We start from the raw sequence: 144,179 nt of genomic DNA on the forward strand, positions 1-144,179 counted from the left end.
TACAATGCCAACAATATTTGTGCTGTAAATTCAGGTGAGGACAGGGGGACAACTGGCATTTTTGAACATACATTTAGGTGTCAATATTGTACAAATGGCACAAATTACATGTCATGATTTGACTGATGTAACTTGCATGGTTTGAGCTAGTGATCTTTGAACAGTGAAATGTACACAGCTGTGTCTGGGAAAAGCAGCAGAATCAGATGTAAACTATTTTTTTGCATGGTTTCTGTGTGTATTATATGGGCAGATCAATTTTCTTAAAAGCAACTGTTAGTCATAGTATTAAATGGCAGGAAGCACACAAGCTCTCCTCTGTCTCTGGAAGGGTGGGAACAGCTGGCATGTTATGGCAACACACATGTGTCAATACTTTTTGTCTCATAATTGCCTTTCTCCATGTGTGTGCCATTAGGTATCAGATTGTTTGGACATACTCTATTTCGACTGACTGGGACCACCATGTCTTTTCTTAAAACAAAAACCCTTGTCTCCTTTTCTTTTAAATTCAGAGCAGTACAATAACAATCTCCAGATGTCTGGAGAAAGACAAGTGCACTGGGTCATTTAATGTCCTCCACCCTGTACTTGAATGAATTAAAGGAAACATCCCAGCGGAAGAGAGCAAACATTAGCCTGATGTCTCTTCTAGTGCCATAAAAGCTGGCAATAATTTTATGAGCCTGCCTCTGAAAGTGCTGTATGAGAAGTAATGCATGGGAACTGTCATAATATGAGACTGAAGGAATCTAAGTGATTTCATTCCATAGTTGTATAAGGAGTATTATCTGTTTCACAGAGATATAGAGCTGTTAATGCACACTCATCAAGCTTTTGGTAATTATGAATCCCCCCCACCTCTCTTTATTAATAAGTAGTTAGTGCCTAAACTTCAGAACTGTCCATTGCTGGTACACCCAGCATTTCTTTACACGAGCGGTGATGTTCAAGTGGTCAGTAATCAAATGCTATTACCTTTTCTTCAGCTGGATGAAGCATTAAAGAGGAGATGCAGGAAATAAAATCCCCTCCAAATTAAACTTAACTGGTGATTACATAGCTCTTCCTTGCCACAGGTTTCTTCTGGAATGTTTTTCAACCTCAAGCCTAGCCTACAGACTTGGGGCTTCCCAGTGATCTGGGAAGCCCCAAGGGCTTTCTTTCATTAAGGAGAATATTCGTAGCTCAGCATTGACATGGTGCTCTCTGAGCTTGCTTGTTTTCTTGCAGATGTTTCATTAACCAAACTAGGTAACATCATCATTGCTAATAAGGAACGCAGTTTGCTGTCAGTTTATAGTCTGGTGCACAGGTGTCAAACTCGATCATGTCACATATTGTGATGTTTTTTGCTTTAGCAGAGCTGGGGTGGGCATGTCCTGCGCATAATGCATCTGGCCTGCGGGCTGCCAGTTTGACACCCCTGTTCTAGTGGCTTGCCTGTTAGTGTTGATGGGGATGGTCTTAGAGATTTTTTGATTGGGTTGTTTGCTGTCAGCTTCTTTGGCAGTTTGATGGTGGTCTGATATTAACTTTGGAATGATCTGGGTACTGATTGCTGGTGGAGAGGGGCTTGGATCTTTTTGTTCTCTTTTGGGGTTGGGTGAGCATCCCTTTTTCACAGTCTATAAATGTTGTTAATGTCTATGTGTCTGTTGATGGCTGATTTGTCAGAGTGTCAGGCTTTTAGAAATGTCCTGACGTTTTTGGACTAGGATGGTCACATCTTCCCAACTGAAACTATGGTTACATCTGTCTATATATTGTGAGATTAAACAATTTTTGTCATGTCTTCTGAGTGCTAGTTGGTGTTTGTAGATGTGTTCTACCAGTCTTCTACCTGTTTGTCCTACATAGTGGTTGTTGCAGTCCTTACATTGTATGTTGTGGATGACTGTTTTTTTCTTCTGGGGTTGTTGGGTCTTTTGGTCTGCTTAGGATGTTTTGAAGGGCTTTAGTTGGCTTGTGTGCTATGCTGATTCCATGTAGTTGTAGTCTGTTGTGGTTTCTGAGATATCCTTGATGTATGGCAGTGTAATTCTTTTGGGGGGGGGGTTGTGCTGTATTGGGTTGAGTGGTCAGGGACTTTTTGATAAAGTTGGATGGATATCCATTTTGTTGGAATATGTCATATAGAAGTTCTACTTCCTTTTTCTACTGTTCTGCAATAAAGCAACTTATGCAGCTTCTTTTGTGGGAGGTTGGGTTGTTGCTTTGGTAGTGGAGTACCTGGTTAATATGGGTAATTTTTCTGTAGACTTGTGTTTCTAGTTTGCCACTGTGTTTTCTGTTGATCAAGATATCCAAGAAGGGTAGCGAGTTATTGTTTTCTTCTTCTCTAGTATACTGGATTTTTTTAAAAAAATATTATTGATGGTTTTGTGGATGTTGTCTAATTGTCCTTTTTTAGGTCACTGAGGGTTCTCTAGATATGGTTGCCTCAGAAAGAGCCCCTTTACTAACTGTACAATGGAAAGGATTTCAGTCAGCCTGTTGCCTGAAGCAATACTCCTCTAGCCAACCTCTACTTATTATGATTGTGGGACAACAAGACCTGTGTAGGGAAGCTCATCAAACACAGGGCTTCCCATTCTTATAGCCACTCTACCCAGAAAGAATATGGTAAAGGAGAAGAGATGAGCAACATTTTAGGAAGAAATAAAAGATGAGGCTTATAGTTTCTTTCAAGTCAAAATATTTTCACCTTAATTCTTCTGCTAACTCAGACTCTATAGCTTTTGGGCAAACCATGTTTAAATATAAGTTAGTGCCAATCTAGCTAATATTCTAACACATTTTTGGAATCTGTTAGAACACAAATACACCAAGCACCTAGTCATTATATTTCATATGTTACTTCAAACAATACAATTCTGTTTAATTTTTATTTAAATCTATAAAGGAATATCTTTTAGTTATCTGCTGGAAATAACCATCTCTTTTAAGAGTATAACTAGATTTGAGGCTAAATACTTCATTGGAACATCATTAAAGGAATGATAGTGTGGAATTGCCAAATTCTCAAGGAAGGCACTATATATGAAATAACTTTGTTTCATCAATCACAGTGAAAAGTGCCACATTTGTGCTACTATTAGGTATGTTCAGAATATTTGGAAAACCATTTCTTTAGCAGTATCCTAATGAAAATCTAATCTCTCTTGCTATTGTTTTTTAAAATATTCTTTTTGACATGTTTTAGTATCAGATCTTGCTTGACCTCAAGATGCTACGAATACCTAATCCAGAACATTCCTTTTATAAAAAATATTTGGAGATATCTAAAACCATGAAAAAGATCCCAAACACTTATGACCTCCATTTTAATACCCAATGTATTTAACATCTGATATAGAAAGTGAAACAGAGCAAAAGTTATATATTGGTTGTAAAAGGTTAGGCATTTGATGAAATGTACACTGGTTTCTGTTTCTAGAGTTCATGTTTCTTTTGTTTAAAAAAAATGAAATAAAGTGCAAGTTTCTCCTTGTTATTTGTAAATGTCTAGCCAGAGGGGAGAAAAATTCCCCAGAGATTGTGCTTGTCTTTTTACATTTGTTTCTAGCTTTTAGTTATCAGCAAAGTATACGGGCAGACAAAGTGATATATTGAATGTTAGAGATAATCTCCTTTTCTGCCTTAGAATGACAGAACCACTAGAGATTGTAAAATGAAGTCACTCCAGAGAGAATATCGCTATTTGCTTCCATTTTTTCCACCTCTCTCTACCATGAGTTCATTTCTTCACTGATGCTTCTGATCTCAATCAGATGTTCTTTTTCCTTAAACATCAACACATCACCCTAAAAGTAGCTGGAATATGGGCCAAAAATGAAGAACAGGTAGTCCTCAGCTTACAACCATTTGTTTAGCTACTGTTTTGAAGTTACAATGGCACTGAAACAAAATGATTTATAACTCACAATTATGACCATTGCAGCATCCCTATGTATGATCATAATTTGGGCTCTTGGCAACCTAGGTCATGTGATCACCCTTTGTGGCTTCCGAGGTAGGCTGGATTTGCCTAACGATTGTATGTCTCAATTAAGAACTGTAGTGATTTGTTTAACAACCATGGCAGAAAAAGATTGTAAAACAAGGTGTGACTCACTTAACAACCATCTTGCTTTGCAATAGAAATTCTGGTCTCAATTGTGGTTGTAAACCGAGGACTATTTTTAAGCAGAAACCTGATTAAAAAGTTTGCTGCTTTAAATGGGTCTGAATGATAAGTCAAGTGGCTATTCCATTGTTACTGCTACATTTTGCATAGTGTGTCACAATGTATGTTGTCTAGGTCAGATCCCAATTAGTGTATGTTGGGTAGGACCTCTGGGCAACACTTTGAAGGGCTATTTTCAGTTGGAAATGAAAGAAAATCAAACAGGATGTTTGAAGATAAGGAGTAAGATCACCAGCTTGCTTCGCAAATATATAAAAGAAAAACAGCTGCAGGACTTGGGTTTGGCTAGTCTAAAGAAAATAAGAAATAGGGGAGATATGATAGCAGTATTCCAGTATTTGAGGAGCTGCCACAAAGAAGCAACCTGGAATTAAGGAGAAACTTCCTAACAGTGAGGACCATTAACCAGTGGAATAGCTTGCCCCCAGAAATTGTGGGCGCTCCATCACTGGAGGTTTTTAAGAAGAGATTAGACATTCACCTGTCTGAGATGGTATAGGGGCTTGAGCAGGGGTCTGAAACAGAAGACCTCCAAGGTCCCTTTCAGCTTCTATTCTATTCCATTCCATTCCATTCTATTCATTTTAGCAGTAGCTCATGAGCATGGCCTAGGAGAGATATGTTGGCTAATGAATATGCCAATTCTTACACTTCCAGAAATAATGTCGCAGCCATCTTTTTTACTAGCTGCTGAATTAAATAGATCAAAACTGTGAATATGTATGCCTAATTAACAGATTTTTTTTTTTAAAAAAAACCATTAAAACACCATTCTTTTCCAAATTAATATTTGTTTTCCAGAATCTTTGTTTTGGAATCTGCTTTACAGACATGAATGATTCCAGGTGATGGTACGTAGAAAAAGGATGCTGGAAAACTTAGTATTAAGATACTACTCATAAAATGGGTCTATAAAATCATGTTTAAGGTGTTGTTTAAGCAGGCCATGTTTAAGACCCGCTGGACAATGATAACAGAGAATACTTTCATTCTAATCAATAAGTTGCCTTGCCTGTCTTTTATGAAAATACAAGGAAGTTTTTAAATTTTATTTTTCTTTGTGTATGTTTTGAGGGGAAATATTATTTGTTGCAACATAAACTTTCACTTTTCTAATAAAATACCCTGAATGACACAATTAAAGAATTGGTGTTTCTGAAATATTGCCTGCGTACCATACATGAAAACATGCAGCACATGTAACTCCTGCGCTAGTTGATCTGCAAAGCAAATTGACATTCTTGGCTCATAGATTTCTACTAGAGCTTTAATTGTAGCCAGAAAATCTGGAAAAACTTACCATAAATTCAAAGAATGAAACAATTGAGAATTAAGATATATTTGCATATTCATCTATCAGACACAAGAGGACAATTCACATATTTTAATGTAATATCATTGCTCCAAATATCATTTTAAGAAACTGATCTACTACTACCTTTGCTATGCAAAATCCCAAGGCGACATACAATATACAGCATTTGTAAAATACATTGGAAACTTATGAGACATGAACATAGAACACAAAATGGGGGGGGGGAGGGGAATCAAATCATCTCAGTCTGGTTCAGATTCACTCAAATACATTTAGGGATAAAAGCTACTCCGAATGAAAACATGACAAAGAGTGGCATAAAAGATCAAAGAGAACTACATGTGTCATCCCATATGTTTGTGCTGTCACAATAACTTTAATTCTGAGTGAGATGGAGTTGTGTGTCCAAGGGCCACATGGGGCTACAGGTTCTGGCTTACTCAAAGTTTCTCCTATTCTCATCTTTAATCAGATTAGATTTCTCTAGATAGTAAAAATAAGGTGCCCGACTTTGAGGACTACCAGTATCCCAGCTTTGCAAGGCTACTACTTCACCCGAGATGCTAGTGTCCAAAGGAAGAATGGATATTTCCTCATCAGGACCAATGGTTCTTTTTACCCGATTGCAAAAGGCAACTCTGGATGAAACTTCAGTCTGCAGTGGTCAATATGAAACAGATGTAGTATTTATATCTTTGCTATTGATTGAATTCTGCTATGCCAATTAGTCAATTTGGCCCAAGTACAATTTGCCCTTCAGGCTGCAGAATAAACCTGCTGTTGGATTAGACTGTTTACTTAGTGTTTTCCTTCTATGCTGTGAAGAATTAAATTTCAGGAGGCTAAGATCCCCATCGAACATCAGCTAAAACAACCCAAGAGTGTGATAAGTGGTCTGCGCTGACCTTGTGTGTACTGAATTACAAGCAGACAACATGCTTTTAAGACTCTGCCTATCTCTAAAAGTCATGGATTTAAGAAAATAGGAATTTGCTTTCTATCAAGGCATTTTGGTTACTGAGGTCAATACGGATTGGCAGTGGCAAATCAGAGTTTGGGGCTGATTCTTCCAGCCTTAGAATTGAACTTAGAACTTTTTGTAAGTAAAAAATATGCTCTGACACTGAGTTAGATATAGATGTCTTCCAAACCACACAAGAATGGAGGAAAAAAACCTAACAATTGTTTGATGAGGCAGCACAAGAGAACATTTCTTCACACACTTTCATCCTAATTTTCTCTTATCATCATACACATAGCCTACCAGGTTTATAGGAGGAAAGGTTATAATCTAGAACTTCAACTATTGTTGCTTTCTCTCATCTCAAATATGAGTGCAACCACACATTGTACTAAATCTTAAGTAGTTTAGCTACCATTTAATATGTTATGTGAACCCATCTTCTGTTGTGGCTTAACAATATAGTATTGTGCCAATTGAGCCAACTGTACCTTATTCAAATCACAATTAAGAAAATTTGATTTACCATAAAGTGCAATCCAAATCAACAAGATACTGTAACTCTTCATGTGCTGCAAACAGAGTGAGAATATGTTGGTGAAATTGAATTTAGCTACTTTTCCAGTTATTTTAACTCTCCAGCAGCTCTTGGAAAAGGGAGAAGGGGGAGGAAGAGAATTCACCCTCTTCAGGTACAAAGCATGATATTTTACAATATAAGAGGATATTTAAGGTAGCAAGGTAAAGTACATGTTAGCTTCTTCATTATATGGTAATTTGTACTCAGATTTATACAATTCACCAACAGATTATGGAACTGATATGTGTGATTTTGATTTCAAGTTCTCACAGTTGATGAATAATATTTTTGAATAAATATGTAAGGAATGCTTATGTTAATGTTGGATGTATGATGGTTGGGGAACTGGATGTACATGCCCTTTTTTAGACAGATGATGATGTGCTGACGGCTGAGATAATTTATGATTTGCAGGAAGTGTTAGGTCATATGATTCAAATGATTGCAAGCTACAGTATATATAAGTGGTGAAAGAGTAGAGCATCTAGATAAATTGTTTGTTTACCTTGGTATAAATTTTACTAAATATGAAAAAAATAGATGGAGAAATTTAAATTGTGCAAATATTGGTAGAATGGGTAACACGTGAGAGGAAGGAATCTTTGTTAAAAAGAGGAGACAATGCATACATGTGCATGCTGCTTCTAGGTAGTCTTCAATGATGATTCATTTATGACTGCCTCAGAAAAAATGACTTACAACTCATGCTCAAATTTTCAACTACAGAACAACCCCTACAGTCATGTGTTCACAGTTTGGGTGCTTGACAACCAACTTGCATTTTCAATGGTTGCGGTATATTGTGATCACATCATTGCAATTGGTGACCTTCCTAGCCAGCTTCCAATCAGCAAAGTCAATCTTGGAAGCCAGATGTACTTAACAATAATGTGATTCACTTAGTGACCACATGAAATGGTCATAAAATCAGGTCCAGTTAGGGCAGGCATGTCAGGCCGGATGCATCATACTGAAATTGTGTCCACCCCATTGCCAGAAATGGGCGAAAAGTCACAATACAATGTGCGACATCATGTGACGTCACAAGTTTGACATGCCTGAATTAGGAAGACTTGCTTGATGATTGCATCACTTATAGATCGAAATCCTGGTTGTAAGTTGAGGACTTCCTGTAGTTTGTTACCTGAAAGCGAGGGATACATGTGGGGAAACATAAAGCAAAGTTGAAAATGAAATGGGAATAGGGTTTTAAATATGTGGAATAAAACATGAATAGCAAGGTTCAAGAATGAATAGGTGATGACTGAATATGGATTTTAAAAAGGGAGTGACTCGTATGAACAAGGCGTGTAACAATGTTATCTAACAGCAAAGTCAGAGTGTAAAGGGGAATTTAAAGTACCTCACTCATTAAGAAATTATTTAATTATAATTTACTATACTCACTTTTGTTCTATCCACTGGAGCTTTCTTAGGAATAACTTAAACTTTGTTGATCAATTAAATGACAACATTTCAAACAACTTTCATTTTAATATTTTATTGAACATTTTATATTGAAGCATTTAGATACATTTCCATGGCTTGTCAGTTATTTTTTTGGGAAAAATATTAGATACATTAAGCTCTATATTTTAAACAATACAAAGTACACACACACACACACACAGATCCATATGTAAATGCAGAAGCAACAAGCCAACTCCAAGTCTCATTCCCAATGAAAGAAAAAAAATGATTGTAGGGAAGCAAGGCTGAGCGCCCTATGTTCCATTACTGATAAAGTAATTGTAAGTAATTTGATTCCCAGGGAATCAAACCTGAAATGACATCTAAAATGCATAATCAGGTTGCTTCTGGCATTATGGACCTTAACATCTCTTGCATATAGGCACAATGCCATGGAGTGCAATTCCTAGAACATGATGCCGGAGCAACCTTTGTGATCTGCCTCAATCCACTTTAGAATATGCCATTTATTTACTTTTAAAACCTGCAGTGATGCAAAATGACTTAATGAAGTTTCTTTGGCATGAACGTTGCAATCTGCTGGTCATAACACAGATGAGTGTGCCCTGTGTGCTTCTTTATTCTCATTCAGTCCTAAACAATGGCTTGCAAATTCTTTGTATTTGGATTGATAGACCTTCCATATCCATGAGAACCATAACTGGAAGAAAATTACATAGGCATAAGGAGGAATGCCAGTCAGTGGATACAACAGCTGGGTGGAAGGTAGAAATTCAATTAGTATTATACTAATCCTATTCCCTTTGGAAATTAATCACAAATGTAGTTTCTGTCGTGTGATAGAAGAAAAGCTCATTCCTCTAAACCAGTGTTTCTCAACTTTGACAATTTTAAGGCATGTGGACTTCAACTCCCAGAATTCCACAGCCAGCATTGCCTTAAAATTGTCAAGGTTGAGAAACACTGCTCTAAACACACACAGCTGCAAAGTTCCCCTGCCATATATAGAACTTAAATCTCATCAACATACAAAAGCTATTAGGCACAGTCCAGAATGAATTTAGTATTCCACCAAAATAAAAAGCCACATAATTATGCAGTTCCAGCATCCCACTGACAATTAGATAAAAAAATTCCATAAAGTTAAATAGCAATCTTTTCAACTGTAATATTTTACAATTGCATTGGACTATTAACCCGTTATCCCCCTTGACCTTGCTGGTTGGGGATGAGGGGAACTATAATTTTAGTACTTCCAGAGACATCCTGTTGGAATAGATAAATTACAAATTTAAAACTAGGGGAAGTGATAGTCTGGCTGATCCTTACAGGATGTAGGAAGGCAACATGTTGTGGTCTCCACTCTCACAAATCACCAACATGACCAATGATCAGAAGTAGAACAGCTGCATATCAACTAAATTATACATGAAGTTACCTAAACTAAAACACAGAAGAAATAAAGAAGAATCATAATCAGATTCTCCTGTATCTTGAGAATCATTTTGCTAGCCACTAATAGCAGTCAATGACTATTAATAATGCTCCATGATAAACAGCACCTCAAAAAATATGGTATGTACCTGAACAACTGCCTCTTTTGTAGGAAAGGAAGGTCAAATTGGTTTAAGCTACTTCTGGTTAACTGATTTAGCATTCAGATTTTTCTACCTGAGGATAGACTTCTGCAGGAATTTCTTTCAAATGCCCATCGCTCATAGGCTTCTCTTCCAATTTGCAGGAATACACTAAAGTTAGTTTTTTGTAGATCCTACCAAATTAGCACCCATGTTAGTTACTTACTGTCCCGAGTGTCAAATATAGATTTAAGAGACATTGAGATGCAGTTCTGTTAACATGTATGAGATGCCTACATAACTGAACTGAACACACTTTCTTAAAGAAACACACACTTCATAAATGCCCATGGAGTTCTGTTGTATATACTGTATACATTGAAAGACACAACAGTTTTGTATCTGCAAGAGGTGTCTTCATTAAATTTTTGGAGATGCTTATATTAGGTGAACAGTATAGGACAAATAGGACAAATCTCTTATTCCCATAAAAAGTTGAAGTTCTAATTTGCTTTCAAACACACAAAAATGTTAATACATGTTGTGTCTAAAACCAAACAGATATTTTCCAGTTCTCTGTCTTAATTCCTTATATTGCATTAAAGATTTCTATAAATTGTCATTACTAATTGAGCAAATCTAATGTTATTTAACAAACAAATGTTTTTCTGTTTGCTAATGAATAGTAAAGGGCCTTGGTATTAGTTGAAACAGCAAACCTAGCCAACATAAACTTGTTGCTAATCCTAGTAGAATTAATTGGCTAGCTTTTAGAATTTCAAAGTATTTTTTACCAAGAAAGCCAATATATTTTTGCATGCACTCACTTGCTATAAACAAAGCTCATTACTATTTTCTTTTCTTAACAGTTCTTACTGTTAAAGCAAAAAAGGCCTATCACAAATATTAAGAAAAATGAGTTTTGCTGTCCATTTCAGAATCTATGATGGGATGCAGCAATTGAGAATTTAATATTAATAGTCTCTATATACATGTTAAATTCTCTTCTCCTTCCAGATGTAATACAAACACAACTCCTTTCATTGTTGACCATTAGGTGGCTGGGGTGGCAATAGCAAAATTCAATCCCATTGGGAAGGTTTCAAGCAATTTTCTTTAGGGGCTACACAAAACAATGCTGGTATTCACGTGCTTAAAGGTGACTCGTGTGAACCGATCCTATTGCCACAACTGTTCAACAATGGTGTAGGGAGAAGTTGTCAAGAATATCTAAGCTGATTTTATGTGATTACTTGTTTCTAGTCTATGAAAGCAATGTTGTGTACGCAACGCCTCCAGAGATGAAGTACTAATGTGCTGAGATTTATTAGCCTTTACTCCCGCCGTGTGACTGTTGTCAAAAATTCCACATAGGAGTTTTCTAAATGCACTAAAGTGAAGTATTTTCATCCGTTTGCTGCCCCCAATGAGAAAAAAAAATGATGGGACAGAAAAACACTGAATACAGTATAACCGAGAAAGCTCATCAAACATATATTTTGCTTTAATTCTACTTCTAGATAGCATTTTTAAAAGAAAAATCATCCATTATAACCTATATTTTTCCAATGATCCCTCACAAGCTATTCTGCTTTCAGGTTCTTTAAACTGTCAAACCACTTCTTATGTAACCTATTTTTCACACAGTAATCATGTTTCTTGGAGGCAATGCGTTATAACACACAGAGAAGGGAAATACTTCTTTTGCAGATATTGGTGGTTCTATTTTCCCACTATATCATTCTATCTATATTTCTAAAACTACTCATTTGTAGGCAATGATTTTGTGATATTTAGTTTAGAAATATAGTCCTTTGGTTACCCCCCCCCCCAAAAAAGCAGCAAAACCCAGCAGCACAATGATAACTGTGTGTATGTGTGTGTGTGTGTGTGTGTATACCTCCTGGAATAGTTGTGTTTGTAATATACCAAAGTTGAAATAATTTAACATAATGGGGCCTAGTTTTTTGTAATGTTTAATGTCTTTCCTGAAAGGCCTAGAACATTCCATTCCTCTATTCTTCTCCTACTGCATTATCATTTCCCATCTCATTTCCTGTAACTACTTGACTGCAAATAACCTTAGTGATCTAAATCCTTAGGATGCAACTTCTTTGGCTTAAGACCTCCCCACCAATGAGTCCGTTCCAAGTCAGAACACACAAAAACATCAGCATTGAAATGACACCCAGTTTAAGGGAGCTTGTTTTTACTGCAAGAGGTACACCACAGGCTGGCTGCGTCCAGGATGAAGGGTTTGCCAGCCAGCAAGGTCTCACATTCCAGGCAGATGAAATGCTGTTTGTGCCAGGTAAGGCCTTCAGTTTGCAGGTAGTCATCAGAAAATATTATCTGTAAAAGTAAACAAGTCCACTTATCATTCCTTTCCTGAATGTCTTCGTTATGAAAACACGCACAGAGATACAAACACAATGCTGTTGACAAGCCAACAGTGTAAAGAGTGCACCCATGCTACTTAGCTTTGCACAGAAAATAAATATTTACACCTTCCTATAAAGAGCAGAGTTCTGGTCCAACCAAGCTGCAGAACAAGTTTACATTTAGTTCTAAGCATTGTTTAAAACAAATGTTTGAAAAGTACCTTTGGCTAGGAGACTTTTTGAATTCACTGAAATATATTGTGTTCTTTATACAATATGTATCTGAAGCAGGAATTCCTTAAGTAATTTAAGTTCCAGGAAAACCATGTTTGCTAACCTATTCTCATATGTATTTTATGCCTTTCCCAAATTCTATTTCCTTCTCTTCACAGTAGTCCATGCTCACTACACAGAGTTCCTTCTTGAAATGGTAGCTACTGTACCATAATTCAGGAAGCTCAGTATGCTGTATATTGCTCTTCCTATAGAAACCTACAAAGGAGCTGTTAGTGAGCTTTACAGCATGATAAGAATAAAGCCAAATCGCTTTGATCAAAGTTAACATTAAATGTTACCCAACTCTTAACTATCACAGTGTAATGGTTAACATGTAAAAAATTGGCTAGGCCATAGCTAGTCTCAGGCATATATGCTACACGGGTGTCAAGAATGTCCAAAAAGGAACCATTTCATCAGCTGCTGTGAGACAGAAAAAAACAATGAACAAACACAGCCAAGTACTGCTTATTGTACTGAGCAGATATCTGATTGATTTTCAAGATCCTTTCAACTCTACAATGGGTCAACTGACAGAGGAAATAAGGTACAGAAAGGATATTTTAAAAAGATACAAATTTACCTTTTTGTAGCTAGGTGTTTTTTTTTTTTTTTTTAAAAAAATATTCCCTACAATCTAGCATGTGGGATTTAGCATTTATTTAGTAATACGAAAGATTTTCAATTTGTTTTTGTTTTTTTCTTTATTTCCCATATCCCAGTTTACTTCATATAATTCTGGCTCTGAAAATAGATGCCATGATTGTGAGCTCTGAAAAATTAAGCTTGGATCCTGGATGGCTATTGTTTTAGAGAAAAGCAAGGTCTCCTCAGAGATTTTCAAAGAATGAGAAACCGAGCCCTATTGGCAAGCCTAGATTTTGATAAATTATTTTTAAAAAAAGAAACATGGAGATGGAAGAACTATAAACTCAGCTAGATCAGCTGGGGCATTTTTCTGAAGGATGCATTTATGTGCTAAATAACATTTATGATGACAGATCTGAGAGGTACAAGAATTCTTATTGGAAATATATTGCTGTAAAACATTTAACTGTATATGTACTTAATATCAGGCTCAAGGGACCAATTTGGAAGGAATAAAAAATTTATCCCTGGAGTCGCTTTAGTAAGATCAATACAAACTAAATAGCCTATGTCCACATATTAGCTTTAAGGGGACGGAGGAGGAGAAAGTAAGCTAATTCTACCACAAGCTTAGAGCAGTTCTTTTAGAAACAGGATAAGACAGAGAATACAAGGCAAATGTGTTGTCTGTTTGCTACCTGTAACTTGGCTGCAGCTCCTGGGGTAGCTTACTTCCGAATGGCAGCAGATTACAGAGTCTCTCTACCCTCCCTCCTTGTAAAAATGAATTCTGTTTTAGCCTTTTTAAGCTTAAGTTCAAACAAAATACATGCACTTAACATCATGGTATAAAATAAACATGCTGGAAAATTCACTTATAATCCAAACATTTCCCAGAAGAAATGAGCAAAAGATCATCCCATTGATCACCATATATAAAAACACTCTGCACACTTTTAATTCCTTTTTAGCAAATCAATACGGATCCTGCTTAAAAGGGAAAGGAGAGAAAAGATGTTGGATAAATGTCTGACTCCTTGCAGCTGTTTAGACTATCTCACAATAGGGTCCAATGCAGACAAGAGATGGATACCCATTTTCACAGTAACCGTACCTCATCACAAGCTGCGCAGCGTGGCTTTATACTGTCACAGTAATGGCGTCCACACCAGATGGCTCCATTGTTCCAGAAGTAGATCAAATCAACAAGTGGTTCAGAGCACTTAGAGCACACAAAACATGATGGATGCCACTGGTGATTATAGCCGGCTCGGTCTGCATACACTACCGGAAACTCAGCAGGTAACAGCTGCTTGCAGAAGTCACAGCACTAGGAAAGAAATCAAAGTCACATAATAATGAATCTCTCTCAATCAGCTTACAGTCAAACACATCACCATTTGCTCTTCTCCAGAGATTTTCCATTCATATACGTATATATGTATGTGTAGCATTTATAAGGTTGTCCAATTTTAAAAAAAATACTTTATATCATTAAAAAACAGCCCAATAGAGAAAAGGGTGAAGCAAATATAATAATTTAAAATGAAAAGGGAATTCTGCTGAGCTAGGCTCAAAAACTTAGGAAACATTCTCTTCTGTTTAATTTTAGAACTGAATACATTAAGATACCCAAAGTGGAACATCCACAAGCAAGCCTCAGTATATAAATGTGCTGAATGTGTCAGTTTAATATGTAAACTTGTCATTGGTTGCTAGGCATATTCAGCACTTAGTGATATTAAAGGTGATCAGCAACAATGCAGATGTTGTCCTTGAAGTTTTTCAACACTGATATAATCCCCAGCACCCTCAACAGGTATGGCTAATGGCAGAGGCTATTTGGAGAGGTAATTCAGCAGCATGCGAAAGGCTATAGGTTCTTCCTGTTATACATAGTATATTTTGAGTGATTTCCATAATAGATGATAGCATGTTGGCCTGCCCCATGATAACAAGTAAAAGGTCTCATATATATTTTTTTAATTTTAAACACAAATGAAAACAAAATAAACATCCATTCAGTGAAATGGATTTCTCCCTTTTATCATTTTTGTGGAAACATTCTGAGATGCCATAAAAACCATAAAAAACGTATGGTTCTTATGTTCAGAAATGAGTTTCCTAAGTAAAAATAAAATAGTTGTGAAATCATCTCTGATAATATTGGATTTAGCAATAAAGAAATATAAATGGATAGCTACTTTAGAGTAGCATAATGAATGGTATAAAAATGATATAGTAACAATAAACTATAAGCTCACATTTCTCTTTAATACCAGAAGTAACAATAATTTTATTCTGTTGGCTTTCTATACATTGATTTACGATTTGTGTAAAAGACACAGTAAACTATACATGCCAGATACTAAGTAAAATGAGCCACATATCAATTTCTTACAAAAGTGATTCAGAATTATTTATCTGTATTAAGTCACAGGGAAATGAAAGATTATGTGGTTTTATTTCCTTTTGGACGGGGTTTATATAATGCATTACAGTTTTTACTTCATGTGTGCATTTTGGAGTCTTGGTAATCTATAACTATTCTACGACAGCCTAGAAATGCATTTGATTTCAGTGCCCCAAATTCCCTTCAGTTTCTTAGCTCTATCAACTTTAAGATGTATGGACTTCAGTTCCCAGAATTCTCTAACCAGCCCTGCCTTAAAGTTGCTAAGTTTGAGAAACACTGAGCTAGAGAGTGATTTTCTTACCATGGCCATCTTTCAGCACAGATACACCTTTGGGAGCAACAAAACACAACCATAGTTTACAGTAGTTATGGCAGGCAGATTTAGCAGCAGCACCTCACAGCCCTTCCGTTCTCTCTCTGCTATTCTTTTTCTTACTTATTCTCCATTCTGACATTACCTTTTCATGCTTGCCATTGCTGTCCTCCAAGCTGGTTTGAAGCAGCTTTTGGGAAGAGCTGCATGAAATTATACTAAGGACCACAAATTGCCCACTCCTTGTTCTACATTTCACCTGCTTTGCCTAGGCCCAATCCAAACTTCTCATAAGGCCTCAAGAAAGGCCACATATTTTAAATATTTCCATACAATTAAACTATTTTGCTTTAGAACAGTTACTAAGAATGGAAAATCATGGTTGCTAAAGGAGAAAAGACTAGATCAGATATTGTGAAGGTTTAGCAAAGGAAAATACTTCCTTCCTAGGCTAAAGATCAAGTCAAAGTAAGCTTGAATCAAAACTGTACAGGAAGACTGAACTGTTCTCTCCATCTGCCAACTCCTAATTAATAGATGCAGACAACCCAGACTCATCCCCAACAGCCTGCGCCTGTCTTCAACAGTGAAGGGACACAGAAAACATCTTGCAGCCAAGAAGGGTCCACACAATTTGCACTACTCAGGTGACCCTGAGGACACAGGTAATACCTCCAAATGGCCTCATCGACTCTCTAAAACACAGGTGTCAAACTCGATTGTGCCACATGATGTATCGTGATGTATTGCAACATTTTTTGCCTTTGCAGAGCTAAGGTGGGCTTAGCCTGTGCGTGACGCACCCAGCTCATGGGCCGCCATCCCTGCTCTAAAAGAATGCAAATGACTGGCTGTCTGCACGGAATATAAATCCTTCCATTCCCCACCATCCAGTCAGAGCTGAAGAAGCTTCTTGGATGAGAAGCGAAATGTCTTCAAAGAAAAACAAGAAAGTCCAGTTGCCTCCTGAAAAAGCACCATTGGGACAACCATGACCTGGATGACTGAGAATCTCCATAGTCAATACTGACAAGACTTTCATTTTGTTTCAAGGGAAATGAAAATATTTTCTTCAGAAAAATCTTCTGCCCACAACGTCCCCTTTTCATAGGTGGTTAAACTTGGCCCATGATGGATTGTCTCAGTCAATTTGTTGTTCTTTTTGCTATTAAAGCCCGGAGTAAATTTCTCCAGAAAAATACCAGGATGGCCAATACACTTCTTTCCTTAAAACATTAGAAGCCTGCAATCAACAGCAAAGCTAATAATAATAATAATAATAATAATAATAATAATAATAATAATAATAATAATAATAATCTGGGACTTCAGAATTCAAACAGACAAGCACCTGCAACATAACACCCCAGACTTAACAATTGTCGATAAGAAAGACAAAAAAGTCTGGATAGTGGACGTGGCAGTGCCTGGAGATAGCAGAATAGAAGAGAAAGAACTGGAGAAGATAACAAAATACAAAGACCTACAAATAGAAATAGAAAGACTGTGGCAAAAGCAAGCAAGGTAGTACCAATAGTCATAGGCTCCTTGGGTGCAATCCCAAAACAACTGGAGCACCACTTGAACACAATTGGCATTGACAAATTCGCTATTAGTCAATTGCAAAAGGCGGCCTTATTAGGAACTGCTTCCATCCTGCGACGATATCTGTAATACCATCAAACATCCACATCTGCCTATCCCAGGTCCTGGGTAAGGACTCGATAGGTAGACAAAATGCCAAATCCAGTCTGAACATCTGGCTGACTGTGCGATGATCGATAATAATAATAATAATAATGATGTTGGAAGAGACCTTGGAGGTCATCTAGTCCAACCCCCTGTTCAGACAAATGGCTGTTCAGTCTCTTCTTAAAAACCTCCAGTGTTGGAGCATTCACCGCTTCTGGAGGCAGGTTGTTCCATTGGTTAATTGTTCTAACTGTCAGGAAGTTTCTCCTTAGTTCTAGGTTGCTTCTCTCCTTGATTAGTTTCCAGGCATTGTTTCTTGTTCTGCCTTCAGGTGCTTTGGAGAATAGCTTCACTCCCTCTTCTTTGTGGCAGCCCCTGAGATATTGGAACACTGCTATCATGTCCCCCCCCTCCTCATGATAGCATGATTTGGATACAGAAAAAAAACTCTTTAAAATAAATTAGAAAGATTTATCCAGTCAGTGAACAGATGGTGACAAGAGATATAGAAGTTATTTGGGCATTTTATCTCATTGCAGTGTTAAATCAAGATCCACATTCCAAGAAGATTAATGGAGTCACATGGCTTATGGTCCCAGACTCCATGTGCTCACCTCTCAACTTTATCCCCAGAGTCCCACTAATATTTTCCACTAAATTCTAATTCTAAACACAAGAAAAGGGGAAAGTACAATAACAGAACAATTACAAGGAAAGAAAGAAAAGAAGGGAGGGAGGGAGGGAGGGAGGGAGGGAGAGAGAGAAAGAAAGAAAGAAAGAAAGAAAGAAAGAAAGAAAGAAACAGTGCAATTTAAATTTGGAGTGCATAACTTCAGATCATAATTACTAAAAAGTAGTCAATTGCTGGAGGCCCCCTCAATTACCTTTTTGTCATATTAGACAAGAAATACTTGAACATTATACTGTAAGTTATCAAATAGGTTTAACCTGATTGACTAAGGAATACTTCAAAGCTTCCATTTTAAAGACTATGAAAGACTATGATTTGTTTTGTTTTTTAAGAGACACATAGAGAAGTACAACCTATGATTTCAAGATCTGGCATTAGGATTTGTATCTACTTAGTTATGCCAGGAAAACTTAAGCCATTGTGGTTAAGCAAGTGCTGACATTTTTACAGTTACTTTTTACGGGATGGCTCTTGGCTTAAAAAATGCACTGGAATAAGAAGCAACGCCAGTTAGTTGCTTAGTACTGAATATACTATTTATTGAAGACAATAATGATTATACTTCATGTTTTTGCCAAATAACTGAATCAAGATAATGTTTAATATCCAACTGATTGTATATCCCAAAATGCACTCTACATGGGAGCTGTTTGTCACCGTTAAGCCTGGGGCCTGGGGCCAGGTTATTTGAAAGAACATCTTTTCCACGTTGTATCTACCTGACCCATCAGAGTGGGGAGGCAGGGTATGCTACTGGTTCCCTCTCTTAAAAAGATCCACCCGGTAGAACCAAGAAGGCCTTTTTCCATGATGATTCCCTCATCATACTTGCCAAAAGAAGATTGGCCCCCACTTTAACACTCTTTCGAAACCCTTAAGATATTCTATAGTTTTGCCAATGGGCCTGGGGATACCAGGGTGATATGGAGCCCATAAAGTGGTTGATTTGATTGTTGTAACCAGGGGGATGGTGATTTATTGGGGTTTGTATTGAGCTTTTATTCTTATAAGTTGCTTGGAGTCATTTTGTCTTAGATAGCAGCAATAGCAATAGCCCTTAGAGTTATGTACCACTTCACAGTGCTTTTCAGCCCTCTCTAAGTGGTTTACAGAGTCAACCTGTTGCCCACAACAACCTGGGTCCTCATTTTACTGACCTCAGAAAGATGGGAAGGCTGAGTCAACCTTGAGCCTGGTAAGATTCCAACTGCCAAATTGCAGGTAGCCAGCAGTCAGCAGAAGTAGCCTGCAGTCCTGCATGCTAACCACTGTGCCACCATGGCTCATAGATGGCCATATACATTTTCTAAATAAATAAATGATGAAATTATCCCAAGTAGCTCAGGTTATGTCCAGGAGGTTTCAGGAGCTGTCTCCTCTTATAACAGCTTCTTTGCTCCCTAAGAATTGATGGAAAGTCTTTCTTTTGGGACCATCATATGGTTTAGCACAGTGTTTCTCAACCTTGACAATTTTAAGGCATGTGGACTTCAACTCTCAGAATTCCACAGCCAGCATTGCTGGCTGTGGAATTCTGGGAGTTAAAGTCCACATGCCTTAAAATTGTCAAGGTTAAGAAACACTGGTTTAGCACACAGCAGAAAGAGACATTTAATGTCTTCCCCACTTGGAACAGCTTTCTCAGTGTTGGCATTCAAAGCTGAACTTCCCTGACTTAGGAGGTCACGTTTACACCATCTCAGTGGCTTTTTTTTTTTTTTTGCCAACAAGTGACTTTCCTCCACAGGCAGCACAACTGTTAGAAAATATAATATGCTGCTTCTGACTGCTTTAAAATTTGTATAAGGACATTTTTTGTTTGATTTTTGGTTTTGTCTTTTATACATTTTAATTTGGGTATTATTTTAAATACTGGAAAGCTGCCCTGAGTAATCCTTAAAGCATTTGATAGGAAAAAAAATAGAAATCTTTTTAAGTATGCATGGAATGTACGTATGTATGAACATATAAATAAACAGCCTTAGTACAGTATATGGCTTAGAAGCAAGCTTTTACCTCAACCTGTGCTCTAACACAGTGTGTCCCAGCTGGCTGTGGAATTCTGGGAGTTGAAGTCCACATGCCTTAAAATGGTCAAGGTTGAGAAACACTGCTCTAACAGTTATTGGAAATCTAGAGGAGATTGGCAGACAACTATCAAGTCCAGACTTGTAGGCTAGACTGGGGAGTTGAAAAAAACAACGTGGAACAGGAATAGCCAAATGCTTCTGAATCATTGCTAAGAAAGTTGCACTAATAAAGTCGTCAAGAGTTGAACTCAAATTGAAGGAGGCTTTACTTTTATCTTCCACATTACTGTATTGGAGGAGGGCAGAAAAAGAGTTCCATTGGCCAAACTAGAAAGCTAAGAATTTTGGGTTGCTTAAATTGAAGCATTAATAGGATATTATCCCTCACTTTGGGAACCCAGTCTATTTTGCTTCTTCAGTAACAATAATTACTTGTTATTTACGTATACAATACATAACCCATAAATTTTGGCTAGGAACCGCCCAGAGTTGGCTATAAGATGGATGGCTATACAAATGTTTTAAACAAATGAATTAGAAAATCCTGGTCTTATTTCAAGTGTTACCCTTGAAATTCCTCATCTATCAAAAGAAGAAGGAGAACATTGTGTAGAATTTATGCAGTGCCCTACACTGGGGTTAAAATCCAGAAGACAGCAAAGGCTTTATTAAGGATGTTTTGGAATGTAAAGCCGGTTTCATCAAAAACAAGAACTATGTTGTCTGTAGCTTTAGACAGTGGCTGTTCAGCAATAACAGAACTTTGTGCTATAAAATGTTGGCATTTTTCACAAAATTCCAGCACTGTTCTGATAGATAAAGAGTATCGGAATGAGAAGTATAAACAAGTTTAAGAAAATGATGGAAAGTTAATACTGTGTTGTTTTCTACTAAGAATTTCAAAAGTTTTAAAAAATTACAAAAATATAAGGATCCTTGTAGAATTGTGCTGCAATTTATAAACCAGATTATACTTTGATAAAGTAATAAAGATGTATAAATGAATGTCAATAAAAATACACGCAGCCTTAAATGTCGAAATGAATGCATGAGACAAGTCTCAAAATGCTTAATGTTGTTTTCTTAGAATGCAAAAACTCTTCAGTGGAAGCATTTAGCTGTACAATTACTTTTTAAATGAAGTTAGGCTTTCTACTGATGTTTATAGAATACTAAGTAAAATTTTAAATCTCCTAGAAAGTAAACACCCGCAGTTACATATTTATTTGAGGGATGATTTTGTAGTCAAAATTATTTCATCATGCCATGGTGGTATTCACAACACTTTTAATAAAAGCCTCTGCCACTAGTAAGTTTTTATTTCCAGAGGTGATGCAGCCTTTCCTAAGACTGAGCTGCTGCTATAACAACATGCAATGTAGACTAAGAAGAATATGTTTCTCCAAACCAACCAACAAGCAAGGCCAAACTTCTCTTTATGCTCTGGGGAAGAGCAATATCAAAACCTATGCAGCAGATTACAATCACGACTTTCCTATCGGTCTCTCTGCTCATAGCTTTTAAATCATGTTGGGAGAATTCTGGGAGATGAAGTCCACATATCTTAAAGTTGCTGAAGTTGAAATACTGATTTAAATGACAAGGGGAAAAAAGAATCCTCTTACAGACTGCTGTTTTTGGAAATGGCTATTTTGAAAGTAGTACCTAACCTATACAGGTTGCCCATAATTTTAATACCAACACTTGGAAGATCAAAAAGCAGTTCAGATGATCTCTGTATGATTTTCATCTATCAAAATGCTTCAGAGATACTCTCTCTCCCTCCCTCCCTCCCTCCCTCCCTCCCTCCCTCTCTCTCCCATCCATTTTATATGGCTGCCCAAAATATGACTCTAAGTGGGTACAATAGCAATAATAAAATAGCAATATAAAACATCTATGATTAAAAACATTAATATTAGGATTAGAAAGCTAAGAGAAAGCATTAAATATTACAAACAATGGAAACTCCCCATCATCTCACTGTTCCCTTAAGATTCCCTGGACTATTAACACAACAAAGTTTTGAGAGAGTTCAGGAAGTTCGACAGGGATGAGGTCAATCTCACCCTGGAGGAGGGGGGGTGGTTGATGTTCCACAGGGTGGGTTCAAGGCAGAAGAGGACCCACAACATTCCTCTTCTGCCAGACCTGAGCAGGAAAAGGCAGTCCTCCAAATAACCTGGCTCCATGCCAGGAAGGGATTTCATAGAATGTCTTTCCAAGGCTAAACTCTACAGTACAATATTTTTGCTTTGTTTATTTCAGCACCTTTTCTGGCAGTCACTTCACGTCTAATACTTCTGCTGTTGGATTTTTATCATTTGTACTGGCAGCATTATTGTCTTCATTGTTCATGACTATTACGTTTGTGAACTAATTAGGCTTAAGCTTTGGGTGCAATTACATGTATCTAAAAGAATTGTAGCATATCTGAATCCACATACCTTCTGTATTCCCTAAAGCCACATACCTTCTGTATTCCCATCTTTCAATCAAGTAAGATTTGATAGGATTTTATGTATTTCATATTTGAATATCCAAGCTACACCCATTAATTATATACTTTTTTAAAAAATGCATTTTCCCCAAACTCTGAAACACTGTGTTGATGACTTACCGAGTCCTGCCCTTTTGATAGATGGCCCAATGTGCCATTGGTTGAAACTGCTTCCTTACTTGCTGCAGTATTTTTATCAGATTGCTTTCCTTCTTCTTTGGTAGCTCCCCCTTGACCCAGCAGTGCAACTTCTCCAACTCCAAGAGCATTGTCTTTATACTGCTTAATAAACTCTTCCATCAACTTGATTTCATTCTCCGAAAGGCCCCGACATTGGGAAGGGTCCTGATCATAAAGAGGAAGTTGCCTCATCAACCTTCTACGACGGTAATAAGCACCTTCTGTGCCAGCCACGGGTTGCATTTCCTTTGAAATCAAACTCATATATTGGGTTGCCTGAAGAAATTGGAGAAATACAAATTCAGGATAAAGAGGCACACAATCACAACCTTAAAAAAGCAGAGCAAGTCTTCACCCTGTCGGTTGAGTGCAAAGTCCTTGCATCTCCGTTGTGGTTTGAGCAGTCATTTTCTGTTCAACAGCCCAAATACCTGGGGTTTCTTCCCTTCTGTCCAACCACAGGATATTAAGTACTCTGTTCACGCGTATTCAGAACAGAAACAATAGGAGGGTGTTTTTTTATGAAGATGACTATGTTAACAATGCAGTTAATACTTTCAGCATAAATATTCTAACATCTATACATAATAAAACATGCAACAGTAGTACCATACAGGTAGTCCTTGACTTAAGACCACAACCGAAATTTGCATTGATAAGCAGGACAGTTGCTTATCCATTTTACCATCTTTCCTGCCACAGTTGATAGATGAATCACTGTAGCTGTTAAGTTAGTATCACAGTTGTTAAATGAATCTCCACTTTGCTTGACAGAAGGTTGCAAAAGGTGACATGACCATGGGGATGCTGCAATGATCCTACGTGTGAAAAAGTCATGTCCCTTTTTTTTCAGTGCTGCTGTAACTTGAAACCGTCACTAAATAAATGGTTGCAAGAGAGACTACCTGTATAATGAATATTACATACTGAGTCTGGATATTTGGGTAAGTGAAGGTAAAAGAAGGCTTAGCATATCCTTTGTTATCTCGATATAAGGAATCAAATGCTTTGATACAGATCCTGTTAGGGAAATGTTGAATAAGACCGAATTTCCCCTTTTCAACTAAAGCGGAGGTAGAATCATGGAATGAGTTGGATTCAGATGCAGGGACCACAGAATCTGGGAAATCAAACTTTGGCTACCAGGAAACTTAAACTAAATATTTCCATGAGAGTGAATTTTATATTTATAATTAAACTCAAATATTCATTTTTTTTTAGTGACTGTTTACCAAAAGCAATCAAAACCTGCATGTGTGATATGGTCTGCCTATGTGATGTTTTTCTGGAACAAAATAGAAATATGGACCACAGCCACTTTAAGGCTACTTCTCCATCTGAAGGTAACATACCATTCTCCCGCCAGTTGTTGAAATTGCAAATTGTTTGGCTCTGCCTCGTTCAGTCTCAATTTGCAGAACATTCTACAAACACAACACATTTTTGAAAGGCCCAGTACTACAAAAATGGGAAAAAAAATAGTAAAAATCTCAGCCTCTTTGACTTTTGGAATCTCTAGTGTCTAGGAAATATTAATTATGAGTCTGGGGACATGCTTCCTATTTATGATAGATTACTTTCGAATGGTTGCCAACATTTAGCTGGCTAAAAGCCATTAAAAAGCAAGTTTGCTGTAATAGTTAATCACCAGCTGCCATGCCTTATAAATTCCCTGTGGTGCACAAATAATACTGGTGAGATATTAATGGTTCTCACTTAATACTTAAGGAAAAGTAGAAACAATATCGAGCTTGTATAGTATCTAAAATGTTTCTTGGTCTGTCTTAGAAAAAGAACCAATATACACCAACTTGGCTTCCCTTGAAGCCTGAGAATTCTGGGAAATGAAGTCCCAACACATCTAAAGAGTGTTAAATTAGAAAAGGCTACTTCATCTTTGCTTCCCCAACACCTTCCTTTTTTAATGCAAATTAATGGAAAATCTTGATGGTCACCAACAATAAAGGACAATTATTATTTTTAATTCAAGTATTCAGTCCAGTGCTATAAGAGAAACAGATAACATTAATATTTTATTTGGATATTCTTTTTCTATAACGACAAGAACAGTTTATCAATAAACATGAGTTATTTAGTTGGTTATTTATATCGCCACCCATCTTACCTAAGTGATTTTGAATGGCTTATATAATTAAAACAACAATTAGGAATAAAGCAAAATAAATCCCATTTAAACCAATTAAAGCAGTTAATTAAAACAATAAATTACTAACAGTGCAACCAACCAGCATCGTTGGATCTCCAAGTCTTAAGAGACTTCCTGAGGGCCAGCAACATTTAAGTTAATAATAATAATAATAATAGTAGTAGTAGTAGTAGTAGTAGTAGTAGTAGTAGTAAAGTTGGAAGGGACCTTGGAGGGCATCAAGTCCAACTCCCTACTCAGGCAGGAACCCTACACCATTTCAGATAAATGGCTGTCCAGTCTCTTCTTAAAAACTTCCAGTGTTGGAGCATTCACCGCTTCTGGAGGCAGGTTGTTCCACTGGTTAATTGTTCTGTCAGGAAGTTTCTCCTTGGTTCTAGGTTGCTTCTCTCCTTGATTAGTTTCCACCCATTGCTTCTTGTCCTGCCTTCAGGCACCTTGGAAAATAGCTTGACTCCCTCTTCTTTGTGGCAGCCCCTGAGATATTGGAACATCGCTATCATGTCCCCCCCTCGTCCTTCTCTTCGTTAAACTAGACATACCCAATTCCAGCAACTGTTCCTTATATGTTTTAGCCTCCAGTCCCCTAATCATCTTTGTTGCTCTTCTCTGTACTCTTTCTAGAGTCTCAGCATCTTTTTTACATCGTGGTGACCAAAACTGGATGCAGTATTCCAAGTGTGGCCTTACTATTCCAAGTGTGGCCTTACCATTAATCTAATCACATGTATATGTTTGGTGTATGTGCATGTGCGTGCAAGTCTGAAACCTGATTGAAAGGAGTCCAGATAATCTGCTTCATCCAGGATCCTTTGAAGCTGTTGCATGACCACCTTCTCAACAACCTTCCCTAAAATGGGAAGGGTGAATATTGGATCAAAGTTGTTGAATACAGCTGGAGCCAGTGAGGGCTTCTGGAGGTATATGTGAATCACTGTTTCCTTGAGAGGCAGAGGAACAACCCCCTCTCCTCAAAGCTAGGATCCACTTGAATGTCATCTCCTGAGAGGCCTTTATCAACCAGGAGGGACATGGATCTCAACATCATAAACAGATGGCTAAATGCACAGTCATGAGGACTGGTCCATTTTATCAGCCCAACAATCCTCCCAGATAACAAACAAGGCAATGCTCCATAAATGTCCATAGGACTTGCACCAAGACTGGTGTCCAATTGAGAGTGAATAATTTTATCAGATGTCCTGCTTTTTCTTCTGTGTGAATCTATAGATGAACCTCTTTATCTAAGGTGGCTGAAATAACGATGAAGAGATATTGACATTTTGTCACCCTTACTGTCATAGAGTAGACTAGTTTAGTCAAGTTCACTCCTTGTTGACCACCAGCATTGTTCTAACTGTCTTATAACCCTTTTCATTTCCCTCATTTTCTGGGAATTGTTGAGATCCATGGAAAAGAAAAAACTGCATTGGCATGAACTAATCCAAAACCATGGCCACTTTCCCATTTCAGAGTGGGTATCAACTAACCTTGGCTGCACCATGTTACAGATCATCAGAAACAACCCCCACTTTTCTTGGAACCCATCTGTGTCCATCAGTTGCTTAGGGTGGAGCAATTGAAAAGATCCCACCTCTCTGCCGTGAGGTGCAGTGCCAGACAATCTCATGGCTACCAGAGAGTAGCCTGACCTTATCAGCAGAGGCACAGATAGCTCCCCCAATTCTAGATTATCTTACCATCACTTGAACAAGAGAACCAGATCAGGTGTGTGACCACTGTCATGAGTCAGGCCCTAAATGACCTAGGACAGGTCCATGGTGGTCATGAACTCCTCAGTAGCCTTAGACCAGGGTTCTTCAAACTTGGCCCTTTTATGACTTGTGGACTTCAACTCCCAGAATTCCTTATCAGGCACGCTCGCTGAGGAATTCTGGGAGTTGAAGTCCACAAGTCATAAAAGGGACAAGTTTGAAGAACCCTGCCTTAGACCTACAGACGCCATACTGAAGTCTTCTAGAACCATAAGCCTGAGAAACTCTATGGACAACCCAGAAGTGGAGTCAAGGAGCTCAATCAGAGAAGTCACTATGTAGCAGAAAGGCTACTAGCACCAATCTCAACTGATCCCTAGAGTCCAGCTTAATAAATTACGTCTCACATCTGGTGACCTGTGAAATAATATCTCTGAGAACCATTCCCAGATGGTAACCCTATTGCTAATCTGGAGTCTTGATTGATGCCGCACCTGAAGCCCAGGTACATTTATAAGAGGGGAACATCCCTTTCTGAACCCAGTGAGACATCAGTAGTACATGCCAAGTCAGCCCTCATCCGTGATGAAATTACAGATGAGAGATGTCTTATTACAGTGTGACCTGGCATTCAGTAGCAACAACTGAATGACACTGCAGATTAATTCAAAGAGATAACAGGGTGATTAATTCTAAATTAACATTTAGGAGAAGCTATTGTTGGCACAGCTGATGGATCAGGATTGAAAAAACAGGGACATTTCTGTTTTTGCAGTGCAAATTATTCGGAGGCAGCCAGTTGGCTAGCCAGTGTTTTTAGAAGAAAGGCTTCCAGATGTATTAATTCAATTTATTTCCATCTTGGTCAGCAATTGTCAATGAACTATAGAAAGATTTTTTAATATAAACCAATACTTGCTTGAGGTTTCACTATATGTGGATTTGAAGCCTTTAAACCAGAGATCTGCTGCCCAGATAGCAGTACAACATGCACACTACTGCATACAGCTACATCAACAAAAATAATTGTGGAAGAGTTCAATATGGATAAGGAAGCAATTTTTGTTCACTATATCTGGTAAGAGTTAATAGGAAAGAGTGATGGATTTCAATGCAGAAAACCTGAATCTACCAGCTTAGAGCAGGGATGGGCAATTCATTTTTCCTAGGGGCCACATGAGAAACTAGGACTGTTGTGGAAGGATGAACCAATGTAGTCTGATTTGAGGTTCTCAGTCACCTCAATTTCTCAGGCTGCTTCAGGAGAGGGGTGAGCATTGCATAAGTGCAGAAAAGTGCTTTCTTTCTTCATCTTTCTGTGGCCGCCAGCTGACTGAAGGAACAGAGTGACTGCACAGAGTTGGACTCAATGTATCTTCTCCTACCTCTGGGGTGAACTTATTTGCATTTGATTTCTAATTTCCAATTGACCTCATGTGAGCCAGACAATGAGAGCCAAAGGGTCAGATGTAGCCAGGTCTTGCTTAGAGAGAAGTTAAGGCACCAGGCTGGAAACAAGGAGACTATGAGTTCTAGTCCATAGGTATAAAATCAACTGGATGACCTTGAGCCACTTTCTCTCTCTCAGCCCTAGAGTATGGAAGCAATGGCAAGTCACTTCCCAGACAATATTGCTAAGAAAATTACAGGAACTGGTCCAGGCAGTCATCAGGAATCGACACTGAATGGAAAGGGACACACACACACACACACACACACACACACACACACGCTTAAAGCAAGGGTCCCCAACCCCCAGTCCATGGATCAGTTCTGGGCTGCGGCATGCCAGCAACCGGTCCGCACAAACAAGCAAAGCCCCATCCTTGAGATGCAGGCAGCACACAAAACCAAGCCACCTCCGGTCTATGGAAAAACCTCTCTCCATGGAACTGGTCCCTGGTGCCCAAAAGGCTGGAGACCTCTGGCTTAAAGCATTACTGGAGGCCTTTGATAAGAAATACTAGTTTAGAGTAGGAGTTCAGGGAGCACTTTCAGGGCCAACATAGTAATGAAAGAAAGAAAGCCAAATTAGGGAGATTCCTCCCCTTTCCCCTCCCACCTGTGGTATCTGACCTTGATGCTGACAATAAAATTGATGGACATGTCCCTGTTTGGCACAGCATCTGTCACAAGCTTAGAAGACACACTTTCTCTGACATACAGCAGGGGTTATATATCCAAGGTAGTACCAGCATGCCATCCACTGTCTCCATGATACACGGGGCATGCTAGTCAGCTTTAAAGCAATGTTGTAATAAAACCCCCACAATTTCTTTAGTGCGTTTGATATAATGTTTAAAAAGTGTTCCCATGCAACTCAGTACTACCTGTGCATAAACACTGAGTGCTTTTTCCAGCAGTTTCAACTACAATTGAAACTGTGTGGTTCTGCCTAGAATTGTATGGAACAAAGCTTTTGAGGTTTAGTATGAAAAGGATATGCCTACCTCCACTATAATTCCCCTATAAATGAAGTCTCTAGAACCGTGGTGGTGAACTTATAGCACGCGTGCCACAGGGGGCACGCAGAGCCCTCTCTGTGGGCACGTGCACTGTTGCCCCAGTCCTAGGCCTTCAGCTGGGTTTTATAAAATCTTTTCGCTTTAGGCCTCCGCCGCTGTGTGCAAAAAAAAAAAAAAAAAGATTCAATCAATCAATTTCAACTTCACTTGGGGAAAAAAAAGATCTTGCAAAGTTGGAATTGATTGATTGAACTTTTTAGTCCCACCCAGTCTGCTGTTACCACTGAAGCCACACCCACCCAATGGGCCATGTCCACCTGGCACCTGATGATGCATAAGTGGGTTTTGGGTTGCAATTTGGGCACTCGGTCTCTAAAAGGTTTGCCATCACTGCTCTAGAATAAAATAAAAATAAAATAAAAAATACTACTATAGTTAGATTTAGTTTTAAAATTTTGAAATTTTGGAGAAACTGCATACGTATTTAGACTGGGTTCACAGAAAATGAAAACCATGACAACTTGAGTGCTTTCAGCTTATCATAGTGTGCAAGTCCAGCCATGATACTTTGTAAACCTTGGTTCGGAGTCAGCAGGTTCTGTACGTCTGTCCACTTACATACTGTAACTGTCCAGTTACAAACTTAATGATTGTGACTATAGGCAAAAACTTTTCCACTGTTGTTTAATCAGAAGATTATACTAATGAAAAGTTATTTTTATTGACAATTTGATCCTTACTAGCTCTGTAGCTTTACAATGTGCACTACACCAAGGTAGAAAGCTGATTGCCTGTTAGCTAGTATGGTTAGCATAGCTCATGAAGTTATTGGGCACTATAATTTAACAATATCTGGATATTTTCACTCCTACAGTTTTGGAAAATGTTGGGAAGTTCACAGGGATTGATAGCTACATAGGAACAATCTCCCAGAATGTTCTGCAATAATTAGAAATTCTGAAATTAGTCAAGTTAATCTGGATAAGGCCTCCACAAATCTGGACAAAGTTTTCTCTAAACTATTAAGGCCACAAATAACTAACTGTATTGTTTTAGCTGTTAACTGCCTCAGTAGGAAATTTTTAAACAGATGTTGGCAAATCAAACATATCATTCCTGAATGAAACTCACTAGAACAAATTATAATCTAGCCATTTTAGGTTGTGTGAAATCCTATAGCCTGCAAGCAAACGCACATGCACACCACACACCATTTCTATTGAAGACTTACCTTCCCATCAAGATCTAACACTGTCTAATACAAATCACTGCTAGCAGGCTCATTGTGCTATTTGCTACTTTTAGCAATGAGGAATAAATACTCACTGGGGCAATAATACTTCATCTCTTTCCTTCACTAGAGGAAGGAATCATCATACCAAGCAAAATATTTAGTCTTTCCTTTCAATATTTAGTCAAACTTAATATTCTAATCCATATTTGAATAGTGAATGTCTGTTTTCTGCCAATTGGAAAATGTTATAAACATATTTTAATTGGAATACTTATAAAGCATGTTTCACTAGAATGCTGTTTAGGAAGTTTTCTTTATGTAAGATTTCTATGTAATCAACTATTAATAGGCTAAACCAAAATTTTTCACACTTTTTTCAAGCCATGGAATCTTTTAGCAAAAAGACAAAAATTCCTGAATTGCCTCATGAAGAGACAAAACTTTAGCAATTGAAAATTGGAAAGGTTTGAGTAAACTTTTTAAACGTTTGCTCTCAGTTTCTCATAGAATCCCATCAAGTTCTTGTACTATTCAGAATTCCATGAAACAATTTGAAAAACCCTGGGCTATATGACAAAAACAACATATTATAACTCCTAAGACCAATTATTTGATCCAAGTACAGTAGCTACAACTTGGAAAAGGGATGTGCAAGTCTGTTGATTTTTATACTAACTTGCATCGCACTTGAATCCTACTGAAAATATGGAACATAAAACATATTTTTCTTCTTAAACGTTGGCTTCCTCATGCATGAACAAACAGTTCTCTTTTATTGAACATATTTTTCTTCAGCTTGGAATATCAATTACTTGACTTGTAACACAGTTCATACAGAAACCTTATAGTTTATCTACTCTTGTCACTTTCGCTTTGGCTGCACAATATATTACAGAACTTGTACAGATTTCTATTTCCAAGTATTATACTTGCAAATATACTTGCAAATGTATTCTAACACTGATTTATTACCTTTAAATCTATGTGCTGTAGGCTGAATTCCTACACAGATTTAGTTGACTTTGTGCACCATAAAATATAGGATTTACTTTTGAATATACTCATATTGCACTGCTTTGCTAGATACTCAAACCAAGAACTACTTTATAGGTTGTAAAATCATTCTATGGTAAAAACAAATTTCTTCTGCTATACTAATTCATTAAACAATATCTTTCACTGAAAGGTTGTAGACAAGAATGACAAAAAGGCAAAAATGATACCTGAAAAGTAAACTATTTTAGTCACTTTTTGGGTTATTTGTTTTAATGTCCCTGTCATTTAGACATTAATTTTTATAAATGCAACCTTTGTTTCCTAATTTATGCCTGTTTATTTTGTGTTTACATTCTCAATACTGCCTTCCTTATACATATATTAATTACTACCTAGGGCAGTCTTTCCCATCCTGGTGCCTTCCAGATGTTCAACTAGATTCCCATATTTCCTAGCTAGAATATTTATGAGACAGAACTTATAAGAGTCATGGTCCAACAAATCTGGAGAACACTCAGTAGCAAAAGGCAGCTTCTCTCTTAATAATTAAAAAGGGATTTCTAGTAAATTGACTTATGACATGGAAAGGAATACTTGTCCTGTTAAGCTTCCCTTTGATGGTATGGAAGACAGAGAGTTTCCCGGTCTGATGATCTTCAAGCAAGTTGGATGTTAATTCTCACGCTCCCAAGCCAAGAATAAAAATCCAAAATAACTGAAAGACAGCAAGTTGGGAATAATGGGAAAAAAATTGTCTTCCTCCCACCTCCATTTTTCATTGCTATGAAATTTAAAAAAAAAATGTTATTTCTTGCTCTGTTAAGAACCAAGACTACTGTATGCTATCTTCTTACGAAGTATTACCTATAGCTATGTAATTCAATGAAGCCTTGAGAATGAAAAGTTTCATGAATGTCTATAACAACTGCAGTTGTTACTTAATTGTTGAAGTTCACTCACATGAAATTTGCAACATAAAAAACCAATCCCCTCCCCAAATCAGTCTATTCAACAATGAACCTACTATTATAAGGGAAGAAAGATATGAGAAAAATGTTTATAATAAACATGAGACAATTAAAATTCTCACAAAATGCTGATGCATGGAAATGCATTCTAGAGATACAGAAACTTTATGGAAGTCTTTTAAAAAAACACACCAACAGCTACTGGGAATACACTGTTCCAATGATCAGAAAGTGAGTTGCATCTGGAAGATTGAATTTAGGCTTGGTAGTGAAGAATGAAAACTAAGGTGGTCAGGTCTGATTAGTAAAAGGATAGGAGAACACCAAGAAATATAAAGGCAGCAACCTATAGAATTTGAAAAACATTTGTTTGCTACCAGAAAGAAAGAAAAGAAACAAAGCAGTAATTGAATATGTAACAGATATGTAATGCTGCCTTGGCACTCTGTAGTGGCCAATATAGCATTCTGAAAAGTGACTGTTGCAGTAGTTTATATAGACCAGTTTCAAATGAATTCTAAATATTCTCTTTTTAATTTCAAAAGAAAGCCTTGTAGCTAAATGACATGGGTCTCATTATTGTAAACAGACAGCTTTTGTGCTGGACATTAACTATTTTGTTTTTTAATTTTATTCTGAATCAGGCACAAGATTTTATGCTTTTTAGGAAATACACATAACCAGGTTTGAAAATGCACGCCAGAATTATGCCAGTAGATAACAAAAGTTGAAGCCTTACATTAAATTTTCCAATTGTCTCTAACTGTATCACCACTACTCTGTTTAAATTGGATGCCCACAAATAAGTATACAGGCATTTAAGATCATTACTCCAAGGTACAAAGAATTGTTTTCTGTTGTTTTGTATCAACATTGTACATATAGTTTCATGACCTATGGCGTGAACAAGGCAAGATCAATATTATTAAATAGGTAATAAGGCAATTATGAATGTTCTACAGTATTGTCAAATGACTTAATATTCATATATTTCAACTTATTTCATGTAGTACAGAGCCCCCCCCCAATTACATTAGTTAAATCTTGGTCGAATTTCACAATGCAATCACATCCTTTTCCCTCCCCAAGTGTAGTGGAAATACTTGGGATGAGGACATGCTACCAGAGGCTGACAGATATCTCAAGAATCCCAGTTTCATTCCTTTCCAGTGACAATGAACATGCAGAGTTGAGATGAGCTGTAATTTTATAAGGTCATCCAAAGCAACTCTAGAATAATCTTTCTTATATAAGGTGTTGTTCAGTGATTGCCATCTCACTACATTGGTACTACATTGATACTATTTTACCCACATAAGAAAACTGGTCATGGATAAATTGTGTCCCCTGATCTCAAATTGATGACTAAACAAAATATCATGCTTTAGTTCTAAATCATATTGTTCATTCAAGCAAAAATCATAAAGACCACAGGTCTTAAGAGCCCAAGGAAGCTAAGTTCCCACTGTTCCTTATCCTTTGAGATAGGACATTTTGAAATCCAAAATAAATTTAAAGTAGGCCAATCCATGTAGTTTGCTAGATTTGGATTTTAGACTTCATTTTTTATTGCTTAAAGAAGCTGTTTGATAAGGAGTCCTGAATGGTCCAATAGACCTGCTTTGAAATGGTATTCACCTAGGTCAGGGGTAGGCAACCTTGGTGCTTTTATGACTTGTGGACTTCAACTCCCAGAATTCCTGAGCCGGCCATGCTGAGGGAAAGGGAGAGGTTTCCAAGCTGAGCCATGCTGGCTCAGGAATTCTGGGAGTTGAAGTCCATGAGTCATAAAATAGCCTAGGTTGCCTACCCCTGACCTAGGTGTACCAGCTTCTCCTTGTAAGAAACAAGAATCAGTCACAAGTATCTTCCTATAGTGCCCAATTTAATATAATAATATTAATATAAAATGCTACAAAGATATAACATAAAGATGGAGGCAATGGAAAGAGGCATTGGAATTTAGTAAGCATAGTTCTATAGCTAAACTGGCAGGTATTGCACTTTAATAATAATAATTGGGAGAAAAGTTATCAGCCTTAGCATAATTTCCATTTTGTGGGTATAATTCTCATAAAGGCATAAAGGTGACCAGGCTTGCACTGTGCTGTCTAATTTACAGACTGTAAATATAATACAAAGCATTTTCTTTGTTCTACAAATTACAAGGCACTGGTTACTAGATATCACTGCAGTAGATGTTTATCTTTGTTCCAGTCTACTGCTGCTTACTGTGAGCACAATGGGCTTTGTAATAATAAAGGCCAAGTACTGCCATTTTAGAGTTATTTAATCTAGTCAGCACAATATGATGTGTAATATAATCCCTCTTTCAGGTCCTTAGGAAGACTTTAGGCAGATGTAAGGGCAAGTTCAGACTTAATTTGCATGGACACAAGGATGAGATTGTAAAATCTATGGTTCAACTTATTTGTGTGAAAGTGGAGGAAAAAGAGTTTTTGTGCTTTTTAGTGTTTGTGTTTGAAGAAAATAAATAAAAAATAAACCACTGACTTCAGTTTTCATATAAATATAACTCTGTAACTAAACACATTAATTGGTGTTTTCAAACAGGTGAACAATCTGCATGAATCATTTTTCTTCAGAAAACTATGTTGCCAACTATTTTTACTTTTTTATTCTTCAATAACAAGTTTATTTTACTGTAAGTTTATATTGTCTAAAGAAGCTTTCCTAAAGAATAGGGATATTTACCACACTGAAATATGTTTGGTTTTACTTGGCTTTAGTGATATTAATAATGCATTCCTTTGGAAAAACTATTTAATTTCAATGCAAACATATTTGGGTCTTTGAAAAGTCCTAATTATATGATACTAAATACCATTTTTCTTCCAAAATGGCCATGTTTGCATAACAAATTTAGCTTGGTTATTGAATTAACCCAATTCCTAGGCTTGTATAATATACTGGATCTTAATGAAGCAAGCTGGATTCACTTAACATTCCAAGCAAAAGGAACTAAGGAAAAAGAAGAAAAGGAACTAAGGTTTAGCATATAGCACAAGTGCAGCTGCTAGGCATTCAGTTTGACTTGGTTTAGCTGGTTAAGGATGTCATGTGAACGAAACTTCATCAACCATACAAATTTAGCCTGTTGGGAAAGGCAGAGCCAATGTTAGCTTTTCTTTTTTGTGGCCTTCCCAAATTTGGTGGAGAAACAGAAAAATGCAGGGAGCTCTTTGATGACAGAGAGCAGTAACTCCCTATCTGCCTTCTGGCACCATCTCTTTGAAGTGTATGGACTGCCTAGTGGCTATGCAGCCTTGTTCTTTACTAACCCTTTACTCTATCTGAAAGGCCTCACATTCTCTTCCCAGCCTTGGGCACATTTTCTTACCAGTTTCTGAGTCAATCCAGGTGGAGCCCATTCATACGTAACAGTGTCAAAAGTTGGATCTTTCCGAGATACTATAGGATTAGTGATAATCATGCGGTTCCTTTTATAGATGCGGATTCCATCGCCTCCTTTTACCCGAGCAGTGAGTGAAGAATATTTTGAATCAGCAAGCAAGCGGCCAATTTTCCGATCATCTTCTGCATCAGAACTCAGGCTGTGATCTTCCTGGCTGCATTTGCATGACTTGCATATTTTCCTGTGGGAGACAAATGAGGTCATATTTTGATATAAGCCCTTACAGGTATGTGCTCTTTTGGTGGCTCAAGGGTGAACCTTAGAATAAACAGCCAAGGTTATAAATCAAAATGGATTGTGACATAGAACAAAAGATCTTTCTGGTCAAATGCTATCCAGAAGGAAAAATCTGTAATGAGGATGAACAGAATTTGCAATGGTGTAGAACATAAGACTATAAAAAGCCACACTGTCGAAACCTTAGAGAAAGAGCCTTCAATGACAGAAGCTCTGAGATTTACATAGTGGAAAGCATTCAGTGATTAAAGTTCAGTACCTCTATTAAACGCTCAGTGGCACACAGGAAATATGGAAATGTAGAATTTTGTAGCATTCTAATTAAATAAATAAAATGGGTGAGTTTCTTGTTTCCAATTATAAAAATAGATTGGTATGAATGAGCCCTTCTTGCAGTCTTAATGTCTACATCAGATCATGCCAGCTAGGGAATTCTGGGAGTTGAAGTCCACACATCTTAAAATTACTAAGGTTGATAAACATTGGCCTACACAGAATCCTATGCTTTCAGCTAACATTGATAAAGGCAAATGGGGCTTAAGTGGAGTGTCCACATAGTGAACATTCCAGTATTAAAATGCTATACAAATCAGGTCCTTATCCTAAATGGAAGTGTGAGAAATAATGATATAGAATTGTATTCATCATAAAGCAACAGGATATGTATTTTTGTTTTTTGCAGCTGTCACAGGTTAAGGCACTATTCCTAGTCCCTGAAATTGGCTGCCAAGGACTGCCCAGTAGTAGGAGGGCTACTTCGGATCTGTTTTGGCTTTGAAGAATACTTGGCAAAAATGTATTCACTCAAGTTGTCAGAGTTTATATTTTTCAACAGTATGAACAAGATTTCCAAATCCTAACAGGTGAATGGGAAATCCTAAATAAAGCCAAAGAAAAGTGCTTGATGCTGATTTCTAAAATAGGGAAGGTTACTTTGGGCCACAGCTAAAAATTTGGAGGCAAAACACAGTAATTCAACACTGATTTTTTTCATTGAGAGAAATAGTATGTATACTGAGCCTCTGCTAGGTTTATCATGTTATTTCATTAATCATTCCCCCAAATTAAATGTCATCTTTGCATTTCACTGCCACACCCTCTGTAGTACTCAGAAATCAATTTTTATTTTTCTAATATAGCCAGCAGCTGCCAAAGGTAGCTTGTATCAAAGCTCACACTTCAATGAAAATGTCTGACAAGTAAAACTTGACCAGACTCGTCCTGGTAAGAAATAGATATACAGCCAAACAATACAGAATATTGTGCAGTGTGGAAAATAGTTTGTGATGCAATGAGAAAAACAAGAAGCATTAATTAAAACATAAACCCCACTTAATTTGTATAGTTCAAACCCCCAACTCTTGAATTCATGTTTTTTTTACTTCCTGAATAATTAAATCTGTTGCTTTCAACCTGCATTTTTAGTGTCAGAGATAGCTAGTGCCTCATAAAGAAGCAATGTGGTGTCTGTTTCTAAAAGAACCAAGATTTCATTCATTAATACTTTATCCCAATTTTGGATTACATGAACAATTACCATCATTAAATATTTTATTCCATTTTTATGTAAATAGGGGAATGGTGGACCTGTTAAGGTATAGAATGACTCCTCAGCTCTAAATAGTTCTAGATTTAGATCTATCACAATACAGGCAAAGCTAATTTGAGAACATCCATGTTAAATATTTTATAGCAAGTGGCAGCCTCTGTCTGATTCTGTCTGAACTTGGAAGCTAAACAGCCTGGGGAAATTCTGGGAACTGAAATGTATACATCTTATAGATCTACGCACAAGTTGCTGAAATTGAGAAACACTTATCCAGAGAATATTTAATTTGCTAATTTGGCTCATATACTGCTCAATCAGCAAATACTCCCAGGTGTTTACAACTATGAACAACTAAGGATACTACCAATAACTTTACAGCAGAAATAAAAATAAGGGAGGAAGAAACACTTAGCATAATGTTTCTCAAAGACCTAAGAAAAGACTTCAGTCTTAACCATCTTCTGAAAATCGCCAGTGATGGTGGTCATCTAATTTCAGGGGAGAAGCTATTACATAGGTGTGGGCCACCATAGAAAATCATTGCCTCTGGGCACTATCCCACTAAACTTGCATAAAATATGGATTTGAAGTACATCCCAGAGAGGACATGGTTTGATTTTATGTGAAAAAGATAGTCCTGGAATTAGGCTAGTCTGAAATAATCTGGTTTTCCCCTCTAATTTCTGAGGCCCAGAAGAAATAGCATCTTATTTTGTTCAGTTTGGTATGCTGTGTGAACACCACCACTGTTTCACAGGAACTTGGACAATTACAGCATACTCAGTAAGGTATAATTTTAAAAAATCATAGCTTAGCAGAATGATTAATCCAAAAAATATCAGTGATAACAGTTTCCTGGTTGTGTTAGTGATTGTTGAATTCTCTTAACTGTTGTATATTTTTATTTGTTGTAGTTGTGATTGTAACTGTGTTAACTTTTACTTTAAATATTGTCATTACACAGATGAGATGGACAGCTGGCTAGATGATTGATTGATTGAATGAATGAGTATGCTTTAGAATGGAAGGGCTATGTGTCCATTTTAGTTCCTGTTTTGTCTACTGTGGCTGTTGAGTCCGTCGCGAAATGGTAAGACACGAGAAGCAGTTGTAGTTCTCAGGAAACCTTTATTCTTCAGTTCAGCTTACACTGGAATATGGCGGCAAAAGCCCACACCTCGCAGCCTCCTTTTATAGGACTTTCCCGGGTCAATGTGTTACTTTTCACGCGCCAGCACTTGCGCATGCGCACAAGCACTGGCGACAGCCTGTCTGGTCCCGGGCAACTTGCACCTGCCCGGGACCTCCTGCAACGCCCCGAGCCCGCTTGCAAGGCTCAGGACATAACAGTGGCTTTCCAGGAAATTTAGTTATAGACCACAGAACTATACCATCTCAAAAATAGTTAAGAAACTATTAATTCAAAGATCTATTCTATCTCAAGCCTTGGGCAGAGTTATGTATATTATCATATACATAATAATCATTGACCTCTCAGATACCCTGTAGCAAAATGTGTGGCCAATAAATTAGATAGATAGATAGATAGACAGACAGACAGATAGAAATCCTTTTGGGAGGGCTGACTCTAAACCTAGGTGCTGAATTGTTCTACTCTATTCTACTCTGAGCTATGATCATCTCAAAGTGTTTGAGAGTAAAACATATATTAGGCAGCAACAAATTTACAGAATACTCAGCATGCATTTGAGAAACTGAGATCCACACAATGTTTTATAAATCTTTTCAAAATCAGAAAGAGAAGACCATAACTTTTCAGATTTTATACCTGGCAGTTCATTTAATTAACAGATGGTAATATCATTAAACATTATTTTGAGTTCATTATAACCATAACATTAGTGCTGCTGAACATGTGTTTTGCTATGGGAAGAATAATGTATTGGCAGTACAGCTAGCTGCAAATGGAATCAACATGTCCAATGATTCTAATCTAGATTTCAGTTTCTTTAGAAGCTTTACTGAAACCATATTTCAGTACATATGGTTGGGAATGGGAATAATTTTATATGAAATGAAGCTCATCTTTTTTCAATGATGGGCTCACAAGGAAAAAATCCAAATTTTAGGGTGCTGTTTTTTCATGATTTCTTGTTGGTTATAAATGAAATCTGAAGGAATCTGTATCCAAATAACTCTCACTGATTAAAAAAAAGAATCATGATTCATATTGGATGAAAAGTTTTCCCCCCAATAATTTTACTAAAGATTATGCTAAACAGATAAAAGTAATAAAACTACTTAATACAGAAAAACTACAAAAAAAAGGAAAGAAAAAGATGGAAAAAGAAGTCTTCCCCTTCATCCCAGGCCACTTGCATATTTCCAAATTATTCCCGTGGGAGTGAAGGCTTCAGGGAATGTGGCATTTTTAAAGATGACATCACTGCTGAAAGCCTGGCATCCTTTGACAGAACTATCTGAGCTCCTACCCACTATTGGAAATGTCAGAAGTCAGAGATACACAATTATATAAGCTGGCCTTTAGACAAAGAATTTAACAATTCAAGTGCAGTGAATGAAAAATTAGCAGCATAATGCTACTGATCAAGAAAATTGACAAAGGGCACAATGCAGTTTTGTAGCCCTGCTACATTATCTAGAGCAGTGGTTCTCAACCTTTTTAATGCTGCGAACCCACAACTGGTCGTAAGTTGAGGACTACTCAACCGGTCATAAGTTGAGGACTACTCAACTGGTGCAGCACCGTTTGCAGAATGGGACTTTTGGCGGGCTCAGCAGGGCAGAGACAGCCTGGACAATTCCTATTGGCTTTTGAAAGCCAATAGAATTAGGTTCTATTCAAGAGAGTCTATTCTATTGGCTTTCAAAAGCCAATAGAATAAAAGGGAGTAGCACAGCTAAGGAAAAGGGGAAAAAAATGGTGGACTGTGTTGATTGGAGACCCCCATGAAATGGTCGTTCGACCCCAAATGGGGTCCCGACCCACAGGTTGAGAACCACTGATCTAGAGTTCAATATACTGAAAAAAAAAACACCTATACAGGTATTTTTAAAAAACTAGAGATTCTACTAAGCACTTATTGGTAATATGCGTCCAAGTATATTTTTCTAGTTTTGACTTAATGGAAGTGAAATCCAGTAGATTTGAATGTAGGCATGCATGATCTGAACTGTAGACATGGTATTAATATGTTCTTAATGTCTATGTTATAACATGTCATGTTCTGCATTTGTGAGCAGGATGAAGACATGTAAGACATTTAATGCAGGGTGAATTCAAGCATCCAATTCAAAATTTTAGAAAAGTAATGAATTAATCAGCCAAATTTTGACGCCACTATTTTTACATTGCAAATCCATCTACCGTAAATGCCGGCGTATAAGACGACTTCCGCGAGCGCTGAAATCGGCGCCAAAGACGGGGGTCATCTTATACGCCAAGTCGTCTTATATGCCAGAAATACTGGTAGTTTCCGGCGTATAAGACGACGTTCTAGGAATGCGGCCCAGCTATAAAGACGGGGGTCGTCTTATACGCCAGGTCGCCTAATACGCCGGCATATACGGTACCTACAAAAGCATTGAGATAGAAATTACTAATGCAAATTTGATAGAAAAGGAAAAGGCAAGCCAACAATACCCCTTTCTTCGATAGTAATGCATTCCACCAGTATTCTTGCTAACTTATAATCAGGAGTCACCTTTTCCAACTTTTAAATACTATCAATAAAACATGCAGCTCACTTTATCAGATGCACAACCTTTTAATACAATGTGTTCGTGGAAAAAGATTGTTGACACAACAGACTAATATGAATCTCCTCCCACAGTTTCTGTCCTAAAGAACAAAAAATATTTGTTCATTTACCTTCAAGTTGCCTTGAACACAAACTAAATGAGAACAGAAAATAAGAGCAAAAGTAGTAAAAATCTTTACCTCCAAGAATGTGGATCAAAACCAGCACACTTTTCTCTGCATTTCAAACAAGGCACACCTCTTCCCGACGGTTGATGGGTAATTGAGACCTAAAGAGAAGAATATTTTTAAATCTATTTTTATTCACTTATACTAGGTTTAATACACATTACTACTAGTACACACACAATATTAAAAACATAATGGAAAGAGCAGCTGTCACTGGTCCACTGAAGAGCAAGTTTAATTCAACATAATTAATCAGAGGTAGGCTCCACCCAGTATGTGGACGTATCTTTGTTCTGCTAGACTAATGACTGGTTTGATAGCTACAGAAGCTACTTCACTCCTGGATTAGAAAAGGGGTGAAGCTTCTTGGATGGCATTCCTTGGCTGGGGGAGAGAGTGTGTGTGAATATTTAGTGAATTTCTTCTCCCTAGTAAGTTTGCCAAAGATGCCTCTATTTTAACTTCATGCTTTGCACTGTTTTTTTTTCCTTGTTACTTTTTTCATGTTAATTGCTGGCTGTGTGCTGGAATTTAAATACTTTCCCTCCTCCTTGATGCTAATCAATTTAATAACCCTGGAGTATATTGAAATAAGGAGTGTCTTTTCTGTATGGAAAAGACAAAACGGCAACAAGGTTTTTTTTTTTTTCAAATTACTGAGAAAATAAGTTACTGGTTTAACTATACTGAACTTCTACTAAAAAGACTACATACAGTATTGACTTGAAAAGACTTTATAACTTTATTCTATTTCTTATGCACTTGCATTCAATTTGCAGCTTTCTACGTTAAAAGCTTAGAAACTTTTTTTCCCCTCTACTCTGTGAGTTTGTATACCAACACTATTTCTCTGCTTAGTTTTGCTTTTGGAACTGCTTATCTGACCTTGAAAAGAGAACAATGCATTCTTGCCTGCTTTTCTGCTCCAGGAACTGGTTACAAGAGAGGATATTTGCAAAAATGCCTTTTAAGAAGGAACTGAATAAATTAAAACATGACTTGGAAGAGCCCAGCACCAAACTCCTAATGGAAATAATTGAGAAAAGGCTTTCTATACTATATGACACAATAAAAGAGATGAATGAAAAATCCGATAAAAAATTTGATTTATTAGTATCAGAGTTAAAAAAACTAAAGAAGATGTTAAACATTTACAGATTAGAATGGATGACACAGACACAAGACTTTCTTAACCAACATAACTGTTATTGGATTTGAAACAGAAGATAATTTTTCTGTGCTTCAGAGGAATTCCTGAGCAAATTCGCAATTTAAGTGATGCAATTAAAACACAAATGATTACGAATTAGACAAGATTTACAGAATAAATTCAGCACATGCAGACAAAAGATACCGTAAATGCCGGCGTACAAGGTGACCCGGCGTATAGGACGACCCCCGTCTTTATAGCCGGGCCGCATTCCTAGAATGTCGTCTTATACGCCGGAAACTACCAGTATTTCCGGCATATAAGACGACTCAGCGTATAAGACGACCCCCGTCTTTGGCGCCGATTTCAGCGCTCGCGGACGTCGCCTTATACGCCGGCATTTATGGTAACTGCCAATGATCCAATCTATAAAAGAGAAAGTAATTCAGAAACATTACCACCAGAGATTGAACATTTCTGGAAAAGAGGGGCAAATATTCAGAGAAATTCCAGTTACAATATTAAGGAAACCCAAAGAATATTTTTTCCTGACAGATCTCCTGAAACAAAATAATATTTCTTTTTGCTGGGACAAGCTGGAAGGGGTTATCTTTATCTTTAGAAATCAATGGTATAGACCCATGGTGGCGAACCTATGGCATGCATGCCACAGGTAGGCATGCGCACTGTCGCCCCAGTCCTAGGCCTTCAGCTGTGTTTTATAAAACCTTTTCGCTTTAGGCTTCCGCTGCTGTGTACAAAAAAAAGGTTCAATCAATCAATCAATTTCAACTTCTTGCGGGGAAAAAAATGATCTCGCAAATTTGGAATTGATTGATTGAATTTTTAGTCCCACCCAGTCTGCCGTTACGACAGCCATGCCCACCCAATGGGCCACACCCATCCAATGGGTCACACCCACCCAATGGGCCATGCCCACTTGGCACCCGATGATACATAAGTAGATTTTGGGTTGCAATTTGGGCACTCGGTCTCTAAAAGGTTCACCATCACTGCTATAGACTAAATTCAGTCCTTAAACCACAAGATTTTTTTGGGAAAAAATTGATTGGAACTACACTATTTTTCAAAAGATAAAGATAAGAAAGAAAAGGATAAAAAGAGGTTTTACACAGGCTGTGGTGATGGGAGCCTCAGCTGGAATCCCTGAATTTCCTCTTTGTAGTAGATGGATTGTAAGATTTTGACCTGAAATGTCAATAGGGAAAATTCCCCACAAAAGAGAAAAAAGTTATTTCGCTATTGAAAAAAGTGAACCATGATATGTTTGCAAGAAACTCATATTAAAGAGACTGATAAAAAATATTTAACAAATCTTGGGTCTGGAACTTATTTCTGCTAACTCAAAAAAAAAATATTAATGGGATAGTTTTGTATATAAAACCCCAACTACATACACATTTATTGTTTGCTGATGATCAATGCAGGTATGTAATTGTGCAAATTGAATTACAGAGAATAAAATCTATTGTCTTGGGATTATGCGCCTCACATCAAGAAAAAGCCAAGTTTTTTTAAACATCTGTCTGAACATTTACTCTCCTATTCTTTTCACTATTGGTGTGTAATTGGAGACTTCAATGGGATAGTAACCCCACAATTGGATAGATCAACTGATAAAGGAATTAAAGAAACACAAGGGAAACTGCCCCAAACTTTTTTTTGAGCTGACCTAAACTTTAGGTTTGGTTGATGTTTGGAGATGTAAAAATGGACTAACAAAAGACTTTACCTTCTTTTCAGAGAGACACAAATCCTTTTCTAGAATTGATACGATTTGGATTACAAAACATCTGCTTTACAAAGCAGCTAAAGCTATTATTCTTCCAAAAACTTTTGCTGACCATAATCCAGTGTCTTTACATCTTAAATTTGGTCCTCAGTCTTTTAAATGGAGATTGAATGAGTCTGTTTGGCAGAAACCACAGATAGTTAAAGAATGTAATCAGGTACTTCAAGACTATTTTAATAATAATTTAGATAAGGGAACCAATTTGACAACAGTTTGGGATGCTTGTAACGCTGTGATATGAGGATATTTTATACAATACAATACAGCAATTAAGAGAAAGATGGATGAAAAAAGTATCACCAGAAATTTAACATTTCTGGAAAAGAGGGGCAAATATTCAGAGAAATTCTAATTACAATATTAAGGAAACAAAAAATTAAAATGAAGGAAAGGGAACTCCAGAATTCACCAGAAGATCCTAACATACTTAATCAACTAAAATTATTGCAACGACAAATTTCTCTGTTGACTGTTTCAGATATTGAAAAGAAACTTAAATATACAAAACAACTTTTTTTGAACATATAAATAAACCAGGTAGAGGGTTGGCATACAGACTAAGAAAACAGTCAGATAATTAATCAAAGGAAGATGAACTGTTGCCACTGGGCCATACATGTCCCTTCGCCTTATTTAAAAATTCTCTGTAAATGAAGAATTCAACTCTCTTGTAAATACTATATTTTCCTTCAATAAAACCTGCTGGGTACATCTGGACAACAATTTTTGCTCTTTTGGCTGCTTGAACATTAATAAAACTTTATCTTGCAGTTTTCAATTCTTTCAGCACGGTGGATATGTTGTCTATAATTAAGCATGATGTCTGAATCCAAGGAATATTGTAGGTGAACATGAGCCATGTTCTGACATACATGATTTATTTCAAAATTCCAGTTACTATTAGGTAGAAATGGAGATTGTTGTGGATTTGCATACCCTGCTTATCCATAAAACCATCAATAGTGTTTAAAGAGAGAGAAGTTCATGTAGATTTACTCTTAATAATTTCCATCACCTTTTCCAAATAGAACTTTCACTGTAAGATATTCAGTAAGCTTGTTCAAGGAAACTTTCCAATTCTTCAGGAAGAAAATGTGTTTCTTAATGGGCCATATACATATCGAGCACACAGAAGGATTTATTAAAATGTAGCAAAAGCTAAACAGTTACTTTGGGTACAGAGTAGGAATATTTTAGGGTTTCTGGATTTATGTTATCTTATATTTGAAACCCAAAATCAACAAGTTCCAGGTGCAAGAATAATTCTATATACCTTTATAGTTAAAGTATAGAATGGCTTTGAAAAAAGTTCAGGTTAAGGGATGTTGTGGTAGTATCTGAATGAATTCCCTAGCTTTTACTCTTGTGCCTGAAGGCAGGACAAGAAGCAACGGATGGAAACTAATCAAAGAGAGAAGCAACCCAGAACTAAGGAGAAACTTCCTGACAGTTAGAACAATTAACCAGAGGAACAACCTGCCTCCAGAAGCTGTGAATGCTCCAACACTGGAGGTTTTTAAGAAGAGACTGGACAGCCATTTGTCCGAAATGGTGTAGTGTTTCCTGCCTGAGCAGGGGGTTGGACTAGATGACCTCCAAGGTCCCTTTCATATTACTACTACTACTACTACTACTACTACTACTACTATATACCAAAAAGATAAATATCTGTTTCTGAAATATAAATTGGATGGAGCAATTTTTCTACTACTACTACTACTATATACCAAAAAGATAAATATCTGTTTCTGAAATATAAATTAGATGCAGCAATTGTCCTGCCGCTGTTATTTTTTAAACTACTGATCAAAATTTCTTGCAATTCATGGAAAATACCCAGAGAGCTACTCCAAGAATCTAAATCTACCTAATAGTCTCCCCTCCCTAGATTTTTCTCACAAGCTGTATCTGGAAATAGCAAAAACACAGGATATGCTCTAGCTTACAGTAGTATCCCGCGCATTTTATCAAATTGCATCTGCAAGCAAGCAGACAGAGAGCTCAAAAACCTAACTGTTAAATGTCATATCCATGGTTATGGAATGTTTTCATTTTTAAAGTTTGAAACACGTGAATGAAAATCCAAAAACCAAGCCATGATTTATATTAGTTTGAGTTATAAAAATAGCAATGTCTAGTCTTGGAAACCCATGCATAACAGATCCACAATATAACAAGTGCAACATTAAAAACTTGATAAATGTCAAGTGTTCACATCCATACCCTGATTTCCTATCCTTTAAGATGTCCTAAAAGTTAGTTTTATAATACTGTTCTGGTTTTTCTTGATGGGACAATAGGGGATTTGTCCTATAAAGAAACCTATAAAAGTTTAAATTAATTTTAACTTGTTGAAGAACAGAGGCTGCTTTGAGTTTATTTGGAGCAAGTGTTCTGACCATTGTCTCTAAACTGGAAGACATTCTTGCTTTTGATCATTTTCTGCAGATTAAGTGTGACAGTGTATTCAAAGAAAGGAAAAATGTACTGGGAGAGCCAAAAGTTAAGCTGTACCAAAAGGAAACACTGTAGAGAAAAGAATACCATAGAATGATCCCATAATCATCAGCCTTGTCATCACCTTATTCCCCACCCAAGGAATTTTTGTAGATGCCAAAAATCTAAAGATCAGATCTTCAAATCTGGCAAGTAACTCTGCTTGTTGAAGATCCTAACCAGAAAGGTGCCAGTTTAATGTTTTTTTTTCTTTCTATCCTTTATTTTTTGCTGTATCTGTTTTTTTAAAGAAAACCAGCAAAATAAGTATTATGCATTTATGCTTCTGTGGAGATTGCCAATATAGATACCAGTCAGCATACACACAAATACTCTACTACCATTGTGGTACTCCTAGTTCATTGTGGTGGAGACCCAACCAATGCTCACATTCCCAAGGGAGATTGTTTTCTGCATGGCTTTTAAATCTTTATCATGTATGGTTCTAAATAGCTTGCCATATGAGCACACTCTTCAGACCTTTCACTTGGTGCTCAGAAGATGCAGTCCAGGCTTTACAATTAAATGGTTTCACATGTAGAGCTAAGCCAAGACTTATTTAACAATAGTTTGTCACACAAATCACAGATATCCGGTTCATCCTTGTGGCTTAACATAAAGTGGTTTGTGTGCTTCTGATGTAGCACAAAAAGAGCAAATGGAACCATGAAATTGTGGATACAAGTTGGCAATATTTAAGACAATACTCTGATAACATTAGGAGGACAGGCTTTAAAATCTGTAGAACAATTCAACTACCTTGGTAGAAGCATCATGGATACAGATGGGGGAACAGAAGCAGATGTGAAATGCTGAATAGGCAAAACAACTGCTGTCTTCCAGCAAATGTGCTCAGTATGGACCACCACAAACACAGCAACCAAGATCAGATTATTTAATACCATTGTCATACTGATGGACATCTACACCAGTGCGATAAGAATTATTCATAAGATTAATGTTTTCGAACAATGTTGCCTTCGTTTCTTATACCAGGACCATGTCACAAATGAGGAAATTCAACAAAGAAGTAATTCCCGAAGACTGTCTGAGATAATGACAAGAACAAAGAGTGTACTTTGCTGGACAAGTGCTCCGCATCAGTGAGAAATGTCCAGCAAAGATCATAATAAATTGGATATCACCAGATGGTCATAGAAAAAGAGGAAGGCCAAGGAAAATCTGGCACCAAACATTTCAGGAAAACCTAAAAAAACATTAATCTTAAATGGAAGGAGGCAGAGACTGTAGTTGCAGATTGAGAACTGTGGAGAATGCTTGTAGCCCAACGTGCTTAGCATAGGATGTTAAAAAAAAAAAAAAAAAACATTTGGGCAGAAGAATAGAACTGGATAGAATTCTCATTACCATTTGAACTTTAGCTCAATGCTCTGTTATTTTTAATTTCCCATCATTACACAAAAATGAAGTGTTCACAGGAATGTTAATATACACTGAGTTCAATGTGAGTGTCAATCTAGTAATCATCTTGTTCTTTTCTAAGGATTCAGGTCAGTAAATTCCTCTTTATTTCAAACTAGGCATTTCCTGATCACGAGAATTTATTAAGTTGTGGAGGAGCCTCCTAGAGTCATGGGTACATCATCATTGGAGGTTTTCACACAAAGTTAGGATGAAAATTCCTGGCCTGGATAGGGAGTTGGACTAGAAGACTTCCAATCTTATGATTCTACATTCCCCTGCTTACTATGAAGAATTATAAACATTTGTAACATAATTGGTAAAGACTGGGTAAACTAGAGAACAAACCCATTTTGCTTTCAGATTGTGGTTATGATTATGGTTCATTCATTATGGTTCATTCTACTGATATATTCTTTTTAATATTGTAGCTGTACATGGTTCATTCATTATGGTTCATTCTACTGATATATTCTTTTTAATATTGTAGCTGTACATGTTCTGAAACATTTGTATAATGTAGGTAAACACTACTACTTTTCAGAAGATATTCCTTTGTTATGTCTTTTGACAGCAGAGACATCACCTTGCCGACAAAGGTCTATATCAGGGGTTCTCAACCTTGGCAACTTTAAGACTTGTGGACTTCAACTCCCAGAATTCCTGAGCCAGCAAAGCTGACTCAGGAATTCTGGGAGTTGAAGTCCACAAGTCTTAAAGTTGCCAAGGTTGAGAACCCCTGGTCTATATAGTCAAAGCTAGGGTTTTCCCAGTAGTAATGTATACTTGTGAAAGTTGGACCATAAGAAAGGCTGACTCAGAGATGAACTGATGCTTGTGAATTGTGGTGTTGGATAAGACTTTCAAAGAGTCCCTTGGATTACAAGATCAAATTGGTCAATCCTAAAGGAAATCAACCCTAACTGCTCTTTGGAAGGAGAGTTATTAAAGCTGAAACTCAAATACTTTGACCACCAAATGAGAAGAAAGGACTCATTGTAAAAGACCCCGATGCTAGGAAAGATTGAAGGCAAAAAGAGAAGGTTGAGATGGTTCGATATTGTCATCAACACAGTAGGCTTGGGTTTGGGCAGGCTCTGGGAAATAGATAGGGAAGACAGGGGAGCCTGGCATGCTGTGAAGAATCAGACATGTCTTGACAACTGAACAACAAACTATCTTTTGACATAGTGTAGGACACACTATATTAGACAAAAAAAACTGTTCTTCCTTAGTATCTTGAATATGAATTTCAGAAAGTATTTTTTCACAGATGATAAATATTATCTTAACTGAGTGCTTGCATACCAAATATAGCAGAGAGGATGGTTTAAGGAGTTGGCAAAGGCTGCAAAACCTAGATTTAAAACCAACCCCTGCTGTCAATGCTATCTGCCAAATATTCTCTTTGCAAACAAGGCCTTGTCTACATTCAGAGTGTTTTATAAAAACCTGCTGTGCAGAAATACAGATCTCATAATTGTGTTCTGAAGTCTCGTAATTGTTGTTGGCAAACTTTAAGGAAATGAGGGAGTAACTGAAAAGATAAATTTGACCCAGGGAAAACACAATTCAGAGGACAAGGAAGAAATGGAGATTCTTATCCTTTGAGTTTTGCCAATTCTGCCAATGTAAAAAGTATTAATTGAGGTCTAACTGAATGAAATATCAAATTCGGTTTTATGCACAAACTTAAAAATGAAAAATCCTGCAGAAATGTATAATCCCCTTAGATAAATTTAGATATCTGGTATCTGGAGGATGAGAGGAAGACCAACAAATTGTAACATGAATTTTCCTTATTTTACAAATCAATATTTTATGTGTAATTTCTGCCAATATAATAGTGACCAGATACACAAATATAGGCCAACCCTAGCTAAAACTACAGGCTACGTTGAATGGTAACTTTATGATCTAGAAAAGTTGTTAAAGGAACCAGCCATAGTTTAGTGGTACACATCAATGGCATGTATAGTACATGAAATCTGCATGTTCAGCTATAGATTAAGAACCTCTTGGTCAGAATTTGAACCCCTTGAGGTGAAATCAATGACAATACTTAGCTAGAGGCACACTGGTGTGGCAGAGATGGTTGGTACTGGCTCATCAGAGTCAATTGTTAAATTTTCTGGAATTTCACTGGTTTGTTGAAAGCAAAGCTGAGCCACATTGCTGGGATGCCAATCAGCTGTTCAGCTAACCATGCTAGCAGCACAGCATGGTGAGAGTAATGGAGTCAGCAGTGATAATGAGATGTGGAAGCATTGCAATATGGGGTTTGGTTTGGTGGTCAGCTGATAAATTATTATTAAACATTTACCAGTACACCACTGTAGAGAGGTCACCACTTACTAGGTTTAGTGAATAGATCATTTCCTTTAGTGAATAAATACTTCTTTTAGCCACAGTTGTTTCTAATCATACAAGTTTTGCTGGGTTTCTAATCTGTCTAAAACTTAAAAGTGCAATCGGCACCCAGACAAAATGCTTTTGACAGACGTGCTCATTTATCTGTAGCTCAGAAGAACAACAACAACAACAAAAAGATTTTGGTTGGGAATAAGATGATGAGAAAGTCGGGACATTATAAAAATGTCAAATTAGGCATGATGCAAAGCAAATGGAAAAGGAAAAAAAATATTCCTTCTTCATTATGTTTGAACCCAGAGTCAAACTGAATAAAACTGAATGATGGAAGAATCAGAACAAAAAGGGAATGCATTTTCGCACAACACATGTGGAATGTGTTGTTAGTGGTTCCAACTTGGCTGGCTTTTAAAAATATACCAGACAAAGTCCTGGAGGAGGGAAATTAATGAAGGATGAGGCTATCAGTGGCTATTAGCCAAGATGGCTGTATATTTCTGGGATGGAACACAAGCAAGACAAAACTATTTCCCTCATGTAGTCCTTAAACTACATTATAAACTACATTTACAATGCAGTTCATTGTAACTGTATCTCATTGGCCAGTGGCAGTTGTTTCTTATTTTTAATTTGTTTAATTGTACACCAGAAGTGCAATATAGAAGAAGCATCTTCAATCTATGATTTTCCAATTATTTGAGGATTGCAACTTCTAGAATTTTATGCCATTCTGGCCAGAAATTCTTGGAACTGTCATTTCAATATATCTGGATAACATCAGGCAGATAAATCTGCACAACTTAATTTAAATAGTTCATTTGCAAATAAAAAATACAAGAGAAGGGAGGAAAAGCTGATTTAAACATAGCTTTCAAAACAATCTTAGAAAGAATAAGATCAAATTTCTTGTGAGTTTTTTTTTTTTTTTTTAGTATTTTGATTCCAGACTATGAACAAATATGTTGGTTTGTGCTGCTAAATTGACATGCAGCTGTTAGGACTTCCATTCCTTAGAACTTAATTGCTAGCATAACAAATTGGACTCGTAATGTCAAAAGCAATGTAATAGTAGAGGTTCTTGCAGAATAAAGTTCTTTTTCAGGTTTTCAAAGAGTTACAGAGAGGTCTGAACATTCTCATCTCCCAATTGCTGAACATATTGGCAGAAACTAACAAAGACCCCCCACAGACAGTTACTCCACCCTTGTGGTAGCTTGAATGAATCAATACACTATTCCTAACATGAAGCAATCAACTTGAAACAGATTCAGAATGTGTTATTATAATCATGATTTTCTAGAATCCCTAAATCCAGTTGATGTTTCTTTTGATGAACGGTTTGTCATATTCAATTGCTAAACCTCTTGACTGAAAGGATTCCCAAGGCACGTATCAGAGACAGATGAATTCATTCCAAAGTCCACCATTACGCAGAGCACGTCCATCAAAATCCTGCTGACAGATTAAGGCAACTCAGGCATAAACTATAAGGGCAATAAAAGGAAAGTCAATCATTCATATAAGTTTGTGTGGTGTAGCTTTTCATAGCACAAGGGAAGACTTGGAAACAAGTGTTTCCCCCCCCCTTTGGCAATTAGACCATGGACATTTGTTTCAAGAGAATAAAATTCCATTTTACTTTTATGTGTAGCAATATTTGAAACTTGAATTTACTTACAGTCTCTTCTTTTAGCTACCCCAATAGTAGTAGTAGTAGTAGTAGTAGTAGTAGTAGTAGTAGTAATAGTAATCATAATCATAATCATAATAGATGCAATGCCCAATCAAGGTGTTGCTGATTCCACATTTTGGGTGCTCTCTATTGAACGTTAAATGGACTAAATTAAAGAAAGATATATTAAAGATGGGTGTTTGTGTGTGTGTGTGTGTGTGTGTGTGATGGCTCAATGACTAAAGACACTGAGCTTGTCAGGTGGAAAGCTGATAGCTCAGGTTTGAGACCCAAACACTGTGCAACAGGGTGAGCTCCCATTCCTTGCTCCAGCTCCTGCCCACGTAGCATGTAAATAAAAGTAGATTAATAGTACTGCTTTGGTGGGAAGGTAGCGGCATGTGCCTTTGGCATATAGCCAAGCTGGTCACATGACCACAGAATATGTCTTCAGACAATGTAGCTCCCTTGGCCAAGAAACAGAGATGAGCACTGTGCCTTACAGCGAGACACAACTGGACAGGGAAAACTTTACCTTTAAAAGGTACTTTTTCAAAAGGCAATTGGACCTGTTTTTCCTTTTTTTGCTTCCATACTTCCATCCTCCACCATTCAGTCAGAACTGAAGAAGCTTCTTATATGAGAAGCAAAATGTCTTCAAGGAAAACCAAAGTCCAGCGGCCTTTGAAAAAGCATCTTTGGGACAATCATGACTTGGATGACTGCGAATCTCCATAGACTCTACCTTTAAAGACTGATCTTCCATCCAACATAAATACCAGCACTTCTGCTCATGCTATATCTATTGGCATTCTGGCTTTAATGCAAGGGTTAAAGGCATAGTTTGGTGTGGTGGTGAAGGTGTTGGCCTAGAAACTAGGAAACTGTGAGTTCTAGTCCTATCTTAGGCCTGAAAGTTGACTTTGGGCCCAACACACCTCACAGGGTTGTTTTGGGGAAAATGAGGAAGCCTGAGGTATGTTTGCTGCATTGGGTTACTTATAAAGCAATAAAGGCAGGATAAAAAACTAGTAAATAAATACAATTAAATAAAAACAAATAGTTTATCCCCTTATTGCTGTACTCTTTATAGAAACTTGCTACATGTAAATAAAGAGGCTTCTTGGTTAACAAAGCTGCAATAGTTGGCTTTTTATAGTCTAAACTGTGTTATCCAGCATATTTCAATAGATAAATTATACCAATAAAAAAAACATCAGTGATGAGCTGGCAGGATTAGGAAACTCACAAAATCAAATCTCTTAAGCAAAAGAAAAGTTACTAGACTTTCAATGACTCCATGGCAAATGAGAACATTCCTGAAACAGCTACCGTATGTCTGTTGTCCTATATTAAAACAGGAGATCTTTGTCTACAGTCTATCCTTGCTTGAACTTCTCCCTGTATTAATGAATACAGAGCACAGTGCTAAAGTTTACTTTGATTCCAAAGTGAAAAATATGACAGACCAAGTCTGGATAGAAAGTCAACAGCTTACTCAAAGCTTCACTCATTGGGAGGAACAAAACCAGAGCAAATATTTGAGGTGCAAACAGTTTCACCATACAATAATTTCATTCACTCCTAGAACTTCATTCTGGGAAACTGTAGAGAATATTGTGAATAGGGCTGAAAATGCTGTGGGAATACTGGAGGAAAAAACCTCTTAGTATAACCCTCCTCTCTCTTTTCAACCCAGGAGAAAAATGTGTACAGTTTCCACAGAAGAAAGTTTTGCAAACCGAATTTTAAAATGCCATTCTAAAATTTCCCATCCCATTGATAGGTATACACAGGAGATGGTACTGATGAGAAAGGGGAAGGGAGGAAGACAATCTACAGACAAATGTTTGGAATTACAGTAGTGTATGCTAAAAGATAGGACAGCAAAAATGAGTTGGTAGTCTAAAGCAGGCATATCAAACACAAGGCCCGGGGGTCGGATGTGGACTACGAAGTGGTTTCATATGGCCCATAAAGCCATCCTGGAAACAGTGAGGGAACAGCCCCCGCTGCCTTGGCCCTGGCCCAGGCCAGACGGGAGCCAGTGTACAATTTTGTGGTGGTTATCTATGCTGAAATGCATTCAGTCTTAGTTCCACAAGACTGTCTGGAAACAGAGAGGAAACAGCCCCTGCTGCATCAGCCCTGCTCCCTGGGTGCATGCTGTGGAGGTGTCACCCTTTGTGAGGAATGAAGAAATGCACCATTGCCTGGAAGTGGCCAGCAAATGGCCCTCAGGGGAGGGGTTTCAGCAGGCAGCAGGGCGCTCTCCTCACAGCACTGAGAGGCTAAGCTGGGCAGCATGAATCCAAAAAGAAGCACGAGGCCACCCAGCTCCCAGCCTGCCCGGTTTCAGCAGGCAACAAGGTGCAAAGCTGGCAAGCTTCACACCGCCTGGATCAGCCTCTTGGCGCTGTGAGGAGAGCGCCCCGCTGCCTGCCGAAACCGGGCAGGCTGGGGACTGGGCGACATTGCGCAGGTAATGTTGACTCTCATGCTGCTCATGGCATCCCCTCTCCCAGAGCCCACCAAGCCAGATATGTGAAGTAGGTGAGAGCCATGTGCTGGCTACTTCCAGACGATGGTGCATTTCTTAATTCCACACGAAGGGTGACATCTCCCCAGCTGCGTTTTTTGCTTGTTTTTCTCCCACCCTCATCTCAAATATTTTCCCACCACTCTGTACTTAGGAAGGAAGGAAAGAAGGAAAGAAGGAGAGGGAGGGTTTGAGGGAACTCCTGCCTTAGTCCTGCCCTGCTGCCCTTTCACCATCCCCTTGCCCCCTCCTCCTGGCCTATCCTGGGGGTCTCCATCCTATTGCTAAGGAAGCTTTGGATACAAAGCCAGGTCTACTTCCATGGAGAGAGAATAGGCTTCCCTCTGACTTTGCCGTCATACCCATCATGAACAACCTGGCTAAGGAGAGCAAGCACAACAGCAGCAGCCTGGAGGAGGAGGTAAGTGCAGTTGGGTGCCCCTTGGGGAAGTGGGGCTGCGCTTGGTGCCATGGGTGCTTGAGGGCAAGGCTGGGCATTTGACCTCTGCTGCCCAGGGCTCCAGGCAGCCTGCACCACCATCCAGCCCCCCCCCGCATGGCCTGAGAGGAACAGTGAGGCTCCTCCAGTGGACTATGCCTTGGCACTTGCCCTGGTCCCGTCCCCTTCTGCCAGAGACCCTCAGATCTTCCCACTCCTGCCCAGGCCCCACAGGCACCCTTTATGCGAATGATGTAGAGCTGGCCACACCCACCCAGTAGGCCGCACCCACCCTGGCCACACTCACCCGCCCCAAGGGCAACAGCAATGCTGATGCGGCCCTCAATGAAATTGAGTTTGACACCCCTGGTCTAAAGGTATCATTTCATAGACATACTGATTATTGACATTTCTTCAATGTGTAAGACAGCAGATTTCACACTGAGGAGCTTAACAACGGAAAGGTAGAACTTGATATCTTATCTCACTATGTTTTGAAATACTACATTTCAAATACTATGTTCTGAAATATTACACTGTCTTGAATGCATTTGGGTCAATATAAAAGGGGGAAAATGACATTGCCATAGGTGTATACTACAGACCACCCAACCAAACAGAGGAAATAGATGAATTTTTTGCTAGTCAGCTAACTAAGGTATGTAGGAAGCACATCACAATAGTAATGGGGGACTTTAACTACCCTGACATCAACTGGGAGACAAACTCTGCACCAAGTGGAAGATCAAACAGGTTCCTGGCAAACCTAGCAGACAACTTTGTCTCCCAAAAAGTAGAGAAGGGAACTAGGGGATTAGCCATTTGGGATCTAATTCTCACTAACAGAGATGAAATGATAGAAGGTGTTGAAGCCATAGGAACCCTGGGAGGAATATTAGAATTCAACATTATGGAAGTACAAGCAATAGAACACAGTCAAACTAGAGTCTTGGACTTCAAGAGAGCTAATTTCAATAAACTTAGAGAGAGCTTGGGAAGGATTCCATGGATGAGAATCCTCAAGGAGAAAATAACTCAAAAAGCTTGGGAAATTTTGAAAAAATGAGATAATAAAAGCACAGTCTAGCACAATACCAATAAAGAGGAAAAACAACAGCTCTCAAAAGAAACCAGAATGGCTGCATAAAGAACTCTCTGACAAATTGAAAGATAAAAAGGACACGTATAGAAAGTGGAAAGAGGGGCACATAACTAAGTCAGAATATCAGCAAATAGCCCAAGCCTGCAAAGATGAAGTGAGGAAAGCTCAAAATGAACTAAGGCTTGCGACCAAAGTCAAAAATAACAAAAAAAAGCTTCTTTCAACATGTAAAAAATAAGAAAAAAGTGAAGGAAATCATTGGTCCATTAGTGGGTGAAACTGGCAAGAAGGTGACAAGCAACAGGGAGAAAGCAGAACTATTTAACTTGTTTTTTTGCATCTGTCTTTACACAAAGGGAAAAAACAGACCAACCTATCAAAAATAGTGCCATAAAAAAACAGAATAGAAACACAAGTTAAGATAGGCAAGAAAATGGTAAGTGAGCATCAGTCCAGCCTAGATGAGTTCAAATCGCCAGGACCAGATGGATTACACCCCAAGGTTCTCAAAGAACTGGCAGATGTGATATCGGAACCACTGAACTATATTTTTCAAAGATCCTGGAGCACAGGGGAACTACCAGAGGACTGGAAAAGAGCTGATGTAGTTCCCATCTACAAAAAAGGAAAAAAATGGACCCAGGAAATTACAGACCTAACAGCCTGACCTCAATACCTGGGAAGATCCTAGAAAAGATAATCAAACAATGAATCAATGAACACCTACAGGCGAACAAAGTCATTACTAAAAGCCAACATGGGTTTGTCAAAGTAGATCGTGCCAGACAAATCTTATTGCATTCTTTGACCAAGTGACAAAATTAGTGGGTCAGAGGAATGCTGTGGACATAATTTACTTGGACTTCAGTAAGTCATTTGATAAATTAGATCACAACCTACTACTTGATAAGATACAAAAATGTGGGGTAGACAGAATCACCACCAGATGGATCCGTAGCTGGCTGACCGGCCGTACTCAGCGAGTGGTCCTCAATGGAACCGCATCTACATGGAGGGAAGTGTATAGTGGGGTGCCCCAGGGCTCTGTTCTGGGCCCAGTGCTCTTCAACATCTTCATCAACAATTTGGACGAAGGGATAGATGGGGAACTCATCAAATTTGCAGACAACACCAAGCTGGCAGGAAAGCCAACACTCCAGAAGATAGGCTTAAGATATAGAAGAATCTGGACAGACTTGAACACTGGGCACTATCTAACAAAATGAAATTCAATGATGAAAAAAGCAAGGTTCTACATTTAGGCAAGAAAAACCAAATGCACAAGTACAGCCTAGATGGCATCTTGCTCAAGAGTAGTAACTGTGAGAGGCACCTCGGAGTCCTAGTAGACAATCACCTAAATATGAGCCAGCAGTGTGCTGCAACTGCCAAAAAGGCCAACACAGTGCTAGGCTGCATTAACAGAGGGATAGAATCAAGATCACATGAAGTATTAATACCACTTTACAATGCCTTGGTAAGGCCACACTTGGAATACTGCATCCAGTTTTGATCAGCACGATGTAAAAAAGATATTGAGATTCTAGAAAGAGTACAGAGAAAAGCAACAAAGATGATTAGGGGACTGGAGGCTAAAACATATAAGGAACTGTTGCTGGAATTGGGTATATCTAGTTTAACGAAGAGAAGGACGACAGGGGACATGATAGCAGTATTCCAATATCTCAGGGGCTGCCACAAAGAAGAGGAGTCAAGCTATTTTCCAAAGTGCCTGAAGGCAGGACAAGAAGCAACGGGTGGAAACTAATCAAGGAGAGAAGCAACCTAGAACTAAGGAGAAACTTCCTGACAGTGAGAACAATTAATCAGTGGAATGACTTGCCTCCAGAAGCGGTGAATGCTCCAACACTGGAAGTTTTTAAGAAAGGTCCCTTCAACGTATTATTTTATTATTATATATTATTATTATTATTATTATTATTGATCATCGCACAGTCAGCCAGATGTTCAGACTGGATTTGGCATTTTGTCTACCTATCGAGTCCTTACCCAGGACCTGGGATAGGCAGATGTGGATGTTTGATGGTATTACAGATATCGTCGCAGGATGGAAGCAGTTCCTAGTAAGGCCGCCTTTTGCAATTGACTAATAGCGAATTTGTCAATGCCAATGGTGTTCAAGTGGTGCTCCAGTTGTTTTGGGATTGCACCCAAGGAGCCTATGACTATTGGTACTACCCTTGCTTGCTTTTGCCACAGTCTTTCTATTTCTATTTGTAGGTCTTTGTATTTTGTTATCTTCTCCAGTTCTTTCTCTTCTATTCTGCTATCTCCAGGCACTGCCACGTCCACTATCCAGACTTTTTTGTCTTTCTTATCGACAATTGTTAAGTCTGGGGTGTTATGTTGCAGGTGCTTGTCTGTTTGAATTCTGAAGTCCCAGAGCAGTTTAATTTTATCATTTTCTATGACTTTCTCTATTTTATGATCCCACCAGTTTTTGCTTACAGGCAAATGATATTTTTTGCAGATCTTCCAATGCACCATTGTTGCTACTTTGTCATGCCGCTGCTTGTAATCAGTCTGTGCAATCTTCTTGCAACAGCTTACCAAGTGGTCCACTGTTTCTTCAGCTTCTTTGCATAGGCGGCACTTACTGTCTGTTGCTGTCTTCTCAATTTTGACTTTGTATGCATTTGTCCTTAAGGCTTGGTCTTGTGCAGCCAGAATTAGTCCCTCGGTCTCTTTCTTCAATTTTCCTGCTCTTAGCCATTGCCAGGTTTTATTATTATCTGCTTTCCCAGCTATTTTTTTCATGTATTGGCCATGTAGTGCTTTGTCTTCCCATGCCTCTATTCTGTTCTTCATTTGGTCTTTCTTGTAGGCCAGTTTGGTCTCTCCAGTAGTTAGTAAGCCTTCCTGATATACTAATTATTATTATTATTATTATTATTATTATTATTATTATTATTATTATTATTATTATTATTATTATTATTATATCTCATAGTGCTGAATGATTATTTGACACTTCTTCCAAGTTATTTCACAACTTATGCATACTAACTCTGCACATACTTACTAAGTAGTTGCCTTACTCTAAATATCAAATGTCTAGTTTGCTCAGCATAATGTATTAAGATCTTTTCACTCTCCATGGTAGGATAGAATTAAGAGAATGTTTCAAATAATAAACCTTCTTTGGTTCACAATAATCTATATTTCATAAGTATTTGTCAATGCTAGGAGTGGGCAATTTTTAAATTATTCAGATTAAATTAATTTAACTTTTAAAAATTAAATTACATTTAATTCCTAGAGCTCTAACAACCAACTGAGTAAGTTTTGGTTCATCATGGTTCTTCTTGCAGTCCTTTGAAAATCTATCATTTATTATCTCAAGCCACTAAAACCTGCCTCAGTCTTTGCTATCCCTACCCAAGGAAAAAATTCATTTGATTCAATTGTGAATTTTAAACTAAATCTTTTTATTTTGTTTAATACTCTCCATTTTGCTAATAATAGTTAAAAGTCCTATTACCAGAAACATTTTATTTTGATACCAGAAGCATTTTATTTTTGATATAGTCAAATTCTTGTTATCTGCATTAATAAAATATCTTGTAAAATTCAATAGATTGATAAATTGAAATCTGTTAAATATACTTAAGCAAATTCAAAACTTCTGACCTCTGATATTAAAATTGCAGATTAAATAGAAAACTTAAAATTATGAAATTACATTTTAGTTCTACAATATGTGATATAAAACAGGCCAATACTAAGGTGACCAACCGTCCTCCTTTAGGGAGGACAGTCCTCCTTTTGTAAGTTCTGTCCTCCCTCGAAAAGTGTCCTCCTACATATCCTCCTTTTCAGTATTTGAAGAGTAATCTGCAGGGCTTTTTTTCCCTCATAGAATGCTCAGAACGGCATTCTGGCACCTTTTTTTGGATGGGGTTTTTTCAACTTTTGCATGAGCTGTGCTACTCCCGCTATTGGCTTTCGAAAGCCAATAGGAATTGCTGCTGAGTGCACCAAAACACCCGGCTGGCAAACTTTGCACATGCAAGTTGTCTGTATTATTGTTGCAATGAATAAAATGTTTCTTTTATTTACGATATTTTTTCTTCAATTTATTTGTGTCCTCCTTTTCATTGTAAAAAAGTTGGTCACCTTACAATACAAATGAAATGAACCAACTTCTGGCATGTTATATTTGGTACGTTATAGCAATATTTACCCTGTACAATCCTCAAGAATTTTTTATGTATTGCTGATAAGGCAGTTCATTCCCAAGAATTAAATATAGTGCTTTCTTTTTGTCTGTGTGTATGCGCACAAGTCCACAACCATAGCATATTGTTCCACAGCCTATTTTTGCTATGTGTTTAGAACTGCACACTGTACACAAAAACAGTTTGAAACTGAGAGCATAATGGATAAACTCCACTAAATTTTAAACATTTACACGAGCACCATAAATTTTCAATACCCGTTCCTATAATTTTGTGGAGAATATATGAATGCTTAGAATCACTTCTACTCCAGATTAATTTTTAGCCTGTTAAAGAACTCCAGATAAGTGTTTATGCACTGACTACACCAATCTTCCTCATCATGAACAACTGGAAATTAAATTCACAACTGATTCCTTAATAATGAATAAATGTAATGGGCTGATACTGCAACTGCAACAATTTTGTATAGAAATGCAACCTATGGTCTACTCCCATAAATATTGTTGAGGAACATCTTATTTGTTAACAGTTCTAGTAGGCAAAGCAAGCTACTATCTGGTTACCACAGTAATTCTGGCCATTCCTGCTCACTGCTAGCACAAGAAAACCAAAGCTCAGATAGCTGCCAAATGTCCTCCAGTGTGACAAAGTCATAACAACGCAAGAATCTCTGCAAATACTGTGGTCTTCTAAGAGCAAATACATGGCAGGATGCCCTTTCCAACTACAATGTGTGAATTCATGATAAGGGAGAAAAGCAGTTTTTAAAAACAGAGCTGGGATAATTTTCCAGTAACTGGATTTAAATGGATATTTCGAAAAAAGGATCCTGGGCACTAATCAGAAAACAGAAAGTTAATACAGGATAGGTTTCAACTTGCTGGTAGCAATTCATTTCTTTTTTTTTTTTTTTTTTTATTGAAATTTTTCAAAAGTTTTACAAATAAAAATCCACCCCCCCCTCCCCCCACCCCACCCCCCCCCCGACTTCCCAGAACTGAATATAGGATTATTTAACAAATATTTTAAAAATAACATTTGCAATTTATAAAATAATTAATAATAATAATAAAAATCACAGTAATAATATATATAATAATAATATACATAACATAAACCTTAAAATGAATAATATATACTAAAAAAGAAAAAAAAAATAAAAATAAAAAGAGAAGAGAGAGAGAGAAAGAAGAAAGAAGAAAGTAGACGAAGAATAAAGCATATATATATATAAAAAAAAAATATATGAATAATAATACATAAAAAATGTATATATATAAAAAAAGAAAAAGAAGAAAGAAAGAAAGAAAAAACAATCATTACAAATTATAAAAAGGCTAAATAATATTTTTCCATATCCAAATTATATTGTATAAAATTTATCCATTTTTCCCATACCGCAAAAAATTTTTCTTGAGATTGCTCCTTTAAGAAAGCCGAAATCTTTGCCATTTCTGCCAAATACGAAACTTTATGAAACCATTCTTGTAAAGTAGGCAAAGATTCCTTCTTCCAATATTGTCCTATTAACAACCTAGCGGCTGTAATCAAATTTAACATCAATATAACCTCCTTAGCATCACAGTCAATAACAATACCTAGTAAAAATAATTGCGGAGTAAATTTTACCCTCCTTTTAAAAATTCTTTGAATATTCCACCATATCTTAATCCAAAAAGCTTTTATATGCTTACACGTCCACCAAATATGGTAATAAGTAGCATCCAAATATCCACATCTCCAGCATTTCGGCTGTAGATTAGGGTACATAATGGACATTTTCTTTGGGTCAAGGTGCCATCTATAAAACATCTTATAAAAATTCTCTCTTAAATTTTGCGCTTGTGTGAATTTAACATTTCTTATCCAAATAAGTTCCCAAGTATCCATTGAAATCGTTTCACCAATATTCTGTGCCCATTTAATCATACAATCTTTAACTAGTTCAAGTTCTGAATCTAATTCCACTAAAACCCCATAAACTCTCTTAATATGGGTTGGCCTTTGATCTCTTACTTGTTTTAAAAAAATTTCATCTTCTCTAAGCCAGCCCATTTTACAATCCATCTTCCATCTATCCACTATTTGTCTATATTGGAACCATGAATAAGTTAAGTTTTCATGTGTTAACTCTTCCAAAGATTTTAACTGCCAGTCTTGGCCATCCCATCTTAATAACTGTACGTAAGAGACCTTGTCCATATTTACCCCTTTCCTTATACCTTCTATGGCATGCCGAGGTATAGCCCATAATGGTATTTTGAAGTCACTTTTATAATACTTTCTCCACACTCTTAGCAAAGAGTTTCTTATAATATGAGACTTAAAAACCCAATCCACTTTTTTATTAAATATTAAATAGGCATGCCATCCAAAAAATAGGTCCCAGCCTTCCAAATGAAGTATTTCTGTATTTGTTAAATTCACCCAGTCGCTAATCAATGTCAATACTACAGCATCATAATACAATTTCATATTTGGTACCTTGAGTCCACCTCTCTCACGAAAATCTTGCATTATTTTAAGTTTCACCCTTGGTTTTTTCCCTGCCCAAACAAATTTATTAATACCTTTTTGCCATTCATCTAAATTACGTTCGTTCTTTAAGATAGGTAACATTTGAAACAAAAAAATAAACTTTGGCAGGACATTCATTTTAATAACTGCAATTCTGCCCATAAGGGATAACTGTAAATTATTCCAGTTTTTTAAATCCTTCTGTACCTCCATCCACAGCTTTTCATAATTATTTTTATACAATTTTACATTAGAAGCAGATAATGTAACCCCCAAATATTTTACCTTATCAACAATTTCAAAGTCTGTTAAGTTAACTAGAGCCTGTTTATCACCATTAGTCATGTTTTTAGCTAATATTTTGGTCTTATTATTATTAATTTTAAAGCCAGAAACACGTCCATATTGTTGAATCAATTGTAATAATTTCACCACCGAAGAAACAGGTTGAGACAAAGTAACAACCAAGTCATCTGCAAAGGCTCTTAATTTATATTCTTTTTTATTAATTTCTATTCCTTTTATTTCTTGAGACTCCCGAATTTTAATCAACAAAATTTCCAGTGTTAAAACAAACAATAACGGAGACAACGGGCATCCCTGTCTTGTTCCTTTTTCTATTACAAAAGCCTCTGACAAACCCCCATTTACAATAATTTGAGCAGTCTGTTTTTGATATATATTGGATAATACTTGTAATATATTTTGTCCAAAATTCATCTCCTTGATTAAACACAGCATAAACTGCCAATTCACTTGATCAAAGGCTTTTTCAGCATCCAAAAATATCAGGCCTGCAGAGACTTGGTTATTCTTTTCTAAATACTCTAATAAATTAATAATTTGTCTAACGTTATTCTTCATATACCTTCCAGTTATAAAACCCGATTGATCCCTATGTATAAACTGCTGCAAGATCCCCATAAGCCTGTTAGCTAAAATTTTTGCAAAAATTTTGTAATCCACATTTAAAAGAGATATAGGCCTATAATTTTTAGGCAAAGTAAGATCTTGACTATCTTTTGGAATCAATGATATAAATGCATTACGCCAGGATGGAGGGATCTCTAACCCCTGTAATAAATTATTAAACAGTTCACACAACGGTTGAGTCATCTCTTCTACTAAAGCTTTATAATAAATAGATGTCAACCCATCCGTACCCGGCGCTTTGCCCAATTTCAATTGTTTAATAGCTGTAACAATTTCTTCCTTAGTAATTAAACCGTTAATCTTTTTTTCCTGATCTTCTGTTAATTTAGGAAAGTTAACTTTGCCTAAATAATTATTTATATCTGTAATTTGAATATTAGTACCCTTATATAATTTTTGATAGTATTCTAAAAAAGATTTCTTAATCAATTCTTTCTGATAAACCAATTTACCATTATAATTTATTTTATCTATATTCCTCTGTTTCTGTTTTTTTCTTAACTGATAAGCCAACCATCTCCCTGGTTTATTAGCATTACAAAATGTATTTTGTTTCATAAATAGCAAATTAGTTGCAGCTTGATCAGCCATCAGCATGTTAAATTGTGTTTTTAACAATTTTAAAGCTCCTTTAACCTTTTCATCTAAGGGATTTGAAATTAAAAGTTTCTCTTTTAATTTAATCTCCTCTTCCAAGTCTTTCCGTTTCTGAGTCTGTTTCTGTCTATGCAAATTATTCATTTTTATCAAAATACCACGCATAAAAGCTTTACTTGCATCCCAGACCATTGACATTGATGTTCCCTTGTTCATATTTAAAGTAAAATATTCCTTTAAACATTCCTTTAATTTATGAACATTTTTTTCTTGTTTAAATAAATTCTCATTCACCCTCCAGGATCTCCTATCTTCCTTCTCTACAAACAGTTCCATCCAAACTGGACTATGATCGGACAATGTCCTAGGAAAAATTTTTACATTCTTCACCCTGTTGTATAAATCTGTTGTGATCAAAAAGAAATCAATTCTTGAGAAAGATTGGTGTCTATCTGAGAAAAACGTAAAATCCTTTTCTTCTTGATTACGTTCACGCCAATAGTCTCTCAATTCCCAATCTTCTTTCATATCAAAAAAGGCTTTAGGTAATTTAGCCTGTTTAAAAAAGGTAGAAGAGCCTTTTTTGTCCATTTGTATATCTAAGACACCATTCCAGTCTCCCATTAAAATCACAGATCTATAGTCCAACAAAGTTATTTTCTGATGTAGTAACCTATAAAATTGCTCCTGTTGCTGGTTTGGTGCATACAACCCCACAATAAGAATTTTCTTGCCATATAAACCAAGTTCAAGCATAACATATCTTCCGTAAGGATCTGATTCTAACAAGGTAGCGGATAGATTCTGTTTAACATAGATTACCACACCCCCTTTCTTCCCAGGGGCGGGAGATACAAAATGAGATCCCAAGCGAGGATTATTTAAATATTTTTGATCTTTAGCTGTAATATGAGTTTCTTGCAAGCAAATAATATCATTGTTATGTTGTTTCAAATAGTGGTAAATTTTTTTTCTCTTTTGAGGAATGTTTAATCCATTAACATTCCAGGACAGGAGCTTTGCCATCTCCCTTGGCCTTCAGCCTGGAGAAGATCCGCTCAAATTCTGCTGCTGATGAATATGTAGCAGAGCTTTTGGGTCTTGCTCCTCCCACCGGCACTGAAGCAATTTGCTGAGTAGATTCTTCAATTTCTTTTTCTTTTTCTTTTTTCTGTTGTTCTTTTTCTTTACGTTTATGTGCTGCACGGGTCATTCTCTGTTCTTTAACCTCTGGTTGAGACATCCATACCACCTGTCCAGCAGTCATCATCCCTGTACCTTCAGATTTCTGTTCCATCTCTTTGTCACTCAAGACTTTATGCATCATGGGCAAAGGAGAGCCTGCTCCCAGGACCGTTTTATAAAATTCCTTAGCTTTAGCAACTGTATTAAGTCTATAACGTGTCCCCGCATGGCTCAAAACAATGCCCATCGGAATCTCCCATCTAAATGGCATTTGTCTTGCTTTAAGTTCATTTACTAAAAAAGCAAAATCTTTTCTGCTTCTTAAAATTTTAGGTGGAATTTCCTTTAAAATAATAATATCTTGGGCAGCAATCTGAAATCTTTTATTATAAAAAGTTTGTAGAATCTGATTTCGCAAAGACTTCTTAGCAAAATATATCACCACATCTCTAGGCAAATTCCTCTGTTTTGCAATCCAAGAATTAACTCTATAAATTCTTTCCACATCCCCACGTAACTCTTCTTTATCAATATTCAAAATAACAGCCAAGTCATTAATCACCATTTCCATCAAATCTTGAGTTTTATCTTCTTTCAGACCCCTTATTCTCAAAGCATATTCCATCTGTCTATACTGGAACATAAGAATATCATCTTGTGAAGTCTCCACTTTTTTCTCCATATCTTGAAATTTATAATCCAAAAGTTCAACTGTTTCTTCAATTTCCTCTACTCTGGAGTCCAGCTTCACAACCACTGAGGCCATTCCAGATAGAGCTAGAAGTATATCATCCCTCAAAATAGCATTATTCTGTTCTAAAAGCTCCTTCATCTCTTTCTTCATTTCCTCCTTAGTTTCAGATTTATTCTGGTCCAAAAGTTGTTTCATTTCCTCCCTAAACTGTGAGACAGCACTTACCATTATTTCTTTAATGTCTTGTGCTGATGTGCCAGATGGGGGAGGTGAAGGTGGAGTGGATTTAGGTTGCTGCACTGAGGGTATTATTTTAAGTTGTTGTTGCACAGTAGAAGTAGCAGGAGAAGAAGTTACTTTAGAAGCTGCAGTAGCTGGTTGTCGTTTTGAAGCCATTTTAATTTATCTTCCTTTCTTCTTAAAAATACCGATAAAAATAAATAATCCCAAAAAAAATTAAAAATAAGATAAAATAAAATAAAATAAGATCAATCTAAAAGTCCCCAAGAATAAAAAAGTAAAAAAAGTAAAAAAAAAGCAGTATTAAACAACAATTCAGCCGATCCGTCTTTTAAAGGAAAAAAAACTTTCAAAACGCCATTTTACTTTCACTCTCACTTTTCCGCCCGAAAAAAAAGAGAAAGCTCAAAAAAATAAAAAAAAATCAGCAGATACTAAATAAACTAAATAAACTAAAAAAAAATAAAATAAAGCTAAACTATAAATAAAATCCTTTAAACAGTTCTGTCCGGTTTAAGATTACTCACGGTTTCTTTAAGTACGGAGATGGTAGCGGCGTCTCGCTTTGTTTCCGAAGAAACAAAGACAGCTGAGAGGCGGAGAAGGCAATGAACTCCGAGGGAACCCTCTTTCTACCCCCCTAAAAATAAAAATCCAGGGAGAGTTAAGAGGTTCTACCTCTATTCATGCGATCTCTACCCCTTCCCTTCGCCCGGGAAGGGGATTGCGAGCCGCGGGCCAGCTGGTAAACGCTGTGCTCCGCGGATCTGACACCTTCTCAGGAGGATGGCTACAAAGTAGCCGCCATCTCCACCGCTTTAACCACCGGAAGTCCGGTAGCAATTCATTTCTTAAGTTATATGTGCCGTTTTGAAAAACTTACCAGTTTTTCTGTGAATGCTTCTATGCATGCAGCAATTGGTTTTGCTTTTCTTAATACACTTTAGTGAGGCAGGCTCTGTTATTTTTGGGAATTCTAATTGTACAGAGTGAATGCTTTCTTTTTCTTGGTTGATAGTTGTAATTGCATTAGCTTCTATTAGGAAATTCTACACTAATAACTTCTTTTGTTGCTGTATGTAGTATTTCAGGCCAGGGGACACATTTGGAATTTTGAAAACATGATCTGGCTTGTGATACAAGATAGTAAAAGAGTCGGCTTGCTCACAACATCTCTTTTACCTCCCCAAGGTGATTTTATTTCTGACTTCCCCCCCCTTGAAGGCATATTGCACCAGGTTCTGGTTGTAATGATTACTTAACAATGCTTCATTTATTAAGAGTAATGTATAACTAATATATTCCATAAAATGATAGTTTTTAAAAGTCTGGCTGTGAAGGCTTTTTCTCACAAGTTCAACTTATGTACCAGACTTTGGAGAAGGATATTATTATTTGTAGTTCTGTCTTCAACAAATTGCTTTGCCTTGAATTTTGAAGAATTCACCTGCATATAATGAAAAATTCAGCTACTAAATACATCTTTTAATAAGAAGTGTAGTTTTACTGTTATATTAGTTCAATATAGCATTCCGCCAACATGGTTTCCAGATGTATTAGATCTGTAATTTCCAGAACTTCAAGTGAACATATTGCCTGGAAATTCTATGAGTTGAACTTCAAAACAGCTGGAAAGCATCAGGCCATTTTTAGTACAATGGTTCATGAAAGCCCTATACATCCAGACTGAAATCTAAGTTTTCTATTCCACAGTATTTGAGGTGACTACCTGGTACCCAAATAAAGCATAGCTAGTTTTATCATTTCAAGTGATAAGCAAATCCAAACATTTAATAGCTGGCCTTTTAACTTAGGGTTAAAAACTTAGCACAACCCACTTTTTTGAAAAGGCGGAAAGAAAAGCTCTATTTAATGCATTTTTCAGTAAATGCTGCTTTCATCTGGCAACTGGAAGGAAGGCTTACTGGCAAGAAACCAATTTTTCCAAGTTTGTGGTCCTATAGTATAAAGCAGGGGTGTCAAACTCAATTTCATTGAGGGCCACATCAGCACTGTGGTTGCCCTCAGGGGGGGCGGGGGTGTGTGGCCAGGGTGGGTGCGGCCTACTGGGTGGGCATGGATGGAGTGGGTGTGGCCTACTGGGTGGGCATGGCCAGCTCTACATCGTTCACGTCAAGGGTGCCTGTGGGGGCCTGGGCAGGAGTGGGACAGATCTGAGGGTCTCTGGCAGAAGGGGGTGGCCAGGAGGAGGGGGTAAGGGGAGGGTGAAAGGGCAGCAGGACAGGACTTCCCTCAGACCCTCCCTCTCCTTCTTTCCTTCCTTCCTAAGTACAGAGTGGTGGGAAAATATTTGAGATAAGGGAGGGAGAAAAACAGGCAAGAAATGCAGCTGGGGAGGTGTCACCCTTTGTGAGGAATGAAGAAATGCACCATCACATGGAAGTGGCCAGCACATGGCCCTCACCTACTTCACATGTCTGGTTCTGAGGGAGGGGATGCTATGAGCAGCATGAGAGTGAACGTTACCTGCACAATGCCGCCCAGCCCCCAACATGCAGGAGCTGGTTCCTCACTGTTTCCAGATGGCTTTGTGGAGCTAAGACTGAATGCATTTCAGCATAGATGGCCACCACAAAATTGTACATTGGCTCCCAGCCAGCCTGGGTCAGGGCCAAGACAGAGGGGACCATTCCCTCACTGTTTCCAGGATGGCTTCGCGGCCCACATGAAACCACTTCACTTCATCCGACCCCTGGGCCTTGTGTTTGACATGTCTGGTATAAAGCAACAACATATTATATAACTATATGCTGATCACAAATATGTATTTTAAACTGTATATATTTTATTAAAAATGAAAGTAAAAAAAGATAAAGGAGTCTCTGTGGATTTTACACCACTAGTCATTGCTGACTGTACTATACTAAAATACTATTTTTGAGACTCTAGAAAGAGTGCGGAGAAGAGTAACAAAGATGATTAGGGGATTGGAGGCTAAAAGATATAAAGAATTCTTGCTGGAATTGGGTATGCCTAGTTTAATGAAGAGATGGATGAGGGATGACATGATCGCAGTGTTCCAAAATCTCAGGGGTTGCCACAAAGAAGAGGGAGACCCAAATTATTCTCCAAAGCACCTAAAGGCAGGACAAGAAGCAATGGATGGAAACTAATCAAGGACAGAAGCAACCAAGAACTAAGGAGAAACTTACTAACAGTGAGAACAATTAGTCAGTGGAACAACTTGCCTCCAGAATTTGTGAATGCTCCAACACTGGACATTTTTTAGGAAGAGAGTGGACAACCATAGTGTTTCCTGCCTGAGCAGGGGTTGGACTAGAGCAGTGGTTCTTAACCTGTGGGTCGGGATCCCATTTGGGGTCGAATGACCATTTCACGGGGGTCGCCAAACCACGCTGTCCGCCATTTTTTCCCTTTTCCCTAGCTGTCCTACTCCCTCTTATTGGTGGCCACACCCACTTGGGGGTCACCACAACATGGGGAACTGTATTATGGGGTCACGGCATTAGAAAGGTTGAGAACCACTGGACTAGAGGACTTCCAAGATCCCTTCCAATTCTGTCATTCTATTCTGACATAGAATAGAATAGAGCTGGAAGGTACCTTGAGGGTCTTCTAGTCCAGCCCCCTATACCATCTCAGACAAGTGACTGTCCAGGCTCTTCTTCAAAACCTCCAGTGATGGAGTGCCCATGATTTCTGAAGGCAAGCTGTTCCACTGGTTAATTGTCCTCACTGTTAGGAAGTCTCTCCTTAATTCTAGGCTGCTTCTGTCTTTGATCAGTTTCCAACCATCGTTTCTTGTCCTGCCCTCTGGTGATTTGGAGAATAATTTGACCCCCTCTGGTTTGTGGCAGCCCCTCAGATACTAGAATACTGCTATCCAGTATCTGAGGGGCTGCCACAAAGAGGGGGTCAAATTATTCTATTCTACTATATACTATATGACTACATTTTTATTGATAAATTTTATGCATTACACTGCCATTTAGCAGCTATGTTGTACTTTAGCAATTTAACGTTAGAATTACAGTTTGTTCAGCTGTACACTTTAAGGAAAAAAGGCAACATTTTACTTTTTTTAAATCCAGTTTTGAAACCAATTATCTTGAGTTTTTCTTAAGAAGGAAAAAAAACATACTTCCCCTGAAGAAACCAACAAATGTTGAATTCTGTTTTAAGGCTCTTTATTTGATTTTTAAATCAGATCAATCTAGTATTAAGAATCCTATTCTATCCATTTGTTTTGTTTTACTTATATTGTTTCTGCTTAAATATCAATAATGTTTAAGCTTAAAAATAAGGACCCTGAAAATGAGGACCTTGAAAATGGTCTTAATGAATTCCAGATTCTGCATGCACAGGTTTCCCCAAACACCTATGTGGCACTGCTAAGCAAAATTTTGAACTGCTAATTGGCTCATTAACTAGCTGCAATCAAAGTTGCATATAAACAAATTTATTGCACTAGAATTCTTTTCTGAAATGCTTTTATCAGAGTAAGAACATGTAGATTTTACATTCTAAGAAAAATAACATATATGTGTATTTTATGTTCCCACAGTCTCTGGGAAACCCAGACTATTTGTGTATTTCAGAAACAAAAGTGAACAGAACAAAAAATGAGAAAACAAACTGACAAAACAAGAAGTAAGAAATTCACCTAAAGCTGGTAGGATAGGAAAGCTTTTCAGTCTCATAATATTTTCAAGTCTACGGACACAGGAAGGTACGAATAGAGAAGACAATGCTGTTCTTTTTCACCATTAAGAAAGATCAGATCTTGTATTGCAATGATATTTTTCTTTCATAATATAGTTAGAGAAAAAAGCAGATCATATTAATTGCCCTATTATTCTGAATGCATAGGCCATGCACATTGTTCAAAGAAAAATCTTCATCACGGTCCAGTCCAAGCCGGGAATAAACAAAATGGAGACTGCTTTAGAAAGAAGGTTGTAGTTTATTGAAGAGCAGAGCCAGACAGAAATGTGGCTCTGGGAAAGCTGACCACATGTTGCTGGGAGTGGTGGGATTTTATACTTCGTTGGGCTTTTGTGTTTGGAATTGTTCCTATGGCATGAACTTTGACCTGAGGTTCAGTATGCCCTCCTGGTATTCTAATGGTGGTGGATTAATCCTATTATGTCCTAAAGGTCATTTCCTGCTTCCCTGAGGCTGTGGCTGATGGCTATGTCCTGTGTTGGATTTTTGGGGTGAGGGGTTTTTAGTTCTAGGAATCTTTGTCTTTCGAATCCCATCAGCTCTAAACTTCCTGGTGCCAGTCTTTCTGAAAGGATTATTAGATCTGCATTCTACAGAGCTGGTTTCTGCTTGGGGCAGAGAGACTTGGGTAGTGGTGGTTTCTGCCTTTAAGTTCCTTTGGGGAAATACAATATTTTACCTTTTTAATATTTCCCCAAAATATTTCCTTCTCTGGGAGGGTGCTGTCTTACCACAACATAAACATAAACACTACCTTTATTCTTGCCCAGAAATAATAGATAAGAATATTACAATATGATACCATTATCTCCCTCTTTGCTTCACACATCAGTATTCTTCCCTTCCCCCAAATTTTGGTTTCAAAACAAACCAAAGTGAGAGAGGATGGTCAGCAAATCACCCTGTATATTCTCTACATAATCTTTGACATTAAGTAGGAGGGATGTTTAAGTTCCTCCCTCCCCCCCACACACAAATCATTACCTGCACATTTGAACAGGGAGCAGGTTGTCTTTCATTTGTTGAGTCTAGAGTAACAGGAAATTGAAAGGAAGCAAATGGGCAGGGATTGCAAATAATAAAAGCAAACAGAAAGTGGACCTCTAAGATGGATAAAATGGTGGTTTAAAAATTCTAGCCTTCCTTTTTATGTTGCCTTTCATTTGAAGTAGATGATTATTTGCATAGCAAGTCTCTAGTCAATGGAAATTTTACATATGAATGGAAAATCAGAATCCCTGATCATGAAGAGTCTCCTGGGACAGAGAAAGAAGAAACAGCTTGGTTCTCTAAAGATTTCTTTCCTGATTTCCAGCCAATTTACATTTGAGGAAGCAGCCATTTCCTAGCCAAATTAATCATACCTACCTGGGATAAGAAGCATGAACTACATTAGGCTTTACTGTAGAGTAAGTATATATTAGTGCACACTTGCTGAATACAACCTCTCTCTGTGTGTATACACATATCTTTGCCTATGTAAGAGAGTACTTTTATGTAAAACAGAATGGTTGTATCTACCCATGGGTTGTATGTACCCATATGGAGAGATCAAATGCTTTTATAAAAGGATGTCTTAACTTCAAGGCAGTTTATTTTAATCAGTGGTTACAAACTGTTAATTATTTTATTACCTTCCAAGCCAACAGAATCTTGGAAAGAAATAATATAGACTTTGTCAATTAGTCTGGATGTAACTCTTTGAAAACTGAACAGAACAAAATTTATTACAGGAGTGAAGAAACATTGACTTGAAAATTGGGCCAGATGTGCCTGGAGTCTGCAGATGTTTAAAAAAATCCCAATGCATTCCTATGTAGAGTACCTTATTTCTTTGGTCCTGTGGATTTTTTTTTAATATGATCCCTGGTCTGTACATTTATCTATAATATAAATATGCATAAATGCACATGATTCTATCTTCCATACAATTTAGTGGCAGTAGACAACCCCTAGATGAGAAAAAAAGGGAAGTTGACAGCATAAGGGATTTTTCTGTTTATGATTTTATTTGATCTTGTTCTTTTGGAGAGGAGAAGTGGTCTCAAAATTTAAAGTTTACTTCTTTTTAATAGCAGGTACTAAAAGAGTCAATCTCAGATTTTTTATCAGAGATTGGATGTTCATAATTAAAACTAAGCAAAACAAATGATTGCCTTAAGCAGAAGTCAACCAGTATGGAGATTTTCCCTTCCCCAAATGTATACAAAGGCTGGGAATTGCTTTACTTCACTGAATGCTCAAATTAGGAATACCAGGTTATTTTAAATTTTCTCACTGATCTGGGTGTTTTTGAAGTAGTGAAGCGGTAATCCCACAAGCACTAAGGAAATCAAAGCGACAAATGCTTCCTATAACAACACTTCAAGTCTTCTAAAACTGAGGGACAGGAGAACAAAATGCTGCAAAATATCTTGGAATTATTTAGCACAACTGACTTGAGCATTACTACAAGAATAAACTAAGAAATATTTTTCCAAACTTAAAAAAAAAAATCCTTAGAAATGTGCTAAACCTGAAAACTGCTCAACCATACAAGCATTGAAATAAAACATATCTTCTTGGCCTTCTGCACATCTCTAACACCTACCCAAACACTATGTGCCTGTAGAGGTTTAAGGCACATATGGCCAAATATTATTATTTTTGCTTCCATTTGTAGTTCGGTCTTCTCTTACTGGGTTAGTTAAATTTAAACATTGCTATGTTATTTGATAAAGGGGCTGTTACACGTGGACTTCAAATTGTGCTTTATTTGTTTTACTCCAGGGTAAAGAAAAGAGTCCACAAGAGGGAAAAAGGCAATTAGTACCTTGTGGGGGACAAAGGAAATCCCAAATGTCTTTGAAATAATGCAGTTCCATCTACTAATCTGGAATTGGGCATCATGTTTATACAAGACACCTAACCCCAACTTTATTCCTGAAGATAGCTATGACCATAACTGTTGGTGCTCAGTCTATGTGAGAACTATTATGTTTGATGAACATTTACCTGACAGGACTATCACCTTCCTCAATTTAAGAACCTTCCCTCCCAAGAAGAGTAAGCAAAAAAAAAAAAAAAAAGTTCAAGCACTAAGACTAGAATGGGATGGTGCTGGCAGTGATGGAGGAAGCAGACAGAATTTAAAACTCTCTTGAAGGCTAAAGAGATCTATGTTGTTCTTCTTCCTTCTCATAATCCAGATCTTAGATATGAAATTTCTGTCAACTGTCTCTATTGAAACGTTAGGTGTCACATTGACTTTGGAACGCCTCATATCTATGTGTCTCATTCATTGTGGTGAAGTCCACATTATTTTACTCTGTCTCCTGTCATACTTATTTATAGTGCTTAATGTTCTTCAGATCTCTAAAAAAAGGTAAAAACACTCTCAAATTAATCTTGACTCCTGCAATTGAGGAGTCAAAAAATCATGCAATATTCTTAGCAGTATTAATGAAATGATTTGCACTGTCTTCATCCAGAATGTGTATTTGACTTTCTCCAGCATGATTGGATGGAGAACCCACGGATGGGTTGTCTTAATCTATCTGCTCCAATTAGACTAAGTCTGAAATTTAGTACCGCCACCTCTGTGCCAACTGCACCCCAGTTTTAGACTTAGTCTCTTTGCTCTAAGACGTGTTTTTTCTTCGCTCCTGGAGCAGAAGACTGTGTATTTTCCCTTTTTCTTATTCTGTTAGCCTAGCTCTAACTACTCATTTTTCATTATTTAATTGATTTCATTAATTAATTTCATAATATAAAGAAGATTTCCAGCGATTGGAATCATCCTCACCTGACTGCCCGGCCGGGGTGACAGGCTGGGCATCCATAGACCCTTTTTTTCCTCTCCTCTTCTGAGAGCTTCCTTGAATTGCTGCTAACAGAGCCAAGCTCTAGTCTGACTTTTACAACTGACTGCAGCTCCGGAAGCTCTGAAACTTCACCAAGGACTGAAGGCCTTATCGGGCCTAGGCCAGTCTCAGTGCCTCCCAGCTGACCATCCAAACACCCTCCGCTGCGTTAGGAGCCCAGGCGATTCTCTGGAACGAGGGCTCATCGCAGCTTTCCAATGTAGCCAACAACCTCAGCTAATAAGCACATATGAGACAAAACACCCAATTTTGACGATTAGACTAATCACTCCAGAGAGCTTTATTCTATGGCATTTGCAGCAAAGCCAACTTTTATTACATTTGATTCACACAGAAAATTTCACCACTAAAGTTGGCATGTCCCTCAGTACCTGCTTTAGCACACTATATAGCTGGAAGCTGCCATTGATAGCATTCCTCTGTAGCTATTCCTGCAGTAACAATTTAAGAAGCTCCAATCTCTTTTGTTACTGAATAACAGAACAACAGTGTTGGAAGGAACCTTGGAAATCTTCTAGTCCAACCCCCTGCTCAAGCAAGAGACCCTAAACCATACCAGACACATAGAATCAGTATCTACTGATTCACACCAATTCTGTTTTAAGATGCAAACAGGGTACAAGCAGGGTATAGTTGCAAACTATTTTATATTCCTAGGGAAGCAAATTGATAGTGGTGCAATAATCAGCATTAGAACGAAGTAAAAGGATTGAGAGGGAAGATGAGCATCTGATTTGTCCATTCCAGGACATACATATTAATGTTCCTGTGCTGGAATAGGCCAACCTTTCCACCACTAAATTCACCCATAAAGTTATGCTGACGTGAGGAACAGCCATGTAATTAGCCTATTTCAAAAGCTAGCTGCATAGAGATCACACCACATTATCCTTGAAAGTATTACAATTTGTAAGCTCATAAACTGAGTTCAAAATTCTGTTTGCACAACAGGCTAATCCAGGTTACCTACTCCTGGTTCACTGAATTATCCTAATTGCATGGTTCTATACAACACATTGAGTCACAAACTGGCCATTTTAGCCCACTGTGTTATATAAACCTAGCCACAGCCTGAATTTATGAGTCCAAGATGGAACACAAGACCAGCTGTGGAACTGATTTTATGGCATAATCATTTGAAGTCTGACTATTAGGATAGTGGCTTTAGAACTCCCTATGACAAGTGTATTGAGCCAACTCTCACCATGCTCCTCATTCCATTATGGTGGAGTCCAGGTTATTTTAACTCAACACTACGAGTACTCCCATTACTGTTTTCTAGCCATTTGATGTTTAGGATGCCTCTCATTTTATTTGGATAAAGAAGGTTGTACACTCCTATTACATTTACATTCTAGACAGTATTTTATGGCATCATCACCATCTCTTTGGAAGCAAAATTCCAACTTAGCTTCCACTTTGGTTACATTAGTTCTATTTTCCACACTGATGACCTTGTATTGTCCCCCCTCTAAATATCAGATATATAAGATGCCCACTTTCCAAAACAGTACTAGACAAATGTAAAAAGTTCTATCAATTGAAGAAATATGAAATTATGTTGTTAAAACCAAGGACTTAAACTCTTCCTGTATAGTTGCTATATAAATATGCCATCTAAGTTACATCTTCTCCAAATATCAACACTTTTTATATTCTATGTAAATTTGCTAAGTTACATAATGTCCAAACATCAATGCTTGACTTACAACCAGTTGCATATGACCATTTGAAGTTATGACAGACTGAAAAAAATAGTTACAGCTTGTCCTTGAAGTTACAACTACCATACCGCACCCATGGTCATGTGACTGCTTTTTGGACACTTGACAACTAGATTACATTTATGACTCAAGATCATGTGATCATGTTTTATGACTATTTTGCTGCTTGCTGGCAAAACCCCCCATTGGATAAGCTGGATTTGGACTTATGACTATGTGATTAACTTAATGACTATTGTAAAAATGGCTGTAGAATAGAATCCAGGCATATGGTGATTTAGTGTACAATCACAATGATTTATAACCAAAATTCCAGGTGTAGTTATGAAATCATAAGTATATATAAAAGGGCAGGTTCCAAGGACAAAAAGGCTTTGAGGGAGAATGAAAGAGAAACTAAGGCTTCCTTGGAAGGAGAGAAGAAGAAGAAATGGAACAGGGGACCCACATTTTGAATCCTTGAACTCAGAACCCTGTTTTTGTTTCCCTTTCTTGTTCAGCCACTTTCAACACATGAAGCGACTTCTTTGTTGTGGGTGCTGGAAGAAAAGTATTACAAACATTGTTTTCTTATCCAGACCAATGACTTTTACGATGCCTGAGTGGACTCCTTTTAATTCGAGGCCAGAACTCCTTCTCACAGCTCCACAGCCAATCAGATGAGTGGATCTAACTTTTTCAGCCGATGACAAGCAAATCATCCCCTCAAGTTATTAGGCTTGCTTTAACCTTCTGAGCAGGTGGCAGGGTCATGTATGTTCCAGATGGGGAACACATTTACTGCATCTGCCTTCTAGAGTTATTTTGTCAGTGAGATAGGTAGCATATAACTTTAATAAATAAAATCTGTCTCACATGGTGTCTGAATATGGAGGTTGAAACTCCTACATCCCTATTTCACCTTTCACAGCATGGCTGATAAATGTGCTGAAACAGCCAACTTCATTCATTAAGACCAAGGGGAAGTGGGTGGACGGGAAGCCGGAAACATTAGATCTTTGGCTCAAAAAATAAATTACTATCTGGGTGGAACAGATGAAGTCATTGCCTTAATCAAATATTTTATCTAATTTTTTTAAAAATGAAACCATGGTAACATTTTTGGGGTTTCCTCCAGAAGAAAAGAGAAAAGAAAAGAAGTAAAGGTAGGAACTGGAGGAACTAGCATGAGTAAACCTAGTTTGGCTAAGGATGATCTATGATTTGGGGAAATCATTAAAATACTTGGCCAGAATTATGTCCATAAGTGTAGCTATGCTTAGACAATTGTGCCAAAAATAAAAAAGGTCCTGTAGTCACCGAAGGTTTTACAGACCTAGCAATACACAGTTCAGTAAAATTATCAGGTGCAATCCTAGCACTTATTATTTCACTAAGGAAAATACAATTTATGTATCTTGAAAAAATTGCTAAATATACATGTATATATTAAATAGCCATTTTTTCTTTTGTTTTATAAATAAATTTCCTAACAACTTTCAATGGGAGGGAAAAGTGATCAGATTTTGTAGGGAAAACACTCCAAATGGTTCACTTTTGCTTTCTACAACAAGCCTAAACCTAAGAAAATATGTAACTGGGTATAAAGTTTCTGATTTGATAATGTCCTCGTTCAAGATGATTATATTGGGTTTTTGTTTGTTTGTTTGTTTGTTTGTCTTCCATTGTTTAATCCTTTTTAGATATTTAAGTATGTAAAACATTTGGTGTTGGTTTCAATTGGAGTGGTGTATAAGGCTTGTAAAATAAATAAAAGATACAATAAATGTGAAACCGCACTGAGAAAACGCAGAACTCAATCCAAACAGTACAGAATAAGGCTTTCTATTATGAAATCAAAACATGTTTTTTGAAGACCTTTAAAGGTAGATCAAGATAATGACCCCATTTTCCTTTTCTCTAGCCTATGAATTAATCATGTTTATATGAAAAGGCTTAAACCAAACCATTAAAATACTTTGTTTTTAATACAGCGTTTTGTCTTTCTCAAATTTCTTTCACGTGTTGATGGGGAAAAATGTAAGAAACCAATTTGGTGCCTAGTTCTTTTTACTCAAAGCTGTAAATTACTACTTAAAATCACTTCATGAGTTTATTCCTTTTAATACAGAGGGGGTAGTTTGGACATCAGTCTTCTCATCCTCTTATAGTTTCTTTTTCCTGTCTCTTTTCAGCTATTCTGGACATTATGGCAGCTGTTTTTATTACAGGAGCTTCTTTCCACTTAGCAACTTCCAGCAGGCTATGAAGTCAATATTTATTACTATGTAAATTCCCAGGGAATTTGGATAGCTCTGTTCATATGATTCTCTGACTTGAACCCTTACCTCTACTGTTGCCTTCATTGGTGAACAGCTCCTTTCCTAGAGGAGTGTTTTTTTTCTCAGCCTGAGGACAAAAGAGCATATCCTATAGTCCCTGGGTCAAAAAGTCATTTCACTTCCTCCCCATTAATTGTCACATATTATACTAGACCAGGGGTAGGCAACCTTGGCTCTTTTATGACTCGTGGACTTCAACTCCCAGAATTCTGAGCCAGCCATGCTGGCTCAGGAATTCTGGGAGTTGAAGTCCACGAGTCATAAAAGAGCCAAGGTTGCCTACTCCTGTACTAGACTCTCTTCCACACTGATCGTTTCAGGAGGACCACTGAAAAGTGACTATGGGAGTTGCAGATTTCACCAGGTGGTTTTCTTTTCCATATTGCATCAGGAGTTATCCCCTGCTGAAATCTAGATTTTGCTGTCCCTGGTAGGGATCTTCTTTTCTGAGCTAGAATACCCTTTTTGGTTTCACTAGAATTTTCTGCCCCCTCCATTTGTACCTGCTTAGCTTTCCCAGCAGTAAATCATCCTCAGCAATTGTAAGGAAATTACTGGAAACTACTTCTGTATCTGTTTTGGGGTAATGTTTTTGCATTCAAAAGTATACTGGACCTGGCAGTATTTGTGTAAACTATTCTTCTACAGCCTTCTCCTGGGTGCCTTTACCTGGCTTCAGCCATTTTTTCCATAGGTCCGAGAGTTAAACCCATTCAATCTTCTTCCTAAGAGTGTAGATATAATCTTGAAAAAAATGTTGATTTAATATTTTATTATTTCATAAACTCTTATTTTCTCCACCCCTTACACTTACGGATAACAAATGCAAAGCGGCTGATGCATATTGTCATCCTTCAAACAGGGAGTTACTCTGGCTATGCTCATATATTTTAGCCAGTTACAGTTGAAATCACTCTTTTGATTATTATAAATAATGCCTCTAAATTTGTGGACTTCTGGGAAGAAATGGCAGACTGAAGACAGTTCTACAAAGAGAAGAGCCAATGATTGCAGAATAAAGAGCAGACAAGTAGGCTGGCTCTCTGATAACCCTTCTCAGGACAAGGAGAGAACTTGAGATTGCCCACAAATGTTCCATCCAGCTGCTTGTGAGGAAATTGCAAAATAATGGTGTCTAATGGATTATCTTAGAACTTTTTTTTAATAAACAGAGAAATGATTAAAACTTTTGATTTTAGAAAGTTATAAATTGATGAATAGTCAAAATAAATTTCAAATAAGATTTGGGAATTAATCATTCCTGCGGAGAAAATGCATTTTTTAAAAAAAGAAAAAGATTTTAACAATTAGTTCATTAGAAAGAACAAAAGATTACAATTAAAGAGAACAGTTGCATTCACAATTACAGAATGAAGTAAAATACTTTAATATTGGACATATTAAAGGATGTTTTTGATCAATGGATCCAGGAATTAATTTTAGAAATGTCTGCCTTTATATGTAACCTCTGTCTAAAAGATGTTATGGAAGAGAAGCAAATTCTGACAAGAAAGAGACTGAGTTGAAAGGAGTTTGCTACATGAATGACAAGGAAAAAGGTGTTATATAGGACATAAAAAAGAAAACTGGCTGATGTTTTAATAATTAAAAGACACAATTTAAATAACAAATCAAAAGAGTAGCCTGGACAATTTTCCTATATGGCATTTATAAATGCAGCTTGCTAAAGTTTAAAAAATGGAAAGAAATCAAGTTCTACAATATTATTTGAAGTGACTAAAATTTAAGATTGTTAACAGAAAAAGGAAGGAACACAAAGTTGGTTTATTTGATCAAGTTTAAAATAGATATGTTATTTCTGGTAACTCTTAATGGATTTTTGTTGACATCACTGATGGTGAAATGATGCTTTAGGGATTTGTTTATTCATAAGAGATATGGTAAGAAGACATCATTTATTCTATTTTAAGAAAAGGTGATAGTTACTAAAATTTAAACTGGTTTATATTTGTATAAAGTGTATGAAAGATACTGCATTCTTATTTTTTTTCTTTCTGTTCTATTTCTCCACTTTCCTCTTTTTCTTTTGTTCTGCACCTTTTATTCTTCCTTCCTCTTGCATCAGTTTGTGGTAATTATATTTAACAAGAATATTGTAAATAACGCCTGTACATACTTTTCACTATTTTAGGCACCTTTTTCTGTATTTTTCCCAACTAAAGTGATGAAATGCTACTTCTTCTGGTAGACTGAGTTCCTTTTTTTCCTGCACACATTCCTATTCTTAATACTAACACCATTTGCAAGAACTCTGTTGAGTTGGCACAAACCACAGAGACGAAGTGTATTGCATTTGCTCTGTTTTATTATATCAGAAGGAGTCTTGGATTTAGCAAGGAAACTTGTTTCTTCTCTTGTATTGTCTAGTTCTATCTTTATTCACATCTATCACTATAAGCCTAAGCCTAACTCTACATTTTTATTTACTTTACCTTCACAAGTTTGTATTCTGGACTTCCGTTACTGCCTTTGAGTGCAAGCTCTATACTTTTGGACTGAAATCTGGGGAAAATTATTTGCAATGGCTTGCAAAGTTGGGACTCCTCTGAGTACCAAATTCACTCTACTTATTTTTTTTTTTTCTCCATTGGAGAAAAGTTGGAAGGCTTCTCCCCAGTCATTTTGCTTTGGGACTAAATTTTTAGAAAGCACACTTATGTGGAAGTAAATTCCTCTTTTGCAGTGACTTTTTAAACTCCTGGTAGAAAAGCGTTCAGCTGGATTGACTTTTACAGTCTGCTTGAGAGATTCAAAAGTTACAGTTCATTCTCATTTTGGTATATTGAGTGCCAGCTTTGCATGCTCAAACATCTTCTGGAGAGCAGGCTAGACAAACCAGCCTATTGTCTATTTTGGGCTGTTGGCTAAAACTTCCCTTGTTTGATCATTACATTGCCATTGCTCACCACCCACCCTTTTATTTCTCTCACCACATACCCTGTTCAACTGCTGGATTTGACCCCATACCAGTCATTCCACTGTTCCAATTCTACCTCCTCATTCAACTTCTTCCTTTCACCACCCATCACTTCACTTTCTCCCATTCCCACACTTTTTTCTGTCCCTCTCCGACAGCTTTATATTGGGTGTGGCTACAAAAAGTGAATTGTGGGGGTCAAGGCCCTCTTACTCCCGATACCGAATAGTGAATAGAATAGAATAACATTGTCACTTTAAATGTACACTAATCAGCATACCTTAACATGAAATGTCATTGCATACAGCTCTCAAAGGGTCACCGCCTCCAATATACACTACATAAATATGACAAAAAATTTGCATATATCCACATATATTCTATGACACAGAGAAACAACAGAGTCTACACATCAACTGGGTTAAATGAACAGTTTCTCAGGAAAAGGAAGTAGGAAGCACAGCAATGGAGATGTATATCCTTTCATATGTTTCAAAATGATCCTGTGTAAAACTTAAATCCTGTGTTTGCATTTCCTGGAAATTAAGCCATAATTAGCATAGTAAGATCAAAGGTTTGAGGTTTACTTAAAGGGCAAACAGGACAGCAGCCCATTCCTGCAGAATTTCCCTACAGATTATTGCATAAAGGGAAAGTAAAGTGAATATATGGGTATACATAATTGTGCCATATGTTTAATTCATGGCTTCCTATTCCCCATATAAGTAATAAAGGAAAACAGACTATAAAATGTTGAAATAATCCAAAGTCCTTGTTAGCATGATACAGTTTGTAACCCTCCTTGCACTCACTCTGGGAGTCCAGGAACCAGGTCAAAATCCTAGGACTTCATAGTTAAGAGACTAGCAAGTTCCATCTACTCATGGGCTACATTATGAGTTACAACATTAACAAACTTAGGCAGCTGCTTTAAAGACATAACTCGAAGAAAAGACTGGCAGTGTACACACCAGCTGCCACGGTTACCTACGTTGAATTACCTAGATAAAATCTAGGCATTAGTCTACCTACAAGATTATCCAAACCGCCACAACGGAAAGGACTCTTTAGACCTCTCACGTCAGATAACAGCAGTAGCTCCCAGGAAAGGTCCAGCTGCGCCGTTTTACAGATGCCGGCTCAAAAAGAATGCCCATTGAGCGCAATGAGGTTTTCCTGCACTTGAACAGGTACTCCTATATTAAAAAAGGCAGCTTCCCTGGTCGAGACGTGCTTTAAAACTTTGAGGGAGAACGAAAGAAAAACTAAGGCTCCCCCTGCAGAGGGGGGGGGGGAAGAGAAGAAATGGGGCAAGGTACCTACTTTTTGAATCCCTGAACTCAGGTCCATGTTTCCGCTTCCCTTCCTTCCTTCCTCCCTCCAGCCGAATCCAACCGCCGCCAGCAAAAGCACCTCGCTGCAGCGATTAACTGGGAGAAACGCGAAGCGACTTCTCTGTTGGCGGGTGTCAGGAGGACTCAGGACTCAGCAAGTACCACGAATTCCACTTTCTGATCCGGAGCGCTAATCTCCTCGCCGCCTGAGCGAAGTCCCTTTATAATTGGAGTCCACAACTCCTTCTTACAGCGCCGCAGCCAATCGGGCGAGCGGCTCTAACTTTTTCAGCCAATAAGAAGCGAATCACTCGCCTCAGGTCCTTAGGCTTGCTATGAGCAAAGGGCGGGGTGGTGCTGCGTTCCAGCTGGGGAAGGCGTCTGTCACATCTGTTTCACGTGGTGTCTGAACACGGAGGCCGAAAGTCCCGCATCCCTATTTCGCCTTTCCCAGGGAGGCCGGGAGACATTGTGCTGAAGCAGCCACGTTCATTCATTCAGAGCAAAGGGATGGGGGCGGAGGGGAGCTGACGGTATTATTAGCTCTTTAAATCCAAAAATAAATTCCTATCTCGACGGAACTGATGAAGTCATTGCATTAATCAAACGTTTTATCTAATCCAAAAATATTTTCAAGCCATGGTAACATATTTTTTTTTTGTAAACAAAATGCAAAAGGAAAAGAAAACACTAGAAGTGGGAATTGGAGGAACCAGCTTGGGGAAAGCTTGTTTGGGTAAGGATGATCTATGATTTGGGGAAATCATTACTTGGTCAGGAATTATGCCATAAGTGGAGCTATGCTTTGACTGTTGCAGCAAAAATAGAAAGGGGCCCTTTGGCCCTTCAAGGATTAAGAGATATTGTGGTACGAGGTACAGATTATACATCCCATTTCATCCCGTGCATGGTGTGATTTTCATTTCATAAATCTGTACATGGTTACGGATAAAATATTTAGACTAAAATATAAATATTTTTCAAATATTTCAGCCAAGTGAATTTGGCATAGAAATTATCATTAAGATAAAATATCCTTGTGCTGCAGTTAGGCTTTATGTAATGGTTCCTGTATTTAGGACAGCTTAGGCAATGGAGATTGACAGTAATAAACCATTTCTATTGAGAATAAAGGTCTAATTTATTTATTTAATAGTTGCCCATCTCACAGAACAAGCAGCTTACGAGTTAATACTTAAAAACCATTTAACAATTAAAACATCAAAAACTTCAGGTAGTCCTGGACTTACTACCACAATTGAGTCCAAAATCTCTGTTGCTAAGCAAAACATTTAAGTGAGTTTTGTTCCATTTTATGACCTTTCTGCCAGAGTTGATAAATGAATCACTGCACTTGTTAAATTAGTAACATAGTTGTTAAGTGAATGTGACTTCCCCATTGACTTTGCTTGTTAGAAGGTCGCAAAAGGGGATCACATGACTCCAGAACAGTTGGATCACAAGGATGCTGCAATGGTCATAAGTGTGAAAAACGGTCATGAGTCACTTTTTTCCATGGTGTTGGTACAATCACTAAATGAACTGTTGTTAAGTCAAGGACTACCTGTATTAAAAACTGAGCTAAACTAAAAAGAAGGTGAAGATATGTTAATATAACAGAGCCACCTCACTAGCTCACCCATCGTCTGGGGTACTCAGGTCTACCAACACAACCAGGTCTTGAGGGATTTCCACAAGCTTGGAAGTGATGAAGCCAACCTCCACTCAGTAGAGAAGAGGTTCCACCACTCTACCACTCCAGAGATCTGCAGCCACCTAGGACCTACTAAAGATGGAACCTGCATCAGGCCTGCTTAGCTGGATCCGGTAGGACAGGCAGATGAATCTGGGGAAATGCAGTCCTTCAAATATGTCAGTCCCATGCCATGAAGTGATTTAAAAGTCAATACCAACACCTTGAATTTGATTCAGAAGCAAATTGGTAAATGCAGCTTGCAAACCAGAGATAGAATATAGTGTGTAAAATGTTACATTGGATTTGTAGAACTGTTTAATAAATAAATCTACAGGATCACTTACCACAGAGATTTTATGCAGTTCACTAATGGGGATGAAGAGGAGCCTTCTAAAACTTTCCATGAGCCAAGAATGAGAAATGAGGTGGATACTGATGATCAGAGTTCTTAAACTAGAATTGGAAGAAGATAATGCAGTAGACTTTCAAATTAGGGTTTGCTGAGTGATCTAATAGTTTCAGACTGCAATCAGGATCACCTCAGGGAGTGTTGTAATCATCTCCAGACTGTGAATTCAAACCCACATATAAACCCTTGGGGAAATAAAGTACAGTAGTCATTAGGTAGGTAGAAAATGTAGTGGAAGCTAGGCAGTCTGCCTATATACTTAACAAAGCTGTAATTGATCTAAGCAATCAGCTAGGTTTTGAAAAGGGTTAGGGAAATCACTGGAAATCAAACTTCATGGCTTTTGTTGAGAATAAAGACTCAGCTTCAGATGGAAAAGATCTTTTTTTCCCCTTTACCGAGCAGTTATTTCTAAATATTTTCAGACATGCCCCTGCCCCCAAGTAGCTCTGTGGATTATAAGAAAAATAATCTCTGTCTGTCTGTCTTTCTATATCTATCTATCTATCTATCTATCTATCTATCTATCTATCTATCTATCTAGATGTTATCCATTCAATCATGTCCAACTTTGGTGATTTTATGGGCCAGGTCTCTCTACATCTTTTGATTTTGCACTGCTTGAGTTTCTCTATGCTGTGGCTGATGTCAGCTTTGATGGTGTCCTGCCATTGTGTTCTTTGGTGGTCTGGATTCCTTTTATTGCTACCTCTTCCCAACAAAACTTGCTTTCTCCAGTGAATTCCCCTGCATGACATGGCCAAGATAAGTGAGACACGGTTTTGTCCTTCCAGTGACATATCTGAGGTAATGCGCTCTAGTGCTTACTTATGGGTCACCTTTGCTGTCCAAGGAATCTGTCTGTCTATATCACACATAGAAGTAAAAACAATTAAAAACATAATTTAAATTGGTAAGATAAAAGATTAAAAAAGCTGTATGGCAGGAACACATACAAGAGATTGTGTTCAATTAACTATCCTAAAGCCATCTAGTAGGTTCTCCCTCCATCAAGGATCCCTCAAACCAGATATAGAAACATGTTTTAAGGAACTTCTGGAAGGCCAATAGGATTGTAGCCAACCTTATTGCATTAGAATCTATACTGGCAGAATTCAAACATGCAAAGCTGTTCAGATTATCTATTTGAACTTTACAAAATACTGGAAGAATTGGAAAAAGATCTGATTTTGAACTCATTAGTTTGTATGGTTGTGATCCTAAAATGGAAGTCAAAGGAGATATTTATATTAACTTCTGCTGAGTGATGTTTTAATGTTGTGACCAAGACCACAAATTGACTTTTTTGTTTCTTTTTGTTTAAATAAACAATTCCCCATCCCAATTATCTCTGGTGGAAAAAAAAAGTCAAAACATATTTTTCTAAGAATTTTAAAGGTGGGACACAATCCAGGATAACAAATTCATTTTCCTAATCTCTAGCCTATGTATTAATGTTTTTAAGGAAAGGCCCTAATTCAAACCCACTATTTTTTTTCTTTTTAATGCATGGTTTGGTCGTTCTCAAATTTCTTTCACATGTTGATGAGAAAAACATAAGAGACCAATTTTGGGCCTGGCTCCTTTTTTTTCTTTTAGTTGTTTAAATAGCTTCATAAAAGGTGGCATTTTGTTCCTCAGCCTGTTTTAAATAAGTTTCTAGGAAACAGTCCAAGAGATATAGATTCTAATGAAGTATATACAAAATTGCCTTACCCAGTTTTGTGGAAATGATTTCATTTTATCTGATCTTGCAGCAACCTAGCAAACCACAGGATTTTTTTTGCAGGGTTCAGTTAGACCTGGGGAAGGACTAGTCACTAGCCAGATTGATCCAAAAAGTTGTTAAAATGGGATGCAGTGGTATTGGCTGCCCCTCAAGAGAAGATTGTGGTGGCAGTAGCAGTGCTTCCCTCCATTCAGAATTTTACATTAATTATAAATTGGTTGTACATATGAGGGGTCCTTGATGCTCTCCAACTTTGGTTGCTTACTTGCAGACGTTCCAGTACCCAAACTAGCTACCATCATCAATATTAGTATTCTCCTCTAATGACAAGGTGTTTGGAAGGGTAGCAGCAGCACAGCTGTGAATGATCCCAGAGATGATTAAGGTCATTTCAGTTCAGTGTTCAGTCTTATCTTTGAGACAGAATCAGCTTTAATCCATATGATAGCAAATTTTAATTTAGAGCAGGAGATGACTGCATGTGGTATTTAAAAAAAAAAAACTGTAGGTTTGGAAGGAACCATTAGAAGTCATATAGCCCAACTCACTGCTTAATGAAGGATTCATTAAATCATTTTTGATAGATGACCTCTGTTTGAAGATCTTAGTAAATGGAAATGAATCATTTCATGCGGTAATGTATGCCATTGACTGACAGCTAATATAACCAGGAAGTTCTTCCTGACTTCAAGCTAAACTTCTTTCCTTATAGTTTCAATCTATTCAAATCCTCTCAGGGACAATTGAAAATGGGATTCCACACTCTCTTTTTTGTATAATTATCCTTTAGATAATTATACTTACAATTGAAAGTTTCTATCACATTTCCTCTACCTAAACTCCCTGAGTTGAATGAAACTCCTTAAGTAATCTCTATCTAAACTTCTTGAACAAACAATTCTCTCTGAGTTTATTAAGAAGAAAGGGCTGAAACTATAAGGATTACAGCAACTGATATATTTCCAAACATATGGCCAATTTATCCAAACATTCATTTTCTCAGTTCCTATTTTTTTTTCTTTTCTGTTCTCTGAACCAGCAAAATGACAGGTCTTTTCACTGATAACAAAGACATGTTCATATGGCTATTTATAAAATAATCTCCTGGGACCCCCTCATTCTGGGAATGGACTGTACTTGGTTAGTATAACAGGAACAATGCTATTTTCAATATCTCCAATGCTATTCAATACAGGAATGAATACCTCCAGCAATACAGGTTGTGGTCTCCTAACATTCTTCAGAAGGTTTAATTCTCTCCTGATGATTAGATACTGATTTTAAAGTGCTTTTGGGCTCTTCAGGATAGGAGGATTTTTACTTATTTGGCCTTGTTCCTATAACCTGATTGAGGAAAAAAAGAAGATAGTGACAGCAAAAACCAGCTCAAGTTCTCATTGGATGAGGCAAACCAATGTAGAGTTTTAATAGCTATGTAAAGCCTTTCTGTGCTCTTTAGAAGAGTTGGGGGAATTTCTCACAATACACTGATGAAACTCAGCTCACACAAGCATGAGAGAGCAGCGTTAGGATCAGTGCCAAAAACAGTAGCACATTGATTGAAGATAGATACATTGAACTGGAATATTGGTGAATATTGCAATTCTGCAGATAGATGGTCCTGGGATCTGGGAATTGGATAATGGCATTCTACATGTGTTATGAATAATTGTGCAACATGGAGATATTGATAAGATGCATTACTAGATGCCTAAAGTGACCTTTAGAGGTTAGAATAGAATAGAATAATAATAGAGATGGAAGGGACCTTGGAGGTCCAATACCGTGCTGAAATAGGAGACCTTATATCTTTTCCGACAAATGGTTGTCCAATTTCTTTTTGAAAGCCTTCAGTGATGGAGCACCCACAACTTTTGAAAACAAGTTATCCCATTAGTTAATTGCTCTCATCATTAGGAAATTTATCCTTAGTTCTAGGTTTCTTCTCTTCTTGGTTGGTTTCCAACCATTGTTTCTTGTCTTGCCTGTTGGTGCTTTGGAGAATAGTTTGATCCCCTTGTCTTTGTAGGAGCCCCTCAAATATTGAAACAGTGCTATCATATTTCAATATTTGAGGGGCTCCTACAAAGTCGAGGGGGTCAAACTATTTTCCAAAACAGGTTAATGTAGATAAAGTAATTATTTTAAATGGGGATTGCCTTTCCAGAGTGATCTATATATTAGAAACCTAAAGGCTGGTAACTATAAGATGATTTGAACACTGCTGCTTTATTAAGTAACTCCGATATTATAACTATCAAAAGATGAAGCACTTGGATTGCTCAGTGATGAACATACAATACCTACGTTGGAATCCCTGCAATGTCTAATTAGCCACTGAACCATGATCACGATATTGTGGTTTGTTTATGAAGCCATAAGCAGCAAATTGTTTGAGAAAATGTAAATTTTTCTAATCAGATCTATCGAGTCTTTGTGATCTGTGAAGGGGACCAGCTTGCTTCTCATGCCAGGAGCTTCTGATGTCCACACAAAAGTAACACAGAGTGGGGTATTTTCCATTATGGCATCTAAACTTTCAATGGGATGATTTTGAGATTACTGTAGGAATTCATACTGTGGAGCATTGCCACCAAGAATTAAAGAATTGATTATTTGTTAATTCTCTGGCTGTTATATAGCCAGCTACCTCCAAAATGCTTTTTCTGTTAAAAAAAAGTTTGATTTTGTTAAAAAAAATATTTTCTTAAAAAAAACACTTATATTTGTATACAGTTGGCAGTTTTATTGTAAGCAATTTAACAATGGGGAAAGCATTAAATCAATGTTTTAATAAATAAGCTGTGATCATAAACACACAGTGAAGTACATTTTGTTTAACACATTGTGATCTGTTTCCAAGAAACATGCAATGGATTGTGTTAAGCGTCTCACTGAAATTATAAGATTTTAGTTTCAACTAAACACAATTAAACTGCAATTTCCTACTGTGCAGTCTTCAACTGGCTGTGGTTTCTTTATTTGTTTGAATAACAGATCCAGAAGACCTTTCACTTATGAGTATGAAGTATCTTTTTAAATAACCTATGCAGTCCTAATCTCTAACCACTGAAAGATTTAATTTAGGGTCCAGTGCTAAGGAAATATTCATCATCCATTTATTCATCCATTTAAATGATTTCTAGGTCACTTCATTCTAGACTGGGTCTGAACAATTTACAGGAAACTAACTGTTTACAGGAAAACATAATACATTTTTAAAAAGGGAGGACAAAAATTATAACAATGGTCAGCAAGCTTGCTCAATTTCAAATACACTGTACATTTTAAGCAAAATTAAAGGGTGTTTGCTGGGAAGACCAAGTACTTTGATTTGATAATAATACATTTAATAAATTAGTTAAATATTTTTAAACCAAGTATAGATTTTAGCTCAAAATGGCTATCAAATTTGTATCAAATTTGTAAAATGGTAAAGTATTACTTTGAAAAGAAAATTACACATGAATTATAGTGCTGTGAAATAAATCTTATTCTTTCATTTAAGAAACTGTCATCAATCACCATGTGATGACCACTTCAAATAACCAAGCTATCATATGCTTTCTACACTCAGTGTAGTCTCCTCTGTGTTTCCAGATATGGTCATTTGTAAGATTCAGAGCAATAAGTTTCAAATATTTGAGCTTGCTTGGATTATATTGCTAATCCCTTAGAATTGTACTCATTCAGCATGTCGTCACAACTAACTTGAACTCCATGATTTATGACATGTATTTGTACATGATTGTTGTGTTCTACAGTTTCCAAAAATGAATAAAATACTGAGCTGGGATCTGTATAAGTATGCTTCATGAAAGGCTGTAGTGGCATTTAGGTATTTGTGTTTTGGGGGAGTAAAATTTAGACTATAAAAATGACTAACTTCATAATTTCAAACATAGGAAAGCTGTAGGATGACTTCTAGTTTTTATTTTCCCCACCCCCATGATCAACTTGGAGGAAGCATAATGTACTTTTTTTTTTGGCCTCTTGTTAAATTTAACTCTTCCAGAAATAAGATTAAAATCAGAACAAGGAAAGAACTGTGAAATGAAGCCCAAAGCTTTCTGTGTCTGTCTGCTGCCATCTGGGGATGGTCTGTATTTTTGCAATCCAGATCTGATAGCCATAATATCACCAAACTGTAGCTCAGTGGTTCTCAACCTGTGGGTCGGGACCGAATTTGGGGTCGAATGACCATTTCACGGGGGTCACCAAACAACGCAGTCCGCCATTTTTTCCCCTTTTCCTTAGCTGTGCTACTCCCTTTTATCCTATTGGCTTTTGAAAGCCAATAGGATAGACTCTCTTGAATAGAGTCTAATTCTATTGGCTTTCAAAAGCCAATAGGAATTGTCCAGGCTGTCTCTGCCCTGCTGAGCCGCCAAAAGTCCCATTCTACAAACGGTGCTGCACCAGTTGAGTAGTCCTCGACTTACGACTGGTTGGGGGTCGCGGCATTAAAAAAGTTGAGAACCACTACTGTAGCTGAACACCAAAAAAGCAAAACAATTGACAAAAATTGACATAAAAGTTTAAACTGGAAATTCTGAAGTAATTAAACTAGAAGAAATTAAAATATTCAATTTGTGTAGAGGCTGAGCAAATTCCAAAAGATGGGTTGTTTTTTTTCTGATGACCTCTGACTAATGCATTTATACTGTATGTGATTCTGCTTACATATTATTCAGGATTCACACAATTATTTTACTATATCCAGATCTATTTCTGTGCCAGACATATTTTGCAACCTTCCTGAGAAAGTCTGATGAAGGGCAAAAGGATCTTAATTTTTGGAAAATCAGGGAGATCACTTCCTGTATATTTCACAAATCCACTGTTCTTCATGAGTGTTCATGAATTAGTAAAGCATATTTAAGTCTGCTATGACAACGAAAGGTTGGTAATTCAGTAGTAAAAACTTGGAATTAGCAGAGTCATCATAACTAAACAGAATTCCTTTCTTACAATGACAAAAATCTTAGGAAAGAAAATCCTAGACTTCGTGTCTCTTTCATGTCCTTTTATAGTTGTTTGCAATGAATTGTTGAAGTAAAAGATGCAGGACATTGCTCAATATCATTCAGATCTCTGTTTCATAGCAAATGAGCCTCTAGCAGGTTAGGCAGGCACTCATCAGCTCTGCCACTTGGTCACATCCTGGTAACTCCATGGCTCTTGAGTCACTGAAGTTAAATGCAGCTAGAAAAAACTTTTTTACTGTTTAAAATCTCTCCCTTTTAGAAATTGGATAATACCTGGATTTACAAATATTCGGCCCCAGCACGTGGATGACAAGGGTTGAACTTGGATAAGAAGAATGATTATTGAGTAAATGAAAAAAGGCATGTTCCTGAATTTTTTTAAATAATCCACATTTACTTTAATCAAGTTCTGAAATGGAAAACACATTTCTTAGTCTGGAATAATATGTGGCTTTTCAATAGGGTGCTGAAGATCACATCCCAAATCATGAATTGTGTTATGAATACAGGTGAATTTAATTTACCCTCATAATTATTCACATTATCATTTTACTGCCCTTAATTAAAAGTAGCAACAAAGGATTTCCATATCATATGTAACACTTTCCTTCCCTTTAAAATTATGTTTTGGAGGCAATTTCTGGATGTGCTCCAGAGAATGCAATTCAAATCAGAATAATAATATTAAGAAGTGTTGTGAGTACAGATGAACTAATTTTGTCATCTCTAGAAAACATGAAAATAAATTAGGGTAATGGCTACAACATGATAATGAAATGGTGTGTCTGTGTGTACAGTATTTAATTAAATTCAGATGTCAGTTGTAGTAATGGCTGTCAGTAAAGCAAAGAGAGATTTCTTCATATGTCAATTTTAGTTGCAATTATTTGTTTGTAGTTATATTTCCTTGGTAGAAAGGCAGTATTACTGCAACTGCAGAAGATGAATTCTAGCCCCCCCCCCAGGGTCATTGGATGCTACTGAGTCACTGAGTGAAAATATGTCTTATAATTTGGTAAAAAAAAGTGTATGTGAAGGCTGTGGTAATTCCTTTAACATCTTTCCATATTTGGTTACCTCACACCTTGAATGTAAGAGGTGGAATGCTATGTCTATTCACAGGAGTAATTCTTATTCAACTAAAATCATTACACAATGTAAAGTTGAAGTTTTATGGGTGGGTGTCTGTTTCTTCTTAATGATGTCTTGTCAATGATTAGCAAGTACACATTAGGGATGGCTAAGATTTAAAGCATTGAGTCGTACACTTGAACATTGCAGAACCTATCTCCAATCTGTCCATATTGAGCAATTGGAATTTATGCATTTTCTCAATTTTCTTCTGCTCTTACTTTCTTATAGACATCAATTAACCTTTAAACCCAATATATCATACCCCTGCTCACCAAGACATAGCTCCTATTATATTTACTGTACAGCCATGTTTTTTTCTATGTGAATGGGATATCATTTGTTACTACAAACAGGAATATGTGGTGTGTCTGATAGTATTGCTGACTGTTGAACAACCACTGCTTATGTGTCTACTTCAGGGTTAAATGCAACTTCTGCTACAGTTGAACCCCTAGTTACATCTAATGCATCTTTTTTCTTTCTGTACCTCTGTTCTTTTCCATTGGTATCACACATCAGGATCAATCTCTACAATATAAGAAAGAGGTCCAGTTCTTTGCCTGATCTTTCTACTTATCCATCTTTGCTCCCTAATGCAGTCTTTTGCCAGTAGTTTGTCCAATAAAAAAGTATTACAGCCTGAGAAGACTGGTCAACTTGTTTCAGCTATCTGCTCTGAAATTAGTTTGAAAAAGTTGAAACTCATTTCAAGCAGTTCAAATTGTTGCTGTGTTCCTGGCCATCAAACAAAACTTTATATTTTCTAATTGCATACATCAAGTTTAATGAAAACGAGGACTCAGGTGACATGATAGCAATGTTCCAATATCTAAGGGGCTGCCACAAAAAAGAGGGGGGGTCAACCTATTCTTCAAAGCACCTGAAAGCAGAACAAGAAATAATGGATGGAAACTAGTCAAGGAGAGGACCAACCTAGAAATACTTCCTGACAGAACAATTACTGAGTGGAATGGCTTGGCTTCAGAAGTTGTGGGTGCTCCATCACTGGAGGCTTTTAAAAGAGATTGGACAATTTGTCTGAAACTTGTCTCCTGCTTGAGGAGGGAGTTGGACTGGAAAACCTCCAAGACTTGTCCCAGTTCTGTTATTCTGTTAACATATAGGTCCTTCAACACTCAAGCTCTCTGCTTGGATGACATGATGACTCTAAATCTTTATATAATATGACTGCTCCAATGGGAATAACTTTTCTCAAGTGCAAGTTGTTTATTGTAACTCTGACAGCCTTAGTTTGGCATCTCCCAATTGTTGCTGAAATTTATGCAATGATACTATGGAAATGCAGAGCCTATTTGATGTATTGGTTAAGGCAACAGGCTAGAACTGAAAAAAGTGTTAGTTCTGGTCCTGCCTTGGGTGTGAAACCAGCTGGGTGATTTTTGTCCACTCACTTTCCCTCAGCCCTACAAAGGAGGGAATGGCAAACCACTTCTGAAAAACTTTGCCAAGAGAATAGGTACTTGTCCAGGCAATTCTCAAGAATTGGGCATGATTGAATGGATACAGCAGAACCAGTCTTCAGTTATATAATATGGTTTTGCCATTTTATTTTGATATGAACCAGACTACTGATCTCATTTTACTTATTTCCTGGTAAATAATCCTGTGCTCATTATCCCACTTGTACTTTTCCTAAAGAACAAAGAGAAGATACTTGAATCAAGAGTAAGTACTTTTATCTTTCAGTTGCTTGCTGTATTGAAAATTCTAGAAGAAAAAAGGCCAATGAATCTGCAAGAATGACAGCGAATACTAGCAGCCAAAGGTAAATGAGAGGTAATATAATATCACAGGCATGCTTAATTAACCAATTACATTAAGATCCAATATATTAATATTTCTGCACAAATTCAATCTATATATCAGGAACTGATCATTTTCAGATCCAGTCCATAATTGTTCATATTGCAAATACATTGTGGCTGAACTGTTAACATACAGTAATTGGTAGAATAAAACCATCATATATTATCTTGACCACTCACAATCTGAGTTTGGTTTAGTTGACAGTAAGTATTCTTTTAATTAGCTTAATTTCTAAGTGCCACACTTAAACTGTTATTTGCTCATGATAAATATTAATCACCAACTTCTAAGAAAAGTGAATTGGTTGATAATGTAAGCAAATCTTGCATTACCTAAAGTTCGTTTTGCTTCTTCACAGACATAAGAATGAATGGTGTTTACATGCTATGGTATTTCAGAAGATAAATACTCTAAGGTCTTGCAGTAAATCTTTCTCATTTAATTGTTAGATCAGGAAAACAATTACAGGTTTATACAAAAGTGGCTTCCTTCACAGAGCTTGTTAACAAAATGATCTTCGTTAAGATTAAAACATGCCTCACTGGGTGAGAAAGTTATACTCTGTTTATCTTTGAGATTGGAGAAAGCTGTGTCTGTATTCTCATTTTTGAATGCAGCAAAGCAGGAAAATTATTTTTTTGTAGGGAGACAGAATTAAAACCACATCCAGGTGCCATGCAATAAAATCAGAAATTGCAAGAACATTGGCAGGCCTGATCAAGTGGGAATGATTGTTTAAAATGATTCAAGCTTTCATACTTTCAGGCCACTTGTTACTACCTTTTTCTTATTTACAGTGTACGCAAACAATATTCAACGGAAACATTTAAAAAGCAAAAGAAATACCAAGTGTAATTTACACCAGCACCATTCAATATATCATCACACACTTTTGTGGTTGCAAATCATCCTTGTTTTCACCATATCCATAGATCACTTTATACATTGCCTTTTCTTTTTTTTAAAGCTCTCACATTACTCTTTTTCTGGTTTTCACCAGCTCCATCCAACTTTCTCTTCCTCTAGACCCATTCATTTTTCCTTCATATATTTGTTTTTAATTTTACTCATTTATTTTCTCTGCATGACCAGATCAATCAATATACTTCTTTTGTCTTGGTCACTCATTTGGGATCAATTCTCTATGCATTTAGCCCACCTTGATTCTTAATCCTATTTCTTTTTGTTTCATGTTTCATATACTTCGTAAGTACCTGTTTTGTATTTGTATGGTATTGTAGCTTCTTAACCTGAATATATGTTTCACATGGAGAAATGAGATGTTTCTAAGTACATCCCACAGCCTGACATGACCAAAACAAAGGCCTTTTCACACAGTAATCAATGAAACACATATTGGTTTATTTTTCTTTTTTGTATGCTTTGGCTTTCTCAAGTATTCAGTGTACATCAACAACAATATTTCACGGTTCTCTGCCTTTTTAATAATCATTTTCAGCATCTGGAACTTGGAACTTGCACATGAGTGATTTATGATCTGTTCTACAGTCAGCATCTGGCTATGTCTTTGATGCCATAATTGAGTTCCTTCATCTCCTTTTTGCAATAATATATTCAATTTGATTTCTATGTGCTCCATCTGTTGATGTCTATATACATAGGCATCATTTTGGCTGTTGGATGATGTTTTAGCAATAAAAAAAATGATTGGAGTGGTAGAAATTTACAAGTCATTTTCCTGCTTTAGTTCAGATTCATAAGCCAGTGTAGTAGTTAAAGGGAGCAGACTAGGAACCAGGAGACTGTAAGTTCTAGTTCTACCTCATATATAAAGCTGGCTGGGTGACCTTAGGCCAGTGATTGGCTCTCGGCCTTACCAAGAGAACAATAGCAACCACTTCTGAAATCTTGCTAAGAAAACTACAGGAATTAGTCTAGGCAATTGCCTGGAGTCAACATTGACTTGAAGGCACCCAAAAAGAGAAAAATCTTACATTTTCATCTTTAATATTTCCAACTTTAGCATTCCAGTGTCCAACTACAAACAACACTTGTATGTTCTGTTAATTTTAGATTGAACTTGGTCATAAAACACATCAATCTTCTTCTGCATCAGTGGATGGAGCAAAAACCTGAATAGTTGTCATAGTAAAGGTTTGTACACAAAGTTTATTAGATATTATTTGGTCATTGATTTGTAGTATGTTCTTGCCACACTATAAAAGCAATATTGCTCCTTCTTTATTTTACATATCCTGAGTAGTGAAGAGTTTGGTCTTCTAACTGGTGATGTCTAATACCAGTCCATCTCAATTTGCTAATGCCTAAAGTATCAGTATGTAGTCATTTCATCTTTTCGCTGTGTTAAGCTTTCCCCTGCTTATGCTTCTTATGTTCCATATTCCCACTGTAATTCTGTTTTGGCAGCTTCAGATTGTCTTTTTCTTTATGACAACATCAGCAACAAGATATCCCGAAGGCTTTAATCTAGCCACAACATAAACATCAATAATACTCTGAAAGATTCTCAGCTCTTCCTCAGTACCATGTTGAATGCCATCTGATCTGAGGGGCCTATCATCTGGCACTATATCATCAATCATTTTATATTTTCTATCCATGTGGCTTTTTCTTGATAAAAATACAGAAGTGGTTTTCCCTTGCCTTCTCTCATGCAGTATGACTTTCTGCCTTTGCCATTGTTACTAATAAAGTGATTGTCTGCTTCTGGCAGTTTCCTATATCTCTACTGCCCAATGTAGATGCCTGCTTGCTTTAATTGGGCAGCTAGGGTGACCTTCACACCTTGGTTGGCCCTGCATTTGCCATACACTCTCACCCTTCTTCATCTATTCCTCCTAAGAGCAGCTGGTCTCCTGCCGCAATATGGCAGCACAGCAGGACTCGGGAAGTGGAAGCGGGGACACAAGAGATATTAACGGATCAAAATCACTCATGCAGCCTCAAGGTTCAAATGGTGATTGGAGCCTAGAATTTTCTGTTCTCAGCTCAGGATCTTAACTCTAATACTATTTTGGTTCTGTGGTTCTAAGTAGTAAATAAAACGAAATATACCCAGTTGTAAAATACTTTATCTTAATAATAATAATGATAACGTTGGAAGGGACCTTGGAGGTCATCTAGTCCAACCCCCTGCTCAGGCAGGAAACCCTATACCATTTCGGACAAATGGCTGTCCAGTTTCTTCTTAAAAACTTCCAGTGTTGGAGCATTCACCGCTTCTGGAGGCAGGTTGTTCCACTGGTTAATTGTTCTAACTGTCAGGAATTTTCTCCTTAGTTCTAGGTTGCTCCGCTCTTTGGTTAGTTTCCATCTGTTGCTTCTTGTCCTGCCTTTGGAAAATAGCTTGACTCCCTCTTCTCTGTGGCAGCCCCTGAGATATGGGAACACTGCTATCATGTCCCCCTTGTCCTTCTCTTTGTTAAACTAGACATACCCAATTCCAGCAACCGTTCCTTATATGTTTTAGCCTCAGTCCCCTAATCATCTTTGTTGCTCTTCTCTGTACTCTTTCTAGAGTCTCAGCATCTTTTTTACACTGTGGTGACCAAAACTGGATGCAGTATTCCAAGTGTGGCCTTACCAAAGCATTGTAAAGTGATCTTGATTTTATCCCTCTGTTAATGTAGCCTAGCACTGTTTCGGCTTTTTTGGCAGCCACAGCACACTGTGATTGTCCACTAGGACTCCGAGGTCCCTTTCACAGTTACTACTATTGAGCAAGGTACTCTCTATACTATACCTGTACATTTGGTTTTTCTTGCCTAAATATAAAACCTTACTTTTTTCACCACTGAATTTCATTTTGTTAGATAGCACCCAGTGTTCAAGTCTGTCCAGGTCCTCCTGTATTCTAAGCCTGTCTTCTGAGTGTTGGCTATTTCTGCCAGCTTGGTGTCATCTGCAAATTTGATGAGTTCCCCATCTAGCCCCTCGTCCAGATCATTGAGCACTAGGCCCAGAACAGAGCCCTAGGGCACCCCACTACACATTTCCCTCCATGTAGATGCAGTTCCATTGAGAACCACATGCTGAGTTCGTCCGGTCAGGCAGCTACGGATCCATCTGGTGGTGATCTGTCTAACCCGCATTTTTCTATCTTCTCAAGTAGTAGGTTGTGATCTACTTTGTCAAATGCCTTACTGAAGTCCAAGTAAATTATAGCCACAGCATTCCTCTGGTCCACTAATTTTGTCACTTGGTCAAAGAATGCAATAAGATTTGTCTGGCATGATCTGTTTTTGACAAACCCGTGTTGGCTTTTAGTGATCTTAACATGCTCTGATGTGAAACATTTTAGTGTGAAGGTTTATTTTGTTATTAGTTCACATGTTACAAACCAACTACTAAGAGCTGAAGCAGTTGATTCTAAAATGCATTATTTCAGATAATATGGTTAGCATCCTGTGTAATATGGTGAAGATTAACTTCCTGATTTTGTATCTTCCTGTATGTGTAAATTATGCATAATAGCCTATGGATATATATTTAATAAATTTACTCATCTTAATCCCAGACCATCCACATTTTATTTTTATAGCCTGGTTTTAAAGTTTGTTTACTTACAGACATCTGGTTAAAGCATATCTAAAATTTAAATTTTAGGCTTACTGGTCTCAACTGAACATCTGCATTGCAAAAAAGAGCGAACATACATGAATGCATTCTTTTCAGTCTACATAGTCAAAATTTTATAGGCTTGAACTTTGTCACTGGAAACTCAATCTTTTATATTTCTTTTAATGCTGTCTGGGACTTTGTTAGTAATAATTTAATTCCAACTATATCATATTGTATTTCACACTAAGATTTTTGCCAGAAATCTGCTTTACAAAAAACACCTGCAGGGATGGTATATATGAAATACTCAGTTGCTTTCAGTGACATGTACTTTGCAGATTTCAACAAGCCCTAAATTTCACCCAGTGGATTTATCTCTATTCATCCATTTAAGTTAATGCTAGGCTTGTTCATTATCATGTTGATACTCTTTTTTTCTTTTAAAGTCAACCCATTCATCTTACAGAGTCTCCCACTCAGGAGCTGTCTGCTAATTTGATTTAAGACCCCACAACTCTTTAATTCTGTCACTTTAAAATATTTCCTCTCTCAGTTCAGCAACAGTTAGAGAAGCACTTTGTCTGATCTGACATCAGGATAGAGGGATTATTACAACACATCTTTTGGAAAGGAGTGCCTGGTTAGAAAGCATTTGAAAACCGCAGGCTTCTGACTTGCCTATACTTGTTATGTTGGTTTTAAATAAATACATCAACACTGAACCAGCTGAATTAGGGACAGACAAAGCAAAGAACTCAATGTCTTCCATAATATGTTCATCTTATATATATTCTTAAAACAGCAAGTCTCAGGATGAAGGCACAGTCGGAAAGTGCTTTGCTCCGAGACTGTGAAACTGCCTAATGCTATAGTGACCATGTAATAATCCAATGCAGTGGGCAACCTATTGTTGTTATTATTTTAAAATAACAGCTGTGCTAAGATCCTGTAGCAGTTCCCTGAGATTTCTTACAGGTAGGAAGTACCTGTATCTTCAAGATGATACTGCGGATCACAATATATAGTAGCATTATCATAAAAGGTAAACAACATGGATAATCCCTGCTTTGACAAAAACAGGAAGGTGAGGTAATTCCTAGGGATGTAGTGCATACTAGTTTGTGTTTTCCAGAATTCCAATATTGTTCTATCATAAAATTGGGAAAAAAATAGTAATTTTTGGCAGCACCTTCCTTTCCCTTTCCTTCCATTCCCCATTTTACCTTACTCTACCCTACCATACCTTACAAAAATAAGGGTAGAATTGAGAAGATTTCTTGAAGGAAACCCACTCCTTTTTCTACTCTTTTTATTTTATAAGTGATGGCTTCAGTCCTGACAGCCATCACGGGTTTTGTGAAAGAGTGAAATAGGTGAATAACAGGAAAGACTAACCAGTATGAAATTTGCTGGGATATTGACCAGAAATGATAAATATCAGTATGTCTGGCTCCATTTGTGGTGCTGCCTGAAACTTATTCACTGAATGAATGCCTTAACTGTGTTTGGAATTCGATCACGCTTACCACTCTGTGGGAACAAGTTCAGAACCACAATGCTGTTGAATACCACAACTTCAGTTGAACTCAATGGGAGTTAGCAGGCTGTGTAGGAATGCAGCCAATATTTGTGGTCTTTAATGAGTAGGCAACTGTTTGAAGAAAACAAAATATGCTGTGTGTTAAGTTAGAGCTGCCTAGGGTTTGCAGCCTACAGTTTTATAGGCCTATTTCTTTCCAGCAATCCACAAACTTAGCAGTTCCTGTAGAAACTGCTTTTTCATTACTTATAAAGACATAATGTATATTTTATAGACAGTATTGTCAATTAGTAGTCTGATTTTTTTTTTGAAAGATTCCATTTTCTCTCAGACATCTTTTTATAAGCTTTCTGTTAAACATAGGATACGAGCTGCAGATTCTAATCTGTAGGGCCAGTTTATTTCATGTTTTTAAAGTTATTGTGCTTCCTCTCAGCCCTTCCCTTTTTTTTTATCATTATCAGGGATATGAATGTGGCAATTCTATCTCCATGTAATCATTAAAAAAAAATCACTAGACTCCTATTTTCTAGGGCAGGAGAAAAGGGAGTGGAACAAAACAAACCATAAACTCACAATGTCTGTGAAGATATTAGGAAAAGAAATAATATTAGAACAAGGCTGAACAGGAGAATGAGACTTTTAACTGAAAATTTTATGTGCTGGTTGAGTCTGTGACAGAGCTTTATGGAATAATATCAGCTAAGTGGCAATTTGTTTTCAGGCTAAAAATTGCCAGGAGATCTTAAAAGCACACCTGTCTGATTATGTTTTTGTAAATTATTATGGTTTAGGGCAAATTGCCAAAAAAGACAAGAAACCAATTTAACTATTCTCTGCCCCAGGCTATATAATCCAGGCAAATAAAATTCCCAGACCACAAAGGGTTGCCTTATAGCAGGGCAGACTATTTTGTCTATCCAGCCCAGGAGTGTTAACTGCCAAGGTCAGAGGAAAACATCTTTCATGTCACAACTTACTACCTGATCCTTTGTTTTCTTAACCAGAAAAGCCAAAAATTAAACATAAAATCTTCTACCTGCAAGGCTATACTCTGTTTATTTAATATATTTTTATATTGGCCACTCTAAAATTGGGACAGGGATAGTCTAACAAATTAAAATGCATTATTTAAAAATAAATCTATATTAGAAAAACCCAGTGCCATGAAGAAGTTGACTGCTTCTTTTTGTACCACTGTCATGTGAAAGAGAATTTGTTTCTGAAATTCCTTTCAGAGAGCACAGCTATGAGGGTAGCATGATATTCTGGTATTATTTGTTAGCAAGATCTTTCACTGTATAATAATCTTAGTTTCCTTAGCTTTAGTTAAATCCCAAGGAAACACACCATAGACATAATTTTCCCATTGCCTTTTGCAGATTAGAGAGTGTACATGATCAAGGCAGCTTCATATAACAGAAGATGCATAAAAAAAATCACAACAAAAGCATCAGTAACACCCTTCACCATGTCCAATAGTAAAAGAAACTAAAACATTCCTAATTAGAAATTTGAAAGAATTTTTCAGTCACCATAGGACTATGGATGAGTAGGGAAGTCTCTTTTTACAGGGATATTTCTGAAAAACTGCAAAGCAATTTTGGCACAGCAATAAGACAAACAATATAAAAATGGGGGAAAATAGTATACAGCTAAACCTTGCTCTTATTTCTAAACTATTTTTCTCCCCAAATTACAAATGACTGAGCTTTCTTCAAATATACTAAAACTCTGTAGGATGTGCTCGGTTTCCCCTCTAGGAACTGACTTCTTAGTTCAATATATATATATATTTTTGTCCTTGTCCAAAACTATAAAATGAATATTACTGATCCTGGAACTCTGTGTGATACTGAACCAAAAGCCAAAAATAAAATAACAATTCTGTGGGTTTTTATTTATTTATTTTTATCTAGGCCTCATGAAAAACTGAAGTTTTTGTATATCCGCATAAACATGTTTCTATAACTAGAGTAATCACAGTGGCTGATTAAAGAACTCATCTCTATTATATGTTTTTGAAAAGGCTATTTTTAAAATAAGTTTTGTGTTAACTCTACAATTATTCATTTTAAAATAAAATATGATATTTGGGTACATTGCAGTTTAATGGATCAGGTCTTTAACATGTTTTTGCAAAACTATCATAATGAAAGTCTAGTTAATTGGATGAATTTAGTTTCCTTCTAAAATATTCATGTGATTGCTTCTTTTTGTTTGTTTTGTTGTTGTTTTTTTAAAAATTGGAACTGTGCAATATGAGTTAATTATATCATACTCTATACAGCAAAAATGCAGATTATGCTTTACAAGTATTTTGAAAACAAGGAGAAAGAAATGAAGACCTGTCCTAAGATAGAGAATAATTAAAGAAATTACTAAACCAGTTGCCAGTTATCATCTTGTTTTTGGGCACAATACATAGTAACTCTGTCTTCTTCTCCCAGTCAGTTCTTCATACCTGATCTTATCACAGAGAAAGGTCCTCCCTCTGGCTCCTCTTCCTAATGGAATGTCATCTGCAAGGACTTCACAGCTGAATCTTTTCAGATGCTGCCCCCCCCTTTCATAGAACAGCATCCCCTGAATATCTGTATGGGCCCAATAAATGGCTATTAAAACTTGGTTTTTCCAATAAGGTCTGTATTTTGAATTTTGTAACTTGAGGTTTTATTTAAATTGTATTGGGGTATTGTTATTTGAATGTGATTTGTATTTTGTGTAACCATATTTATGGAAAAGGATAGGAAAACTACTCAAAATCAAGTATGACTGAAGTGGAACATTAGTCCAGTTATAATAATAAAATAAACTGAATTCTGACATTTAAACCAAATTCCTCTTAGTATCTTTGCTTTTACTGGGCCATTCTCTCACTTGATTTCTTTTAATGCATCACATATTAGGTTTTTCATTAGCTATTGTTTTGACCAAGTCATGCATTTTTGAATGCTAATCTTATAAGAGTATAGCATGTGAGAATGCACAAGTAAACTCACCAAGGGAGTGAATGGGAGATGTTACGATTCATTTTTCCATAACATCCCAGATGATGACATGAGCCTAATCCTCACATTACCAGGCCAAAGTTTATCACATTCATTTTGCCTTTTGCCTGTTTCCCTTATTTTCACTTAGGTCTATTTGTCATCATGGAGATGAGAGAGAACTAAAGGTGTATCCTGCCAAGATAAATAAAAACCTGAGAGAGAGAGAGAGAGAGAGAGAGAGAGAGAGAGAGAGAGAGAGAGAGAGAGAGAGAGAAGCTAAACTCTCTTCCTTTTGTTCAAAAATATCACTGATTTAAATATTGAAAATAAAGTATTGAGGACTTTGTAAGTTTAAAATGACATTACTGATGGCACACTTCTAACCTGAGTTAAGAAGGGGCCATTCACTTGCAATAATATATATCTTTGAATGTATAAGGGTTTATACATGTATAAGAGTAAATTCTGTACTCTTCCTTCCCTCCTGAGGTGATTTTATTGAATTTATTGTAGATGGTGTGTCAATAAACAAGACTCTGCATATGTGAATCATGCTTAAAACATTTGTGGACCTTTCATAATTTCTCTTACTCCAGCCCAGATGTATTCAGTGATCCGGTGAGAGTCTGATCTCACCACCCACTAAATCATTAGAATAGTAATGCTCTTGTTTGCTGACAACTAGCAGAAGACAACTAAAGCAGCAGCTTCATCAGCTGTGGGACATTTGTCCCTGTTTTGAGCTGGATTGGGGCTTTAATCAAACTAGACTCTTGTCAAATAAGAATACAAACTCTAATTATCTGGATGCTGGGGGAGACAGTTTGTCTTTTAAATGGTACTATAGATTTAAAACTGCAAGAGGGCTTGAGCCATCCTCCCTCCCTCTTTTCTTGTTCATCAGTTGTCCTGTGTGTATATTTGAATTAGATCTGGGAACAGAGATGGGAAATTTTGGAACAGATGGTTCAAAAACCCTGATAGGAAATGCTTCAAAGAAATATATTGATGGGATACTTTGCTTAAAAAAAGGTAGATTCAGTGGAGCAACTCACAACAGTGGGAACAACTCACAACAGTGTTGATAATTAGAAATTGGACAATACTCTTAAAAATGATTTTCTTCTATTCAGCACTCTTTTCTAAAAATTTCTTTGTGAAATTCACCTTTGGTGAAATCCACTTGCAATACTGAAAGATAAGCAGTTTGGAATATGTTTGTCACAGTCTTAAAATACTGTTCTGTTCAGGATATTTTGTGGAGTGGTGAGTTGTTAAAACTCAGTTTTTGGAACATTCCATTTCCTTTCACAGGTGTACTTTGATAAAGTGAGAAAAATAAGTCCAGTTATTATAGTATTCACAAAGGAAATACATTCTATGATTGATTCCTTGAAAGCAAAAATGTGTAATTTGTTAGTAAGAGGTATACAGAACTGCTCTTACTGAGAAAAAAAACCCTACAAATCCATGTAACTACAGATGTGTAATTTTTTTTTGTAATGGATTTGCTGAATAATTGATGGTACTGAATAATACATGTGCCTATGAGGCACACTATCTGTGTAATTGCTAGGAATCAAAAATGACTTGATGGCATATAATCAATCAATCAATCAATCATATGAAGCACATAGATTCACGCAGATTTATTTTTATCCCTAGTTTCAACTCAATGTTCTTACTTTGTGTCCTATAATATATTGTGAAGTCTTCCTACCATTACATTGATTTGTACATTTAGTACTTGATTTACAACCACAACTGAGCCCCAAATTTTTGTTGCTATGCTAAATGGCTGTTAAGTGAGTTTTGCTCCATTTTATGACCTTTCTTGTCATAGTTGTTGAGTGAATCAGCACAATTGTTAAGTGCATTGCTAAGTGAATCTGGCTACCCCAGTGTGATGTCTCCTGTGGACAATTCCCCAGATTCCTCCTCAGATGTTAACTCAGGGAAGGATGAGTCAATTCCTGGCACATCAGGAACTGAGTTGATTGATGGCTCTGAACGGTCCTCTGTAAAGGATTTGGCTGAGGCTTCAGGTGGGAAAAGCATGCAGCTGCAGCCAGTCAGTGAAGAGGAGGAGGAACTGCCTTCTGCATCTAATCTGAGAACACAAAGGGCAGAGAAAAGGCAGGAGCAGAAAAGATCAGCCAGACTATTGGAGAGAAGAGGGTCCCACCTGTCTTTTTGGGCTGCACCAGAAGCTGGCTATATATCTTAGCAGACAAATGGAGGTGTTGCTGGGAAGAATGTGTTTGTTTCCCAGCTGTGTGTTTGGTCATCGTGATTCCTGCTTCAGTCTGGATTGACATCATGTTTAGAACTGAATCGTGCCTTGGAGACTCTGAACCTTTCTTGCCTCATGAGCTCTCTTGTTTGTGGATTTAAGTTTTGCGTGGTGGATTTAAGTTTGTCTGGTGAAGTTATTCCGTTTAGGCAACTTTCAAGTGCTTTGTGGACTATTGGGCCATTGCTCTGTGGACTAACATGGGTCTGCTCGTGGCTGAACTTGAATCGGACAGCTCTGGGTTTTTTGGTGAATTGCTGGGGAATATTAATAAACTCACTAGACCACAGTTATGTGTGTATGTGAGTGAACGGGACAGCACACCTAGTGACTTTGCTTGTCAGAAGGTGATCACATGACCTCAGGATACCATCCTAAATACATGCCAGTTGTCAAGCATTCAAATTTTGTTCATGTGACTATGGGGATGCTGCAACAGTCATAAATATGAAAATCAGTTACATGCCACGTTTTTCAGTGCCGTTGTAACTTCAAACGGTCCCTAAATGAAAGGTTGTAAGTTGAGGATTACCTGCAGTCGGTTCTGATAACGTTCGAAGACTGAGGAAACGGAGGCATAACACTTATATTTGGAAGTTCTAATCCCCCCTCCCCATTGAATAGAATTCCATGAGGGAAGAGGGATAAGATCACTAGCTTTGCCTCCACATCAATATCCTTATCAGAGTTGGACAGGAAACATCTCTAATCACATATCTAAACACTGCACTTATCTAAACACCCTGCACTATTTAGAGCTTTGAGAGAACTGAATGATGGTGGTGGTGTCAAATCACATTAGAAAATTGTGTATTTTGTTCCCTTTTCCTTTTCATGTAAGAATGTTATGGAAAATTAGAAGGCTTGTTTCTATATCACTGCAAAATGAAATAGTCAAATGAATTATCAAAATCTTATTGATGAAGAATATTGAGCTCATAACGATGTAGTGACACTTTTAGTTTAGAATAATATATAGTAGAATAGCGTGGACAAAAATATGGACAAAAATATCCCAACCTTCCATTCTTTATCTTAAGATAGAACTTGTCTCTTAGAACTTTTAGTTATATTAAGGAATGCTGCCATCTAGAGAAATTAGCAAGAATTTTCCAAACAGACATAGGTGCCCACACACTCAGATACATAAATCATTCATAAGCCTCGACAGAGGATTTATTTAGTTCTGTTGTTTATAAAGCTGTCCCCAACATAATTGCTAATGATGCTCCTTTCCTGTTTCTACAAAACTCCTTTTGATTTCAATATACCAATATTGAACCGGGTCATTTCATTTCACTTTTTAAGTGACTGGTTTCCCTATAATTAACCATGGGAAAGTTGCAGGAATTTGAACAGAATTTACATTAGATTGTAGAAAAGTGCAGACATTATGATGTTGCAAGACTAATTGTTTTCCATGCCATACAATTCTTCAGGACTAAGACAAGACTATTTTGAAGCAACAAAAGACATAATAGCTACACTTTGGTTTTATTAGACTGAAATCTTCGCTGTCACCAAGACATGCACAATGTTCTGATTCTACTACTTAGCATTTATACTTTGCCTTCAAGGAGACAGGTCACCTTTGAAATTACTAGCATCTTAGTAGGGCTGGATGTCTTTGATCTTTATCTGACTGTTTCTTACATGTCCTAGAACACCAGGGAGATATCATTGATATATGACCCGTTAGTTCCTAGTTCCAGAACTTTGATCTTATTATAATATCTTCAACTTTAGCGTTTCATTCCGGCCTTTTCTACTTCAAAGCTATGTATCTTTATATCCACTGAGAGCTCAGAAAATATTAAAACATGCCTATTTGGCTTTATGGTACTGTACAGAACCATCTGGAATTTTAGGGAAAATTATTTCTGTATTTAATATAGTACTAAATCATAATTTAGTACTATAGAAATCTAGAAATATGGTTAAACGATCCCATTGCATTGAGCAGATGTGGAACTGGCATTACAGTGAAATACAAATGGTCACAAGCTGTGCTCAACGGCATCTTTTCTACACCATTACAGTTCTTTGTTACGTTCTGGGAGTGATTTCAGTCTTTATTCTATTGTCCCCCATTCCTCCAGATGGTTCTTTTCCTTTCATTCTCTAAAAGTAAGGTGACCAACTTTTTTACAATGAAAAGGAGGACACAAATAAATTGAAGAAAAAAATATTGTAAATAAAAGAAAATTTTATTCATTGCAACAATAATATAGACAACTTGCATGTGCAAAGTTTGCCAGCCGGGTGTTTTGGCGCATTCAGCAGCAATTCCTATAGGCTTTTGAAAGCCAATAGCGGGAGTAGCACAGCTCATGCAAAAGTTGAAAAAAACTATATAAAAAAAAGGTGCCGGAATGCCGTTCTGACCATTTTGTGAGAAAAAAAGCCCTGCAGATTAGTCTTCAAATATCGAAAAGGAGGACATGTAGGAGGATACTTTTTGAGGGAGGACAGAACCTACAAAAGAAGGACTGTCCTCCTTAAAGGAGGACAGTTGGTCACCTGACTAAAAGGCTGGATGTGATTATCACTGAACAAGGAAAGGAAGTATGTTGTTTAAGTAGAATTGAGATTTATCCTTGTTTTTGCATTGTTTGTGAACAAGTTCAACATAGACACATTTGAAGAGGAAGGGAACCATGAAGAGAATAGTGAAAAGGAAGTTGAAAGGGTAAAACAACCAGGTCAGTTCTCTTCACATACAGCATATCTCTATGTGAATCTCTATATACCTAGAGTGAGAAAAGGTATCACAGATTTTAAAATGGCAGCAAGGTATTAATGAGAAGGGTCGGGTAGGCTGTAAATTAGAAAAAAATTCTTTCTTCAAAACCCAGAAATCTTACCAAAATAAGAAAAAAATAAATACAAGAAACATTCTGAGAAAAGAATTCCAAACAGTCAAAATAAACATGTACAAATCCTTTAAAACCATGATTTTAAGGAGCAACAAGACAAAGAACATCAAGACAAGCAACAAACAAATATTTTATATATTTGGAATAGGAAGCTGATCTTTCAGGAGGTTGGAGATTGGTGTGGTAGAGGAAGATAGAGAAATAATGGAGCAATTGAATTAATCCTTTGCTTCTGTCTTCACTAGTGAGAAGACAGAGAATACATGTCCATGTTTGAGGAAGATTGGACTAAGACATAAATGAGAGATGGGTTTATAAGCTAAACTGACAACTAAAAATAAATAAATTCAAAGGTTCAGAATGTATCTATCGTAGATTGTTAAAGAACCTGAATATGAAATTGAAATATGAAATTGCTCATCTATTTACAAATATAGCCAATTATATTATGGAGTCATCATATATGGTGGTATATGGCTCAATAATAGTATTTGCAAGAAGGATCTTGGTATCCTAGTAAACAATCACCTTTAATATATTATTATTATTATTATTATTATTGTTGTTGTTGTTGTTGTTGTTGTTGTCCTTGTTCTTGTTGTTATTCTATTTTTAAAATTATTTTTTCCTCTAAAACAGGGGTGTCAAACTTGCAACATCACGTGATATGTTGCAACGCATCACAACTTTTTTTTCTATTGCCAGCAATGGGGTGGGCATTGTTTCGGCATGACACATCCGGCCCGCAGGCTGGCAGTTTGACATCCCTGCTCTAAAAGGTTTCAGTTTGTTTTTCAATGGGATTGTACAGCCTATGTGCTATATTAAAAGTGGGAAAAATTCTGAAGTAGTCTGATTTTTTATATATATCTCAAAAAACTGGCATTTTAACAGAGGTGTGTAGATTTTCTATATCCATTGTATGTCCTAAGTTTCTGGATAAAAAAGAATAAGAAAGAACACTGGATATGTTTTTTTTTTAATGGTCTTATGTATGAAACTAGAATTGGTACAAAAGGAAACCATGAAAAAATACAGAGATGTAGCAAATCATCTTGTTTTTGAAATTAATTCTAGAAATTTCTCTGATTAAATGAAGAAAATTATTTTTCATTGGAGTTTATATCCATCCTTTATAGCCTTCAGAAACTCAAAATAAGCAACAGTCTAAAATGATATATAAACAATCAAAACTCATTCAAACAATTAAAATAACCAGTACTCCAACTGAGAATTAGAATACTTTCTCTTTAAACTTTCTGATTAAAATCAGGATGGTAAGATTGTTAGATTCCTTTAATCTTTTCTGTGACAGATATTAGAATACAATTATAAATCAGAATTAGGATGGAAAATAAGGTATCTGCTTAGACAGCAGATGCTGTGGGATGAGGAAAACTGCAGCATGCATTGGAAGATCAGCTCTCTGTCACATCCCTCCTGATGGTCCCTAGTTAGATTATTGTCACCTTGTTCACACAGTACACATACTATGTTTTCCTGAAAATAGGACCCGGTCTTTTTTTTTTTTTTTTGCCTCCAAAAGAGGCACCAGGTCTTATTTTTGGGGTAGGTGGGTGTCTTTTCCACTCATCTCATGGCGGCGGCACCGACAGCCTGTCCAGCTGGCCCACTTCTTCTGCAGCTGAAGGAGCAGCTTCATTCTGCAGCTGAGAATGGAACTCGGGCTTTCATTTCACAGTCAGAGGCCTTTCTGGAAGGCCTGTGCAGCCGAGAACTGAGCTACATAGCTTGGTTCTCAGCTGCAGTGGCATTCTGGAAAGGCCTCTGACTGAAATGCAGGCCCGAGGTCCATTCTCAGATGCAGAATGAAGTTGCTTCTTTGGCCACAGAAGAAGTGGGCAGGTGAGGCAAGTGTCGATCCATGGGAGGCCTGGCTGCAATGGTAAGCTCCACCCCCACCCTAACTTGATTTTAAGGTGTGCACCTCGCCCCAAAACCAGGGCTTATTTTTGGGGTAGGGCTTATATTAGTCCCACCCCCCAAAATCAAGCTAGGATTTATTTTCAGGGTAGGTCTTGCTTGTCAGCTTTCCATATATGAATCCGAGAGTCTGCCATTTTTATTTATTTATTTTATTTATTTTTATTCTATGCTACCCATCTCACCGATACAGCAACTCTGGGCTGCATTTTGTTTCTTATAAAAAGGTGTCCCAATCCAATTAGTTACTTATTTTTGTTAAAATTTAAGATACAATTAGTCCTTGACTTACAACTATTCATTTAGTGAACATTTGAAGTTACAAAAAAATGACTTATGACTGTTTTTCACATTTACAACTGTTGCAGCATCCCTGTGGTCACATGATCAAAATTTGGATGCTTGGCAACTGGCAGTATCCATGATGACTGATGTGATCCCAGGGTCCTGTGATCCCCTTTTGCAACCTATTGACAAACAAGGTTAATGGGGAAGCCAGATTCACTTAACAACCACGTTAGTAACTTAACAATTGCACTTAACAACTGTCACAAGAAAGGTCATAAAATGGGGCAAAACTCACTTAACAACTCTCTTGCATAGCAATGGAAATTTTGAGTTCAGTTATGGTCATAAGTTGAGAATAACTTGTATTTATGTTCCACCTGTCCCGCAATTGGACTCAAGGTGGTACACAAGATAAAGAATATGACTGAATACGCAGCAGTAATATAAAAATAATTGAAACTCAGTAATAAATTACATAACTTTACAATCTGTACGATTTAATTGGCTATGTTATCATGGACTATATTAGTATAGTTAATAACTAGGGGGCTATTCTGAACTCACATACAGGGTAACATCGTGGATTTTACTTTATTTAACGAGATTAAACTTGCAATAGATTATTAGAGCAAGTATAATAACTTCTTTGAAAGTAATTCATTCCTCATTCATTTTCCTCAGTCTGTTTCTGGTCTCCCAAGTATATTAATTAATACAGGCCTTAAGCTCATTTAACATCTTGTCAAGCTTCATGCCAGTTAACTGGCAGAGCCAGAATTTACATTTGGGAATAAATCAGTCTCAAGGAATAAGGAAGCAGATCCAAGAGACAGAGGCCTTCCCTGACAATCAGAAGGGAAGTAGAACTTTTTAGGTGTTTGGAGAGATTTATGCAATTTGGTATTAAGTTTCAGTCCTCTTTTCTCTGCTTGTCATGGCCTAACTATGACTCCAAATAATTAAATTGTCACTGCTTTACAAATTGCACCAATTATCCTTCCATTTCATTTTGCTGCTGCTGTTAAGACCGCCCATTATTAATGATATCCCAAATGTTTCATTTCTAAATGGAGTAAAGGATGTCTTTACAACTAAGGTCATTCCAATCTGTCAGATTTCATTAATTTTAATTAAATGTGTTTTGCTGGCAGACCATGGTATTCTGGGTTTGGGGAATTTCTGTTGTAGCTGGAGATGCTGTGCCAGCATAATCAAGTCTTTGATAGGGAGAGAGATGTATGATGATTATACAGTTAGTTCTTGACTTACAATAGTTCATTTGGTGACTGTTTGAAGTTACAACATCATTGAAAAAAGTGAATTTTTTACACTTATGACTGTTGCAGCATCCCCATGGGCATGTGATCAAAATTCACTGACTCATATTTATGACGGATGCAGTGTCCTGAGGTCATATAATCACCTTTTGCAACTTTCTGACAAGCAAAGATAATGGGGAATCCAGGTTCATTTAAAACCATGTTATTAATTTAACAAGTGCAGTGATTCACTTAACGACTATGGCAAGAAAGGTCATAAAATGGGGCAAAACTCAATTAACAACTGTCTCACTTAACAACCAAAATTTTGGGCTCAGTTGTGGTCATAAGTCAAGGACTACCTGTAATGTGTGAATACATTTTCCCCTCTAGGGATGTTGTTTGTTTTTGGGGAATAAAAAGCTTCTTCATTCAAATTCCTGATAATTAAAAGGGAAACATAGACAGGAAGTTATATGGATTGTGTGTCATCTTGACTGGGTTATTGAGGGTTTATGTCTATAATTTGAATGTGCTTCTGACACACATAAAGATCTTGACTGGGCATTATGCTGACTGCAGACCGTAGACTCAGTAATGTCACCAGGATAGGACTTTGGGACCCAAATCCTGGGATCTATTCAACAAAAAAGAGAATCTCCAAATATAGCCAGATTTACCACACCTTGAAGTGAGAATTCATAGGAAAGTACATTTGGATTCTTTTAAGTGCTGTACATACTGTGATGTTATTCAGTTTTCAACACAGCTTTAAAGAAAAAAGGTCCCCAAATCAGCAGTTATTCAAGAAATTGTATATACATTTGTGTATAGATTTAGGGTTTTTTTTTTTAATTTGGCTCTCCCCATTCTGAATCTTTTTTTCTGTATATTTCCCTCAATGCATGCTCTATCTAACAAGCATTCCCAATCTTAATTTTTATACACATTGTACAAGGAATTTCTGATTTTATGTGCAGTTTTCTAAAACATAGGTTGTTTTGTAAGCAAACTTCACAAGAATGCACAGGACTTTTTCTTAGCAACTATCTAGGGGGAAAAAAAGTCAGACACGAGGGGACTCATTGTTTCTGTATTATGGCTGAGTTCATATAGATGGAGTATAAGAGTATTTTATATAAAAAACAAATTGATGACAATTTTTTTATACATTCCTAGTTTGTAGTTGTCATCTTACAAGGTCTGATTTCCTCCTTGTAAAGATCAATCGGCATTTAAAACGATGGTGTAGTGGTTAAGATGTTCAGCTGAGTTAAGAGAGGTCCAGGTTCAAATCTGCAGTAAGCCATGAGACCTGGTCTTTGGGTCAGTTACACATTCTCAGCATAATGACCTCACAAAATTGGTGTGGGGAAAACAAAACATGAGAGAGTACCATATCAAGGAACTTCAATTTCTAGAGGAAAAGTTGGCTATGAATTTAGTACAGTAGTGAAAAACGCTACAAGTGGGGGCCTGCTATTTATTTACTTAATTCAAACATCCAAAATAAATACATACAACAGCTGGAATACTTGGTGAGTTAACAAAGTTATAAAATGGGGCGCTTGACACATTTAGTGCTCCAGCCTTAGGAACACAACCAGCTTTTTAAAAGCCTTAAGAAAGGCTAGCAGGATGAGGCCATTTTAATCTCTGAGGGGATTACTTGAATGTTTCCCCTTTTGATCAAAGACAACTTTGTTTAACTCACCACCTGGAGGGAAAATGTATCTTTTCTCTTCTTCCTCTGCCTAAACACTTTTCTTGATAGTGCTAACTTTTGATTTTATAGAGATTTTTCTTTACCGAGTTAATACAGCCAATTCTACCAGTTCATCACTCAAATGTCTGCACTATATAGAAACCTGGACATTTTCAGTGCAAGTATAGTTATACACATAAACAAATAGTTATACACATAAACACATACTAGCTTGCTTGAAGATTTGCAGCCACATTTGCTCTCATCGTGAATCTATTTTGGGGGGGGGGGCAACAGAGGAACTAACTGTGATTAAGAATCTTTTCCCTTCCCTTGTGCTTTTGTCTGATGTTGGTAGAGGGGGCTGTCTAGATAGAAAACCTTTCCCCCTCCTTTATTATGGGATATTATTCTCACCAACTGTAAGGATGTGAGGCAGAAAAATGTGCATGGAAGTCTTATCATCCTCTCTTCAAATCACCAGAGGGAAGATCAGAATGCTTTCAGACAGAACACGAAAGACAGAGCAAAGAAGAATGAGAATTGCCTTCTTTAAATTCTTCTTCCTCTGAAAGGCAAGAAACCACACTGCTAATTTTGGTTATCACACCCCTGAAATTTAGCAGTGGAATCTGTAGGTTGCAAAAAAAAAAAAAAAAAAAAAAGGGGGGGGGGAGAAGGGATTTTGGGGACCTACAATGTCTTGTGATTTTTTTTGAAAGAAACCATATGTTCAAAAAATGGTGCAAATGATATTTTGAATCCCCCCCCAATGTGTGAGAAGAGTAAAACATTCTCTGTATTACTCCAGGGGAAGGAGATATTAGCCCATTTCTCCTTGCTGGACACGATGACACCTCTATTGTAAAGACCACACCAAAAGAGGGCAGTTCTGCCAAGCTTGAATGGAATCATGAAATGTGAAGGAGGTGGCAAACTGCAACTAAAGAAATACAAAAGCCTCTCATTCCCACACTTGAGACTTCCTCAGAAATCCTCTTCTTTGAAAGGATTTCTAAAGTAGATTTTCCTTCATAAAAAGGTCAGTGTTGCGTCTTTGCGAAATGGCAATGACACGAGAAGCAGTTGTAGTTCTTTATTTATGTTCAGCATACTGGTTACAAGACGCCGACAATGCCCCAAACTCCCAGCCTCTTATATAGGCCATTCCCAGGTCAATCTGCAACTTTTGGCGTGCCAGCACTCGCGCATGCGCACAAGTACTGGCGACAGCCTGTCTGGTCCGGGCAGCTTGCACCTGCCCGGGACCGCTTGCAATGCCCCGAGACTGCTTCCACAGGCCCAGGACATGACACCCCTCCCCCCAGCTAAGACTTTGATCATGCAATAATAACATACAACCTCGTGCGAGCATAGTGCCCATACTACTTAATGCCAGGTATTTCCCCTGCTTCTATCAGTCTCAATGTTCTCTCTCCTGTGTGTACAGGAATGTTCTTTGTTAACTCTGTTTTGCCAGTAGAGTTACAAAATCTTCTAAATACTTAGGAGATCTTCTGGCTCTCTGTGACCTCCTTACTTCTGGGTACCTGCCAAGTGCCCCTTGACTGAGGGGTGATGCATACCTGTCCCCCCTGTTATACCCTGGTGATTCCCAAGGACTGTGCTCCAATGCCTGGCCTGTTTGCTTGCCCACTGGGCTCGTCAGGCCAGGGCTTCTTTCTCTGTTTGACCTGGTTGTCCTGCCTACCTGCAGGCTCTCTGGCCCTTTTAAGTGACTGTCACTGTTGGGCGATTCTGTAGAACCTCCCAGGTCTGTCCAAGACCTGTCAGGAGGTTGTCTGTCCCCTTGTTCCCATTCTGTCCCCGGACTTGTGGGGGTTTCAGTGCTGTCCCAAAACTCAGTTGTCCCCTGAGTGAAGTCAGAGGTGGTGTAGTTGGGATTTGGTTCCTCGACCACCTCCCTGTGTGCTTGCCCCCTTCTAGGGACAGGGTTAGTGTCGGGCCAACTAGAGGGAATGTGTGCCAGCTCTCTTGCAGGGTGTGGTTTGTTTGGACGCTCCCGGATATCCTCCCTGACTGGAGTACTGAGTGATGGGTGAGTAGTGATTATGCCCCCCTCCCTGGCTGGAGTAGGCACTGATGCCTGGGTTCTAGTTGGGCTCCGTGAATTCCTGTTTGGAGCACTCGCGGAATTTTGGGATGAGCTGTCTGTAGCTTCCTCATTAATGATGGGCAGCAGCCCGTACTCTTCCCTTTGCCCAAAAGGGTCCCCCTCCCCCCTGGAAAAGACCCAGGAGTCTCAGTGGGAAGATCCCGGCTAGGGCGGAGCTGGTCGATGTGTCGACGCAGGACACGACCGTTGTCCAGGAACACCTCGTAGGACAGAGGACCTGTGACCCTGGATACAGTAGCGGGACCCATGAATGGCCAGGCCCATAGTTACGAGTCCAAACCGGGGCACCCACAAGCAGTTGTCTAGGTGCCCTGGGGTGTGTGAATGTGGAAGGAAGTCTGTCCGGATGCAACCGGTCAAGCTTGGTAGTCAGTTTGCGCCCACAACGAAGTTCAGCTGGGCTCCTCCCGGTAGAAGTGGATGGTGTAGTGCGATAAGAAAGGAGGAAGTCAGCCAACCTGTGATGCCAGTCTCCATAGGTAATTTTCTTCAAGGCGTCCTTGGTGATGCGAACCATGCGTTCAGCCATACCATTGGTGGACGGGTGGAAAGGCGCAGAGGTGGCATGACGAATCATGTTAGCCTGTAAGAAAGCTTGGAATTCGGAAGAAGTGAATTGAGGGCCGTTGTCAGACACGAGGACGTCTGGAAGCCCGTGTGCAGCAAAAATCCCCCTCAGTACTTGAATAGTCTTTGCAGTGGTGGTGGAAGAGACAGGTACAACCTCAAGCCATTTTGAATGGCTATCAACTAGGACCAAGAAGAATTGACCCTGAAAGGGCCCAGCGTAGTCAATGTGCACCCTAGACCATGGAGACTGTGTTTCCTCCCATCTATGTACAGGAGCTTGGGGCATTTCAGGGCGCGAGCGTTGACAAAGGTGGCATGCATGCACCTTAGCTTCAATGTCTCTATCTAACCCAGACCACCACAAATGGCTGCGCGCAAGCACCTTCATGCATACAATGCCAGGATGACCCTCGTGGAGGGAACCTAAGACCCTAGTCCTCATTGAGGTAGGAATGACAACTCTGCTTCCCCAAAGCAGACAACCCTGGAAGGTGGACAATTCATTCCTTTTGGACCAGAAACTCTGAAACTCAGTGCCAGGACAGCTCTCTGGCCATCCAGATAAAACCCAAGAAAGGACATGTGAAAGTGTGAGATCTGTGGCAGATTCAGCGGCCACATCCCTGGCATCTAAAGGAGACTCAGGCAAGGCCTGAATTGAAAGGAGATTGATAGTTGGTGCAGGGTCAGCTTCTATTACCGGCAGGGGTAATCTACTGAGGCCATCAGCATGGCCCATTTCCTTCCAAGGTTTGTGAACTAAGGAGAAATCATAGGCAGACAGAAAGATAGACCATCTCAGCATTCTAGGGGAGATGATCTGGGGAGTTTGTTTACGTGTGGTAAACAGTCCCAACAAAGGCTTATGGTCAGTGAAGACGGTGAAGTGCCTGCCATAGAAAAAATCATGGAATTTTTTTATTCCAGCAACAACAGCCAAAGCCTCCCTGTCTATTTGAGCATAATTTCGCTCAGCAGAAGACAAGGTTCTGGAGTAATATGCAACAGGAACATGAGTTCTGTCTGATCTGAGGTGGCTTAGTACTGCTCCCACCCCTTAAGGAGAAGCATCACAAGCGATGCACACAGGAAGGATTCATTAAAATGTGCAAGTACGCTGTTAGACGTGAGTAAGGCCTTGACCTCATTGAAACTTGCTTCATGTTTTTGTGACCACTGCCACACTGCCTGTTTGTCCAATAGCCTGTGAAGAGGCTCAGCTACACTAGCCTTGTGTGGGAGAAAGGAGTTATAGAAATTCAGAAGGCCCAGAAAAGCCTGTAGTTCGGCCTTAGACTTTGGCCTAGGGGCATGCATAATGGCTTTCAGTTTGGATTTTACAGGGTGAATCCCAGTAGCATCAATTTTGAATCCCAGAAAATCTGTAGAAGGCACCCCAATTTTACATTTGTCCTTCTTAAGTTTGAGGCCCGTTTTCCTGAACCTCAGCAGAACAGCCCTTAATCTCTCAGCTAAGTTGTGTGTAGAGTCTCCTGCAATTAAGACATCATCAAAATAGGGGCAAACCCCTGGTATACCCCGTAGTGTGTTTTCCATTACACTTTGGAAAATTCCAGGCGCGAAATTTACTCCAAATTGTAACCTCTTTACCTTGAATGCCCCCCTATGGGTCACAATAGTCTGAGCTACAGCAGCAGCATCATCAACAGGCAGCTGTTGATACGCCTGAGCTAGGTCAAGCTTTGCAAAAACGCACCCCCCCTTGAGGGAGGCCAGAATATGACTGACCACAGGGACAGGATAGGCATATTGCTGCAATGCCTTATTTAGAGTGCATTTGTAATCTGCACAGATGTGAATGTCCCCATTTGCCTTGAGAGGCATGACAATGGGGGTCTCCCAAGGACTGGAGTCGACAGGTTCTAGGACTCCTTGCTGAATCAATTTGTCCAACTCAGTGTCAATTTTACCCTTTAAAGCAAAAGGGACCCTTCTTGCTTTGATTCTAATAGGGGTGACATTGGGGTCTAACTTCAGTGACACAGGGGGTCCTTTGTATGTGCCCAGCTGCGGGCTGAAAACATCTGCAAATTCTTTGCAGACTTCTTGTAGGTCGAGTGTTTGCAAGCTATTGAGCCCTGTGATGTGTATCCCCAAGGCCTCAAACCAATCGAGTCCTATGAGACTCATTCGTTCACCCCCTACTATTATTACATCTAGTGGACCTTCAAAATCCTTATACTGTACGTTAAGGGTGGCCTCCCCCTTAACACACACTCTGGAGTTTTGAAAGTCTGTTAACACAATGTCAGAAGGACTCAGCTTGGCCTGAAATCTGCTGCCAGAACAAATCTTCCTAAACGTGTGCATGGAAATGATCGAAAGTGCAGACCCCGTATCCAGTTCCATAGCCAATGGAACCCCTTGTAGCTTCACCTTAAGTGACAGCTTTTTCTTAATGGGCTTGTGTGTGCCTGTCCTATAAATGCTTCTTCGCGAAGCGCAGAACCCCATCCTGTTTTGGCTGGGAACCCTGGTACCTTTCAGGCGCAATTCTTCCTGAGGTTGTACCTTCGGACGGCCCAGACACACAGCTGCAATGTGTCCATGGTTTCCGCATGCCCTACAGATAGCGGAGTGGAATCTACAGTCAGTCCTCTTGTGGCAACCTCCACAACCGAGGCACTTGGGAAGAGCTGAAGAGCTTCCTTTCTGTTTTCCTTCTTTCGTGGGGTAGAGACGGTCTACTTCATCGTCAGGATCCTCCTCTGGGTTCCTTTGGACTCCTTCCTGGTGCACGGACGCAGTCTCTGGAGTGCTTTTGATCGGCCGCACGTTCTTGATGGCGCCGCCCGCTGCCTCTTCTGTAGTAACCTCTCTCAAGGCATCTTGGAATGATAACTCTTCTTTGGCAAAAAGTCTCTGCTGTAATTCTCTATGCCTTAGTCCACATACAAATCTGTCTCTCAGCCGTTCTTCTAGATCCTTGAACTCACAGTGTTTAGCAGCCTTCCTCAGCGCAGCAATGTATTCTTTGGCTGATTCTCCGGGTCGCTGATCCCTCTGTTTGAAGGTGTGGTGCCACGCGATGACGGACAACTTGGGCTGGAAGTGCTCCTTTAGTAGCTTTTTGAGATCTGCGTAGCTGGCAGATTCTAGAGGTGTAGGTGCTGCTATGTTCTCAGCGATTTTGAATGCGTCTTGACTGCAAACGCACAGCAGGGTGGCAGCTTTTAAACTATCCTCTCTTACTTGATTTACTTTGAGATAGTTTTCCACCCTGGCTACGTAGGACTCCCATCTTTCCGGATGCGAGACGTCAAATTCTGAAAGTCTTACAATTTTTGCCATTTTTGTAGAAGAGGAAGGGTCTATCAGCCAGCCTACCCCCGATTGCTCGCTGGATTGGCAGGTAGCTGCCGAGTCAACGTTCCTACCGCTCAGGACTCTCTCGGGTAAGCTTACACCTGTCTTCGGTCAATGTAAGGCAATCCCACCTTCGTCGCCAGAGTTGCGTCCTTCGCGAAATGGCAATGACACGAGAAGCAGTTGTAGTTCTCAGGAACTTCTTTATTTCTGTTCAGCATACTGGTTACAAGACGCCGACAACGCCCAAAACTCCCGGCCTCTTATATAGGCCATTCCCGGGTCAATCTGCAACTTTTGGCGTGCCAGCACTCGCGCATGCGCACGAGTACTGGCGACAGCCTGTCTGGTTCCGGGCAGCTTGCACCTGCCCGGGACCGCTTGCAATGCCACGAGCCTGCTTCCACAGGCTCAGGACATAACAGTCAGAAAACGTACAGGAGTATTCCTCTACCAAGTTCTTAAGACGTGTCTTTTTTGGTGTCTATTCCATTTGCAATCGGAATTGCTTCATGAAACACAAGAAGCAGTCACGAATCTGGTATTACTGGTCACTTAAAGTCAGTATTTTCTGGCTGGAAAAGCCTCACTGCAGAAATTGGTGTAAGTTGGAATAGAATTCTTACTTGATTTAAAATTCACTGACTTAATAAGAGAACTCAGATCAGTTCAAGTTTTGCTTTAGACCAGGAGTGGGCAACTATGACCCCTTTATATCCTGTGGACTTCAACTCCCAGAATTCCTGAGCTAGCCATACTCAGGATGCCACAGAATGCATCTCAGGTGGATTTTATTTCAATTGACAAACATTTAAATACAATTTGATGAGTACCTGATAATTGGCTTTAATATATTGCTGTGAACTGAGCATTTTGCAGTAGGGTCTCAAGTCTTGTAGACAGTTCAGAAGCAGCAAAGCCCATTTCTTCTATACTCCATCTCCAATTCTCTCTTATGCGCTAAAACAGTGTTTCCCAAACTTGACAATTTTAAGGCATGAGGACTTCAACTCCCAGAATTCCACAGCCAGCGTTGCTGGCTGTGGAATTCTGGGAGTTGTAGTCCATATGCCTTAAAATTGTCAAATTTGGGAAACACTGCTCTAAAATGACAACTTCTCAAGGAAGGATGAAGAATGTTTTTTTACTGAAATGCTGCAATTAACATTCTGCTCAAGAATAAATTGTAATGTATGGAAACAGACTGAGGTTTACCATCACACCAATGCATTCTTAAAATATATGTATTTTATTTTATTTTTAAAAGTTATTAAATTTGTTTGCCTCAGGGTCTCTCTATGTGTGTGTGTATACACACACACACACACACACACACACACACACATGCCTCAAGGTGACTGATACAGACACATACATGACTAAATGACCTCATGTGTAAAATATGCAGAATTCAGTTGCCTTCTATTTATATTAATGGTAATAAAAACATATATGTCCTAATTCTGAAAACACTGTATGGAAATAGGCTTGGTATGTTTAAGCCTTCCCTACAGTTTCTTTTTGGGAGAGAGAATCTTCTCCACCAGTATCTTCTGGCATTAATGGAGGATATATTTTTTAAATATATGTAAAAAAAAACCACTGCATACTGAAGGATTTTTCAAAGCAAATGGCTGGGGATGAGTCATAAGCTGGTGAGGCAGGAATTAGGATCTGGCAGAACTGTTGTGTAAACAGTAGTTAACCTTCAAGTTTTGGAAAAGAATAGCTGAAATCCACTGGTAGGAAAATGTGAGATTAAAACAGAAAATTTAAACCTTAGGTCCCAACACATATGGTTTGATTCCTATGATCTCCATTGGGCTGGCCTTCTGCAATTTTACTGCATGACTTCTTTCATTTCTAATCTCCTATTTAGCCTATTTATTTACCAATGCCTTGTCCTTGAAGTTCCTGCTTTTAACTAGTGAGTGTGGATAACATTTCTGAAGAGATGGAATTGCAGAGTGTGTGATAAAGGGCACATTCACCCATCTATCTAATTTTGGCTTGACTATATCAACTATTTAAAAAAAACACACACATTGCATTATGCAATGGCAAGTTAGTTCTCACCATCACTAAACAAGAAAATAACATATCTGATGATTGCCAAAACAAGTATTAATCCCCACAAGCTGGCCAAGGTCAAAGAAGAACTGCACAGATTTCAGGAAGATATCTCTAAAGCTAGCCTGGGTTAAACACGAGATCTTGGAAACAGCTAAAAGAATTTCCATCCCTCATTTATAGTGAGTTCATTAAGGCAGACTCCCTTTTAATTATTATTAATAATAATAATAATAGTAGTAGTAGTAGTAGTAGTAAAGTTGGAAGGGACCTTGGAGGTCATCTAGTCCAACCCCCTGCTCAGGCAGGAAACCTTACACCATTTCGGACAAATGGCTGTCCAGTCTCTTCTTAAAAACTTCCAGTGTTGGAGCATTTACTGCTTCTGGAGTAAATGCTCCAACACTGGAGCATTTGAAATGCTCTTCCCAGTTGCTTGCACCTGGACTTGTTTTCTCGATCTTGTTCTCTCTTTCCATTTCTTTTCAAGCCTCCCCACAATACCTTATAACAAGAGACTGATGGCCAGCAATGAACAAATATGATACTAGGGGAAGAGGAGAAGCACCAATATTGCTAAAGATATTGATAGACCAGAATTTCCATGGTGTGACTTGTCAGAAAGTTCCTGGTTGACCTCTTTATGTAGCAATCACTATATATCAAGGAACACTACTCCTGTCCACACTGACAGGCAAACTACTAGTATAGAAAATAAAAGCAAACACCACTTCCTTCTAGTACTGATGATGTTACCTAGTTTGGTAATGAAACATCTGCATAAACAAAAACAAATTCAGAGTGCACCAAGGATCCCACAATTCAACCCTGATCTACAAATATTCTCACTATTTTAGTAATATCAGATAAGCAAGAAACTCTCTAGTTGCTAAAATGGTGCCAAGATTGCTAGAAAATACATTAGACCAGGACCTCTAAAGCAACCTGCATGCCAATCTGTATATGGATCTGACATGTTACACCATAATTGCTGTAATAGCACTTACATTTAAACATTCTGATTGACTGATTGATTGATTGATTGATTGATTGATTATGTGTCACCAAATTGGTGTTGATTTTTAGTCACCACATAGATTTTCTCCAGGGTGATCTGCCCTTAACCTGGTTCTTCAGAGCTGCCAGCAGTGCATGAATTGCCACCGTAACTAAATCTATCCACTTGCTGCTCATTCTCCTCTTCTCTTTCCTTCTCCCTTTTCCAGCACTGGAGTCTTCTCCAGAGAGCCGGGTATAATAGGACTTAGACTTATATACCGCTTCATAGTGCTTTACAGCCCTCTCTAAGTGGTTTATAGAGTCAGCATATTGCCCCCAACAATCTGAGTCCTCATTTTACCAATCTTGGAAGGATGAAAGGCTGAGTCAACCTTGAGCCGATCAGGATCGAGCTGCTGGCATTTAGCTGAATTAACCTGCAATACTGCATTCTAACCACTGCTCCACCATGGCTCTTTAATGTATCTGAAATAAAATATGTATCTGAGCCTGGTCATTTGTGCCTTGAGGGAAAATTCTGAACTGATATGTTTGATGATCGATTTATTTGTTTTCCAGGCTGTCCATGGGATTCGTTCACACCACCATAAGATTCAGACAGATGGTTAAATCTGCCACTTCAGTGTTTTGTCAAAACCTGCTCCCTCTTCAGCCCCACTGGATGCTTTTTGAACTGAGAGGGGAGACTACCAATTAGTGCACCGTAACTTGCCATGCAGGAAGCTGTTAGGACACTATTAACAGGCATTATTACAGAAGTATTTTAGAAAGGGTCTACTAGACAAAACAAATTATGCCAGCATACTTTGTGTCATCTTATAGGGGAGAAGAAAATACCTTAACCCATCTGCTTGAATGAACCCAAAATCTGACAGTCTAGAGTAGTAGGTTAAGCTTAAGCTGATGTACTTGTTTTGTATTGTGTTTTTATTGTATATTATATTGTGAACTGCTCCAAATTGGGTTGAGTTGGGTAACACCTGAATTGAATTGAATTAATACATACTAGTGCTAGTAAATAAGTTAATGGTTAAGCATGCAGCTCTATACAAAGCTGAAATGGAATTGCTAAATAAAAAAATACAGGAAGATTTGGCCCAAAATATGGAAACTCTGAGCAAATAACTCTATTTGTTATTTTACTTAGATAATAACAAAACATCTTCTTTTAGTAATCTTGGACCATTCTTTACATAGTTTTATTATCTCATCTATGTCTTTTTGGAGGCTAAGTTTTATTATGGGTAGAAATGAAAAACTAAAAAAAAAAATAGAAATATTCTCAGAACTGAGAACCACGCTGCAAAAATGGTTTCTAACATTTTATATTGATCTCCAGAATTAAAAGGCAGAATTACACTGCTAATGCTGTGAGAATAATATTAATGCCATTGAGTATAAATACCTACAAGGTATCCATGAAAATGATATGGGGGAAATGCATGCACATGTTTTGCATTAACCAGTTTTATTCTCCTGTTGAAAAAGGTCACATATAATAGAGCTGGAAAGTTTTCTGTCCAAGTTCACTATGAATGCTTGCCAGTCATTGATGTGGTCCAGATGTTGGAACAATGGTTTGACAAAATATAGTACAAAAGGTATATCTTCACATTATACTTTTACAATCAAAAGGTTAGCTAAGTCAGCTAGAGTCTGATAAAATTGCTTCTAATAGAATACAATTTTTCCCAAATTCTTGAACTTATCTGAATAAATATTAAAAAAAATATATCCTTCTGTTACTTATCAGGCAGAGAGCATGAGTGGAACTGTTCAGTTCCTTGCTCACTATTTGTGCCAACATAAGCTTAGAAGAGGAGACAGCAAAAGATCCGAATATCTTGTTTTACTCTCATCCCAAATGATTGGCTTGATGAGATGGCACTCTATGAAAAATAATCTTGGATGATTCACATTTTAGGAATAACTACGATAATCCACTGAGCACAGTATTCCAAGGAAACAGAACAATCCTGTTATCCACTCTGAAAAAGAAATCCATTTTTTGAAGCAAAGTCAACAATTCCCCACCCTGTTCACTGCTCATGAAACACTGAGCTAACAAAAGAAATGAAGAGAAAAGTCCAAATCCAGGCAGCTTATTCACAAAGGACAGTATTTTTGTTTAGAATTTTGTCAGCATCTCTCGTGCTATAGTAATATGAACATGCCACGAAGTTCTGAATCTTCTTGTAGCTAGTATTTAACCATGACTGAGGCTGTTGGACAGGATTCTCTGAGGAGATAAATGTCATAGCATTTGGAGCAAGGATAACATTCAAGTGAACACAAGCAGTCTGCTTAATTAGAAAACTGCCATACTAGGCAGTGCTGTTAAGTGAGAAGAACATTTTTATTTGTCTTCTTCTTGGGAAAATGACCTGGAAAGTGACAAAAACCTACTCCTCGATTGTCATGGAACATACACACACTGGTGTGAGAATGCAGAAAGACTTTTGAAAAGATACTAACCTATTCATCAATCAGTTGGAGTCTTGGAAGAGAGTTTGCAAAACTTTTTAGAAGCCTGCAGAGTGGTACAGACCATGTTCCTGAACAAGATGATGTTTCTAGAAGGCTAATATTGCATAGTAAGTGTCCCAGATTCATGAATGGGATTGAAATATTATCTGACATCTACCCAGATCATTAAATAATAAATAAGATGTTTTCTTGTTTTCTCCCAGTCTGTTCTTTCATTTAGAAAAAAAAATACTTAGTATAATAGATTAGAGTAGAAATCTGGCCTGAATGTCCCTTTTCTCACAAAGTTCACCAAAATACCTTGGATTGGTTGTTCTCTTTTCAATCTTTCTTTCCCAAGATTGGTTTCATTGGATGAAAAGTATGTTCATGCTTTTTAATATTAAATGCAATGCTTTGCAGTGAAGATTCATTGAATGCAGTGAAGATTCATTGAAGTAGAACGTGAAATAATGTCAAATATTTTAAGAGTTAAGTAATTCACTGAGTAACAGAGTGGTTTGTGCCATAATGTTTATATCTATACCAGCTTTGAGATTATTATCAGTGATCATAAAGAGAAGGTATATTAATTAACAAAAATGGATATAAAGAATAGCAAGGTAGAATACAGATGAACCAACATAAGACAACCACTTTCCTAAGGTTATCCCAGGAAAGATGATTGCTTGTAGCCATGAATCTCATCTTAGGTTCCAGTTAAACCTTATTTTTAGAAGGATGGATTTAAGGAAGGATAATATGATTTGTGTATAATATAACATCGTAATGATAGTTCAGAAATCAAGCAGATTATACAAACCAAGTTATTGTTTATGAATCTAACCATTATGATTTCTAACTTTATGGTTTAATATTATTTGTCAACCTGGCCCCTGCACATTATGTAATAAACATGTTTGTGATAAACCATGGTTAACAAACTACAGTATATGAACCAAACCCAATATCAAATAAAAGTGTGCAAGCAATATGCAGCCTGTTCAGACGGATTGTTTATGATGTATATTACAGATGTACAGGATAATGAAAGTGCCCGCACACTGCTAAGCACAATTGTTCCTAAGTTTTCAAGAAGGCCTGTGGCATTTGTGGAATATGTCATGCATAAGGTACCTAAACCTAAAGTATAAATGGTCTTATAAACAGGTCATGTCATGAGTGACTGAATGCGGTCAGAAAGATTCTAATGAGAAAGAATTTCACACTATTTCTACCTCCTAGGAATCTCTTGATAGCAATTGATTCTTATTACTTCTGTAATCAATGCAAATTTGTTTCTTATACTGCAAATGTGAGGAGGATTTTATACTTGCTTCCACATTTGTATAAAAACATTCAGCACTATACAAGTTAACAACAACAACAATAATAATAATAGAGTTGGAAGGGACTTTGGAAGTCTTCTAGTCCAACCCCTTGCTCAGACAGGAAACCCTATACCATTTCAGACAAATGGCTGCCAAGTCTCTTCTTTAAAACTTTCAGAATTGAAGCCTTCACAGTTTCTGTAGGCAGCTTATTCCACTGATTAATTGTTCTAATTGTCAGGAAATTTCTCCTTAGTTCCAGGTTGCTTCTCTCTTTGATTAGTTTCCATCTGTTGCTTCTTGTCCTGCCTTCAGGTGCTTCGGATAATAGCCTGACTCCCTCTTCTTTGTGGCAACTCCTGAGATATTGGGACACTGCTAGCATGTCACCCCTCGTCCTTCTCTTCATTAAACTAGACATACATAATTCCAGCAACCATTCTTTATATGTTTTAGCCTCCAGTCCCCTGATCAACTTTGTTGCTTTTCTCTGTACTCTTTCTAGAGTATTTCTTTGTACAATGCAAATTTTGATTTGCCACTCTGGATGTGAAGATGGCTATCATGTTTTAGAAGGGACCTGGGCTAAATTGTGGACACTATTAATCTTGATGAGTCATTCTGGCAGCTGTAGTAGAGAATTCATGTCTGGAAGCTTTTAAAATATACCTGGATGGCCACTATATGTTAGAGGAGGCAAGAATAGATGATCCAGTCTATTTGTTCTACTCAGTTTTGGTAGAATTGACATTTTAGCTATGTTGTACAGTTTCCTTTTACATATTTATGTACTTAGATACTATTCACCTGGTTTGACTCCTGTTGACTGTATGGACAAATATTCCATATATGTCTATTGCAATAACCCATTGCTCCTTTTAGGACATTTTGGTAAATTTTATGATGCCCTACAACAAACTGATCTCTTGCCTTCCACCTCTTCTACTTGCTTCATCTGTTATCTTCCTCCTCTTCTACTTCTTTCTCCTCCCTTCTCAATCATGCAAGCATAATAGCTCTTCCTAATCCATTATCTGCTTGTATTACACATCCTTTGAGTTTTTACTTGCTCATCATCACTTTAGGTCAGCAGTCAATCTTCCTCTGGTTCAAGACCGATTGATTGCATCTTGTTAAAGTCCACAGTACTCTTAAAAGCTATTTCCAAACTTATAATTTGAAGTGTCTACATTCCTTCTCCTGCTTTTTCTCAGTGGCCAGTTTTCACAGCAGACATTATCATTACTTAACTGTTCTCATCACTGCTGTCATTGAAATGGCCTTATTCTTCATGATTTTTTTTCTCACTTGTCATTGTCTTCTTCCTTAGCATTAATCTCTGCATACAGTCCATCTTTATCTATTCCTGAACCTAAGGAAACAAAACTATCTACCATCTTCAGATCCTTACTGACGCTGTAAATTCCCTAAGCATCAAGACTGACATTATCTTGATTTCCTAATATTTAACATTAACGGTGATCTTTCATTTTGTATTTTACCTTCAAAATGACCCCTTCTGAGTCTTATTTATATTCAGCTAATGAAGTCATCTATCTCTTTCAAATGATTAGTTTCATCTTCCAGGTTTGATACTAGCAGTTATCTTTTCCAGTCCTGCTATTTTGGTAATATATTTGCTGTTAAACATATGTGGAGACAATGTATTTGCTATGTTAGATAAACAACTATGGGAACAATATGCTCCCAGTTTCACTCACTATCCTGTTTTGAACTATCCTATTTCTTCACATTCATTTCTTGCAGTAATTCTGGTTCTTGGTAAATATTCCTCAGCAGTGTAATCACCAGGTTCTGGCAAACCATTAGTAGCATGGTCTGCATAATCAAAAGTAATGAAGTAAAGATAAACAATCTTTCTGTATTCTCTTGTGCTTTCCATTATCCAGCTTACATTTGCTGACTGAATGTATGTCCCTCTCTTGTTTGTAAAACCTGCCCGTTCATTTGGCACTTCTTTCTCCATGTCAGCTCTTTTCTAATACCATAATCAGAACCTGTTTGGATGAGGAGTTAGTACCATAGTTCAGGAAGTTGTTCATTCCATTTTTAAATGTGTGTGTGTGTGTGTGTGTGTATGTGTGTTTGTGTGAATTTACATATATATATATATATATATATATATATATATATATATATATATATATTTCTCTCTCTTTCTCTCTCTCTCTCTCTCTCTCTCTCTCACACACACACACACACACACACATACATCACTTATTATTGTGTCATCAGGTTTATGGTGACCCTCAGTGACCAATAGTTTTTTCTACAGAAGATAGATATAGATATAGATATTCTAAGTAGCATTTGAACAGTTTATATTCCTGTAGCAATAAGAAATTCAGTCCAATAAAAAAATGCTGTTGTGGCCAAAGGCTCATTAAACCAACAAACAATAAAAAAAGACTGACAAATCATTAACATGGGAGGATCATATTCTTCAGGATACACCGCCCTTTCCATTTTTCAAGCCCTGTAGCCAAATTTGGCAACATTGTAAGTGACCTGATCATTCTTGTCAGTAATAGAAAGGCTATGTGACAATCAATCATTTGTTTATTTAATTTATAGCTTGTGGGTCGGGTGACACCTAGAAGATTGATGTTACTAAAGGGACTTGTGCTCCCCATTGGCAGCAGTAAGTAATAGCCAGATAGAAAGTTAGAAGCTTCTCTAGAGCCAATGATTCAGTGATAATAGATGCAAAGCTATTCAACATTAGCATAGAGAGGAAGTTATGATTTCAAAGTGAATAACACTGGAGTCTGCTTTGATGCCTCTAAGGTGAGAAGGTGTTTGTAGGTGAGTTGCCATAATACTGGACAGGAAAGCTTGCTTGTGGCTGGGGGGAGGAGGTGTCATCTGTGAGACAAATCCCAATGCAGTTAGCTTTGTAGATGAAAGCCCTATAGTAAAAGGAATGAGTTTAGTGGAAGCTGGAGACTTCATAAGATTAACTTAGTAGAAGCAAGCTGGATTTTTGAATAGATTTTTGAACTAACATTATCACAAAGAATTCTGATCTATCAATTGAATCTATGTACTCTTTCGTAAAGGAGCACAGTGACCCGCAGAGTTAGAATGCTGGGCTGACAATCAGCAGGCTTGCATTCGAGATCTGCTTGCTGCTACAGGGTGGAGTGAGCTCCAGTTCCAGCTCCTGCTGACCCAGTGGTTCAAAAGTGGGCAAGTACAAGTAAATAAATGGATATTACTTCGGTGGGCAATTTCACAGTGATGTGAAAGAAACCCCAACTGGACATCCTCTGGGCAATTGTGATGTCACCAACAAATCTTTTCACCATGGAAGCAATTTGGTGCCTCTGACAGGGAAGTATTAGTATTAATACTCTTTCATACACTGATAATCTAGATCTGAGTTACAACACTGATTAATCTGTACATCAGCCACTAACAGGACAGCCTTAGAGAAAGTTGTCAATTATTCATGATATGACAGAATAAAATAAGAATGTAAAGGCTCAGTTGAAGAGAATTCACAAACCATATGATTTTAACATAAGCCAGGAGGTGCAGATTAAAATTAGACCCTCTTGTATAAATTCTGTTGATGCTATATTATCCATTCCTAAAAGATTCCCAGGGACTAGCTTATGAATACATTCAGTAGCAATTTGAGCATTGATCCAAGTATGTTCTATATTTGAAAGTCATACATTCTCTGTGCCCCATGAATACTTTAAAGGAACTTATTGTAACTGAGTGCAGGAAAGCAGATTCTTTGAGAGAATGTCAATTCTTTCTGGGCAATAAAAGTGGTTGCCTTGAGATGACAGCCCCCAGAAGGATGTTGATTGAAGATTGAAATGTCATCACTAATCTTTTATAAAAAGACAATGGGAAGCCAGAGGAAAGAGGTCATTTTAGTTGAGTAAAATTGCAGTGAAGAAGTTAGTCTAGTGAACCCTGGACCTTATCTCAACCATGTTATGTCTTAAAATTTAATCTGATCTGGAGACAGGTAAACTTATTCATTCCAATTGAAAAAACATGTATTTTTTCTGGGCTTCCAGTTTTGTGTTGTGGCAAAATGGATGCAGAAAAGCAGGGCTCTGCCTTCCATGCCCGATTTTGTCCTGCTGGGGGCCCTGAAAAGGGCCTAAAGTTGCCCCTAAAGGCAATGAAGAAGGAGGGTTACTTTGTCGATCATGGAGAGACAGCGGTCTCTCTGTTCTATCCAAGGAAAGCCTTCTAAACCAGCAGGGGAAAGACTGTCCACACCTCTCTGACTGGCCATTAGCTGTTGACAACCAAAGAACAAAAGCTTTAATTAGCACATCATAAACAGCATGTTTGGACTGGGTGAGATTACTGATCCTTTGCTTACTATTTTACAACTGAATTTCTTGGGAAAGGCTCCCAAGAAGCCTAAAATCTCTAGATGTGAATGGAAGTGGCATTTTAAATTTGTTATGGGGGACAGAAATACATAATACTGAAGTGAAAGTAATACAAAACTACAGTTTTGATAAATTTGAGAACTGAGATAATTGTTAAGATTTTCTCTTTTTTAAAAAAACATTGAGGTGAAATATAAAGCATCAATCCTTTGTTTTAAGAGTGGAAAATGGACTTTGAATGTCATCTAGTGGTGGATTTGTGCATAGCACTATAATTTGCTTTGCTTGGTGATTCCAACCCTGGGAGAACAGCTGGCAATAAAGGAAAATATTGTGGCATACTTATTATTCTGATCTTCTTGGATTATAAATACCTATTGAGCTTCAACTTTAAATTTCAAGAGTTAGTGGGAGAGAAAGAAAAAATTGACCTTGGACTATGCCTGGCTGGGAGAGACTTTTGAGCTGTTTTCAGAGTGACTGAACATTTTGAATACTTTGAACATTATGAATTACAACCTTGCCTGATTGACAATTTTTGGGATACTTGATACAAGGAATTACTGTAAAATATTGCTTTCAGAACTGAACCTATACTTTGCAATTTGTTGGATTATAAAGGATACATATAAAGACCAGAAAACTAATCTCCATGAATGATGCCTCAAGAAAAAACAAACACCTTTCAGTAAGAAATATATTCTATGCTATAACTAATTCACCAAACAATTGTTGAATGTAAAGAGGATATAAAAAGAAATCATAATGAGACTAAAAACAATTTAGACAATATAAATGAGCAAATCTCCAAATTAAATCTACAACTAGAAAGCACCCAGATAACAACCACAAAGTATGAACAAATAATCCAGAAATCAGAAGACGAAATAGAGGAAATGGATTTAGAGATGGAACAGATAAAAGAACTGTAATATTTAGCTATAACAACAAAAATGCAAAATAACTTTTATCCTTTATGTCTGCAAAATATATTTGATGGTAAGGAAAAAGATGTTTAAAAAGGGAATATAGAGCTGTTAAGGGAAATGTCACATCTTGGGAGGCAGGAAATGAAAAGAGAAATGGAGGGAGAAAGGAACTGGGAGTTGTTTAGGGAATATAAATGGGCAGAATCCCCCTCCCCAAATGCCATACCTAAATTGTCTTCCTCATGCCAAGCAATTGGTGATCTAATTGCCCTGGCTTGGAAAGCGACTTGGCAAAGAAAGAAGTGAGAGTCAGATTTAAAAAACAGAAGATTTGGCCTTTTAGAGGGGACATTATAGGTATAAATACTTTTTTTGAATAAGATTAAAAGAATGGAAGACTTTTAGATATAATTAGCCTTTTATAATGAAAGATAGGATTTAGAATTAAGATAGCATTTTTTTTCTTTTTTTGATATGGTAAATATGAAGATAAGAGGAGGATTGATTTGAATAAAATTTTCAGCTATATAAATGTTTAATATTGAGGAAATTATAACTGCTAAAGATATTTCAAATACTGATGGGAAATCAAACTTTAACAAGAGTACGAAAAACAGGATATTGATTAATGAATTGACATTATTGATTTACAAATTGATATTATTGTTATTTGTATAATATTAGTAATATATGATGAAGATGCTTATATCTAACTTTGTATACATTAACAGTACCAAAAATTGTAATGGTGTAATGAAGAGAAAATGGAAAAAATATGGAGAAGAAAGGAGGATCAGGGAAAAATACTGGATTATGCAGTATTGAATATTGAAAAAGTTAATGTTAAATATTTGAACCCAAACAACATGGTGTTTACTAAGCACTAAAGACTGTAATTCTTAAAATTTTATTAAAACTTTAATAAAAAGAAATAGAAAAACATATGTAATTTTTCAGATTACAAGGAAGATGGTACTAAAAACTATGTTAGACTTTATAAGAGTTCCACCAGAGGCCTCTGGTGGTAGAAATATCCTAAGAAACCATTGAGTACTTAATTGAGATGGTCAGCCAGAGTTTCAGTTGCTTTTTGGGGGAAATCAAGCTCCAAGTCAAAACTGTCTAAAGTTTCTCAAATAAAATAGTTATTGTTGCTACAGTTTATGAAGTGTATTTTTATTGCATTTTGAAGCATACGTCCATAATAAATTTTTAAAGGTGGTTGAAAAGAGGCTTCTGACTCATCTGGATGGGAAGCTTTTGAAAAGCGTGTTGTAAGGACAGATCTTGCCTCTATACAGACTGACCAAGAGACAGAAGATCCAGCAAAGCAAGTCTATTAGTGGCTGGAAAAGTTTCCATATGCATTTCCAATTCCATGTTTGTTAAAAAATAATCCATTGGTAGAGCTTTTCTACTGGTGTGAGGATTAGATCCCATTCTTCAGAACCCATTGGAGTAATGCCAGCTTTAAGATATGGACATTTAAAGAGCCTATTTAAATCAGACAGTGTAAAAGATAACAGCTCAGTTAAACAAAGACAGAAGCAAATGGAATAATAAAAAAAAAAAACCTGAAGCCTTAACAAGGAAAGAGAAAAAAATCTGATACAGATGTCACTGTGTTGCCATATTAGTTCCTCCCCCTGATGCAGTGGGCACTTCATCTCTATCAAGTGCTTTCTTATTTCACAGCTCTTCTATTAACTGTCCTACTCCACATTCTAATTGAATTATTTTCTGAGTATATATTCTCTCTCTACTAATATGTCTGTTTCTTTATGATATCATTTGTAAAGAATCTCAGTATAGTTTCCCCCTCTTTCTTTATCAGATCTCTTCCATGGTTATCGAGTTTTCTTACCTTAATTGTAAATTCTCCTGTGACTTCTCATGTTCCATTTTTTTTCCTCCATTACTTTTCTCTGTTTGTTCACATTCTTGCCTGAGATATTTTTCCTAGTCTTTGTTCTTTGATCTTGCATGTCTTGTGTTCATTCAAATATTCTTTTTGTTGCCTATGGCTTGCATCCTGAATCTTTATGGATCTTTTCTTTTGTGAAATTTTGGAATTTCCTCCCAATAATGTTTTTAATTTTTTCCCCATATCTCATCAGTTCTCTTTCACCTAACTAAGCATTCTAAATTTGTGCCTTTTATGGCTCTTAGATTTGGATTATATATCTACCAAAGCATGTCTTTCAGGCACACCTACTTTCTCTAATTCTCTCAGTTTAACTTCTGTATTTTATATCAATAATGAATGATCCATTCCACTTCTCTATTTTTTGTTTTCTTTTATGTAGTTAATTTTAATCTAATCTTATCTATTCGGTACTATCCAGATTTAGAATCTGCATTTATCTCACATTGCAAAACTGATGTACATTGCATGTAAAACTTAGTCACCCATGTCTCTTGATATTTCATCCAGCACTTTTTGCCACTTGCAAAGAATGGCTTCATCTCTTCCTCCATTGTATCTATAATAGAAGCATACATTTGGATATTCATTAATTTTAATAAATACTATCCTATCACATACTGGGCTATAGTTAAGCACATATTTACTGATATCTTTTTTGAATATCAGTGCCACTGCAATTCTGCACAGGGACACATGCTCTGAATATATATCATATAATTATCTGAATTAAAACAATGAGTTCCAGCAGGATTGCCAGCAGGGTTTCTTAAACAACAACAACAACATGTCATGCTCAAATAAACCCAGATTCTATTTTTCAAAAGATAACAAAAGCACAATAATCAGTTTTAAACTATATTCTTACCTATTTAATGCATACAACTTAATGTAATGTATAGAGAATCTTGGATTTCATTAAAAAAAGAGAAAAATCTAGAAACCCAGATAGGGATTGAAAAATCCAGATCTGGTTTTTAAAAGAGCTATGGTGGCACAGTGGTTCGAATGAAGTATTGCAGGCTAATTCTGCTGACTGCCAGCAGTTTGATTCTTGTTGACTCAGCCTTCCATCCTTTTGAGGTTGGTAAAAACTGCATCCAGTTTTGGTCACCACGATGTAAAAAAGATGTTGAAACTCTAGAAAGAGTTCAGAGAAGAGTAACAAAGATGATTAGGGGACTAGAGGCTAAAACATATAAGGAACATATGCTGGAATTGGGCATGTTTAGTCTAATGAAGAGCAGGACAAGGGGGGACATGATAGCAGTGTTCCAAATCTCAGGGGCTGCCATAAAGAAAAAGGAGTCAAGCTATTCTCCAAAGCACCTGAAGGCAGGACAAGAAGCAACGGATGGAAACTAACCAAAGAGAGAAGCAACCTAGAACTAAGGAGAAATTTCCTGACAGTTAAAACAATTAATCAGTGGAATAACCTGCCTCCAGAAGTTGTGAATGCTCCAACACCGGAAGTTTTAAAGAAAAAATTGGCAGGCTTTTGTCTGAAATTCTATAGGGTTTCCTGTCTGAGCAGGGGGTTGGACTAGAAGACTTCCAAGGTCCCTTCCAGCTCTATTATTATTGTTGTTGTTGTTTTGTTGTTGGTTTGTTATGATTATTGTTATTATTAAAATTAGGATCCATATTATTGAGAGCAATATGCTGTCCAAGAGGGCTGTAAAGCACTGTGAAGTAGTGTATAAGTCTAAGTGCTATTGCTATTACTATTAAAAACCCAGGACTGTGGTGACCCAGGGCACAGCACAGAGGCAAAACAGTCAACTGGCCGTTCAAACTGCCCTTTATTTGCTCCAATTTTCCCCAAATGCTTCAACGTTTCTGGCAAGCCTCAGAAAGTAAGACACACACACCTTCAGCAGCCTCTGGCTGCAAATAGTTTCACAAGCTTTAACTCTTCAGGCAGGGAAAGTGTGTGTATGGAACAAGCCATCTTCCTTCAGGTTTCAACTCACACACAGTTAGATTAGAAGAGTAATTTGCTCAAGGCCACGTAGATAACAAGGAAAGAAACATACCATATTTTCCGGCATATAAGACGACTCAGCGTATAAGATGACCCCCGACTTTGGAGAAGATTTGCATGGTTAGAAAGTCGTCTTATACTCCGGAAAATATGGTACATCCAAAATCTAAGGAGTCTATGAAAATACAAGCTTGTCTGAGCAGTTTCAGAAGAGAAGCCAAAATTTAATCCGAGGTCTTTGAACACCAAATCAAGTTTGTCAGCCAATCCAATCATCAGAATTTCAGGGTTTCTAAGCAAAAATCACAACACAGAACAAGAGATCAGAGAGTTGTTTCCAAGATCAGCAACGGCACACAAAACTCCAAGCATTCAGCATTTGTTCCCAAGAAATGCCCCTCCCCACAGCGCCTCCTTAAGTCCCAGTCTCCAGATGTGCCTTGTGGAGAGGGGTGGGATGCTGTCCTTCCAAGTAGTTGAGCTTGCTTGCATTGTTCCCTACTTCTCTCCACTCTCTGTGCTCTAGAATCAGGAGGGGATGGCCCTTGCTCATCACCTGAGCTCTGTCTCTCATGTTCATTCTGTCCCAATCCTGAAAGGCCTACCTCAGCCTGCTCTTCCCCACATTCCTCTGAAGCCACAGACACCCCTTCTTCAACCTCCATTGGCTCCAGTTCCAGCTCATTTTCCTCAGCAGATTCGGGCTCTGATGGGGGCATGACAGGACTGGTAAACCTTCATTACTGTCCAACTACTTTCTAAAGCATCTAATTTGAAATATTCTTGTGTTCCTAGGTTCATGGTTCCTACATTCTACGTTCCAATTATAAGTGTCCTTTTAAAGCAAAGATCTATTTCAGTGCTGGCACTATGTGTGACTTCTTTCTGTCTTTAATCTGGCCACATTGTAATTTTCATTTTTACCTGTGAATGTCTGAGATTGTTTCTGTGCAACTAGCGAAGTCTTTTCTGACCTTAGAGCTTCATCTCATGGCTCCTTGTCTAAATAATACAGCCAGATCCATTCTTGACAATAATACAGGTTTGTCATAGTCTTCTTCCAAGTTTCATACCAAAGTTCCTTCCTCAAATAAGTTGGCTTCCCTTGTTACTGAAAATTATTGCTAGGCTTCCTGCTCTCTTTTGACCTCACCAGCAAAGGTGATCTCACCAGATGCTCATTATTTTAGCAATATCTCAGTAAGTTCACTGAGCCCATGCACTAGTTCAAGGTGAGAGTTCTCTGGGAAAACTTGTAAACAATTGTTTTAAGATAACCTATGTATGTCTCTGTTTAGCTAAGCCTTTGCTTTAACACTTATCAAACTTATTCAAGCGTTTTTGAAGTACATCATCGACTTCTGGAGAAGATATAGCATTCTGAGATCTTCAGTGCACTGTGTTTATCTTTAAATCTTTATCTGAAGTAGAAGGTTTTATTTATTTCTTTTACTAAAACACAATTCTACAAATAATTGAAATGAGGATCATTTGCAAAGATAGAAAGGTATGGAACCGTAGAGTAAATAGTCTTAGAATAAATTAGTGTTAGCTATCTTTGGGGTAGCATTTCTCCTGAGATAAACTTGGCTTTTACCTTTAAATTTGGAACAGATTATGCATATGAATTGGCTATGGTGGCTGTTCCTCAGCAGTGGACAATTGTGTCATTCTGTTTAGTTTCTGATGGTTTCTAATTTAATGTTGTATTTTTTTTTCTTTGCAAGTCACTTTGAGTTGGATTATAAACTGTACTAAACAAATAATGATTGTATAAAATAATTGCAAGGTTAGTTTAGTGTTGTTTAGCATTCACACTATCACAAACATTTATATTTCAAAGCTTAAGGAACCATTGTTTAATAGGTCAATCTAAATCATATGCAAGAAGGAAGTGAGAGAATTGTTCATTTTAAATAGCTCCAGGTAACTCTTTGTCTACTCATCCTAATTGCTATTCACTTAATTATTCATATTCCATATTTACACATATTTATGGATTGATAACCTAAGGTATCACTATCATCTTTCCCAAATCTTAAAATAATTGTGTCAAATATTTTTATTGATGTAATTTTCCTGAGATAAACTTACAGATGAAATCATGCCCCTTATTATCTAAAACATTTGCCACATTTTTTTCATTTTGTGGAAGTCTGTCTTTTTATGACTAAAATGTTTATTCTAACTCCTTCATTTTATGTTCTTAGGTACCAGGGTTAAACTAAGGTAAGGAATGTTGGTTGTTTTCTGTCACATTATATATTATTATTTTTTTCTTCCCATAATTTCTTCTTTCCAGAAGAAAAGGGGTACAAGTAGGAACTGTATAAATTGTGAACTAGCAAGTGACTGATTGTTAAATCAAAAGACAACTGCTCCTCCATTTTTCCTCCAATGCTAATGTTTACTGAAACAATGATCAATTGTAACTTCGATCACAGCTGTGCCAATCCCTTAAGGATAAAGCCTTGGAATGCATTCTGAGAACTATCTGTCTGATGATTTTCATCAGGGTTTCCCTGAGTCCCTCCATATGGAAATTCTGCCTTCATGTTAGTCTCAGAACTGAGAGATAGTGTATATGTTGAAGTTGCCCACAAAGATGTCTTGTCTGAGTGCAGAACTAAACTAGCCCTGGTCCAGCACCTTACATTATATATTATGCTGCATTGGATTGCACCTCTATTTCTCTTCATCACGATGCTAGCACTTTTCTCTACCTGCAAGTACAGTCAGTTTAAAATAATTCACACCTGACTATACTTTTATCCCTTTTTTGTTCTTCTTTTTTTTAAATTGTTCCCTATTAGATTGTCATCAATTATTATAAATGTGGTGGTAAAAGCAAATTGCCATAAATGTTTTAAGAGTCCAATTGTATCCATGTCTATTCAGAGCTCAGTCTAATTTATTGAGTCTTGTAGCCTGTACAGGAGTCATAGAATCTGTGATTTAAAAAAAGAAAACGTATTCCAAGTTGCTTTGTTTCAAGGATTTTTTAAAAAGAGAAAAAACCTATTATTTTTGTAATAACATTTTGAAAGATGCTGAGTCAGGCTCAGTGGTATGGGAGATGTTGGAAATGGCAACATTAAAAAATGTTTTATGTCCACAAAAGTGTGAGACTGTAACTAGCATCAAATTAGTTTAGGCATCTAAATATTTTTAGTCTTGTCTGTGTAAAATAATTATGGTGATTGCTTTCTCTTTCCACAAATTTATTTTCATTATTTGCTCAGTAATGATTACAGTTTTTATTTGCTTCAGACGTGACTTCTTAGGTCAGGAACAAAGACAGTTAATTAAGTACACAAGGCACAAATCCAAACAAGCAGAGTTTCAGTTTTCTATTTTAGTGACAGGATAACAACTGACAAAGGCCAACAAGAAACAACTCTCCCCATTTGGGGGTATTTCTACCAAACTGCCTGGATAAACAAAACACAAATAAAAAGGATAATATTGGCAAGTAGGATGTTTAGGAACCCAAAAATGGATAGATGTATAATATACTGGGTGTCTCAGTTGCTATTTGGGAATAATATAGTGTTAAGGGACTCTGCAATGGATAGGAAATATGGAATACCCCTTTGGGACTTTGAACCCAGCCTCCCTGATTTTCTCTAAGTCCAAGCTATCTCTGGTAGCACTGTGGTTAGAATGCAGTGTTGCAGGCTGACTCTGCTCACTGCCAGGAGTTTGATCCTGATGGGCTCACAGGTAACTCAGCCTTCCATTCTTCTGAGTTTGGTAAAATGAGGACCCAGATTGTTGGGGGCAATATGCTGATTCTGTAAACCACTTAGAGAGGGCTGTAAAGCACTGTGAAGTGGTATATAAGTCCAAGTGCCATTGCTGTTATAGACCAGTAGTTCTCAAAAGTATTTAAAGGGGGTCCCCAGTGGTGGGATTCAGCCAGTTCGCACCACTTTGGCAGAACCAGTAGCTAATTTTTTGTTGCCCAGGCCTAGAATGGACTTCCAGAAGCAGCATCCACACAGAGAACCGGTTGTTCACATATTTGAATCCCACCACTGAGAGTCCCTGATGAAGAAAAGGTTGAGAACTACTATTACAGAATATAAAAGGAGAAAAAACCCTTATATGGGACTCTTGAGTTTTCAAAGAAAAGATAGGACATAAGTATAGTGTGTGTTGCTTTCAGCAATGTTTAGGATAAATGTATATGTACTATACATATAGGATAAATGTATATCTACTATATACTATATACCAGGTATACTTTAACTTACATGGTCTAGATTTTCAAGCTCACACACACACATACATATACTACCATGACCTAGATGATTTAGAAACTCCATAGACATCTGCAAGAAAAAAAACCAAAAACAAACAACAGCAACAAAGGGAAATGAAATTTAGGCTGTCTAGAATATAAGATCAGGTATAAGGGAAGATCATTCTTCTTTATAATGCATTGGTCAGACCTTATAGAGAACACATATTGTGTTCTGGTTCTCACATTTACAAAAAGACATGAATAAACTAAATAAACAGGTCCAGAAACTATCAACCAAGACAACAAAGATCCTAGAAGGAAAATCATGTGACAACCAGTTGGAGGTGTTCAGCAACATATTCTTATGAGACTGGTGATTTTATTTCTTTCAAATTCTTATTTGTCTCTCCCACAAGATCATCTTTTCTTTCTATAACAGTCCATTAGGTGGCACCCTAGTAATAACTTTCATTTAAACCACCAACTGTGGCTATACATGTTTTCAGTGTCAATCATAAACCTTGTTGTTGATGATGATAACAACAATAACAACAACAATAATGTGCAATAACCCATAATAATAATGCACTTAAGACCGCTAACAGCTAAAAAAAACTGGTATCTGTGATTCCATATGGTTCTGTATATAATAATAATTATTATGAATTTATGGGAAGTGATTTGAACTTTAGGAAACCCTTGTCTGTTACAAATGACATTTCCACAATGATCCTTACATAGATAGTGTCTTTCAATAGAAGACAAGTAGCTTTATCTTTCTAACTAAAGGATCAGCCAGAAGCAACCTAGAAAGCATTGCTTTCAGTCATTTTCTTTCAGAGATATCAGAACTTTTGCATTGATGTTTTGAGGTCATCTTCCTCACCATGTACTCCTGGATTAAACAGGATCTCTCTGGAGGAGAAAGCTGAACTAACTTAAGAGATGAAACTGACATTGAAGGAGCTATGTGTGGAAACAATGCCCTCCCCCAAAGGAACATTTTAAAAATGAAAATCTCATCTATTTGGGACTTTTCTCAAAAAATATCTCACAGGCTCTCAAAAGGATGCTTTCTCTGTGAAAACTGGCAATCAATCATGATTAAGCACAGGTCTCCTTCATTCAATGAAAGGAAGAGATGACATTACAGAAAGTACATGAGCAACCCTGAAGCAACCCCATCCTTCATATATTATAACCAAATTTTTTAGGTAACTTTAATCATACATTCTTTCATTTGTTCTTTTTTTCCTTTATTTGTACATAATTCAGTTTCAAACTTGGTCTTATAATGTTCAATTTTGTGTCTATAAATGTGTCTCAAGTTGAGAACCACCAATTTTGGGGGGGCAAAAACTGGATTTGTACCAATTTGTATCAATATGGCATATTTAACATAGTGATTTTTTAAAATCTACATTAACCTTTATCGTCCCACAAATATCCATGCCACCCAAATCTCAGGTCATGATATTCTAACTCTAAAAGTCTTCTGTTTCTCAGTAGCACCCACTTTTTCATTCAAACAAACAGCAAACAATACAATTTCAATCAGTCAGTCAATCAATCAATCAATCAGAATAGAGCTGAAAGGGACCTTGGAGGTCTTCTAGTCCAATCCCCCACACAAGCAGGAGATAGGTGGTTGTCCAGTCTTAAAAAAAAAAAAAACCTCCAATAATGAAGCACCTAAAATTTCTGAAGGCAATATCAATAGCATTTAGACTTATATACCACTTCCCAGTGCTTTATAGCCCTCTCTAAACAGTTTACAGAGTCAGCATATGGCCCCCAACATTCTGGGTCCTCATTTTACTGATCTTGGAAGGATGCAAGGCTGAATCAATCTTGAACCAGTGAGAATTGAACTGCTGAACTGCAGGCAGCCGGCAGTCAGCAGAAGTAGCCTGTATTCTAACCACTGCATTACCATGACTCCTAGCTGTTCCACTGTTAATTTTCCTCGTTGTTAGGAAGTTTCTCCTTAATTCCAAGTTGCTTCTCTCCTTGATTAGTTTCCATCCATTGTTTCTTGTCTTGCCTACTGGTGCTTTGGAAATTAAGTTGACCCCCTTTTCTTGGGGCAGTCCCTCAAATACCGGAATACTGCTATCATGTCACCCCTAGTCCTTTTTTCTAGACTGACCATACCCAAATCCTGCAACTGTTCTTAATATGTTTTTTTCTCCAAGCCCTTAATCATCTTACAGTAGTTGCTCTTCTTTGCATTTTTTTCAAATTCTCAACATCTTTTTTGTAATGTGGTGACCAAAACTGGATGCATATTCTAGGTGTGGTCTTACTAAGGATTTATAAAGCAGTACTAATACTTCACTTGATTGTGATTTTGTGCCTCTGTTTTAAACAAACAACGATTGTATTAGCTTTTTTGGCTGTTGCCGTATACTGCTTGCTCATGTTTAACTAAAGAAATCTGAGCCAAGGTGGCGCAGCAGTTAGAGTGCAGTACTGCAGGCCACTTTAGCTGACTGTGTTCAGCAGGTCAGCG

The 144,179-nt window shown here is 37.5% G+C and overlaps 1 protein-coding gene across 1 annotated transcript; it reads right to left on the reverse strand.

Moving 5' to 3' along the window:
• Positions 1-8,526: 8,526 nt before the first annotated feature.
• LMCD1 (LIM and cysteine rich domains 1) lies at positions 8,527-84,270 on the reverse strand. Its single transcript, XM_039348916.1, has 6 exons — positions 84,045-84,270; positions 41,810-41,898; positions 36,027-36,282; positions 23,061-23,396; positions 14,413-14,628; positions 8,527-12,405 (listed from the first exon to the last, which is right to left on the reverse strand). Exons 1-6 carry the CDS (start codon positions 84,069-84,071, stop codon positions 12,247-12,249), a joined length of 1,083 nt encoding a protein of 360 aa, XP_039204850.1. The 5' UTR covers positions 84,072-84,270; the 3' UTR covers positions 8,527-12,246.
• Between the last annotated feature and the right edge of the window lie 59,909 nt (positions 84,271-144,179).

The sequence above is a fragment of the Crotalus tigris genome, unplaced genomic scaffold (genome assembly GCF_016545835.1).
Source record: "Crotalus tigris isolate CLP2741 ecotype Arizona unplaced genomic scaffold, ASM1654583v1 scf7180000018202.2534663867:1097284, whole genome shotgun sequence".
Lineage (NCBI taxonomy): Eukaryota > Metazoa > Chordata > Lepidosauria > Squamata > Viperidae > Crotalus > Crotalus tigris.

What these genes read in the sequence shown, in the direction of transcription:
- LMCD1 (XM_039348916.1), bottom strand. Translation starts at nt 84,071, where the DNA reads ATGGACCTGAGTTCAGGGATTCAAAAA. An exon ending in TTTGATCCACATTCTTGGAG is followed by an intron (nt 36,283 to 41,809) that starts GTAAAGATTTTT and finishes TGTCTCCCACAG; the next exon opens with GAAAATATGCAAGTCATGCA. An exon ending in GCTGCGCAGCTTGTGATGAG is followed by an intron (nt 12,406 to 14,412) that starts GTACGGTTACTG and finishes TTACTTTTACAG; the next exon opens with ATAATATTTTCTGATGACTA.